The following is a 144,179-nucleotide window of genomic DNA, read 5'->3' as shown; positions in this document are numbered from 1 at the left end:
CAGTTCGTCTGCACTAAAAGGAATATAACTATAATTTGTTAAAAGATATCATACAGTCTTGAAAGTTGGCCTTCCTCATGCAGCCTGGACGCAGCATCCGCTATAATGTTGCAACGTTCACTTAGAAATTTTCTTTTTTTGTCAAAGTTATACATCGCGGACAGCCAAAACAAGTCCCTTAATAAACTCACTAACACATTGTTTTTGGTCGATCCCTGGTTTAGAATACATTTTGTAGTCATATTATCAGTTAGCACAATTACAGTTTTATTTTGCCACAAGTGGCCCCAACGAAGCACAGATAAAACAACAGCCAATGTTTCTTTTATGTTTATATGTTCCTTTCGGAAAGCCGGAAAGTCAATAGCCCAATTCACATAAAAGTAATCTCCGTTATAATAGCCACCGGCTCCTAACGAAGAAGCGTCAGTTTGTAAGGAAGTGATAGGCTTAAAATCCATGAATTTAACAGTTCCATTAGATACACTCATATAGCTTATCCACCAAGAAATGTCAGCTTTAAATTCAGAATTCAATAAAACTTTGTCATTCCGGTTTTGTGTGCTGGAAATAGAGTTACTCAAACGTCTGAGAAAAGTTCTTCCTCCCTTTACCATTTGACAGGCCCAATTTATTTTACCACAAAGAGATTGAATCTGTTTAATACCTGCACGTTTGCGTTTGCGCTTTTGAAAAGACAATAATAAATTATAAAAGTCAGACTGTTTCGCCGGTGGCATAGTAAGAGTCAATTCACGAGTGTCTATAATTATACCTAAAAAGTAATACGTTGTGCTGGTCCTTCAACCTTAGACCAGTTTATGTTATATCCTAATTCTCGCAAAGTACGAATCAATAAATGTAACCCTGTATAACAATTGAACATTGTATCTTCAATAACTAGAAAATCGTCTAAATATGCAATACATGTAATATTATATCTACATTTCATATTATACACACTGCTTCGCTTCATTTTTTGGAATATTTTTGGATTCCGGGAGTGTCCAAAAGGAAGCTATGTAGGACTATCATCACCTAAGAACGTCCACTTTAAACCTGTTAAATTGTGATCTGAAACATGGCAACACACGGATCTATAAGCACTTTTTAAATCGACTTTTGCAAGAAAACTATTAGGTTTGATGAGCTTTAAAGCGTGACGCATATCCATATAAGCACAGTATACTAATTCAAGGAAATTCCAATCGGTTGACTCGCGTCGTGTATCAAAAGAATATCTCAATTTGACTTCGGCACGGCCCCAAAGAGCTCACAATTGTCGGAATAGATTTTGTTACGATATAATTTCCTAATTCTATCTCTTTCTTAATTTGGTTGACCTGTATCTGAAAGCGGACGAATAGTTTTCTCTATTAACCGGGTAATGCGGACCAAGTTTTATACACAAATGAAATCCATTTTTTACTCCGTCTAAAATATATTCACGGTCTTCTATGTCTATAGGCAAAAGAAGACCCCAAGCCTCGAAATGCAAACAATTAGTCGTAGAGGTCGCCTTTCTATTCACGACTATTCCCGATTTTGAGGAAGTTCCAAGTTTTTTGGCTTATTTGTAGGTTGAGAATGACCGTTAAGCGCCGAATGCGCATTAGAGAAGCAAATTGCACAGCTATGGATAATGCATCATTCTGCAATCCGATCGAAAACAAGAATTGGAATTAAAATTTCAACAAATTTCTCTCCCATCTGGTAAAAACGGACCTTTGCGGCGCTCTTCTCTCCCTGGTCTAGAATTCCTTCCCCTACCTTGTCACGTTTAGACACCAACTCGAAATCGTGTAAATCCTGGCGATAAATTCACCATTCGAATAATTCATAGGCCTGTTTTTGGCGATACTCTTTATTATATAATAACACGGAATACCAAACATTCCTGGCCGCTAAACGATAAATGTCAGCCGTATAGTTAAGATAACTCTGAATGTTACTAAGACGCTTTTGCTTAAGCAATTCCTGCATAATTCTGATGTTGGCGTACCCCCATTCTTCGATCGTTACCTTATCTAGGGTTTTCTTTTTACCGACACAGAACTCGACCTCGCCTCCGAGAATAAAAGTTTGGAATTGTTCAACAGGTTCTGGCCATATGGAAGATAAGATTTGAAGTGCACTTTGTTCCTTGTTAGGTTGCGAAAAGTTTTTAGGCTCACCTGTTGCAGAAAGCTGTTGTAAGGATGATGGTTGCAGTCCCTCGGGGAGTGTCAAAGCAGACATCTGTATTGTTCGCAAACTTTCTTTCTTCTTCTCGATTTGCTGGCGTAAATGAGCCTTCTTACTCTCAACTTGGACTTCTTTCAATTGTTTTTCGAGTTCACTTATTTCCATTTCAGAATTAACATGTGCAGTGTCCAATTTCGGATTCGCCGTTCCACCGTTCTCCTGGTCAAGTTCCTCGAATGATTCTTGGAAGTCATCATCAGATTCGTTCGAATCCAATATTTTATGTTTACCGCATCTCAAACTCTCGATAATGTCTCTTAACTTTTCAGCATGGTGTCCCTCGGCCTTCGTGTTTGGAGACAGCTAGCAAAAAGAAAGCGTGCAGCCATGAGCAAGTTACTATATGTTAGAAATTATTATAAATTAAGGAATGTATCTCCCTCATGCAAAGCTCTGATTCCTTTCACGGATTTGGTTATACTTTTTGGAACTTTTGAATTATAGCTCTTCATGTTTTATATAAGCTTTGGATTTCACATATTTTGGCCACGAGCATCACTGAAGAGACATATATTGTCGAAATGCGCATCTGGTGCAGAACAAATGGTACCGTTATTGTTATTACTGAGAAAGCATTGTCCAAACTGAAACGAGGCTGGGTATTTGGGGTCTGCAAGACCAAGCGGGAGCGCGCCGAATTTAAACCTCCATGCTAAAATCAAATTCACAAATAAATTGAACTAAATAAGGCTATATTAGATCAAGCTTATCACAACACATTACGTCTTTTTCCACTTTTCATACACCCTGCGATAAATGTAACAGGATTCTGTATCACAACTAGATAAAGCAACCTAGCTTCCTTTTAGTAATAAAGAGAAACTGTTATCTTTAATTTCTAACAGTTTTATTTCAAATTTTCATAAAGAAACTTATTTGGTATGAAATATATATTTTGTGTTTCGATTCATTTGATGTTATTAGCTTATGTCCAGTGACAATTAGTTCATGGTTTTTCATGACTAGAGTGAATTAACAATGCCTTCAACTCGTAGACATTTGTATACGAATTAAATGAGTCATTTAGGATAAATGGCTTAGTATACTAGAATTATAACGAGAGATCTATACACCCACGCCAAAATATGCATCGAAGTGACTTTCCATTTCCGACATTTCCTCGCAACATCTAATTCAATACATTCCACGTTAAATCAACCGAACGTATGATTAACATTAGTTAAAGGGCTGAGTAGTTGTGGTACTATTTCTATACATCAAGCAATCCTGTGAGTTTGCATCTCAAAGATACAAATTACACCGTGAATACATGTTACTATGTAAATCTAGTCATACCTTCAATTATTGTTTTAATCTTTAATAAGACACCTCAGAACTTTTTCAGGTTTACATGAACTTCCTATAACCTTCATATCCATTTGTACTTAAGCATCTTGATAAATTAAAATTCATTCCATATCTGTAACAGAAATATTTGTTTTTATGATATTTAGTCTGCAATAGTGTAATTTATATATGTACAATGTACGAAAATGTACAATTTTTGAATTGACAGCTTGCATTTGCACTTTTGGGTATGGAATTTGCTCATCGTTGAAGGCCATACAGTACCTTATAGTTGCTTACTTCTATGTCATTTAGTCTCTGATGGAGAGTTATCTAATTGGCAATCATACTCCATTGTATTCTTATATGTACATACATCCCATTTTTGTAATCAATATCGACAGAATGACTGTAACCTGAAACCCATATTATTTTGTTTGGCATGACTCCTACCAATTAATCTAAGTTTGTATTTTCAATGGTTTTTTTCTGTTTTCTGCTCAACGATATCCTGGTCATATCAGGACCCTTAAGATTTTATGTAATGCTCTGGTTAACATGTGGACTTAAAATCAAAAGTTAGACCCGGGCCTGATAATATGTACTGCAGCACAATTTGGCAAATACAAATATCTCATTATGGTATATTAACATGACTCAGTATATGTACATATATATATAAATGTATCATTTGCAAAACAGAGTGAAGACAACTGTTTTGTTTGGAAATATTGAAGTCACAGAATGATAGACATAGGTAGCACTATATACCACTACCACTTATGGGTGGGGCATAAAAAATACATACCATGATTTCAGGTGTTTCTTCTTTTCCTTTTTTTCTTTTGCCCGTTTCTGTGTTCTTCATTTTTTTTCTTTTGAATGCCCTCCAATGTACCCACTGCTGGAAAACAGTAAAATAAAACATTTGTAATCTTATTATTAATGTGATTAATTGTTAATTGTGCTCTCTGCACATTAAAGAACCCTTGGGACAACTCTTTGAGGAATCCATACATGTATGTGGCCTGTTACAATGATATTTTGTTTCCCTTTTTAATTCATTTACCCTCATTTTTAAGTGCATTCCAAACTTCCTGTCATCTGGGTCAACACTTATTACAGGACCTACATGAACCTTATTGTGATTAGTTATCAAAGGTACCAGGATTATAATTTAGTACGCCAGACGCGCGTTTCGTCTACACAAGACTCATCAGTGACTCTCATATCAAAATATTTATCAAGCCAAACAAGTACGAAGTTGAAGAGCATTGAGGATCCAAAATTCCAAAAAGTTGTGCTAAATACGGCTAAGGTAATCTATTCTTATGATAAGAAAATCCCTAGTTTTTTGAAAAAATTAAAACTTGTAAACAGGAAATTTATAAAAATGACCACATAATTGATATTCATGTCAACACCGAGGTGCTGACTACTGGGCTGGTGATACCCTCGTGGACGAAACGTCCACCAGCAGTGGCATCGACCCAGTGGTGAGGGCCCTCATGGGGTTTTTGATTATGTGATTACTTGGCCGTTTTTTTAATGATTATTTGATTATTAAGCCAAATATTTCATGATTATTTGATTACCTAGGACTGTATTTTTAGTTTATGATTATTTGATTACTAAAGATAAGCAAATATTTAATGATTATGTGATTATATTGGCAAAAAAATGGGGATTATGTGATTACTAGGACCCCCCCCCCCCCCCCCCCCCCCCCATGAGGGGCCTCAGTGGTGTAAATAGTTATCAAAGGTACCAGGATTATAATTTAGTACGACAGACGCGTGTGAACTTGTTATTCTCCTTTAAACATGCATGAAATATTTGCCACTGTACATAAAGCCACGGGGGATAACTTCCTATTATTGGGTATACGGGGATGTGCCAAAAATATGGGTCATAATTTTGCGAGATTTTATATAAACAATGACATCAAATATTAAAATGCATTTACGTTGGATAACTGTATATTGATTTGGGGCATGATCTACATATCATATATAAATATGCTATTGAGAATCTTACATTATTTATGGTCAATTATTTTATTAAATTAAATCAATTCATTTGAAAATTCACCTTTCAAACAAAGTGCTTTCAAATAAGTTCCCAAATGAACCCCGGTGAGTTCTTATATAAGCACGGGTCATATTTTAAATATTGTATATAAGTATAGGTCATTCTTTCTTAAATATTTATATAACCATTTACTGAATTTCAGTGAATGTTATATTAGCAGCCCGATGTTCCGACACCCCGTTAGTCCGACATCGCATTGGTCCGACACCCCATTGATCCGACACCCAACTAGTCCGACACCCCGTTGGTCCAACACCCCATTAGTCCGACACACCAATAGTCCGACAATGCAATTAATCCCGACCAATAGTAGTAAGCTGATACACAGAAACTTACTAATTTGTGAACCTAGTGTTAGACCAGTTTTTAGAAAGCAATTAGGGACACATCGATAGTACTAGTATGTAAATTTTTATCTTTATGAGAAACAGCATTAAGATAACTTGCATACCGAATCTGTGAACACACACTTTCCACATCAATTAACTTGTCAATTAACCCGCTGTCCGAACGGAATTGCTTACTCCTCACCCTCCATAGCGGGAAATCATGCAAACAACAATCTTCAACTTCAACTCATTTATTGGTAAATTTTCCAACAGTTTCCAACAGTTGTAATAGACCAGGACGACTAGTTTCAGTGATATCTATTTATCACTCAGATTACTCGTAGTTTATAACATACATAGACAATCTATACTCTCATCTCATGACTATACATAATTCAACTAGAGGCTCTCAAGAGCCTGTGTCGCTGTGTTTACTGATGATTTGATTATCATGTAAAATAAGGAGAAAATCAAAATTAATAATTGATATTGTAATGATAAAAAAAAAATGCAAAATTTACGTAAAATAACAAACAATCTAACAACGGGTTGTCGGAACTTCTGAAAATTTCAGGGTAGATAAATCTAAATCCATTAAACATTTTTGCCACCTGTCAGATTTGCTATAAATGCTTTAGTTACAGAGATATAAACCCAAAACTGCATTTTAACCCTTTTTTTTCTATTTTTTAGCTGGTCCCTAAATACATTTTTATACTAGTTCAGTGATAATGAACGCCATACTAACTCCAAATTTTACACAAGAAACTAAAACTAAAAATAATACAAGACTAACAAAGGCCAGAGGCTCCTGACTTGGGACAGGCGCAACAATGCGGCTGATTGCCAATGAGACAACAATGAGCAAAGCTATAAAAGGCCCCGAAATGACCATGTAAAACAATCAAAACGAGAAAACTGACGGATTTATAAAAACAAGAGTGCACACGCTGAAATATCTCGCCTTCTTTACTAATCACTGATATTATGTTATTATGATAAACCTGGGCGGCTCTCATATAGATCATAAAATATTTCCATACACCAAATATAGTTGACCTATTGCATATATATAGTAAATAAAAAAAAAATCAAAACTCAAAAAAGCTTAACTTTGCACACTGAACCATGAAAATGAGGTCAAGGTCAGATGACACCTGGCAGTTGGACATGTACGTCTTACAGTCCTTCCATACACTGAATATACTAGACCTATTGCTATTAGTATCTGAGATATGGACTTGACCACCAAAACTTGAGCTTGTTCACCGATCCATGAAATGAGGTCGAGGTCAAGTGAAAACTGTCTGACGGGCATGAGGACTTTGCAAGGTACGCACATACCAAATACAGTTATCCTGTTACTTATAATAAGAGAGAATTTCAAAAAAATCTCACCTTTTTTCAAGTAGTCACTGAACCATAAAAATGAGGTTAAGGACATTGGACATGTGACAGATGGAAACTTCGTAACATGAGGCATCCATATACAAAGTATGAAGCATCCAGGTCTTCCACCTTATAAAATATAAAGGTTCTAAGAAGTTAGCTAACACCGCCGTCAATGCCGCCGCCGGATCACTATCCCTATGTAGAGCTTTCTGCGACAAAAGTCGCAGGCTCGACAAAAAATGAACGAAAACAAATATGTAACACGTAAACAAACGACAACCACTGAATTCCAGGCTCCTGACAGGAACATACATACTAAGTGTGGCGGAATTAAACATTTTAGCGTGATCCAAACCCTCCCCCAAACCTGGGACAGTGATACAAATGTATAACAGTACAACATAAGAGCGAACTATACAAATCAGGTGAAAACGGACAAAAATACAAGTGGACCTGGCAGGGGTACTTGTACTTCCCAACAACAAATAACCACTAGGTACAGATTTGTAAGCAGGTTTTCAAGTGTTTGAATTTAATATATATCTTTAAATGTACGAATGCAGTTTGCAATTATGTTTTCGTCCGTTCAGTATTTCAAGCATTTGCATAGTTATATATATTGTCATAATCTATGTTGAAAGGGTCGCATTAACGGGTGTCGGACTAGTGGGGTGTCGGACTATTGGGGTGTCGGACCAATGGGGTGTCGGAATATCGGGCGACCCAAATGGGTACGTTTTTGAGGCAAAAATGGCACACCCCTACCAAAAAAATATCGAAGTTACCACGGGAGTGTTTTTCTGTGTGTTTAGTGATCAAATGTCAAAATCGCTTATCCGTTTTTGCCATAACTGTGCGATGACACTGTCAATATAAATCCCTGTCGGGATGTCAAGCATCTGTTTAATTTTATCTTTTTTTCCAGTACTACAGGTTCTTTTATTTTTCAACCAAATGTCAATTATAAAGCAATGGGCAATAATATGTGCAAAAAAAAAAAGGAATGATTTTTATTTTCCGGAATTGTAGAGTTAAAAACTTTAATCTTGTGTCTTTTTTTCACTAAGGTATCCGGCTTTGCATTTGAAGCTGATTCGACTACTTAAAGTCTTTATTTTTTCAAACCGCAAATTAAACAATCTACAATTCCTTTGTCTATATACAGTAAAACCTTAAAGTAAAACACGTGTGTTTTACGAAAAACAGGGGAAATTTGTCAAAAGCAGATATGTTTAATCTAAAACATTTACGTTTAAAATAAAACATATGCGATTTTCCCACAAGTGTTTCGTATGTTTTAAAAATTACACTTGTTTTTACAGTGTATCATCGGTACAGCGGATAACCATGCGGGGCGTAATCGATTTTTACCAGACACGCTTGGTAAGTACCTATATCCTCAGGACCGTTGATACCACTTCGAAAACACTGAAGAATGTACATTTAATCTGTGTCCCAATCAAAAAAATCTTTATAGAAACCAGGAGCCTCGGAGGCCGAGTGGTCTAAGTAGTTACTGTAATCACTAGCCAGTCAACACTGAGGTTGTGAGTTCGAACCCCGCTCGTGCGGGGGCATTTAACTACAATCTTAATGGAATAGCATTGTCAGTTTTCCTATCGAAGGTCGGTGGTTTTCTCCGGGCTTCCTCCACCAATAAAAATTTTCCGCCACAAAATAGCACAAATGCTGTTCTTTAAAGTGACGTTAAAACACTACAAATCAAATCAAATCATAATAGAAACCAATCTGCTAATCCTCACTGTTGGTTACATTGTAGTAATGAAATAGTAATTCTGTTTCATCTTTCACACAGAGTGAGTTTACTGCTTTATCCTTATAGTTGACATTTTATTTTCCAAATTATAACTGAAATATAACTTTGTATTACAGATAGTGTGTTTAAAAGTAATAAAATTACAGCACTCGTCTTCCTTTTAAATTTTTGTCTTTAAACTTTTAGCAAAGTAAAAAAAAGTGCATGATTCATTACTCTAAACTCTGCTAAACATCCTTGATGAAAGTTAATAATTATGGAAAACAACCCTTTTCTTTCTTTTTTCTTTTTGTTGAGCTGCTTTCTGTGATTATTTGTCTTCAAAGTGGGTCTCATTGGGGTCTAAGCGTGACGCGGGATTGCCGATTTTTTGTAAGTGTGACACGTGAAAATCAAATTATTGTGTCGTGAAAACGGGAAATGGGGTCTAGAGGGACCCGGGAAATGACAAAAAATGAGAATTGCTTACGTGCATAGTGTAAGCGGGATACGGGAATCCGACAAAACAGTAAGCAGGATCCGGGACCGGAATCCCCCAATGAGACTCCCTTCAAAGTTTGACGATATGATAATTCATTTTCACGCTTTCCAAACATGTATATTCTGCTCTTTAAAATGCATTTAACAAAATTTTGTTTAAATTGGCCTTGGCCTTTTGAAAAGTCACAATGGAAACCATTCAATTGGAATTACTGTCAATTGCTGGGCCAAAAAAAAACGACGAAATGACTGATATTTAATGCGAAGAAGCTTTTAACAAGCAAACAGGAAGTAAAAGTTCGAAAGGTCTGATTTTTTTTTTAATAATAAAGCATTATGAAATAAAGCTATGTGTTCTGGATTTTCTAAATGTGTTGAAGACCCATTGATGGCTGTTTTCCGACATTTGGTCAGGTTGTTGTCTCTTTGACACTTCCACATTTCCATTTCCATTGATTACACTCGTATAAATGGACGGAAAAATTTAAATCCGTATACCTTTTTCCTTTCGAAATATTTTCATTAGGTCCCAGCGAATAAACAATCGTTTATTCAAACGTTAAATTTGAGACGAAATCAACCCATTTATGTCATTCTAACGTGTTGCATTGACAGTCATATTACCACTCCTTTTCAAATGAAACATGTAAAAAAACACTAACATTTTAATCCCGCCACATTATTTATGTATGTGCCTGTCCCAAGTCAGGAGCCTGTAATTCAGTGGTTGCCGTTTGTTTATGTGTTACATATTTGTTTTTCGTTCATTTTTTACATAAATAAGGCCGTTAGTTTTCTCGTTTGAATTGTTTTACATTGTTTTATCGGGGCCTTTTATAGCTGACTATGCGGTATGGGCTTTGCTCATTGTTGAAGGCCGTACGGTGACATATAGCTGTTAATGTCTGTGTCATTTTGGTCTTTTGTGGATAGTTGTCTCATTGGCAATCATACCACATCTTCTTTTTTTTATAAAATAAGATTTTTCAAAATAACAACATAACAAGCACTGCAACCATGACAAATTGCTATTTAACGAAAAAGTACCCTAAACTGTTTCCCGTCACTTGTCGTCTGCTACACTTAATGTTACAGGAGGAAGAAAGATTGTAAAAGAAAAACATTATCTTTAAAGATTCGTAAGACTTTCTTCCTTATAACTTTTCTCCATACAAGATTTTTGTCTAAACTTAGGTTTGTCGTCTGCATCAAAGTGAATAGGAAATCAAAGCCAACTGCTGGTCTTTGGTCGCCATGCATTATACAAGATGAAAGAATCACTTCAAACGAATAATACGTTGTCGAGTAATTAAAGCTTCATTTACTCTCTTCTTTTAATGTTTTATTCTTTTTTATCTAATACCACAAAAGTATTTGTGACAAAGAAAAGTGGTTTTCATATCAACATGGCATTAGTTTCCAATAATGATTTTTTTATAAGTCTGGAAGAATATTGCAAAAATTTGTTTTGCAATTAAAATGATATGTGTACTCTTTTCCTATGTGACGTTGTGTCTACCATGATCGTTCGCATGCTATATTAATAATTGAATTCTGGAATCAAATCGTGCTTCTTTATAAACAAAATACAAACGAAAAAAAAATAGTTTTATTGAATAAGTGATATGAAATAATGAGCAATGTATATGTTGACTTTTTAGAGTAGAATTCAAACGACGAGTCTCTAATATTGTTTAGTAGATATGTCCAACAAACAAACATTAGATCGTTCGTTTTCCCGTTTTAATGGTTTTACACTAGTAATTTTGGGGCCCTTTATAGCTTGTTGTTCGGTGTGAGCCATGCTCCGTGTTGAAGGCCTTACATTGACCTATAATGGTTTACTTTTTTAAAATTGTTATTTGGATGGAGAGTTGTCTCATTGGCACTCACATCACATCTTCCTATATCTCTATAAGTTGGTCAAGACTGACATAAAACAGCGATTATAATTAAGTTTGAAGTCAAAAGAGATGAAACCAAAAATACGAATGTGAGATCTGAGACAAGTGTTAAACACTCTTGTTGAATAATTTGTATTGCTTTAGAGCATTTGTCAAATTACCCCTTTGTTTTGCATATTTGATATACAAAATTGCTCAAATATTGCATATTTTTCCCGACCCATCGACCTCCCTCCCCAATTTTGAAACATTGAATAATTAGTTGCCCTCTGTATTTTCCCAACAATTTTCAATGCCCTTCCTTAATTTACCACTACCCCAGTTTTCAAATGACCGGTCCCTTTAATATCACTTTTTTATTGTCTCTCATAACTCTTTTTAGAGTGGCTCTTGTTTTATATTGGAAATTGTAATATTAGGTAAATGTTTTATAAGAGGTGAGACTCAAATAAAATATTGTCTTGTCTTGTCTTGTGTATAAACATATCTTGCTCAAGAAAATAATACGACAATAATTTGAAAGATGTCATTTTTATGATTAGCTTTCTTCGAAGGATTCTGTATAATAAATACTTAATGTGACCAGACTTAACGCGTTAATAAAACCATGGTTAACAGATCTCCTATCCGGTTTGTTCTATCAATACTTTTGTCGCAATAAAGGCGCTACAAATTAATTATTTTGATTAGCATGAAAATAAAAAAAAATAAAAGTTGGCTTTTACCGCAAACCGATGAAAACCTTTGTACATAAGTCACATCAACACGCCAGTATGTCACAAAGCAGAGAGCTCAAAAGCAAAGCTTTGTATAACTTTTGATCGGCTGTAAAACGCACGCAAAGTGAACATCAACGATTCAGGACTTTCCTTTTTGTCTTCCTTTGAAGATCGCGTATTAACGAATTCGATACATTTTTTTCAGGAAAAGTCGTTTTTGACCAACGATCGAAATATAATTTCAAAGAAGCGTATTAGTAGAATACAAGCTTACTTCTTTTGAAGTAGTTGTTTAATCTCTTTGTTACAAGTTGTCTCTTTGATTCATGTTCCTTTGAAAACGATTATGAAATGAATAGGAAAGAAGTTCAAAAACAATACGCGTTTAATCATCAAATTATAATTATAAAACCGTCTATTTATGGATAAACAAGCCCATTAGCTCTATTATCTTTTCTAAGATTTCATGTTTTCAAAAATACTCAAACAAAATAGTTTTGGAGCCTTTGGAGAGACTGTTTGATCTTCTGAAACTTCTAATGGATGTATATCTGAAGCATCACTTTTTAGTGAAAATGTTAGCTTTCTGATCTTTTTTGCAAAAAGATAAAATGTCATTTGAAATCAAAAACCGACATCTAAAGAGATGAGCAAACGAACAAATTACCCATTAAACTATATCTGACATGTCACATAAGTTCGTGTAGTAGGTATAATGTCTATATAAAATGGAAAATCTTTTAAACGAATTTTATTGACACTGCAAGGGACAAGGTATAATTTGTGTGTGGACGTACTTTAAAAAAAAAGTATTCGCAATGTTTCGCCTCATTCAAAATTATTATATAATTTGATATAGATGTGCCAATAGCTTTCTGGAGGACATCTATGTAAAATTTTATACTGATTTAGCAAATTACTGTACTGTACAGCAGAAGTTAAAAAGAGGAGTATACTATTTAGATATTATTTCATTTTAGAAAAAACACCAACTTTTAAAAAGCTCCATAAAAGATAAGTACATATTACTAAACTATATAATAAAAAAAGAACTTTCTCAAAAAAAGGACATTGACGCACTTAAATTGGAGTATATGTTTAAAACAATCTATACATTTAATTGCGCTAATGGAGCTTAAATTCGAAAAGAAAAAAATAGAAAAAAAGATAAAGATAAAAAATAAAAGATAAAATATAATAGTAAAATAGGAATAATGTCTATAAAATAAAAATTACCCCTTGGGTACCGATACAAGTGAAAGATTGCCGTACATATTTAAAAAAAAAACAGAAAAGAGAATACAGGACTTCAGAAAACCAATAGCTGTACAATGTAACCTATCGGAATGCAACAAGAGTATAAATCTCAATAACCGAAAATTATACCATAGATACCATAGCTATCTATGGTATAATTTTCACAATTATACCATGGTTTTGTTGTGTATGATTTTCGAAAAGAAAACCAAAGATGGCAAGACCTGAACGAGGCCGCCTGATTTTTTTTTAATTGACATACATGTATGAACAACAGAGTCAATGTGGGGCCACTAAGCTAAACTGCCCGCTTTGCACCAACCGATATAAATGAATGCCTAGGGTGGGAATCGAACCCACGTACACCAACTCCGTTGTCCCTATAGTTTTAAATGAACAAAAAATTGTCAAGAACAAATTTAAAAAAAAAAGTATAAATGTGTTAAAATTTAATTATCAAATTATGCATGAAAATATAAGTTGATTTTCGGTGATTCAGATGTCTACTTAGATTGTAGTCCCATAGCCTCCACTGTACAGCTACATGAATATATTGGGTAAAAGGTTTTAAAATTGCCGAGGCAGATGTTTTGTGGTAGAAGGGAGCGGAAGGCACGCCCTTTTCAAGGAGCTTCATGTATGGTTGATTTTTTTTTTAAATATAGTTGACTTGCTAGACCCCTCCCCCTTTAAAAATCCTGGATTCTCATCCGATTTGATATAAATCTAAACTGTTAACGCGGTTGCTTAAGTAATAACAATTATGTTGAGAATTAAAAATAGATAGGTTCCTTTAAATGAAGCTGAACATTTTGTTTAAATTATCTAGAATACACATCACATGCGATTTTAATCGTGGACATTTTGAAATCCATGTTAATTAATGCGTGAGTTGGACTTCTGGTACAAATTAAAACGTGGAATTCTTCATCCAAACTCGAGCTCACTATAAAATTCTTGAGATTCAAATTTCCACAGAATTATAAAATTAATTAACAATAAAAATTTAAACATTTCGAACATTCAACATTTTGATAAAATAAAAAAATACAATGACCCTTTGCAGTTCAACTTTTAATCTGGGGTTCCGGAAAACTTTTAAAATATCTCTTGCAGCCATATGCAGAACATCCAATTTCTTTTGTCTGTAGCGTTACTCATCACCAATGTAGATGTGCATCCATCGCTGTCAACAAATCTTGTCTTACTGATGTTCTCGCTGTTTCAGAAGCCCGTGCTTATTTCAGAAAGAAGGCAGAGCTTAATGTGTAAGGTCCAAAAAGGGTAATTTAACTGATTCTTATAAAAATATTTTTAAAGTAAACTAACAAAAATATATGAAATACACATTTTTAAACAGCAATATATGCGTCATATCTTTTGGATAGTTTTTGTGGCGTTTCGTAAATTATACCATAGCTTTTGTTGAAACCCCCGGCAATAACCTTACGAGACGAAGTCGAGTGAGGTTTCCGAGGGGTTTCAACAAAAGCTATGGTATAATTTACGAAACACCACAAAACTGTCCCTACATGTAGGTTCTGGAAGGAGGCCCTCCGGAATTACGTCATGGAAGTTTGGACTGCCACTGGATAGAATGAGGTATAATATTGAATAAGGACACAAATGTTGCATTTCAACAGGCCAGTTTTCAATAGAAACATTCCTATCAGATGTACGCCGGTTAAATATTGCAATTTTGGCTTTGGATGATATATTTTAAGTTAAACTACACTGACTAAGTTAACAGATAAACATTTACAATAAAATACAGAAAAAGGGTCGCCGACACCATATCGAGTACCTTGACAAGAAAGTGATTTGTGACGGTTTTTGTCAACGAACTGTACAGTGATTATTTAAAAACGATACAGTTTTGATCCCGTTTTTAAAGTTTGATGAAAAATTCCATATAGGCTATTTTTTGCCTGATTTAATCAAATATGTAATAAAAAATATACCTTCATGTGCTACTTTTTTAAGCTAAATGAGGTCGCAATTTTGTATATTTTCTAAAAATTCAGATTTGTTTTTTGTTAAATAATTTGTAATTTCTGTATTTTATAAGTATAGTAAAAATTTATGCATTTTTTATTCAGAAATAAGTTAACTCATATTTATCAAATGGAATTGAGAAAAAAAAAACGTCATTTTTTACTGTATATTTATTAAAATTTAAAGAATTGCACCATTTACAGTTTTAAAAAATTTGGTCCACATCACATAATCTCCCTACAAAATGAAACAAAATGTCGTTTTAAAAAATAGGGGTCCATGCACTCGTTTTCGAATTAAATCAGTTTGAATGATAAAAATCAGTCGAAAAATGTATCTTTTCCCGATATGTCACAGTTTGACGTCGCGAAAATAACATTTTACGTTAGCAACGTCATTACCTCCCCTGTAACTGTATCCTTAACGTCCAGCGGCAAATTAATAAACATACGGTACAGCTCTGAATTCGTGATGATTTTTTTACGAAAATTTGTTACAAACTATTTTTCACCTAGTTAATTCAAATGTGTAATAAAAATTTATTACCATGTGCTAGATTCAGAGATAATTGTAGTCGAAATTATAGTAATTTGCTTAAATTGTCGGTTTCTTTAACCTTTCTATCTGTGAAAACACACACTTCAAAAGAAAAAAAAACACGTGGATTTTTGTAAAAAGATTTTGGAATATCTTTCTCACAATCGTATACTCTACACTTGTGTATCAATTCTATTGAAATTGTTCATGATTTAAAAAAAAGGGGGGGTATTTTTTTCTATAAATTAATCTAATTTAAAAAAAAATATCATTGGTGATTTTTTTATGAAAATTAGAACAAATAATCTTCATAGAGTTTCAAGTCAAAATTCATATAAAAAGGGGTCTATGTACTCGTTTTCAAGCTTATTATTTAACTCCATCGAAAATTATCTTTTCTGGAGATGATGAAACTTCTGTCCATATGTAGAATTTTATCCAAATATACATTACAAAACAAATTCAGATAAAATATAACTTTGTATACTTACACTTTTGTTATGAAATGAAACCTGCGTGAGGCCCGTGAGACGGAGAGGATTATTCGTATGTAAACTTTAAATTTGACATTGGGAGGTTGAGCATGCACTTGCGCGTGATAAGATTTGGGTTCTGAGTAGAATTAAAGCGTCGTGGAATGTTCATTGGTTTACTTACTAACCCAACTTTTCGAGTTATAGTGTTTTTTTTAATTTCTTTGTCAAAAATAGCTTGTTGTCGTCAATATGATGATATTTAGAATATTTAATATAAAGGAAAAAAGAAAAAAGAGAAATATACAAAGGTAATAAGCATTAAGTTTTAATTAAGACAAAGCTTTTTTTGCTTTTGAAGTGATCGGCCACAACAGAAAAGATTACTTCACAATCTTTGAAGTTTTTCGTGTCAAATAGCATAAAAGGACATTTCCAAGTTTTTCATTATATTTTATGCCATAAATTCTTTTGTTGTATGTTTATATCTGTTTCAAAGAAAAACAGATGATGACGGTCAAAGGTATTGGAAGACAATAGGGATCTTTATTTGAAATTATTGATGAAGATCAAAAACGATACAGTCATTTGATGTCTTTTTATAATGATTGAATATAAGGAGATTTAAGGGAAAAGATGTCTGTTCTTATGGTATTATATATAATAAAACATTCTTAAGTCATTTTGCTAATTTTATTATTTATTTTGACATCAACCATCTATAGATCGCAGGGCAATTTTTTTTATAATTCCTCTCTGCATTGTCTTTTGTATCTTTATTTTGATGATGTAAAAAAGATTACGTCGACACGTCGACAAGGTGGTTCACAGTTTCTATGGAGAGAAGCACGACCGTATTCATTTATATCAATGTACAAAGCCTAAGACAACAGTGGTCAGATAAATTATGTTCACATGTGTACACTCCTGCTCGTTGTATATTTTGAGTTATATTATTTGTAGATTTCAACATTTTGAAATTCAGATTTATTCTGCAAGAAAATTCAATTTCAAATTATAGTATTTAAACAAAAGAAAAGGAGGTACAATTTTGCTTCTTAGCGACGTCTGTATTGCTCTATTCTAATTGTGTCTTTATTACAGAAGTTAAAGCATTTATATATTGTGGCTTGAAAAATCTTGTTGGATTGCTACCGGCATACTTTAATATTCAAAACAATAAATTCGATTTCAGTATTCAATTTTGTATAATATGCCACCATAAAATCAAGTACAATATCCACTATTTAATTTTCTTGGAACTGGTTATGCTTTCGCGCATGTGTGAGAAACTCTAGACATCAGGCATAACTTTATTTTTTTTTTTTTTAGTATTAATAGAAATTAAGACGGCTAAATGATCCTACTAGTTTATTCCAAAATAGTGAACACAGGCAGTAGTTGCAAAGCCAAATTTGCGAACAATATTAACAAATACATTAACTTTACGTTCGGAAAATATATTAAAAAAGTTATATTGATGGTATTCTAATTTTATTTTATTTTACTCCAAATTTAAAAACCCAGATTGAGTAGGCCGCATAATGATTACTCTTATTGTACGAGTAATGATTATATCATTATGGTTATTATGAGAGTAAGGATTATCCTCATTGTTGAGTAATTGTTATGAACTAGAACTAGCCAAGGAATTTGTTTTTGTCCCGGCAGATAAAGCTGCTAATAATATTATTATCGTTTGACGTAAATTTTACATTGAGGTTCTGAAAAAGGAAATCACCAATTCACCAACATTCCAACTGACTCCATTTTCAGAAAACGAAATCTGTAACAAACATAAACTTTTAGCCACCGCTTTACAAGCAGAGCCAAATACAATGAAAGTCCCAACTATGTATTGGCTTCCGAAGCTACACAAAACCCCTTACAAATATAGATTTATTTCGTCTTCAAGCCATTGTTCAACTACTAAATTGTCTATTCTTCTTACCAGCACACTTGGTACAATTAAAAACCTGATAATAAATTGTTCAAATAAGGCCTTCGAAAATAGTGGAATAAATTACTTTTGGAGTGTCAAGAACTCGTTGGAAGTACTTGATAAATTGCAAGCTTATATTGGTGATTTTGAATCTGTTCAAAGTTTTGATTTTTCTACCCTGTATACCACATTGCCTCACATTCTCATTAAGAAAAAATTCACACACCTAATTAAATGGGCATTCAAAAAATCAGAATGTGAATATATATGTTCAAACTCTTTTAGGTCATTTTTTAGTAGCAATAAACAAAAAAACTATGTTAATTGGACATGCTTTGATACTATATATGCCCTTGAATTTTTACTAGATAACATTTTTGTTCGCTTTGGGGATTCCGTATATCGTCAGATTATCGGAATTCCAATGGGGACTAACTGTGCACCACTTATTGCGGACCTGTTTTTGTATTGTTATGAGTTACAATTTATGACAAAAATAAGCAAAGACCCATCGAAACAACATCTGATAAACAAATTTAATAATACTTTTAGATATTTGGATGATATTTTGGCTCTCAATAATGACGACTTCAGTATGTATATTAATGAAATTTATCCTGTTGAACTTACTTTAAATAAAGCTAATACTAACAATGACCACTGCCCTTTTCTCGATCTTGATATCTATATCACTAATGGAAAGCTGAATACTAAAATTTATGATAAAAGGGATGATTTTTCATTTCCTATCGTTAATTATCCGTTTTTAGATGGTGACGTGCCCTTGTCACCATCCTACGGTGTTTATATATCTCAACTTGTACGATTCGCTCGTGTATGTAACAATGTTTTAGATTTTAACGAGAGAAATTTATGTATTACTGAAAAATTATTACACCAGGGTTTTCGATATCACAAACTAGTCAAAACATTTACTAAATTTTATCATCGGTATAAAGACATCATTCGTAAATATAGCTCAACATGCAGACTTCTAATACGTTCAGGTATTTCACATCCAATTTTTTATGGTAATATTCTTTATAAAGCACAAAGGTGTCAGTATTCACCTCAGAAACTTACAAAACCTTTGAATAGACTTATTAAGAAGGGATATAATTACGATACTGTTGTCAAGTCATTAAAGATTGCATATTTTGGCGTTAATATTGAGTCACTGATAAGGTCTTTGCATCGGAACTAAACACATTTTTTTTTTTTTTTTTTTTTTTTTAAAAACAGTTGTTGGCATGACACGGGTTATGTTCTTCTCATATATGTTATGATGGTATGATACTAAACCCCTAACGGGAAGGATTGTGCCTGATGTTCATATGATGAAATCATAATCTTTCAGTCAGTTTAATTGAAGTCTGGAGCTGGCATGTCAGTTAACTGCTAGTAGTCTGTTGTTATTTATGTATTTTTGTCATTTTGTTTATTTTCTTTGGTTACATCTTCTGACATCAGACTCGGATTTCTCTTGAACTGAATTTTAATGTGCGTATTGTTATGCGTTTACTTTACTACATTGGTTAGAGGTATAGGGGGAGGGTTGAGATCTCACAAACATGTTTAACCCCGCCGCATTTTTGCGCCTGTCCCAAGTCAGGAGCCTCTGGCCTTTGTCAGTCTTGTATTATTTTAATTTTAGTTTCTTGTGTACAATTTGGAAATTAGTATGGCGTTCATTATCACTGGACTAGTATATATTTGTTTAGGGGCCAGCTGAAGGACGCCTCCGGGTGCGGGAATTTCTCGCTACATTGAAGACCTGTTGGTGACCCTCTGCTGTTGTTTTTTATTTGGTCGGGTTGTTGTCTCTTTGACACATTCCCCATTTCCATTCTCAATTTTATTATGGTTATTGTTTGGGTAAGAGTTGTGCTTAATGATTGAGTAAGGAGTATGATTATTGTTTGGGTTAGGGTAAGGCTTATTGTTATTGTTCAGGTAAAGGTTATGCTTATTATTTTGGTTAGGGTTATATTTATTGTGAAATTAGGGTTATGCTTATTGTTAAGTAAGAGAAACGCTTATTATTGGAGTCATGGCTATGCTTATAGTGTTTGAATAAGCATTATGGTTATTCTTTGGGTAGGGCTAATTGTTATTGTTCAGGTAAGGGTTATGCTTATTGTTTTTGGTTAAGGATATGATTACTGTGTATGGGGTTATGCTTATTGTTTTTGGTTAAGGATATGATTACTGTGTATGGGGTTATGCTTATTGTTTTTGGTTAAGGATATGATTACTGTGTATGGGGCTATGCTTATTGTTTTTGGTTAAGGATATGATTGCTGTGTATGGGGTTATGCTTATTGTTTTTGGTTAAGGATATGATTGCTGTGTATGGGGTTATGCTTATTGTTTTTGGTTAAGGATATGATTGCTGTGTATGGGGTTATGCTTATTGTTTTTGGTTAAGGATATGATTGCTGTGTATGGGGTTATGCTTATTGTTTTTGGTTAAGGATATGATTACTGTGTATGGGGTTATGCTTATTGTTTTTGGTTAAGGATATGATTACTGTGTATGGGGTTATGCTTATTGTTTTTGGTTAAGGATATGATTACTGTGTATGGGGTTATGCTTATTGTTTTTGGTTAAGGATATGATTACTGTGTATGGGACTATGCTTATTGGTTCGGTAAAAGTTATGCTTATGTTTTAGGTAAGGATTGTGCTTATTGTTTGGGTCAGAGTTATGTTTATTGTTGGAGTAAAAATTATGGTTATTGCTCAGGTAAGGGTTGTGCTTATTGTTTGGGTATGGGTTATGCCTATTAGTCATCATTAAGGTTAGGGTTATTGAAATAATTAGGTTTAGGGATATAGACAGCATTAGGGTTATACATAGTAAGGGTTAGGATTATAGACAGTATTAGGGTAAGGGTTACAGACAGCACTAGGGTAAGTTCAGCATTTATTTTAAAGTTATAGACAGCATTAGGGTTGAAGAGGGGCGAAAGATACCAGAGGGACCATAAACTCATAGATCGAAAATACACTGACAACGCTATGACTAAAAAAAAAAAAAAGACAAGCAGACAATTAATAGTACACAAGACACGGCATAAAAACTCAAGACTAAGCAACACGAAATTCCTGTTGCTCATGTTATTACAAACCCGATTAATAGTCTAACTCGGTAGGTCACATTCGTGAAAAGGGAACGGATTGCAGTTACGACATAGGAAACATATCCGATATCATTTTGAAAACGGATATTCCATAATGGCCAACCAACTAATTTTAACGTCCGTAAACTTTACGTAGGGATTATTTCAACTTCACCATTTGGAACTCTTGGTTTAAAAGCTTCCTTGTGAGTAGCAACCCTCTATCAAGAAAGTCATGGAATTAGAAGTCCGGGAATATGGTATCAATTGGGAGATATATACTCCGTATGCAGGCGCTGCTGCAATGTTGCTACATAGAGATAGAACATTCACAATAAGTAAGGGTTGTAAAAGGATTAGGGTTAGTAATAAGATCATAGTAAGGGTTAGTATTATAAACAGCATTAGGGCTCAGGTAATATACAGTCATAGGGTTAAGGGTTTGTATTAAAGGCAGTATTAGGGTTAAGGTTATATACATCAGTAGGTTATACAAAGTGATACGTTTTGGGTTAAAAACAGCATTATGTTTAGGAATATCGACAGCATAAAGGTTAGGATTTAAGACAGCATTAGAGTTAGGGTTATAGATAGCATAAGGGTGAGGGTTATAAACATCATTAGAGTTAGGGTAATAGACATCATTGGGGTAAGGGTTATAGACATCATTAGAGTTAGGGTTATAGACATCATTAGGGTTAGGGTTATAGACACCATAAGGGTTCGGGTTATAGACAGCATTAGGATAGGGTTATAGACAACATTAGGGTTAGGGTTATAGACATCATTAGGGTTAGGGTTATAGACAGCATTAGGGTTAGGGATATAGACATCATTAAGGTTAGGGTTATAGACATTATTAGGGTTAGGGTTATAGACATCATTGGGTTAGGGTTATAGACATCATTAGGGTTAGGGTTATAGACACCATAAGGGTTCGGGTTATAGACAGCATTAGGATAGGGTTATAGACAACATTAGGGTTAGGGTTATAGACATCATTAGGGTTAGGGTTATAGACAGCATTAGGGTTAGGGATATAGACATCATTAAGGTTAGTGTTATAGACATTATTAGGGTTAGGGTTATAGACATCATTGGGTTAGGGTTATAGACATCATTAGGGTTAGGGTTATAGACAGCATTAGGGTAAGGGTTATAGACATCATTCAGGTTAGGGTGATAGACAGCATTAGGGTTAGGGTTATAGACAGCATTAATGTTAGGGTTATAGACAGCATTAGGGTTAGGGTTATAGACAGCATTAGGGTTAGGGTTATAGACATCATTAGGGCTAGGTTTATAGACAGCATAATGGTTAGAGTTATACTGACACTATTAGGGTTAGAGTTATTGACACCATTAGGGTTAGGGTTATAGACAGCATTAGGTTAGAGTTATAGACATCATTAGGGTTAGGGTTATAGACATCATTAGGGTTAGGGTTATAGACAGCATTAGGATCAGGGTTATAGACAACATTAGGGTTAGGGTTATAGATAGCATTAGGGTTAGGGTTATAGACATCACTAGGGTTAAGGTTATAGACATCATTAGGGTTAGGGTTATAGACAGCATTAGGGTTAGGGTTATACACAGCATTAGGGTTAGGGTTATAGACATCATTAGGGTTAGGGTTTTAGACAGCATTAGGGTTAGGGTTATAGACATCATTAAGGTTAGGGTTATAGACATCATTAGGGTTAGGGTTATAGACAGCATTAGGGTTAGGGTTTTAGACATCATTAGTGTTAGGGTTATAGACAGCATTAGGGTTAGGGTTATAGACAGCATTAGGGTTAGGGTTATAGACAGCATTAGGGTTAGAGTTATAGACAGCAGTAGGGTTAGGGTTATAGACAGCATTAGGGTTAGATTTATTAGACAGCATTAGGATTAGGGTTATAGACAGCATTAGGGTTAGGGTTATAGACATCATTATGGTTAGGGTTATAGACATCATTAGGGTTAGGGTTATAGACAGCATTAGGGTAAGGGTTATAGACAGCATTAGGGTTAGGGTTATAGACATCATTAAGGTTAGGGTTATAGACATCATTAGGGTTAGGGTTATAGACATCATTAGGGTTAGAGTTATTGACACTATTAGGGTTAGGGTTTTAGACGTCATTATGGTTAGGGTTATAAACAACATTAGGGTTAGGGTTATAGACGTCATTATGGTTAGGGTTATAAACAACATTAGGGTTAGGGTTTTAGACGTCATTATGGTTAGGGTTATAAACAACATTAGGGTTAGGGTTATAGACGTCATTATGGTTAGGGTTATCAACAACATTAGAATCAGGGTGAAAGACAGCATTAGGTCTAGGGTTATTGTCATCATTAGGGTTGGGCATTTGACACCATTATTGTTAGGGTTATAGACAGCATTAGGGTTAGGGTTATAGACAGCATTAGGGTTAGGGTTATAGACATCATTAGGGCTAGGTTTATAGACAGCATAATGGTTAGAGTTATACTGACACTATTAGGGTTAGAGTTATTGACACCATTAGGGTTAGGGTTATAGACAGCATTAGGTTAGAGTTATAGACATCATTAGGGTTAGGGTTATAGACATCATTAGGGTAAGGGTTATAGACAGCATTAGGATCAGGGTTATAGACAACATTAGGGTTAGGGTTATAGATAGCATTAGGGTTAGGGTTATAGACATCACTAGGGTTAAGGTTATAGACATCATTAGGGTTAGGGTTATAGACAGCATTAGGGTTAGGGTTATACACAGCATTAGGGTTAGGGTTATAGACATCATTAGGGTTAGGGTTTTAGACAGCATTAGGGTTAGGGTTATAGACATCATTAAGGTTAGGGTTATAGACATCATTAGGGTTAGGGTTATAGACAGCATTAGGGTTAGGGTTTTAGACATCATTAGTGTTAGGGTTATAGACAGCATTAGGGTTAGGGTTATAGACAGCATTAGGGCTAGGTTTATAGACAGCATAATGGTTAGAGTTATACTGACACTATTAGGGTTAGAGTTATTGACACCATTAGGGTTAGGGTTATAGACAGCATTAGGTTAGAGTTATAGACATCATTAGGGTTAGGGTTATAGACATCATTAGGGTAAGGGTTATAGACAGCATTAGGATCAGGGTTATAGACAACATTAGGGTTAGGGTTATAGATAGCATTAGGGTTAGGGTTATAGACATCACTAGGGTTAAGGTTATAGACATCATTAGGGTTAGGGTTATAGACAGCATTAGGGTTAGGGTTATACACAGCATTAGGGTTAGGGTTATAGACATCATTAGGGTTAGGGTTTTAGACAGCATTAGGGTTAGGGTTATAGACATCATTAAGGTTAGGGTTATAGACATCATTAGGGTTAGGGTTATAGACAGCATTAGGGTTAGGGTTTTAGACATCATTAGTGTTAGGGTTATAGACAGCATTAGGGTTAGGGTTATAGACAGCATTAGGGTTAGGGTTATAGACAGCATTAGGGTTAGAGTTATAGACAGCAGTAGGGTTAGGGTTATAGACAGCATTAGGGTTAGATTTATTAGACAGCATTAGGATTAGGGTTATAGACAGCATTAAGGTTAGGGTTATAGACATCATTATGGTTAGGGTTATAGACATCATTAGGGTTAGGGTTATAGACAGCATTAGGGTAAGGGTTATAGACAGCATTAGGGTTAGGGTTATAGACATCATTAAGGTTAGGGTTATAGACATCATTAGGGTTAGGGTTATAGACATCATTAGGGTTAGAGTTATTGACACTATTAGGGTTAGGGTTTTAGACGTCATTATGGTTAGGGTTATAAACAACATTAGGGTTAGGGTTATAGACGTCATTATGGTTAGGGTTATAAACAACATTAGGGTTAGGGTTTTAGACGTCATTATGGTTAGGGTTATAAACAACATTAGGGTTAGGGTTATAGACGTCATTATGGTTAGGGTTATCAACAACATTAGAATCAGGGTGAAAGACAGCATTAGGTCTAGGGTTATTGTCATCATTAGGGTTGGGCATTTGACACCATTATTGTTAGGGTTATAGACAGCATTAGGGTTAGGGTTATAGACAGCATTAGGGTTAGGGTTATAGACATCATTAGGGCTAGGTTTATAGACAGCATAATGGTTAGAGTTATACTGACACTATTAGGGTTAGAGTTATTGACACCATTAGGGTTAGGGTTATAGACAGCATTAGGTTAGAGTTATAGACATCATTAGGGTTAGGGTTATAGACATCATTAGGGTAAGGGTTATAGACAGCATTAGGATCAGGGTTATAGACAACATTAGGGTTAGGGTTATAGATAGCATTAGGGTTAGGGTTATAGACATCACTAGGGTTAAGGTTATAGACATCATTAGGGTTAGGGTTATAGACAGCATTAGGGTTAGGGTTATACACAGCATTAGGGTTAGGGTTATAGACATCATTAGGGTTAGGGTTTTAGACAGCATTAGGGTTAGGGTTATAGACATCATTAAGGTTAGGGTTATAGACATCATTAGGGTTAGGGTTATAGACAGCATTAGGGTTAGGGTTTTAGACATCATTAGTGTTAGGGTTATAGACAGCATTAGGGTTAGGGTTATAGACAGCATTAGGGCTAGGTTTATAGACAGCATAATGGTTAGAGTTATACTGACACTATTAGGGTTAGAGTTATTGACACCATTAGGGTTAGGGTTATAGACAGCATTAGGTTAGAGTTATAGACATCATTAGGGTTAGGGTTATAGACATCATTAGGGTAAGGGTTATAGACAGCATTAGGATCAGGGTTATAGACAACATTAGGGTTACGGTTATAGATAGCATTAGGGTTAGGGTTATAGACATCACTAGGGTTAAGGTTATAGACATCATTAGGGTTAGGGTTATAGACAGCATTAGGGTTAGGGTTATACACAGCATTAGGGTTAGGGTTATAGACATCATTAGGGTTAGGGTTTTAGACAGCATTAGGGTTAGGGTTATAGACATCATTAAGGTTAGGGTTATAGACATCATTAGGGTTAGGGTTATAGACAGCATTAGGGTTAGGGTTTTAGACATCATTAGTGTTAGGGTTATAGACAGCATTAGGGTTAGGGTTATAGACAGCATTAGGGTTAGGGTTATAGACAGCATTAGGGTGAGAGTTATAGACAGCAGTAGGGTTAGGGTTATAGACAGCATTAGGGTTAGATTTATTAGACAGCATTAGGATTAGGGTTATAGACAGCATTAGGGTTAGGGTTATAGACATCATTATGGTTAGGGTTATAGACATCATTAGGGTTAGGGTTATAGACAGCATTAGGGTAAGGGTTATAGACAGCATTAGGGTTAGGGTTATAGACATCATTAAGGTTAGGGTTATAGACATCATTAGGGTTAGGGTTATAGACATCATTAGGGTTAGAGTTATTGACACTATTAGGGTTAGGGTTTTAGACGTCATTATGGTTAGGGTTATAAACAACATTAGGGTTAGGGTTATAGACGTCATTATGGTTAGGGTTATAAACAACATTAGGGTTAGGGTTTTAGACGTCATTATGGTTAGGGTTATAAACAACATTAGGGTTAGGGTTATAGACGTCATTAGGGTTAGGGTTATAGACAGCATTAGGGTTAGGGTTTTAGACATCATTAGTGTTAGGGTTATAGACAGCATTAGGGTTAGGGTTATAGACAGCATTAGGGTTAGGGTTATAGACAGCATTAGGGTTAGAGTTATAGACAGCAGTAGGGTTAGGGTTATAGACAGCATTAGGGTTAGATTTATTAGACAGCATTAGGATTAGGGTTATAGACAGCATTAGGGTTAGGGTTATAGACATCATTATGGTTAGGGTTATAGACATCATTAGGGTTAGGGTTATAGACAGCATTAGGGTAAGGGTTATAGACAGCATTAGGGTTAGGGTTATAGACATCATTAAGGTTAGGGTTATAGACATCATTAGGGTTAGGGTTATAGACATCATTAGGGTTAGAGTTATTGACACTATTAGGGTTAGGGTTTTAGACGTCATTATGGTTAGGGTTATAAACAACATTAGGGTTAGGGTTATAGACGTCATTATGGTTAGGGTTATAAACAACATTAGGGTTAGGGTTTTAGACGTCATTATGGTTAGGGTTATAAACAACATTAGGGTTAGGGTTATAGACGTCATTATGGTTAGGGTTATCAACAACATTAGAATCAGGGTGAAAGACAGCATTAGGTCTAGGGTTATTGTCATCATTAGGGTTGGGCATTTGACACCATTATTGTTAGGGTTATAGACAGCATTAGGGTTAGGGTTATAGACAGCATTAGGGTTAGGGTTATAGACATCATTAGGGCTAGGTTTATAGACAGCATAATGGTTAGAGTTATACTGACACTATTAGGGTTAGAGTTATTGACACCATTAGGGTTAGGGTTATAGACAGCATTAGGTTAGAGTTATAGACATCATTAGGGTTAGGGTTATAGACATCATTAGGGTAAGGGTTATAGACAGCATTAGGATCAGGGTTATAGACAACATTAGGGTTAGGGTTATAGATAGCATTAGGGTTAGGGTTATAGACATCACTAGGGTTAAGGTTATAGACATCATTAGGGTTAGGGTTATAGACAGCATTAGGGTTAGGGTTATACACAGCATTAGGGTTAGGGTTATAGACATCATTAGGGTTAGGGTTTTAGACAGCATTAGGGTTAGGGTTATAGACATCATTAAGGTTAGGGTTATAGACATCATTAGGGTTAGGGTTATAGACAGCATTAGGGTTAGGGTTTTAGACATCATTAGTGTTAGGGTTATAGACAGCATTAGGGTTAGGGTTATAGACAGCATTAGGGCTAGGTTTATAGACAGCATAATGGTTAGAGTTATACTGACACTATTAGGGTTAGAGTTATTGACACCATTAGGGTTAGGGTTATAGACAGCATTAGGTTAGAGTTATAGACATCATTAGGGTTAGGGTTATAGACATCATTAGGGTAAGGGTTATAGACAGCATTAGGATCAGGGTTATAGACAACATTAGGGTTAGGGTTATAGATAGCATTAGGGTTAGGGTTATAGACATCACTAGGGTTAAGGTTATAGACATCATTAGGGTTAGGGTTATAGACAGCATTAGGGTTAGGGTTATACACAGCATTAGGGTTAGGGTTATAGACATCATTAGGGTTAGGGTTTTAGACAGCATTAGGGTTAGGGTTATAGACATCATTAAGGTTAGGGTTATAGACATCATTAGGGTTAGGGTTATAGACAGCATTAGGGTTAGGGTTTTAGACATCATTAGTGTTAGGGTTATAGACAGCATTAGGGTTAGGGTTATAGACAGCATTAGGGTTAGGGTTATAGACAGCATTAGGGTTAGAGTTATAGACAGCAGTAGGGTTAGGGTTATAGACAGCATTAGGGTTAGATTTATTAGACAGCATTAGGATTAGGGTTATAGACAGCATTAGGGTTAGGGTTATAGACATCATTATGGTTAGGGTTATAGACATCATTAGGGTTAGGGTTATAGACAGCATTAGGGTAAGGGTTATAGACAGCATTAGGGTTAGGGTTATAGACATCATTAAGGTTAGGGTTATAGACATCATTAGGGTTAGGGTTATAGACATCATTAGGGTTAGAGTTATTGACACTATTAGGGTTAGGGTTTTAGACGTCATTATGGTTAGGGTTATAAACAACATTAGGGTTAGGGTTATAGACGTCATTATGGTTAGGGTTATAAACAACATTAGGGTTAGGGTTTTAGACGTCATTATGGTTAGGGTTATAAACAACATTAGGGTTAGGGTTATAGACGTCATTATGGTTAGGGTTATCAACAACATTAGAGTCAGGGTGAAAGACAGCATTAGGTCTAGGGTTATTGTCATCATTAGGGTTGGGCATTTGACACCATTATTGTTAGGGTTATAGACAGCATTAGGGTTAGGGTTATAGACAGCATTAGGGTTAGGGTTATAGACATCATTAGGGCTAGGTTTATAGACAGCATAATGGTTAGAGTTATACTGACACTATTAGGGTTAGAGTTATTGACACCATTAGGGTTAGGGTTATAGACAGCATTAGGTTAGAGTTATAGACATCATTAGGGTTAGGGTTATAGACATCATTAGGGTAAGGGTTATAGACAGCATTAGGATCAGGGTTATAGACAACATTAGGGTTAGGGTTATAGATAGCATTAGGGTTAGGGTTATAGACATCACTAGGGTTAAGGTTATAGACATCATTAGGGTTAGGGTTATAGACAGCATTAGGGTTAGGGTTATACACAGCATTAGGGTTAGGGTTATAGACATCATTAGGGTTAGGGTTTTAGACAGCATTAGGGTTAGGGTTATAGACATCATTAAGGTTAGGGTTATAGACATCATTAGGGTTAGGGTTATAGACAGCATTAGGGTTAGGGTTTTAGACATCATTAGTGTTAGGGTTATAGACAGCATTAGGGTTAGGGTTATAGACAGCATTAGGGTTAGGGTTATAGACAGCATTAGGGTTAGAGTTATAGACAGCAGTAGGGTTAGGGTTATAGACAGCATTAGGGTTAGATTTATTAGACAGCATTAGGATTAGGGTTATAGACAGCATTAGGGTTAGGGTTATAGACATCATTATGGTTAGGGTTATAGACATCATTAGGGTTAGGGTTATAGACAGCATCAGGGTAAGGGTTATAGACAGCATTAGGGTTAGGGTTATAGACATCATTAAGGTTAGGGTTATAGACATCATTAGGGTTAGGGTTATAGACATCATTAGGGTTAGAGTTATTGACACTATTAGGGTTAGGGTTTTAGACGTCATTATGGTTAGGGTTATAAACAACATTAGGGTTAGGGTTATAGACGTCATTATGGTTAGGGTTATAAACAACATTAGGGTTAGGGTTTTAGACGTCATTATGGTTAGGGTTATAAACAACATTAGGGTTAGGGTTATAGACGTCATTATGGTTAGGGTTATCAACAACATTAGAGTCAGGGTGAAAGACAGCATTAGGTCTAGGGTTATTGTCATCATTAGGGTTGGGCATTTGACACCATTATTGTTAGGGTTATAGACAACATTTGGGTTTAGGTTATAGACACCAATAGGGATAGGGTTATAGATAGCATAAGGGTTAGATGACACTATTAGGATTAGGGTTATTGACACCATTATGGTTAGTGCTATAGACACCATTAGGGTTAGTGTTATAAACACCATTAGGGTTAGTGTTATAGACACCATTAGGGTTTAGGTTATAGACATTATTATGGTTAGGTTTATTAACACCATTAAGGTTAGGGTTTAATACAACATTAGGGTTAGGGTTATAGACAGCATTAGGGCTTGGGTCAAACACAGCGTAAGGGTTAGGGTTACTGACACCGTTAGGGCTAGAGTTATTGACACCGTTAGGGCTAAGGGTTTTTGACACCGTTAGGGTTAGTCTTATTGATACCATTAGGGTTAGGGTTTTTGACACCATTAGGGTTAGAGTCATAGACAACATTAAGGTCAGTGTTATAGACAGCATTAGGGCTAGGTTTATTGACACCATTAGTGTTCGGGTGATAGACACCATTAGGGCTAAGATTATAGACAGGATTAGTGTTAGGGTTATAGATAGCATTAGGGTTAGGGTTATAGACATCATTAGGGTTAGAGTTATAGACAGCATTAGGGTTAGGGTTATATACAGCATTAGGGTAAGGGTTATAGACAGCATTAGGGTTAGGGTTATAGACAGCATTAAGGTTAGGGTTATAGACAGCATTAGGGTTAGGGTTATATTCAGCAGTAGGGTTAGGGTTATAGACAGCATTAAGGTTAGGGTTATAGACATCATTAGGGTTAGGGTAATAGACAACATTAGGGTTAGAGTTATAGACAGCATTAGGGTTAGGGATATAGACAGTATTAGGGTCAGGGTTATAGACAACAATAGAATAAGGGTTATTGACACCGTTAGGGTTAGGGTCATTAACACTATTAGGGTTAGGGTGAAGTACAACATTGGGTTTAGATTACAGACACCAATAGGGTTAGGGTTATAGACACCATAAGGGCTAGGTTTATAGACAGCATAATGGTTAGAGTTACACTGACACTATTAGGGTTAGAGTTATTGACACCATTAAGGTTAGGGTTATAGACAGCATTAGGGTTAGAGTTATAGACATCATTAGGGTAAGGGTTATCGACATCATTAAGGTTATTGTTATAGACAGCATTAGAGTTAGGGTTATAGACATCATTAGGGTTAGGGTTATAGACATCATTAGGGTTAGGGTTATCAACAACATTAGTGTTAGAGTTATAGACACCATTAGGGTTAGAGTTATAGACAGCATTAGGTTTAGGGTTATAGACAGCATTAGGGTTAGGGTTATAGACATCATTAGGGTTAGGGTTATAGACAGCATTAGGGTTAGGGTTATAGACATCATTAGGGTTAGGGTTAGGGCTATAGACAGCATTAGGGTAAGGGTTTTAGACATCATTAGGGTTAGGGTTATCAACATCATTAGGGTTAGGGTTATAGACAGCATTAGGGTTAGGGTTATAGACAGCATTAGGGTTAGGGTTAGAGACAGCATTAGGGTTATAGTTATAGACAGCAGTAGGGTTAGGGTTAAAGACACCATTAGGGTCAGGGTTATAGACAGCATTAGGGTTAGGGTTATAGACAGCATTAGGGTTAGGGTTATAGACAACATTAGGGTTAGGGTTATAGACGGCATTAGGGTTAGGGTTATATTCAGCAGTAGGGTTAGGGTTATAGACAGCATTAAGGTTAGGGTTATAGACATCATTAGGGTTAGGGTTATAGACAACATAAGGGTTAGAGTCATAGACAGCATTAGGGTTAGGGTTATGGACAGCATTAGGGTAAGGGTTATAGACAACAATAGAATTAGGGTTATTGACACCGTTAGGGTTAGGTCATTAACACTATTAGGGTTAGGGTGAAATACAACATTGGGGTTTAGATTATAGACATCAATAGGGTTAGGGTTATAGACAATATAAGGGCTAGGTTGATAGACAACATAATGGTTAGAGTTATACTGACACTATTAGGGTTAGAGTTATTGACACCATTAGGGTTAGGGTTATAGACAGCATTAGGAATAGAGTTTTAGACATCATTAGGGTTAGGGTTATCGACATCATTAAGGTTAGGGTTATAGACAGCATTAGGGTTAGGGTTATAGACATTATTAGGGTTAGGGTTAAAGACAGCATTAGGGTTAGGGTTATAGACAGCAGTAGGGTTAGGGTTATAGACATCATTAGGGTTAGGGTAATAGACAACATTAGGGTTAGAGTTATAGACAGCATTAGGGTTAGGGTTATAGACAGTATTAGGGTCAGGGTTATAGACAACAATAGAATAAGGGTTATTGACACCGTTAGGGTTAGGGTCATTAACACTATTAGGGTTAGGGGTTTAGATTACAGACACCAATAGGGTTAGGGTTATAGACACCATAAGGGCTATGTTTATAGACAGCATAATGGTTAGAGTTACACTGACACTATTAGGGTTAGAATTATTGACACCATTAGGGTTAGGGTTATAGACAGCATTAGGGTTAGAGTTATAGACATCATTAGGGTTAGGGTTATCAACATCATTAAGGTTTTTGTTATAGACAGCATTAGGGTTAGGGTTATAGACATTATTAGGGTTAGGGTTAAAGACAGCATTAGGGTTAGGGTTATAGACAGCAGTAGGGTTAGGGTTATAGACATCATTAGGGTTATAGACAGCATTAGGGTTAGGGTTATAGACAGCATTAGGGTTAGAGTTATAGACAGCATTAGTGTTAGAGTAATAGACACCATTAGGGTTAGAGTTATAGACAGCATTAGGGTTAGGGTTATAGACAGCATTAGGGTAAGGGTTATAGACAACAATAGAATTAGGGTTATTGACACCGTTAGGGTTAGGTTCATTAACACCATTAGGGTTTTGGTGAAATACAACATTGGGGTTTAGATTACAGACACCAATAGGGTTAGGGTTATAGACACCATAAGGGCTAGGTTTATAGACAGCATAATGGTTAGGGTTATAGACAGCATTAGGGTTAGGGTTATAAACAACATTAGTGTTAGAGTTATAGACACCATTAGGGTTAGAGTTATAGACAGCATTAGGGTTAGGGTTATAGACAGCATTAGGGCTTGGGTCAAAGACAGCGTAAGGGTTAGGGTTACTGACACCGTTAGGGCTAGGGTTATTGACACCGTAAGGGCTAAGGGTTACTGACACCGTTAGGGTTAGTGTTATTGATACCATTAGGGTTAGGGTTATTGACATGATTAGGGTTAGGGTCATAGACAACATTATGGTCAGTGTTATAGACAGCATTAGGGCTAGGATTATTGACACCATTAGGGTTCGGGTGATAGACAGCATTAGGGCTAAGAATATAGACAGGATTAGGGTTAAGGTCATAGAGAACATTAGGGTCAGAGTTATAGACAGGATTAGGGTTAGGGTTATAGACGGCATTAGGGTTAAGGTTATAAACAGCATTAGGGTAACGGTTATAGACAGCATTAGGGTTAGGGTTATAGACAGCATTAGGGTTAGAGTTATATACATCATTAGGTTTAGGGTTATCGACATCATTAAGGTTAGGGTTATAGACAGCATTAGGGTTAGAGTTATAGACATCATTAGGGTTAGGGTTATAGACATAATTAGGGTTAGGGTTGTAGACATCATTAGGGTTAGTGTTATAGACAGCATTAGGGTTAGGGTTATAGACAGCATTAGGGTGAGGGTTATAGACATCATTAGGGTTAGGGTTATAGACACCATTAGGGTTAGAGTTATAGACAGCATTAGGATTAGAGTTATAGACACCATTAGGGTTAGGGTTATAGACATCATTAGTGTTAGGGTTATAGACATCATTAGGGTTAGGGTTATAGACATCATTAGGGTTAGGGTTATAGACAGCATTAGGGTTAGGGTTATAAACAGCATTAGGGTTAGGGTTATAGACACCATTAGGGTTAGAGTTATAGACCTCATTAGGGTTAGAGTTATAGACATCATTAGGGTTAGAGTTATAGACAGCATAAGGGTTAGGGTTATAGACAGCATTAGTGTTAGAGTTATAGACCTCATTAGGGTTAGAGTTTTAGACCTCATTAGGGTTAGAGTTAGAGACACCATTAGGGTTAGAGTTATAGACATCATTAGTGTTAGAGTTATAGACCTCATTAGGGTTAGAGTTATGGACACCATTAGGGTTAGAGTTATAGACCTCATTAGGGTTAGAGTTATAGACCTCATTAGGGTTAGAGTTATAGACACCATTAGGGTTAGAGTTATACACATAATTAGTGTTAGATTTATAGACATCATTAGGGTTAGAGTTATAGACATCATTAGTGTTAGAGTTATAGACACCATTAGGGTTAAAGTTATAGACCTCATTAGGGTTAGAGTTATAGACAGCATTAGGGTTAGAGTTATAGACCTCATTAGGGTTAGAGTTATACTGACACTATTAGGGTTAGAGTTATAGACACCATTAGGGTTAGAGTTATAGACCTCATTAGGGTTAGAGTTATAGACACCATTAGGGTTAGAGTTATAGACCTCATTAGGGTTAGAGTTATAGACCTCATTAGGGTTAGAGTTATAGACATCATTAGGGTTAGAGTTATAGACACCATTAGGGTTAGAGTTATAGACCTCATTAGGGTTAGAGTTATAGACACCATTAGGGTTAGAGTTATAGACCTCATTAGGGTTAGAGTAATGAACCTCATTAGGGTTAGAGTTATAGACATCATTAGTGTTAGAGTTATAGACATTATTAGGGTTAGGGTTATAGACACCATTAGGGTTAGATTTATAGACCTCATTAGGGTTAGAGTTATAGACACCATTAGGGTTAGAGTTATAGACCTCATTATGGTTAGAGTTATAGACACCATTAGGGTTAGAGTTATACACCTCATTAGGGTTAGAGTTATAGACACCATTAGGGTTAGAGTTATAGACATCATTAGGGTTAGGGTTATAGACTGCATTAGGGTTAGGGTTATAGACATCATTAGTATTAGAGTTATAGACACCATTAGGGTTAGAGTTATAGACACCATTAGGGTTAGGGTTATAGACAGCATTAGGGTTAGGGTTATAGACACCATTAGGGTTAGAATTATAGACAGCATTAGGGTTAAAGTTATAGACACCATTAGGGTTATAGACAGCATTAGGGTTAGAGTTATAGACAGCATTAGGGTTAGGGTTATAAACAACATTAGTGTTAGAGTTATAGACAGCATTAGGGTAAGGGTTATAGACAGCATTAGGGTTAGGGTTATAGACATCATTAAGGTTAGGGTTATAGACAGCATTAGGGTTAGAGTTATAGACATCATTAGGGTTAGAGTTATAGACACCATTAGGGTTAGAATTATAGACAGCATTAGGGTTAGGGTTATAGACATCATTAAGGTTAGGGTTATAGACACCATTAGGGTTAGGGTTATAAACAGATCATTAGGGTTAGGGTTATAGACAGCATTAGGGTTAGGGTTATATACAGCAGTAGGGTTAGGGTTATAGACAGCATTAGGGTTAGGGTTATAGACAGCATTAGGGTTAGAGTTATAGACAGCATTAGGGTTAGAGTTATTGACACTATTAGGGTTAGGGTTATAGACAGCATTAGGGTTAGGGTTATAGACAGCATTATAGATATTGGAGACCACATCTAGGACACTCAAGAACGTAAATCACGTTTGAGCTTTTGCAGTTGACATTGCAGATTGCAGATTTACGTTCTTGAGTGTCCTAGATGTGGTCTCCAATATGTTGGTGAATCTATGCAGCCATTTCACAAACGCCTCAATGGCCACAGGAGTGACCTCACAAAAAAACCGTACATTCCTGTCAGCCAACATTTCAGGTTACCAGATCACAACCTGAAAGATTTTGATCACATGAAGATCCTTCTGATCGAACAGGATTGTACATGGCAAAATAGGCAAAGAGAAAATCGGGAGAGGTTTTGGATAAAAACACTGGGTGTCCTCCATCCAGATGGAATCAATAGAAAGAAATAATCAAATTTACAGTCTAGTGTTAATATTATTATATTCAGGATTTTGGATTAAAATCAATCGACCAAAACTTACCTGTATTATTAGTGATCTATGTTTACACCTTATACATTATATCTCATTATTGTTAAAACTTTTGTCACCGAAGAAGGCCATTTGTTGAGCCGAAATATTTGCAATTATTGTATAATTTATATCATCTGTTCAGTTTTTCCATCTTTGTGCAATGATATTCAACACTTTTTAGTGTTTTGTTTTCCATCTATTTATCGGTATTGTTACACAATCTTTCAGACTCATATATATATATATATACATAAGTACGTCTGAGCCAGTGACAACTCTACAATAGATTTATCCATCGGATCACCAGCAGTGATGGTGATACATGGCTGTGTACATTATGTATATACAACTCGTCAAAACATTAACCCAACAATGTTAGATCTGTAAATTTGCTTTCGCATTGTTTTTGTTTTTCGAGGGAAGAACAAAAAAGCTGGAACCTGTACTTTTTATTGCTTATGTAATGTTTATTGGTTGTTAAGGTAACAAACAAGAAGAATCTTGTTTTATATATGCATATTTCATGTAGAAGGAAGCGTTGTGTAGATTTAGACGTTTGGCGGGAGAGTCAATGGTTGGGTCCATTTGTATGGGGTGTTTGAGAGGTACTCTTGTGTTCGGTATCGGGAACATTTAGAGAACACCCCTATTCATTAAATAGTGAATTCGCCCTAGAGTATATAAGTGGGTGAGGAATACAATTCGGGTTCGGTCGATGTTCTTACAGAAGAAGACTGGCTTACAATAGTGAGTACGCTACATAGCTGCAAGTTTGACAAGAGGACAACTTGTACTGGGTACAAGTTGGTCTAACATTGGAAGTCGGTAGAGCAGACTGTCTCACTCGGAGAACAGACTGCAATAGTCCACTTTAGTTGTTAGTGACAGAGTGTCCCACTCGGAGGACAAGTTGTTCCAGCCCACACTGTCTGGTAGTGACAGGCTGTCCTACTAGGAGAACAAGTTGTACCAGTCCGCACTGTCTGGTAGTAACATACTGCACTCGCCCGCACTGTCGTATAGGACAGGTTGTTCTATTAGGAGGACAGGCTGTGTTATAATTGTATTTGTGTATATGTAATTGTTTTATTGTTCATTGTTACTTTGTATCGGCAAGGAGCTACTGTATATATTTTGGTTCATTTTGAATAATATAGATAGTTATAGTTTTTGGTATTGACGTATTGTTTGTGGACAACTTGGATCCAAGTATTTACTGGAACGTTCGTTTAAGATATAAACGCCTGGTTACACGTTACATATTTGGTGGCTAGCGGTTGGGATTCAAGTGGTCTATCAAATACTATTTGATTGATTGATCGTCATTTAATTTATTGTCAGTTAACATCAATGTTTACTTTAATAAAAGATTAAAGTTAATCAACCGTGAGACATAGTTGTAAGTTACGGCTGACTTGAAATACGAGTGTATTATTTAATATAAATTGTGTCATTCTGATTACACTGTACTGTAATAAATATGTCAAATATTGACGATCAGATTGCTGAAATAAGTAGACAAATACAGTCTCTTAGCGAGAGCACAATACAACATGGACAAGGTTTTATATCTTCTACACCTAGAGGTCAGGGTGTACGTCCAAAAGTTGTTGAAAACAAAAAACATGATTCAGGCGTAGTGACGACAGGGCCGTCTCTATCAACACCTGTAGGATTAGCCGTGGGTGATACACTACCTTTGCTAGATAGGGATATCATAACAAATCCTCAGGTAAATAACAGAAAATCCATAGGGCAAGATAAAATTCAAAATTTTAGTCCTAAGCAGGAATCAACAAAAAATCAAAGCACTGCTCATACTGTAAGCTCTGGATCAAATGATGTTAAAATCAAACCTTCAAAATATGATGGCCTTACTCCTTGGATTGATTATTTATCACACTTTGAGATGTGCGCCCTTGTTAATAGGTGGTCTGAATATCAAAAAGGTTTGTACTTGGCCGTGTCACTGATTAGACAGGCCCAAGCAGTCCTTGGTGATTTACCAAAGGAAAAGAGACAAATATTTTCAGACCTAGTATTTGCACTGGAGGAACGCTTTGCTCCATCCAGTCAAACAGAACTTTATCGCGTTCAATTCAAAGAACGACGCCAGAAAGCAAGTGAAACTCTACCAGAGTTAGGTCAGTCAGTTAGACGACTGTCTAATCTGGCATACCCTACTGCCCCATTAGAATTAAGAGACACGCTTGCCAAGGAACAATTTTTGGACGCATTAGTAGACTCTGAAATGAGACTTAGAATTAAACAGTCTCGTCCTAAAGGTCTCAATGATACTATACGGTTGGCAGTTGAGCTCGAAGCCTACAACAAAGCTGAGAGTAGAACAATGAAAAGCATGGGTCACTTACGACAGACTACGAGTGACGAACGGACAGAAGCGTCTAATAGTCCGGATACTATTGTATCAATGGAGAATATGGCGACATGGATGCAGACAATGGAGAATAATTTACAATCTTTAACGAACGACATGATGACGCTTAAGGATTTAAATTCTCAAAAGAAATTCCAACCACGGGGGGGAGACCTATAATACTCAAAGCAACAGAAAAAGGGGTGGTCCTTGTTTTAGTTGTGGTGAAATAGGACACTTTGCAAGAAATTGTCCCAATAGTATTAAGAAACAAAATGCTCGGGGAGGATATACGAAAGGACCTGATACGGACGGATCGGTCAGGACACTTAAGTCTGGAGAAAAGGCGGCAAATAAAGATAAAGGCGTTGTCATTTCAGCATCAGAGGATGCAGGCATGTATGTCGAGTTACTTATTCATGATATACTAGTCATGTTTGTAGTGGATACTGGAGCCACATTAACTCTAGTTTCTACAAAAGTGTACGATCTTATTCCTGACTTGTATAGGCCACATCTGAGTGCTACTAAGTCACAAATTAAGTCCGCATGTGGAAACTATTTGAACCTTAGAGGTAAAGGCAGTTTTAAAATAGATTTTGGTACAAAAAGGTTTACTTCAGAGGCCGTAGTAACTGAGCTACAAGTAGATGGCATTCTGGGTTTGGATTTCATGAAGAAAAACAAGTGTCTGGTTGATGTGTCTGAAAACATATTTCACATCGATAACCTTAGTGTTCCCTTAATTTTTCAAGGTACATTAGGATGTTTCAGGGTGGTTTCTACAGAATCTGTTACGATACCAGCTCGATCAGAGATAGTAGTTTCTGGGAAAGTTTGTTTGACAGAAGGTCAGACATTGCCAAAAAATGATGTTTTAGTAGAAACTAGTGAAAATAAAGGGAAAGATTACATTTTGACGGCACGTTCCTTGGTCAAATCAAATGACAGTATACCAGTCAGACTCATGAACGTAGAAAACGAGGCTAAGACTATATTTCCGGGCACAACTATTGCACAGATGTGTGAAATCAGCCACGTAGCAAAATCTTTGCCCTCTCAGAATGACGGACAAAATAAAAAGGGGTTGAGGTCAGATTTGCATGATCTTTTGAACAGAACATCTGACAAATTATCAAGGTCAGAAAAACAGAAGGTCAAAAGTTTAGTGCAAAAATATGAAAGTCTGTTTGCTGAAACAGATTCAGACCTAGGTAAAACTAGTTTAGTCAAACATGAAATAGAAACTGGTAATGCTAGGCCTTTCAAAGAACCTCCTCGCCGCACACCTTTTCATTTATCAAAAGTTGTTAATGACAATATAGATAAAATGTTAGAAAATAAGGTTATTGAGCCTTCACACAGCCCATGGGCTGCAGGTATAGTTTTGGGTTAAGAAAAAGGATGACACGTACCGTTTTTGTGTGGATTACAGGAAACTCAATAGCGTGACTATCAATAAAGACGCATATCCACTGCCTAGAATAGATGAAACACTTGACCATCTTGCAGGCAACAGCTGGTTTAGTACTCTTGACTGTTGTTCTGGATATTCGCAAGTTGAACTGGCTGAGAAAGATAAATATAAGACGGCATTTGCGACTAGAAAAGGATTGTTTCAGTTCAAGGTAATGCCGTTTGGGTTGTGCTGTGCTGCACAAACGTTTGAGCGTTTAATGGAAACTGTTATGGCAGGGCTCCAATGGGAGGTATGTCTAGTATATCTAGATGACATTATTGTTTTTGGCAAGACATTAGACGATATGCTGGATAATTTAAGGACAGTTTTTGACAGATTAAAATCAGCAGGCTTAAAGCTAAAGGCTAAAAAGTGTAACTTGTGTGTTACCATGGTTCGTTATTTAGGGCATATAATTTCAGAAGAGGGGATAGCCACTGATCCTGAGAAAATAAAAGTTGTACAAAATTGGCCTGTCCCAACAAACCCTACTGAAGTTCGTTCATTTTTAGGTCTGTGCAGCTATTATAGAAAGTTCATCAAAAACTTTGCCTCAATTGCTAAATGTCTGCATGTTTTGACTGAAAAAGGCAAAAGGTTTGGATGGATATCTGATTGTCAGCATGCATTTGATCTTCTTAAAATAAAGTTGACAAACGCCCCAATATTAACGCATCCTGATTTTAATAAAGAGTTCATCTTAGATACAGATGCTAGTAATGTAGCATTAGGGTGTGTCTTATCACAACGCCATGAAGATGGTAAGGAAAAGGTTCTAGCATATGCCAGTCGCTCAATGTCTAAATCCGAGCGTAGATATTGCGTGACTCGCAAAGAGTTGCTAGCTGTGGTGTACTTTGTGAAGTATTTTAAACCATATTTATATGGGAGAAAATTTACGTTCAGAACGGATCATAGCTCACTTCGATGGTTGTTGAATTTCAAAAATCCAGAAGGCCAAGAAGCTAGAGGGATTGAGACATTGAGTGCTTATGATATGCACATTCAACACCGACCAGGTACCCAACACAGGGAATGTAGGACAGAAAGTCACAGGACAAAAAGTCACGGACAAAAAGTCACGGACAAAAAGTCACAGGACAAAAAGTCACAATTCATTTTTTCTGATTATTTTCTTTGAATAAAAAATGCTTATTTTTACAAAAAACATTTTTGTATTTTTCTGGAAATATTATATATTAACCAGCTTTGTAAGCAAAATTTATCAAAAATATCAAAGATGATCTAATAATTGTTAAGAAAGCAAAATGTCGAAGTAGATTGGACCTTAAATGGCTTCATGGTGCCAACAAATATGACCTTTGCATGATTAAAATTGAATAAATCTTTTTTTTTCAAGTAAAATGATCAATTTCATTGACTTTAGTATGAAATTATGTATTAAAAAGTAGTATTTCAAGATATTTCTCTTATATATTCAAACAATTGTCAAAAAAATATTTGTGACTTTTTGTCCTGTGACTTTTTGTCCTATCAAATTTGTGACTTTATGTCCTGTGACTTTTTGTCCCGTGACTTTCTGTCCGTTTACCAACACAGGAATGCTGACGCACTGAGTCGTATTCCCTGTAAACAATGTGGGTATACGTTAGACTGGCAGTCAAAAACGAGCAGTGATTGTCACAAGACTGAAGAAAGTCAGGTTAAAATAGTAACTAGTCAGATGCCTGACCATGATACAGATTGGACGTTGACAGATAAACAATCAAACGACCCAGACCTTAAGTTAGTTAAGCAGTGGCTGACAGATGGTCAAAGGCCAGAATACAATGAGGTTTCTGGTAAAGGTTTCTTTATAAGGTCATTATGGAGTCAGTTTAATAGTTTAAAACTTCAAGATGATTTGGTATTCAGACATTTTTATGACAATGAACGGAAAGTTGTGAAATTGCAAGCTGTAATTCCACTGTCTGAACGAAAACAAGTTTTACACTTCTGTCATGATGCAAAGTATGCAGGTCACTTAGGTATGCGTAAGACTTTAGAGAAAATACGTCAGTCTTATTATTGCCAGGTTTGCAAGCTGACGTCAGAGCATATGTCGCTGGTTGCGATAAGTGTGCTATGAGGAAAACCCCAACGAAAAAGAAACGTGCTCCAATGGCCATAGTAGAGACAAGTAGTCCTATGGAAAGGTTAGCTACTGATATTCTTGGGGAACTTCCGGAAACCGAAAATGGCAATCGGTATATCTTAGTTGTTTCGGACTACTATACTTAATGGACAGAATCATTCCCTATGCCCAATATGGAAGCAAGTACTGTTGTCAAAATTATTTTAGAGGAGGTAATAGCTCGATTCGGTGTCCCGTCCTGGATTCACTCTGACCAGGGACGACAATATGAAAGTAGGTTGTTTCAAGAGTTCTGTAAAGTACTTGATATCAAGAAAACCAGGACTACACCATATCATCCTCAATCGGATGGTATGGTAGAAAGATTCAACAAGACATTAGCGACAATGCTTAGTGCATATGTACAAGAACATCAAAGGGATTGGGATAAGTATATCCCCTTTGTTACATGTATGATGGCATATAGGGCTTCTGAACATGACACAACTGGACAGACTCCAAACCGTCTTATGTTTGGTAGGGAAAGTACAACCCCGTTAGATATCTTGTATGAAATGCCGCCATTAAAGGTATACCACAACATAAATGGGCTTGGGAACTAAAAGAAAGGTTAGAGGATGCCCATTCTTTTGTTAGGCAAAGAATGCCAGGAGAAATGAGGAGACTAAAGAGGTATCATGATCTCAAATTATCATATGAAAGTTTTAGATCTGGAGATCAAGTATATGTCTACTTTCCTGTAAGGAAAACGGGAAAATCCCCAAAACTGACTTGTTTTTGGAGAGGGCCTTTCACAATTTTAGAGAAAAGTGGTGACCTTACCTATAAGGTTGACTGTGGTATCCGAGGGACCCCACAGATCATTCATGTGGATAGGATAAAACTCAAGCACAAGCAAGTGTTGAGAGGGGAAATGTCTGAAGACATTGATATTCCCCAAGTACAGAACCACGTGAAGCTGATATATTTGATGATGTCATAGATCAGGATGACAGAATAGGTATAGAAAAGAAAGTGGCCGCCGTGAAAGGAAAAGACCAGTCTGGATGGCTGATTATATACTTGATTAAGTTTTAGTTTATTGTTGTATATAGATTTAATGTTTGTTGTTTTATATTTGTAGAATCAAGATGGCAAAAACAAAAATTACTATTAGAAAAAAAGAACAGTGGAAATGTGGATTTTGTCCAACGTCATTTGAATGTAAAGAAGAAAGGGATAAACATCTGACTTCCTGTGCAAATGAAAGATTGTTTTGTACTGAAAGTGGCTGTTTTTATCATACAGACAAGTCGAAGAACTTGCTAAGACACATGAAATCCAAACATCAGAAAGACGATGATAGTGAGAGTGATAAAGAAGAAAGTACTAGCAAGAGTAAATAACTGCTCAGTGATTCATCAGAGTCCGAGTCAGAGGATGATTGGAAAAGTCAAGATCCAGGAGATATACTTGGACAAGACAGTGATGAAAATGAATGCAGTGAACAAGAAGAAAAGAAGGATACAGGATTAAAAGAGCCTGAAAATAAGAAAGATGACAACATGATGCCAAGTAAACTAGCTGAACGTAGTGTTGTTTACAACAACGAATTAGGACGGATAATAAGACAAAAGACTACGCCCCGACTTCCAGGGGTGAGAAATACTTTTACAGAAAGGCTGGGACCAGAGATTATTGCAGTTGGCAGTAAGAATACTGACACAAAAGGATCACCAGTTGACAGTCTAGAAAAACAAACTGACAAAGGGGGAAATAAAGTTAATGATAAGGAAAGTATTGTCCTCTGTACAACATGTAAGAAAAGGAAAACAGACTCGATGTTGTATACCAAAACTGTAACAACTGAAACAACTTATCGGGATGGTCCAAAGACGATCCGTATAGTGGAAGTTAAAGAAGCCTACTAAAGCTTTTCAGACATTTAATGGACAGCCATTTCAAACCAAAGATATTGGTTAAATAAAGTATTATTTATTGTATTTTAGTCTTATTTAATCATGCGGGACGCATGTAGATTGAGGCGTGGGTTATGTAATGTTTATTGGTTGTTAAGGTAACAAACAAGAAGAATCTTGTTTTATATATGCATATTTCATGTAGAAGGAAGCGTTGTGTAGATTTAGACGTTTGGCGGGAGAGTCAATGGTTGGGTCCATTTGTATGGGGGTGTTTGAGAGGTACTCTTGTGTTCGGTATCGGGAACATTTAGAGAACACCCCTATTCATTAAATAGTGAATTCGCCCTAGAGTATATAAGTGGGTGAGGACTACAATTCGGGTTCGGTCGATGTTCTTACAGAAGAAGACTGGCTTACAATAGTGAGTACGCTACATAGCTGTAAGTTTGACAAGAGGACAACTTGTACTGGGGACAACTTGTACTGGGTACAAGTTGGTCTAACATTGGAAGTCGGTAGAGCAGACTGTCTCACTCGGAGAACAGACTGCAATAGTCCACTTTAGTTGTTAGTGACAGAGTGTCCCACTCGGAGGACAAGTTGTTCCAGCCCACACTGTCTGGTAGTGACAGGCTGTCCTACTAGGAGGACAAGTTGTACCAGTCCGCACTGTCTGGTAGTAACATACTGCACTCGCCCGCACTGTCGTATAGGACAGGTTGTTCTATTAGGACAGGCTGTGTTATAATTATATTTGTGTATATATAATTGTTTTATTGTTCATTGTTACTTTGTATCGGCAGGGAGCTACTGTATATATTTTGGTTCATTGTGAATAATATAGATAGTTATAGTTTTTGGTATTGACGTATTGTTTGTGGACAACTTGGATCCAAGTATTTACTGGAACGTTCGTTTAAGATATAAACGCCTGGTTACACGTTACACTAACTTCTACGACAACACTTTCTAGCATTGCGCAACTCTAGCTTATAAAAATAAGCTTTCGTTTCTGGATGTGTTACCTTCTTGTAGGAATTAAACAAGGATCTCTGAAACAATACACGAAGTATTCTATATATGTATGTATTGTGTAGATCATGACGTTCTTGAAAACGTTATGTATACTGTCTTATTTGTGTCGTATATTATTAGTTATATAATATGCCAGTGACCTAATACTATATATATGGGGTAAGTAAATTCCATATGGGGTGAGAGCGAAGCTTGAATCCCCATATGGAATTTACCGACCGAAGCTCGAATCCCCATATGGAATTTACTGACCCCATATATACCGTATTAGGTCATTAGCACACTATGTAACGAATTTATCTTACCGACTATCTTAACGTGTGAAAATTAGATCTATCAAAATGAGCAAGTCTTCAATACTGTTAGCATTAAGAAACTACTTCCATTGAATTTACAAAAAACAGATACCAACAATAACAACTTGTTAGGTTTAAATGTGTTTATGTCAATCTGAATCATCAATTTCTTTGTCTGTTGAAACCTTTACTGTTTTTTTTTTCTTAGTACCGTTTGGTTTTTATAAAGGGACGTAACACCAGCAGGTGGAAGATAGGTCCACTGATGTATGCCCTGAGTTAATCATTGCCCTACTAACCGTGTATGAAATAAGCCTCGCCTCCCTACTACCTTACACTACTCTTTTACTGAGATATGACCAATATAAAAAGCGAAAACCAAAATTAAATCTTCACGTTTTTTGTATCCGATTTCCGTAAACTAGACACAACTAAATGATTTTTATATAATTTTATTCCATAATGAGGGAATCTTAAGCAAAAAATGTCGTTATAAAGAAGCTTAAAACTCATTAATCAGCAGTAAAATACTCGTAAACTGTCGGCGAACAAATATTACTGCCTCATTAGAACGTCTCTGGCACCTGAGGCTGTGTTAATCACTATACATTGCTTAATTACTAGAACTTTTTTGCAATTCTTCAATGTATCTTAATGTAAAATAAATGATAAATTTGTAAAGCTGAAAATCAATATGTATTTCTCCTAAAACAAACTAAATACTTGTTTTGGTATTATTACTTTTCTGACCTTGGAGAATGAATTATACACAAATTTGCTTCAAAAAATAAATACAAAAAATTGGTTTCACCAACTAGTTTCTTCTTTTTTCTAGGCATGCAGCAAACAAATAATGTATCGTAAAATAAAATCATTCTTTTTACAAGTCAGAGTAAAAAGGTCATAAAATTAAAAATTCATGCAGAAACATTTTTTCACAATTATGTTTTCAATTTTCAGTAAACAAAAATTTCCAGTAAACGAAAAAGAACCGACCATCGAGTTAAGACAATGCCATTGTTTAGTTGTATTCCAAAGATGACATTTTTCCGGATTTCATTTAATGCAGTGCTGCTGAGTAGGTTTTGTAATCACAGAAGATGCTAGCAATCGAAAATATTCAATTTCAAATACTTACGCTACTTTTAATGGAAACTGTAACTTTACTTATATCATCAAGTGGATAAGTATAACATAAGTGCAACACAAACTTTGAAAGGACTCACAGACTTTGAAAGGATTAACATCAGCTACGTCCGAACCATACTTAAGTCATACTTGACATATAAAGCTTTACCTAAAGTTGATTTGTGCAATGCAATAACAAACATAAGCTCTGAATGGCATTTTTTGTAAAATTCAGACATAATTTAACCATAGATGTTATTGGTTGTACGCATATACAATTTTTATGTTAGAACACCTTTTACTTTAAAGAAATTGGCTTCCCAAACTTTCAGTTTTTTTATCAACCTATTCTTATGGCATACGATAACACATCAGACCATCGGATGATCTAAACACAACAGAATATTTTATATTAATTCTTATGATATTTGCAATGTATTTGTTTATAGAGTTGTCTTCATGCCATTTTGTTTTTTATGTTAACATATTTATTTATTTTATAATGATTAAGATAATAACACAATGTTGACTGCTGTACCCCAATTTTGACATTATAACCTATTATGTCTGTATTTGGCTCACAAATTAATGTTGGCAATATAATAGAATCATACGCGACTATCATACAAGTGAGGGTTTATATATATCTATAAAACCAGGTATAATCCACCATTGTCCACATATTGAAATGCCTGTATCACGTAGGAATATGGCAGTTGTTTTCTATTCGTTTGATGTGTTTGGGTTTTTGATTTTATCATTTGTTAACAGACTTCCGTTTTAAATTATACTTGGAGTTACGGATTTTTATTATTTTACTTCTTGTAACTTTCATTTTTGTCATATATGTTTTGATTCATTTGCAGAGGTTTTCTTTCCTATCTGGTCTTTCATTAAGAAATAATTGAAGCAAGCTATACTTTGTTGTAGTTTTAACATGGGTAGGCATTATATTCATGAATATTTTTGCACGAGCGATAGTGATATTTCGATTCTAATGAGGTCATTTCTATGTCCGATGTGTATAAAGGTAACGCAATCGTGTAGGATCTTCAATGAACCTCCCTGTTTTGTTTGTAAAGAAGCAAACAGCTGGCACAGAGCAGGGAGGAGTTTTGGAACAACCAGCATGAACGGTTGTCATTCTTGGCCCATTAAAACCCCTTTCAAAATAATGGAAATGGTGAACATCCAAACCGCAAGTTCGGACCCTTTCGAATATGCCATCTGTTTAGCGGCTGTGTAATTTCTCTGTTATTCGTCAACGTTTCCCAGCAGTGCAAATCATATCTATTAGGGTTTTTGATACTTTGTTTAACGTATTTTGCTAATTAGTCTCAACTATGTGATTATGAAAATTGTACGGCTTCACAGGAACGATGAGGTTTGATTAAAATTATAAAAAACAACGAAAAAATAGATTTAACTGGTAAATTAACGGAACTTTCCATGGCTTCTGTTTGAAAAGAAATAAACCTGTCTATTTAACGGATGCAAAGACTATAAACATGGAAAATTGTACATATCCGTGTTTGAAAATTATACTGTCGTGTGATTTTATCTGTTAAACGCATGTCGATCATTTGAAGCCATGTGATATCTTCATCGATCGATGTAATAAATGCTCAGTAGGTTTCCAAAAATGGAGTCGTTCCTCGATGCTCCTCAATGTTCTTATGTAAAAAATATGCTTACAAATCTGAAATCTAAACAACTACTATCTTAAAGAAACACGGCGTCGACCATCCAGTTTAGATTTTTTTTATTATGCAATTAAGTCTTTAATTTCTAAACTAGCAAACTAATTGGGCATGCAAACCGTGAATTAAGCCATCAGTGTTCATTTAATTGGAAGGAACATGACGTCAAGTAATTACTCATTCGTTTGCACAAAATTGGAATTTGTAAATGTTTTTTTGTTTGTTTGTTTGTTGTTTTTTTTTGCAAGAGAAGCTGTATTCATCAATAACCACTTCATGTAATTTCAGGCATCGTTATTTGTAAGAAATTATCATAAGGCAGTAAATCGATGTGAAAGTCATTATCGTATATAAACCATCGATACAGAGGTCATCAATTTAGCGCTGCAAGGGTGCAAGATTCTGGGAAGGAATTATTGCGCAAGAACTAAAATTGAAGAGCATGGTTAAATTCCCCCTCGACATCTCGTGTTCAGATGACTGATTACCTGACCGATGAATGAAAGGATTAAATATATTTAGTCTAAAATGCTCTTCAGTTCAGTTCAGTCTCTTCTGCTGCTGCGTTTCAGTACACTATGTTTGTGTACGTGGTTTCGTTATCGCTGTTGCTCCTCTAATGATATACAGAAGACCTTTACAATAATAATATGTTTAGAATAAGCGATGATTAATAAACATAATTATTTCTGTATATACGTAAATAATTATGTATACAAAAATAATTACGTATATAGGAAATTTAATTTACGTATATACAGAATTCGATTTACGTATATACAGAATTCGATTTACGTATATACAGAATTCGATTAACGTATATATATATACGTAATTATTTCTGTATACACAGCATTCGATTAACGTATATACGTAATTATTTCTGTATATACAGAATTCGATTTATGTATATACATAAATCGAATTTCGTCTTTACAGAAATACTATCTTTCTGTGTATTAATACATAAATATTTCTGTATATACGTAATTATTTCTGAATATAAGAACTTCGTATATGTGTATACGGAATTGATTTTGTATATACGTAATTCTATTTCTGTGGGGAAATCTCACGTCACTTTCTTGATTATAAATGGCGCGAGTTTTGTCAAAATTATTGTATATTTCTGGATCTGCGTAACACGAATTCTGCAGGCTATCCATAAAATATTGATGACTCCGAAAATTTTGCAGAACCTGAAAATGAAATTTTGTTATTTATGCAGTGTATAAGTTCCTTCTTGTAAACGTTTTATTTGATCCTGTGTAACTACAGTTCAACTACTGGTAACTGTCTGTCAAAGATTTCTCAAGACCCCTGTTTGCGTCTAAATATGCTTTTAATGTTTTTACTCATCAAGATCAGTTTTCTGTCGTTTCGATCTGACAAAGAAAAAGTCGTTAACTAACACGAAAATGGTATTTTCACCTAATATGGCAATTGTTACGTTACCAGAAACGTCTAATGTTTTCTAAGGTTGGCAAACATTACATTCTTGTAATTTTTCTATCAAAGCCTTTTTTGAAGTATACTGTATATTCAAGCATAGATGTAATACCCATTACATCTATGATTCAAGTATTTTTTTAATCGGGGTGCCCTTGATGGGTTGCGCTATCATTTTAAGAGCTCTTAAGTGCTCCTCTATTGATAACATTTGGATTTGAACATCGTCAGTCATAATACAAGTATCTTTTTCCACTATTTTATAATCTGCGGAACTGATGATGTAGAAAATGAAAATAAGAGTTGATAAGCTATAAGTCTTATATTTTCGATTTGGATTGACTTTAAATTGTTTCCTTTATATATTGCTTAGTCCATGTCGCTCTTTTAGTTTTACGAATTCAGGTGACAGCATGCGTTACCTGTATAGTTTTACGAATTCAGGTAACAGCATGCGTTACCTGTATAGTTTTACGAATTCAGGTGACAGCATGCGTTACCTGTATAGTTTCAATCGTTCAATACCAATATCATCATCTCTGTTGCTTTTGTTGAAATGACGAACTATTATGGCAGTATGATGTTTATCTATTTCATGGGACAGCAAAATTAAAATATAAAGTTTGAACAATGGCTAACTGCGTTGTTTATCGTTATGACGCTTCTTTCTGCCATGGCGCTGTTTTTTTTTTTTTTTGGTGTATCTGCGAATATATTTATTTTGTACGGCTTTATTAAAACTTTGCTTTGAGTTATTATTATATCTTTATCAGAAAGTTCAATGACACTGCCTTCTCCTCTGTATGTAATTGACGGCCATGTAATAGCACTGATGAAACCTCTTATATTTGCATTCGATACAGTATATACTTTTCCTTATTACAACGTCTACATCCCATTGGCATATTAATTAAATCCTGTACCTTTCAAAATGTTCTGGACAGTAAGGTGAGATCAAGTAAATCATAAGTTACCCAGTATAAGGTTACTGTTGATTATCCCAAGAACGGTTTTACTATATTTGGCTGCTAATAGATCAAAGTCAGACAGACAGACAGTATGGTGTTGTGGAAATCGATATCATACAAATGTTGAAGGGTCATTTTCAAATTAAATGCATTTTCAGGAAGAAAACATGCTTATGCGATATGAATATGAACCATGCATTTAATGTCGTCTATACACTAAATCCATTGGATGTTGGATGTGTACTGATTGATATTTTAGTCTTACATATATATATATATATATGACTTTTTTTTAGAAATTTTTAAGGCATTTAAACAACCTTTCAGTTACAGCGAGTACTCTCAGATCTGAACTTTATGTCTTTCGAATATTTTTTAGTTGTGTTTGTGCTTTGTATCGATCTGATGAATTAAGCCCTTTTAACTGAATTTTGTAATTTGTTCTTGCTTTTACACCACTGTCTATGTCGTAGGGTATCATGAGGATTGTTCTTAAACATATCTCACCCTGCAACATTATGTTTGTTTCTTAATTCTGAAAGCAAGGAGCCTATAATTCAGTGGTTGTCGTCTGTTTCTCTATATCATATTTGTGTTTTGTGTTTTATACATATATAAATATATAAACAATGACGGACTAACTTGTATGTGTAGGCCTTTTTTTTTTTTTTTTTTTTACGTGTTTTTTTTTTTATCATTTTGGGACCTTTTATAGATATTGCTCCTAGTATGCAGTGTGGGATTTGCTCATTGTTGAAGGCCGTGTATAATAACCTATAGGTGTTAAATTCTACGTTATTTTGTTTCCAGTAGAGAATGACTATAACTGCATGCAATCATACCTTATCGTCTTATTTTTATAATTTTGTGCTAGACAGACACAACACACTGAGCTGGATTTTAACGAGCATGTGCAAAAGGTAATAGTCCACTGGAAGACTAGTCACCATACCAAAACATCCATTATGACTTTGATAAGACCGTCTTTTCTCTAACTCGTTTGTGTCCTTTGCCTCGGGGTATAGACAGGAAGCACCAATTTTTAAAAAGTTTGATCCGGCCGAGAATCAAACCCACGATATCTTGCAGTCGAGTCCAGCACGAAACCACAAGACAACAGAGGCGAGCATGCTACCACGAGACGAGCACGCAACCACAAGACAACAGAGGCGAGCATGCTACCACGAGGTGAGCCCGCAACCACAAGACAACAGAGGTAGGCATGCTACCACGAGGTGAGCATGCAACCATGAGACAACAGAGGCGAGCATGCTACCACGAGGTGAGCACGCAACCACAAGACAACAGAGGTGAACATGCTACCACGAGGTGAGGACGCAACCACAAGACAACAGAGGCGAGCATGCTACCACGAGATAAGCACACAACCACAAGACAAGAGGCGAGCATGCTACCACGAGGTGAGCCCACAACCACACAACAGAGGTAGGCATGCTACCACGAGGTGAGCATACAACAACGAGACAACAGAGGCGAGCATGCTACCACAAGGTGAGGACGCAACCACAAGACAACAGATGCGAGCATGCTACCACGAGGTGAGCACGCAACCACAAGACAACAGAGGTGAGCATGCTACCACGAGGTGAGCACGCAACCACAAGACAACAGAGGCGAGCATGCTACCACGAGATAAGCACATGACCACAAGACAACAGAGGCGAGCATGCTACCTCGAGGTGAGCACACAAACACGAGACCATGGAGGCGGTCAGACTTTCCTTGGTAAAAACATAAGAATAAAATTCACAATAGAAATGGGAAATACTAGAAAGTATACTATCATTATAGATACAAAGTACTTAATTATGACTGAATAAGCCAAGGTTACATTTTTTTTTTAATTATCATCCATTTTACTGCCGCATCTTAAAGATTTTAAGGTATACGGGTGCATGGACGGATCCAGGCTCCGTTGAAGTCGAATGGTCCGATCACAGGCAGGGCTATACATTATGTCTTTGTGCTTTAATTTTTGGGCTAAATTTTTATAATTTCTAAACTTTGTGCTCAACAATTACAATGACAATAGTTTTATATAATGTCCCTCTATATCCTTATTGGAAGAAAGAGAATAGACATCATATATGATAACTGTGAAGTAAATACCAGGAAATCTAGAGGAATAATGTTGTCTAGAAGTTTTAAAAGAAAACGAACAAGAATGTGTCCTCAGTACACGGATGCCCCACTCGAACTATCATTTTCTAGGTTCGGTGGACAGTAAAATTGGGGTAAAACTCTTAATTTGGTGCATTAAAATAAGAAAGATCATATCATAAGGAACATGTGTACTAAGTTTCAAGTTGATTGAACTTTAACTTCATCAAAAACTACCTTGACCAAAAACTTTAACCAAAAACTTTAACCTGAAGCGGGACGAACAGACGGACGGACGAGCGAACGAACGAACGAACGGGAGCACAGACCAAAAAGCATAATGCCCCTCTACTATCGTAGATGGGGCATAAAAAATAAACAAACTTAGATAATATTTTTGACTCTCAATATCAATTATTTTTGTTTACATTTGATTATTATTTAAACTACTGCTATTGTAAACTAATATGGATAAGATCAAGAACACATTATTAAGTTCAAATAAGTTCAAATATTAAGGAATACTTATAAAAACATATAATCCGAAAAGGGGTTATATTCCCGAAGGACATGTGGGTTCTAAATGGTAAAAATATCCGCGTAATTCGATCGACCTCTCTTGAATCCACCTCTTGAATCTTGATGTTTTTTGTATTGGTTAAATTTGAGGGGAAATGGGGAAAATATAAATGAAGAGTTTAAAGATTGACCAAGTAACCGATAAAAAATTGAAGTCGGCGCTTCGATTTACTAAGTAGTTATAATTTTGTGTCCTTCCATTTTGTCTCATCAGAAAAGTGACCCATTTCTGAAAACAATCAACAATAAAACCAATGGACATAGCTCCTAATTTTTTGTCATCTACGTTATTTTATATATATTTATTCATGTTTTGTTCACCTATCAGTAACTTTATACTGACTTTTTTACAAGTGATCCCAGCCCACTGTTCAGTACGATCGATACATTTAGTATCAGATTTCAACCATTTGAATTACAATCAAATGTTTGAAAGCATGTCAACATGCTAAGCACCAAGGCCTAACGCCGTCTGTCGGTAGAGATCAAAGGAAAAGTCTTTCAATAAACACTTCAATACACACCAATGTAAATTGCCCGATAAACATCAAAGGAAAATTATTAAATAAATCATCATACAGATTGTACACGTTTAGACCAAGATAAAACGAAATGTTTTTTGTATAGTTCTAATTAAAATGTATTTAATTTAATTGTCATTTTCCCTAATGCATGTACAAATTAAATATTAAATGTGTGCAGAACAAAGTAGTTTTTGATATTTTCCCCTCGTGGAAGGCTAGCTGTCGATCAGATACACAAAATTATTAAGCTCCACCCACCTTTTACAGTTCATGATCGATAGTTGAGACACACACTGTGGAACAAATTATTTTAGTGGATTTTTTTCTGTGAAAGTGGTTAATTTTCAAATTTAGAATTGTGTTGGGATTAAGTTTGTAACTTTATCGATTATTAGAGGAATATTTTGATGGAACTACAGTTGGGACATGGGGAAGCAAGCTAGCAAACATGGTAAGTTTGTGTGACCAATATTTCAGTGTCCAGTTTCGGCCATGTCATCTGTGTATTCGTGGGGTCCTTCTGGGATACAAAACGAAACTGTTTAATAAAATGATTATTTGGAGTCATTTCATTTATCATTTCAAGTTATTTGCAGAAGAAACATTAAACGTAGTTAATGTTTGCTTGTTAATGTTATTGCACAGAGAAATGTAAACAAATACTACAATACTTATAAGCATACATAATGGTACGTCCTGTGTTAGTTATGGTGTGTAGAGCTGGCTGTTTAAAACTGAAAACATTAGGTTAAATAGTTCTGTTGTGATGAGCCCTTTATTATCAATATCATTAAATTATTGTGAAACATACACTTTTTTTCACATGTACACAATGTAACTTTTTATGATTAGTTGTGTTGTAGAACCATATAGGAATTTAGTTACTTTTACAGTGACTTGACTGTAAGTGTTGCTATCCACCAATTGCAATTCATTCAAAATTTTGACCAAATTGCAATTTGTTTTATTAAACCAAATTGTTCAACTGGTCAGAAATTTGAACCAACTGCTGTAGAAAACCACAGTCAAGACTGAAAGTGCAAGGTGATGAAATAAAACATACTTACAATCCTATAAGAGGGTCTGGATGAGGGGGTCTGTTATTCTGTAAACATTTAAATTTCACCCCTTTTTTCTCTAATCTTCAAATAATAAGTCTATTCTTTAAAAGTGATTTTTGACGCATTATTCTCTAATTTTTTCCCCAGTTTTCTTTAATCTTTATAAAAAAAAATGAGTAAAAAACATTCCTTTAAATGAATGAGAACGGTGATTTCCAAACAACAGCAAGGTTTTCATTTGTTTCTCAACAATGACGTGTTGATGTGTATTGTTCTGCATGCTTTAAATGCTAGTTCCTTGAAATAACAAGTCCAAGTTCTTATCAGTTCTTTCCAGTGATTTTGACTACATAGAAAAAAAAAGATATGGTGTAATTGCCAATGAGACAACTCTTTAAAAGATACAAAATGACATAGAAATTAACAACTATAGGTCACTGTACGGCATTCAACAATGAGCGAAGCCAATACCGCATAGTCAGCTATAAAAGGCTCCCAAATGACAAATATAAAACAATTCAAACGAGAAAACTAACAATACAGTTTCATTGTGCCTTTTTTGAGTTAACATATATGAACAATTATACAACAATAAAATGTCCTTAACGTCTCTTACAAGTCTAATCTCACAGTGGCCCTTACAACACGACCTGACCTACTGATATGACCAATGTTTTCATTTTCAGTTTGTTCCTGTGTATCATTGCTATCATCACTACTGCTGGATGAGTCATATTCATCTGAATTATCGGAGTCATCTAAAATTTCGTCAACTAAAATTTCGTTTGGTTTATTCATTGTCTCTTCTGTAACACGCACTTCATTGCTTATTCTGAATTCAATATGTCCCCTGTTTTGAATGTCCTGATTCCGGTATAAAGAAATTGGTAAAGTGCCAGCTTTGTCTTTGGTTGTTTCATCTCTGACGCTTTTTTGTCTAATGTGTCGGTAATTTTCTATCAATGATTTCATTGCAACTACATCAGTTTTAGATACCTTCTTTATTTCCAAGTCAAATTGAATGTCGAAAACGTCTGATAAAGGCATGTTGCTGTTATGAACGGGATAGTAGGAGTTTGGGTGTGTGAAATACTTTAGAGACCAAACAGATACTCTTTTAAGAGATTCTCCAATGATAGTGCTGAAATTCCTGGCATATTCCAGCATTGAAAATGTTTGGTGTCGGAGGTGCGATACGGCATGGAGGTTTTCGACAATAGAAGTAAGCAAAGTAGAGGCTTCTGTGCGATACTGACCGGAAGACAACACGTGAACATTTCTAGTTAACTCGCTTATTCCAGAGTCGAGTATCTGTATGGATCTACAGGTTTTGTTAGACACGGCTCCTTGGGGGCCATTTGTCACATTAACATGAAGCTGTTGGACGTTTTTCGCATTTTGGACATGCTAGCTCTTGTACAAATAATTTTGATAATTTTCTTTAAATTTTAAGAAGGGAAAATTCTGTAAACACTTAATTTTTAGAGTTTTCTTTTATTAATTATTCAATATTCATTATATTTTTAGACCACCCATTTCTCTAATCTTTATTTTTTTGGCCCGTTATTCTCTAATCTTCATTTTTTAAGGGCATTATTCTCTAATCATTTAACCCCATCCAAACCCTCCTATAAGACTTTAACTCCACTTTATTGATGGTATTTTTAAATCAGTCTATCAATCTGTATAGTTATATTATAGCCATTACCATACAATAGGTGAACTGTTTTATTTTTAATTGCTATAAAAATGTCCAAACTAAGCTTTTATATAGTTTTTCTTTCGAAAAGTATTCTATATTCATAAGAATCACACATTATGTGAATAAAAACATTTCATATTCAGTAAAATATTTGTGAAATTGCAATATGTTTGTAGGAAGGGGAGATAATCTTTTTTGGTTTCAAAAAATCTTTATTCAAAAGAATAGTATTTTAGGTTATCTCCACAAGGAAACTTATCAATAGCATATTGTTATTTCACACATATTTTACTGAATATATGATGTATTATTTTAAATGATATATGATTCTTATAAATATAAAAATATAAAATACAATTTGTTCAATATTCTGACCAGTTGAACAATTTGATTTTATAAAACAAATTGCAATTTGGTCAAAATTTTGAATGAGTTGCAATTGGTGGATAGCAACACTAACAGTCAAGTCACTGTAGTATAAATGTAAAACGTATAGATGCTCTGTCCTGGGTACTCTTATAAACCCCTACATTAGCGGATTAACAAGACAAATTTGTACATTACATTGTGCATATCTAAATTTATTTTGACTATTTTGCGTGTTATGGATTTTGGGAAAAATTGAACCTCTGCTGAACATGTTTTTCCTCAATTGATACTTGTCATAGTTAAGTGCATGTTAATATCATTAATTGTGATATTAGATTAATTTATATATTATAAGTTAATGTGATATATCATTTTTCTCCTTTTCATTATATCAAATGAACCCTAAGTTTTTATCCATTCCTCATATTGTAATTTTTGAGTTGCACTTAGGTCAAGTGTTCATTTGAGCTCGTTCATTTAACAAAACTTTTACCATTAACGTCTTGTGGGGTATACTTTTTTTTTTTTTAAAGAAAACACATGTTCAATGTGTACTTGTATCACTTTTTGATTATTAAGTCACCTCCTTAAAATAAATTGACTTTTAAACTCAATTTCAAAATGAGTTGCATCCCTTCCAAGGAGTAACTATATTGAGTTACTCCTGAGAACAAACAATCTGTTTTCATTACTGATAATATTTGGTTTAATAAAATTGGTATATATATTATAAAACTCTTGTATATTATAATCATGATAATCCAAGAATTTCTAAATAAAATATAGCCAGCGTGCCAGACTTTTATTTTTCAATTCAATTTCAAACTGGAAATTATTTCAAAATTAAATCATACTTTCTTATTATCTCACACAAAGGTTGTAGCATTTCAGCAAAATTGTAATGTACATTGTATCTTAAGGAATTTTAGGGGGAGTTTGAGGTTAGAAATTAGTATCTGGCTAGCCCTAACAGTAACTTTGATTTTCTTTTTTGATGCATGTTCTTGCTCAATCAATTAAAAAGAGTGTACGACTTTCCATGTCATCCTGCCATTCCAATAAAATAATTGGCAAAATAATTGAATAAAATTGCACAAAGATTAAGTATTGCTTCAGATATCAAAGAAGTTTATAAAGGGATGACCATGGAAGCTTCAACTATTCAATTTTCTCAATAATTATTTTACAATTCATTGCTCACTATTTTGGAATTTGTGAGAAAATTGTCTTCTTTCTCACATTAGACTTCAAAGCCTTGTGAATTTAACTTAGGTAATAAAGTTATAAATAAAATAAATCACTTATGTTAAATTTCATTCATGACTTTGAAGGGTAATTTTGTCAAAAATTGAACAGGTAAATTGTTCATGAAACTGTACTGTTTCTTTTTTTATACTAATGACACTAAAATAAGTAAAATTAACTCATCATAGATACCAGGACTAAATTTTGTATATACGCCAGACGCGAGTTTCGTCTACAAAAGACTCATCAGTGACGCTGGAATCCAAAAAGTTAAAAAGGCCAAATAAAGTATAAAGTTGAAGAGCATTGAGGACCAAAATTCCTAAAAGTTTTGCCTTTGGTGGGGAAAATTTGGTTGATTATATAGGGAATCACTGAAGCATCCAAGGAGCAAGGCCCCCTTCATGTCAGTCTACGGACCTACCTTATGATAAGTTCTGGATCCTCCACTGATGGGATGTATGCTATAGCAAATCAGGAAGACAACAACCCAACAACATACAACACATTAAGACATATAAAGTGGAGGGAAAAAAATTATAAAAAATCATCTGATATGTAAATAAAACATGAAATGATTAAAATAAAGGCTATATAGCATTTTTATAAGAACACAAAATAACACAGAAAAAACAAAAGACTCAAAGGAACTATTTAAACCCAATTAAAACAAAGGATGGTACCAGGGGCTCAAAAGTATAAAGTAGATCCTGCTCCAGTAGTGGCATTGGTCAGCAACATTATAGTTTAAAAAAAAAGACCTGTCTGTACAACATGTCTGCTCTCAACCTTAAGAGACTGAAAAGCTAGCTAAACTCCCTTAAGGAGTTATTGTCCTTTATAGTCAATATTGAACAACTTTTCATCATTTTTGTAACTTGTACAAAAATCTTCTTTTCTAAAACTATGGGCCAAATTTAACCAAACTTGGCCACAATCATTACTAGGGTATCTATTTTAAAAAAGTGTCCAATGACCCCGCCTACCAACCAAGATGGCTGACATCAGTAAATACAGTAACACAGGTGAGCGACACAGGCTCTTGAGAGCCTCAAGTTTGAATTATACATAGACAAGTATTTTAGGGAAATCAATGAATACTGCACAAATGATTTTCATGTGTAAACCTACTTAAGTGTTGGCCAGCCAGACTAAGAAGACATCAATGATTATCGGAAATAATTGGAGATGTCAACTTCTTCATCATGTTCATGATAAATCATTTATTTTTTAAATATTTAATTTTAATGCAATTATGTCAAATACTTTTTAACATAACTTGATTTTATGAAATAAGACATGTAAGAGTTGAGGTTTCTATTAGTCTCATTTTTTGCAAGAGATTGTCCATTACAGGTTGTAAAAACAACAGATATAATCGTGTCTATATATAACATGTTTAACAAAAATAAAAACGCGAGTTTAAAATACCTAACTAAAGACGAACAGTGTATCAATTTTACCGTTTTTGGCATCATTAGATAGCACATTGCAAGCATGTCTATATAAGTCTGTGTTAACAAAGTACTTTACAGAACAGCAACAACTATATGCTGATGATGCAGTTTTTAAGGTGGACAATACATTTGAACCAGAAGGAAGAAAATGCCAACTACATCAACCAATGAATAAAGTTGATTTATAGAATTACAAAAAGTTAGGTTGATAACATATATCACTTTAATTCATGTAATTAGAGTCAAGCAACCTGCCTATCAGATGGTATTTAGGCCAAATGATTTAATGATATGCATGGCCTGTAAGCAGTCGTGTGATAGCATTATCACTGTGAGGGGGGAGGGGGGGGGGGGGAGGCAGTGAATGAGTTTATGGTTCCAATCCCCAGCTTCATGCTTACACCAAAGATTTAGCATGGTTTTTGCTGCTACTCTGCTGAGCATGAGATGATTAAGGAGCAAGAGTAAAAATGGTACACATGGAGTCAGAATAAGGTTTCCAGGTATCTGAGGGTAGGGTGACTTGTCTTCCAGCAAACTGTTAATATGTGGATTTGCGCATTAAAAAACCAGCCATGTATGGTTTCTAAAAGCAGGTTACATATTGATATTGCATTAAAATGTTCTATATGTATGCCTGAATATGCATTTAATTTGCAGCTGGACTTTTAAAAGCCATCCATCATCATAATGATATGCACTTTTTTTTATAATTACAAGAATGATTATAGCATGACATGTTAGTGTACTGACCATCAAAAAACGTTAAAATATGTGAACAATTTTATAAGAAATAAACTGGGCTGTAAAAGTAACATATTGTTGTTTGATGTCTTGTGTCATTACTTCTCCTTCAAAGAAAGTATGGGTGATACGATACCGGATAAATCAGGAAAGTTTTTATCGTAATTACAGGACCAATCATATAATAAAAGCTAGAAAGAGAAAAAAAAAAGGATAATATTCAATCCAGTTAGAGTCTCGTTACAACAAAGCTATTGTTCAAAACCTATTTAAGGGTACTTAGTCATTGCGCTCAAGTGCAAGTGAAAAAGATTTGTGAAATAACACCTGAATCATTTTCAGCTTCAGTGTGAAATGACCATGGAGGAATTCAAGCATTTGTAATGCTTTGTAATGTTTTGAGAATAAATCACATGTATTGTTACTTCAGAAGTAATGTTAAACATGAATCATAAAATTTGTAAGGGTTCCACGGAACCCAGTGTCTCGCCTACTTTTGCTGTTAATCGCAGACTCAACAAAAATGAGGAAAAACATCAATAAAAATTTCCCTCTCGATACTGTCTTTTGATTGAAAGAAGCTTCCAAGTTTGGTAAAAAATCCAGGATAGTTTATGAATCTAATAAATGTTTTATAAACTTTAACTGCAGACTGTATGTAATGTTAACTGGAAGAAAAACTAAGTCCATTTATAAGTAAAATACTGAAAAAGTGAATTTTTTTTTACAAAATTTCCTTCTTGATACTATCTTATGATCATAAACAAGCTTCTGTCCAAGTTTGGTACAAATCAAGGACAGTTTATGAAAGTTATTAAAATTTTAAAAACTTTAACCACAGAGTGAATGTAATGTTTCCTCGCAGAAAAACTAAGTCCATTTATAAGTAAAATACGGAAAAGTGGAAATTCATTTTTACAAAATTTTCTTCTTGATACTATCTTATGATCATAAACAAGCTTCTGTCCAAGTTTGGTACAAATCAAGGATAGTTTATGAAAGTTATTAAAATTTTAAAAACTTTAACCACAGAGTGAATGTAATGTTTCCTCGCAGAAAAACTAAGTCCATTTATAAGTAAAATACGGAAAAAATGGAATTTTATTTTTACAAAATTTACTTCTGGATACTTTCTTATGATCATAAACAAGCTTCTGTCCAAGTTTGGTAGAAATTCAGTATAGTTTAAGAAAGTTATTAAAATTTCAAAAACTTTAACCACAGAGTGAATATTTGTGGACGCCGCCGCCGACGACAACGCCGACGACGACGGAATGTAGGATCGCTTAGTCTCGCTTTTTCGACTAAAGTCGAAGGCTCCACAAAAATGGATAAAAATCCTTTAGGCTAAACAAAAAATTGACGGATAATAAGTGATACCATAAAAACCCTATGTTGAGGGCTGATCTGAAAACTTTTTTCTTGCATATAATGCCTTAAAATTAAAAAGAAGAAGCGTTGTGTGGCTATTTTGATTAGTCTGAAAGTCATGTTTTTGCTGACTTGTGCATTTCCTTAATTATTCAAATTTGTGACAAAATTGACTAATTCAAAAATTCTCTAGAGCTGTATGTAGACACAATCATGCTAATGCAGGTATGAATTAAATATCTCTTATTTATATCTTTGCCAAATTTTTAGAAAACTTAGTATTGTCAGTGACAATTAAGTCTACCTACTTATAAAGGGGGCAATGAAAAATCCATAAGTACATGATGTAGTTAGAAAGACACACAATAGCACCAAATACACTGCATAGAAAATGGAAGATTGAGGAAAATGAACCCCACTTCAAAACAGGAAGAACTCATGCATTCTGGAAGGGTCAGCTGTGTTTCTGCTTCAAATGAGAAACCTGATTTGGTTTTCTATTTAAATAAATTTTGTCAATGAGTCATTGATGTGTCTTTGTAACACCCTTTAAGAACCAACTGCTTTACACCATCAAGAAAAATTAATGCATTGAACTTATATTATGCATTCTTCAAAGAATGAGAATGATTGATACTAAAATGATTCATAATAACATTGAATTTAAGATTATAAGTTATATATGATTTCTTTTAATTTTTATTTACAGCAGAATGCTTTCTCGTGAATGGACAGTTTAATAAAGCTTTAATGGAAGAACAAATTTTAAAGCAGACAAAAACAGGATTTAATCTGGCCAATTACAACTTGAACAATTCCGTCACAGTAAGTACTAATCATTTATACCATAAACCATGCAGGGATTAACCTGAGTTTTCTTACAGCTCAGATCTCTTCAGGTATGGCTTGTTAACAAGTTAATCCAACATAGTATTGTTCAGAACAGATAAATTATAAGAGTGACAACAACCGGAAATAATTGCACTCAAGCAGGTTTATAATATAAGAAGATGTGGTAGAATTAACAATGAGACAACTCTCCATCAGAGACCAAATTACATAGAAATTAATAACTTTTTAAGGTCATTGTACGGCCTTCAACAATGAACAAATTCCATACTGGTCAACAGAGTGACAACATTTTCATTGTTTTCTAAAAGATTAGAAAGGATTAAAAGGCAAAATAAACATGATATTAAGGATGGATAACATATTAGGATTGAAAGACTAGTTGAAAAGTCTCACATATATGTATGGCATCAAAACTTTTATAACAAACAGAAAACTAAAAATTGAACAAAAATAAATATAATTTTGGCGACTGTGAAGCTGTGAACCAGAAACTTAATTGAGAAACATCAATGAACATGAACCACCTTCAATCATTATCTAGCTCTTTATCAATGGTTGTGAAAGAAACAGAAATGATCTCTTGCCAGAACATTTGTGTGAACACATATATATATATGGGTACCAGGGTTTTGATTTTATATTTGAAAATAGGGTGAAAGAATTGTACTTGGTGCAACTGAAACACTTCAGAATAGGAATGATTAATGTTGAGAGAAAACTGAAATGTGGAAATTAAATTTACATTCTGATTCACAACAGTTTTCATATCTTCCTCTTCAAGTTACTCACCACATGAGATAATCATAAAAAAACAGATTTATTAACAGAAAAACAAACTTTTCTGTCAGAAGTTTGAGTGAATGAAAAACCACCCTAACTTTAGAAAATAAACCTGAAGCTTAGAAAGATGTGGTCTGCACAATGAATCTTTTCTAATAAAATTTTAGCCATTGAATTCGTAGAACTGTAAAAGATTGGAGAATTGCACAGGCTACAACTATTTTTTATAGAATTTTCATTTTGAAGTTGAAAAATTTCATTGCATTCTCACAGAGTTAATATCCTGAACATATGTTTTTGTGGTATATGTAAAAGAAGATCTTGTGATGTTTTTTTTATAGTTAGGGAAATGATAGCATTTTGTTGGCTTTATGATCAGAAGTAAGTATCTTTATGAAGTTGAGACCTGAGATTTAGATGGTAATTACTGACACATGCGTCTGATGTTGATACTGTTTAGAGAGCCAGGATTTAAAAAGAATGCTATTTTTTGCCAGAGCAATATTTTTTTCATTCCTTGGCAGTGGGTAGATCAAATGATACAGGCATTCAAGATAAACAAATACTTTGTTGGATTACAGAAAGAATTTATTGTCAGTTTTTATGAGAGCTGTTAGAAAAGGCTCCAGTAGGGCTGGAATGGTCAAAGTGAAAGTTAAGGTTATTTTATATTTCATAAACATATCTTGTTCCTTGTCCTCTGCTTCTGGAACAACAATCCTGTAAAATGCCTTCAATAATTAGATATTTTTTTTTTAGCTGCACAATTAATTCTTAATTTGATAAATGAAACCATTTTGAAAGAAAACATTTTCAAATCCAGTCTTTTTAATCTACATCTATGTTTAGGATTTTGTTTTTTAAAAAGATTATATCAGGCCCTTAATTGGATAATTTTTTGAGATTTTTTAACATTTTTTAACATTTTTTTATCAAATATTTAGCTTACACTGACCTAAATAAGAGCTACATGACTCTGCTCTTAAAGGGGCATTAGCTACGAGATAAATAAAAAATCTAAATTATGATTGTTTTTGTTAATTCATTAATGAAAGTGAAATAGTGAACTTATAATTGGCTTTAAACTACTAAAATGGTTCAATTTTGTCAAATTAAGCTAAGAAACTTTGATTATGAATTATTCACTTGTCATTGCTTGTAATTAAAGTGAATAATTCGACCTCAATAAATCCTTATTCATGTGAAGTCCAATTTACCCCCTAAGAAAGAAATAGAATAATGCATGCATGCATAGTATGTGTACAGTTATTTAAAGGAAAAGAATGTCAACATTAAAAGTGAAACAAAGGTGAAATCATTTGATTGACTGATTCGATCCACAAAAAATCATTCTTACAATGTATAAGGTAAAAACCATGATAAACATATATTTTTAATCTATAATACAAAGTTAAACAGACCTATAAAAATCCAATTTCATGAGTTGCTTAATCTTTTATTTTGAAATCGCTCATATGGTCATAAAAGGTCAACTTGATAGTGGCGTCTACACTAAATTATACACACAAAGGAATCTACATGTTATTGAGAACATGTCCTGCAAATTGTTTATTTTAGACTTTTGATAGTTTGGAAAAATGTTTTACATTGTTATAAATAAAATATGAGAATTTGAGTCAGATCGGTTAACATGAATTTAACAGCTAGTACACCTTTAAGCTGATATGAGTCTTTAGTATCCTGCTAAAAGACAAAATTAGCTCAACCAATTTGAAACAACGGACCAATTTGTTTTAAACTCTTGAGATATTTTTAGTTTTGACATATTTGTGATCCCCTTTTAACTTATGGTTGATGACCCTATTTAAAACCCACCTTGTAACAATTTGCCTCTGTGCTTTCACTTAAGAAAATGGAAAAACTGGACGTCACATTCAACATTTGTTCAACAAAAAAAAACATCAGTCAAATCATGTGAAAAATTGCCACCGACTAAACTTTTAGTTAACTTTTCTGGAAAAGTACCAATTGCTTCCAACCATTGGTTAAATACTACTTTTGTCAACATTTTAATTCAGTCAACTTTAAAAAAAAAATTAAGTACAATGTACATGGACAGACTGAGGGCTGTGACACACTGTAATTCTAAGTTTTTATCAATGCAGAAGATATACAATGTTGAATTTGTGAAAAATCCAGATATATCATGTAAAATGCTGAGTATTCTGAACTTAAGATTAATTAGGTTTCCTATAGAAGTAGCCCTTTTCAGTGATCAGCATAGTTTATATCTAGACCACAATAAATATTCTGGTATAAGTGCCTCTTGATTTTTTAGTTGCTTTCCATCACACTTTCTCAAATGTGTAATCAGGGGCGGATGCAGGAATTTTCGAAAGGGGGGGTGCTAGCCCAGGGCACCCAGGGCAAAGGGGGGGGGGGTGCAAAACATATGTCCCGATACATTAATGCATTGATCGGCAAAAATAAAGGGGGGTGCGCACCCCCGGAACCCCCCCCTGGATCCGCCACTGGTAATGAACAAATAACAGGATTGAAAAATATATATGTTTGTTTGTCCATATCATTAAACACAAGTACAGTATTGTATTAATTTTCTAATTGGCACTTTCAGGTAGATGTCTTTGATCTATATGGTCATATGACCTCCAACATCCCACCTCCAACCTTATGGTTATAAAATCTACCCACATTCATGCTTCTTATTTACAATTGTGGATTTTCAGATAAAATAATTTGAATGAAAAATTCAACAACAAAATCTTGATCGAATTTTAAGTTTTATACCTGTGCTAAAGACTTACTGTAACCCAGACTATTTGTATGGAATGCAAAATTGTGTTCATTCATGATTTAATAAGAGTATGATTATAGAAATATAACAATGCAGTTAAGATCCACTTAATTCAACAAAAGAATCTCCGTACAAAAGATACGGGAAGACTGAGATAAAGACGATGATATGTTGGGTAGCGGTAGAGCGATCACAGGATCAGTTAGTAAACTACCGAACTGATATACCAACTAGATATAGACTTAATTAGTGGAATACTCTTGTCAAGAATAGGATCAAACAATGTTAGTAATCGATTTCCTATCAAAACATCCAGACAAAATAAACAAAACGAAAAATATACTGTTATTGTCTTTGTGCCCCTACAGTAATTAACATACCAATTATGATCCATGAAAACAGGCAAGGACATTTTACATTAGAAGCATGCATTCTGTTCTGATGAAGATAAAACTTGTTTTGTTGTTTAATCTGATATTTCTCACAAAAAAGTTTGGGAACATGTAATTACACTTAACTGATTGTACCAAAGGCATTGGCAGACATTGCATACATGTAAATAATTTGATCTTTTTGCCCCCCAAATATGTTACTGCAAAGCACTGCTGAAACAATTCTTTTGGTGTTGTCAAAATTGAATAAAGATATTTTGAATTACGCTTATATTTAATCAAAATATGTAGCAAAAGAGCATGTGAACAAAATTTTCCAGCTGTAAGATTCTGAAAGGAATTGAGGGTTTGGGGCAGAATGCTTTTTTGATAATTTGTTAAGAAAGATCATGGTTTTATCTGTACAACTTATGCTTTCGGGTTTTAACATTTTGAAGGTTTCTGTTTGTCTTTGTTTGAGGTGGTTGATTTTGTTATTAGGTCTGAGACTACAATTAATTCGTAGTGCATTTCTTTTAGAACATAACTGAAAATTAAAAAAATCCCACCTGCGCTTTCTCAATGAAATTTTTACAGTGTGTTGTACTCAGTAACTTTTGGGACAAATTATATCAAAATTATAGAAAACTTCATCGGCTCTAAATATAACTCAATATGTGGACAATTTTATGTTTAGGGTGTCTTGAATTCTTTTGACAGCTTCCGAAGTGCTAATTTTTAACCTTTTGCAGCTGGACCAAATCACTACTTTCCTTTAAAATTCTGAAACCAAATTTTTTTACAGTGTAATTTCACCCCCCTACTTCCAATTTGAGGCATTAAACATGGAGAAATAAATTTGGAAGGGGTATGAAAAATATTAGCAAGTAAACCACTGTCAACAGTAGGGACTTATAATATTCGTGAACAACGAAAATCAGCAACGAAAATCAAGGGACGACAATTGTGGTCTTGGATCATTAACTGTACTGTGCAGTATTTTTGACAAGTGATTTTATCTCTTTATGCACTACAAATCAGTCTAATTTTTTCTCAAAGTAACTGCTTTGTAAGCTTTTAAAATCTGAATTTTTGACAAAAGCCGTGCTTCAATTCCCTAACTACATATTTTGCCATATATATATTTATATATATCCATGGAATTTTTTAACTTCCTTATATTAAAGTTTGTTAAAAGAAAGTTTTAAGATCCTATCCTGTACTGGGACCACCGTGTTACATCATTGATGGTGTAACATACTTCTTAAAACCCGTGACAGACACCGAGTTGTAAAATTGGATATAAACAAGCTTATCAGCCTTTTTAAATGAAATTTTATTCATGTTAAACAAGTGTAAAACATCAAATGAAAAATCACAACATCGCCTGAAAACACTAAGGCATTAATTTGTGAGAAAAAATGTATGAAACCAAATGATATCCTTGCATTATAAGTGGCTAAATTTTTGTAACTCGCTCAGGTAGAAAGAACGACAGTTTATTTTTGTATTCCGTAGTACATTTTACATGCTAATTTTGAACAAAAAAGGTGACGACCTGCAGAGAGGTTGTTAGTAAAAGGACATATAAACACTGTAACAAGCAGTTAAAGGAAAATTCTCAGTGGGATGCCGTGTATGATCACCTTTGTTGACTGAATTTTTAAATAATATTTTCATTTCATTTGCATGAAATCTTCAGATGAAATTATAACACATGAAGTTGTTCATCCTTTTCTCAATGAATTTATCCAGGGATAAAAGATAGATTTGTGATACACTTTGAATATTTATATCGCGATCATGTTTGTTAGTCCATGTTTGCTGTTTAAAAATATCTCTTGCTATGCTTATGAAACGAAAAGTTCATTTTTACAGATTTAATGATTTGCATGCCAGTTTGAGTAAAACTGAAATTTGGAAAAAAATGATTAATCTCTTGTTACAACTTATAATTAAAATAATGTAAGCTTGAGAGTTAAAAAACGTGGGAAATTTCATGATTTTCTTACAATAACATAACAAAAACAAAGAAATGTGTAAACTGTGAAAATATTCTCCTAAGAGTCCTTTAAACTTAAATTGGATCTTACTTAAAAACGATTGTACAAAGATTTTTGAGATAAATGTCACACTTAAGTGAAACATTATCAATTGAATAAGAAAAAAGGAATCTCTTTGAGTTGTAATATATATGTTTGTGCACAATATGAACTGACAGTCAAACCATATTGAGTTACTTATTGAAAATATTTTCATTTATTGTTAAAGGAGGTTAAAAATGTGTCTTGATATAAAATCATAAGAAATTGTGAAGTCTTACATAAAAGAAATCAGTATTAACAGCACAACATTGCTAAGTTCAGCAGAGAAGCAGAAGAGTTGACTGAATCATGTCTGACTTCTAGGTTAGATAATTTAGGAATAAAAGTCTATAAATATTTGATAATAATCATGATAAAAGATTAAACCTATTTTACACCTTTGATTGCTTTGTAAACTCTTGAAATGATAGAATCTTAAACTTATATTGATAGTATGATGCCCTTCAACTATCAGTATGAAGTATATTGCACCCGCTTAAGATGTTCATATCGATAGAACTATTTTTGTCAACAATTTTCGGCATTTCTCTTTGAACTATCCTCGATAAAGCTGATGTGTTTCATTCATTTGTGTACTCTAGCCTTTATCCCTTTGTTTACTCTTTCTTTTATTCATTTATTTACTCAATAGTACAAATAATTGAGAATATTTTATTGGTCTGAATATCGTTATATCTGTTCGTTAAATATCAGGTAGATTTTCACCTTGATTTAGTCTTTTGAAATTCTTGTGGTTTCGATTTAATTTTGGTATTGACTTTTAAGTTATGATTAAATGTTTCGAGTAGAGGCCAAATGTATTTTGTCTGGATTTTTATAGATTGGTAGTGACATAAGTTTGCCTTGGAGTAAGTTGAGTAGAGGAAACGATTACATAAGAGTACAAAATCTCTTTAGATCATATTAAAGCAATGTATACATAAGGGTATCAAGTTGGTGTATCAGTAAAGGCTTTTATATATAGGTCACTGCAACTGTATTTGGATCATTCATTAATTGAAATTTAACAAAAAAATGAATATGATGAAAGTTTTTAAAAGAATTTTCACTTGCAAAGCATGTTGTAATTTGATGGTACTTTTAACCATACTTTTTTAGCTGTCATAATAAAATTTAAAGAAATTATGAAAGCATTTTATCTTTATATCTAAATGATCCTGAGTCACATGAAAGCTTCCTTTGATTTATCCGAGAGTTATATCCTTCAAAACTTGGCTAACACTGCCATCTTAATTGGCACATAACATTAGCCTGCTTCTTTAAATATTTGTGAAAAGGGTAATTGTAATAATATAAAAGCTTAATTAACGTCATACAGGTCATCAGTTGCTGATCTTAGTAAGCTTGTAAAGAATCGTTTATGTCAATGCTGAAAATGCATCAAGAAAAGAGAGCAGTATGATTTTACTAATAAAGAAAATTAAGTTAAAAAGTTTTTTAAACCGATTTGGTATTATATCTTATTATTTCAATGATACACATGACTTTTTCCAGTATAGTTCTATATTGTCCAATACACCAAGATACTGTGTCATTAGCTCAGAGCTTGGCCAACACTAAAAGCCAAATTTTAACTTATCATAGCTTCCCTAAAGGATTTCATCATGCTAACTGGAAATATGCTTTGTTGTATTATTATCATCACCTTCTGCACTGCAAATTAAGTAAGCTACTGGTTTTAGTATTTTATTTTTAAGGTAAAACTTAGCTGAATTTGTCTGAGACAATATCAACTATATCTGTTATATTATATGAAACAAGTTTTTAAATTAGTTATATCCATTTTTAAACCCATTCCAATCACATTTATATGGTAATAAATTTGTACTTCAACTTTTACTAATTATTGTTTATTGACAGATGGTCCTCATCTGTAAAATCTCATGCTTGTTTAGGTTAGACCATAAATTAATTCCACTTTGTTGTGTACCTGTAAACTTTACAGGTAATCAATCACTTTGATGTCAGAAATACCTGTAATTATCAATTATATCATTGTTGATCTATGTACATTTCACCAGGATAATTTAAATTTTGATTGATTTCATTTTTGCCACCCTGTGGTTTGCATACAGGTACATGTACATGTAGTTAAGTAGTCATATCAAACAGGTTCTAAGTTAATTATGCAATATATGACATGTATTTCTCAAGGAGGGTGAGATTTTTTATGACATGCTTTGTATCCAGCTGTGAGGAATTGTATTAGTAAGTCATTAAGTAATATTGTTTATTTGCAAGATTTATTATGCAATTAAGAAAAATGATAGTGAGAAAATACTTGTACTTTGACAGATCTGTGTTTGCTGGAGGAGGGTTTTAGAAATGAACATACAAGTGAGTTAGTTGAGCTTTAGAGACAAAAATGTGTTATGAAGGGATAGCAAATTTTGTCTCAAAGATAAGTGTCAGGAAAATCGGTCAATTGATGCATAATTTTATGCTTGAATTGACAAGTTGTATATATATTTAATGTTTGCATTGAAGACCTGATATTTGCTTAAACGGATTCAAATCAATCCATTCAAAGTCAATAGTAATGAACTATAAATATTGTATGATTTAAAATCTTGGATCTGGAATAAATTTCTGTTTATAATTATCATTTTCACATTAAAAAAATTAAAAAAAAACGGTGCAATTTTATTGCATGATCAGCATCAGATGCAGGAAAAATAATTCGTAAAGTTTGAATTGAATTGTGCAATTAGGTTTGGACTTAAATCTATGATTGTAACAAGTTTTAGATTCAAATTGAGATTCATCTTACAAAGTGTGGTGGAATTGTGACTGATTCATATTTAATAAGTTAATAAGTATGGAAAAAGATTAGATGTAAAATTGAGATTAAGTATGTAACTTGGTCTGGTTTGTGACACTGTATAGCTGCAGGAGGAAATTCAAACTCAAAGTGTTCAAATTATTCCTTGTTTGTCCCCCCTGTTTGATTATATTATCTCCATATTCTCTTTGATGTTTGAAATTCATATTTTAGCTTTATGAAATATCTGATCATCAGTTGATTGTGAAGTTGAGGGAGTATCGAATTACTATTAGTATCAGTATTATTAATATTTTAATGCAGTTTCAAATTTTGAAAAACAGAAGAAAAAAATATAAGATACAATGCTATTGTTTCAGAAGAATAGTCACCATATCAGAAGCAGTTCTGCTTTTTTGTTTTTTTCTTGTTCTAATGGCTCCAAAAAATATCCTATCAAGCTTTGTCATTACATTAATGTATCAGTAGTAATAACAGCATATTTAATCAGTTTGTGACAGGCTTTTTTCTCTGTAAAGCTTTGTAAAAAAGCATCACTTTGTTTGAGAATGTTGGATATTGCAATTAAGCCCAAAAAATTGTCAAATATAATAAATACACAATAATTTTGTTGAGCATTGTATATATTTGAGTACGTCATGCTTAGTCAGTTATTTTTTTATCAACAAGTTTCATAGTTGGTCCTGAGGAACAAATGATCCAAATGTGTGTGAGTGTGTACGTGTGTTGATTTTTTCAGACACTAACTTTTCCCCCCAGAGTTTACTAAAAAAGCACAACTTTTAAAAAAACCAATCTGTGTCTTTGTATCTAGTGATGTGTGGGAACTGGATCTATATTACAATCAGATCGGAAAGTTAAACTCTACGAGCAGATTTATATTGAAAATTGGTCAGCTATTCCTGAAAAATAGAATTAGATTAATTGTTGGGCAAGAACTGTATATGACAAATGGCTATGAATCTCTCTAAAGAGTACAAGCTTCAGTTTGATTAATTATTCTATAACTTTAATACCAATTTTGATGTATTTTATTCAGTCTTGTATACAGCCAGACAGAAACGATTGATTGTATGATTGCATCCAATCCTCAAATCACCGATCAAGTATCCTGTTTTCAATGAGTTTCCATGTAATTTATCCTCAATTTTCCTGATTTTTTTGGTCATGTATTCTGAATTGGAAAGGAAGTAATTATCGACTTATGATGTAAAATGATCAGTCCTTTATAATGGTAGGGATATTATGTAATTAATTGTAAAATTATGACATTGGCGGAAGTTGCTAAGTTTTTGTGATCTTTTGTATCAAAGACAAAGAGAATATCATATAATATTAATATTCAAATAACTCTTATTTGAACTGAATTTTATCTGAACCTGAAATAGCTGTTGCTGACGTTGAAGTACTATTTGGATTTTGCACTCCCAATGCAAATTTATATTCATACATATAAAAATGTTCCTAATCAGGAAGTATTGATTTGAAATAGGAGATATTTTAATTCAATAGACTTTTTTTTTAAACAAAAAAGAAGAAGAAAAACCTTGCATGAAGTTCAAAGAAATGAAAAGATGTGAATTGTAATTGACAATGTTGTTTTTCTCACAATGAAAATCAAATATGCATACAATATTTTAAAAAATCCCTTTTAGTCCTTGCTTTGAACTTACAACTTTCATCTTTCAGAATGTTTTTGTAGAGATTTTTTGTAGGCTTATAAATGTGAAGAATATAACAAGATTTTGACTTGTATATAAACTGAAGATTAAGTTTGAGCTCTCTTTCAAGCTGCCACGAATCATAGTCAAAGATCAAAGTAAAAAGTTCTTCTTGTGTCAATTTCACCGATTAATAATGTGTATTGATGTTGATGTTTGGGAGAGTATACAATAATGATAACATCTTTTGAAAAAATGTTTGACATAAAAAACAGCTGAGAGATAAAATGTTTTTACATAAAGGGATGAAATAATATAAATATTTTTTTTTTAAGGAGGGATACATAACATCTTTAATGATCATTTGATAGATATGTCAAATTTTGATATTGACATTGTAATTTAGATAAGATGAAAAGAATTTAATTTTGACTGGAAATTAAAAGAATTTGTAGAATTGTTGGAATTCAAATGTTAGCTCTTTGGTATCATTTAAGACTTCCTTATGTATTTGACTATCACAAAGAGTGAGACCTATATGTACTTACATTAACAATTCATTTATTGAAAAATAAAATCTGAAGATATTTTTTAATAGTTAACCGACTATGCTGCTTATTGTTTTTTGTTGCCTGTTTAATTGAAAAAAAAATGTCAGCAGCCCACATATATCATATACCTTGATCTCGGAGTATTTAATTTCATAAAATTCATTGCAAATTAAGTTAGTAAAGATGAGCAATGAGTAACAGCTGATTAGTTAAATAAGCTGGCTATGCTGTATGAGCTTTGCTCATTGTTGAAGGCTGTACAGTAACCTATAGCTGTTAAGTTCTATGTCATTTGGTCTCTTGTGGAGAGTTATCTCATTGGCATTCATACCATATCTTTTTTATATTCAAAATCTTGAACAGCACATTAAAAGTAGTAATAAAAAGTATATGGATTTGAAAAATCAAAGAATACTGTAAATTCAGAAATAAATGCGAAGTTTTTATTATTGCGAAAAATGCGACAGGGTTATAATTGCAATAATTTAAACTCGCATTTTGAAATTTTTCATATGAATTAAACAGGATTTTTCTCAATATCACAAAAGTTAAAATCACATTTTAGTCTTAAAAGACAAAAAATGCAATAATTAATGCATGCAATACTTTCTGAATTTAAAGTAATGGATAAAAAACGCAGAATTAATTCATAGTACATAATTGTGTTATTACACTGCCACCAGTGAGTTAAAAATTTTAAATCTTGATCTTAAACTTTGTGGTGTAATTCTAAACCCTTTCACATACCATCTTTTCTGTAGTCAGAGTTTTGTAAGAGATGTAAAGTTAGACTGTCTTTTAAATCAATTTTTCCTCAGGCTTTTTATTCTCCATTTGACAGATAACATAAGAATATTAATAGAGAATATGTGTAGCTATAACAAGCTAATGAATTTTAAGTGTGAACCTGATCCTCTAGTAATTAAAGCTAGAAGATCACCTATTGTCATTTTACTGTAGAGGTGACCTGCTCAGTATGTATATTGTTTGTTTGGGATGTGACTTATTCACAAACAGACACTTGGTACATTAAGAAGACACTAAGTACATTTTTGATCTAATTTTAAAAGAGGCATTATTATATGCAAGTTTGTAAATGGTAATTGTACAGTATTAGGAAGTCATATATTGGATGTTTACAGACCTGAGACAGCTCCCAACCAACGGTCAACCATCCTTCATAACCCGGTCAACCATGCTTCATACCCCAGTCAACCATGCTTCATACCACAGCCAACCATGTTTCATACCCCAGTCAATCATGCTTCATACCATGGTCAACCATGCTTCATACCCCAGTCGACCATGCTTCATACTACGGTCTTCATACCACTGCCAACCATGCTTCATACCACGGCCAACCAGGCTTCATACCATGGCCAACCATGCTTCATACCACTGCCAACCATGCTTCATACCACGGCCAACCATGCTTCATACCACTGCCAACCATGCTTCATACCACGGCCAACCATGCTTCATACCATGGCCAACCATGCTTCATACCACGGTCTTCATACCACTGCCAACCATGCTTCATACCACGGCCAACCATGCTTCATACTACGGTCTTCATACCACTGCCAACCATGCTTCATACCACTGCCAACCATGCTTCATACCATGGCCAACCATGCTTCATACCACAGCCAACCATGCTTCATACCACGGCCAACCATGCTTCATACCACTGCCAACCATGCTTCATACCCATGTCAACCATGCTTCATACCATGGTCAACCATGTTTCTACCCTGGTAACCCATGCTTCATACCATGGTCAATCATGCTTCATACCCCAGTCAACCATGCTTCATACCCCGGTCAACCATGCTCCCAACCCACAGTCATTCATGCTTCATACCATGGTCAATCATGCTTCATACCCCGGTCAACCATGCTCCCAACCCACGGTCAACCATTCTTCATACCATGGTCAATCATGCTTCATACCACAGTCATTCATGCTTCATACCACGGTCAACCATGCTTCATACCACAGCCAACCATGCTTCATACCATGGTCAACCATGCTTCATACCACGGCCAACCATGTTTCATACCCCAGTCAATCATGCTTCATACCATGGTCAACCATGCTTCATACCCTGGTCAACCATGCTTCATACCCTGGTCAACCATGCTTCATACCACGGTCAACCATGCTTCATACCACGGTCAACCATGCTTCATACCCTGGCCAACCATGCTTCATACCACGGTCAACCATGCTTCATACCATGGTCAATCATGCTTCATGCCCCAGTTAACCATGCTTCATACCCCGGTCAACCATGTTCCAAACCCACAGTCAACCATGCTTCATACCATGGTCAATCATGCTTAATACTACAGTCAACCATGCTTCATACCACGGCCAACCATGCTTCATACCACAGCCAACCATGCTTCATACCATGGTCAACCATGCTTCATACCACGGCCAACCATGTTTCATACCCCAGTCAATCATGCTTCATACCATGGTCAACCATGCTTCATACCCTGGTCAACCATGCTTCATACCCTGGTCAACCATGCTTCATACCACGGTCAACCATGCTTCATACCACGGTCAACCATGCTTCATACCCTGGCCAACCATTCTTCATACCACGGTCAACCATTCTTCATACCACGGTCAACCATGCTTCATACCATGGTCAATCATGCTTCATGCCCCTGTTAACCATGCTTTATACCCCGGTCAACCATGTTTCAAACCCACAGTCAACCATGCTTCGTACCATGGTCATTCATGCATCGTACCACGTTCATTCATGCTTCATACCATTGTCAACCATGCTTCATACCACGGTCAATCATGCTTCATACCACAGCCAACCATGCTTCATACCATGGCCAACCATGCTTCATACCACGGTCAACCATGCTTCATACCCCAGTCGACCATGCTTCATACTACGGTCTTCATACCACTGCCAACCATGCTTCATACCACGGCCAACCAGGCTTCATACCATGGCCAACCATGCTTCATACCACAGCCAACCATGCTTCATACCACGGCCAACCATGCTTCATACCACGGCCAACCATGCTTCATACCCATGTCAACCATGCTTCTATCCTGGTCACCCATGCTTCATACCATGGTCAATCATGCTTCATACCCCAGTCAACCATGCTTCATACCCCGGTCAACCATGTTTTATACCCTGGTCAACCATGCTCCCAACCCACAGTCATTCATGCTTCATACCATGGTCAATCATGCTTCATACCCCGGTCAACCATGCTCCCAACCCATGGTCAACCATTCTTCATACCATGGTCAATCATGCTTCATACCACAGTCATTCATGCTTCATACCACGGTCAACCATGCTTCATACCACAGCCAACCATGCTTCATACCATGGTCAACCATGCTTCATACCACGGCCAACCATGTTTCATACCCCAGTCAATCATGCTTCATATAATGGTCAACCATGCTTCATACCCTGGTCAACCATGCTTCATACCACGGTCAACCATGCTTCATACCACGGTCAACCATGCTTCATACCACGGTCAACCATGCTTCATACCCTGGCCAACCATGCTTCATACCATGGTCAATCATGCTTCATGCCCCAGTTAACCATGCTTCATACCCCGGTCAACCATGCTCCAAACCCACAGTCAACCATGCTTCATACTATGGTCAATCATGCTTAATACCACGGTCAACCATGCTTCATACCACGGCCAACCATGCTTCGTACCATGGTCATTCATGCATTGTACCACAGTCATTCATGCTTCATACCATGGTCAACCATGCTTCATACCATGGTCATTCATGCTTCCTACCATGGTCCTTCATGCTTCATACCATTGTCATTCATGCTTCATACCATGGTTAACCATGCTTCATAGCATTGTCAACCATGCTTCATACCCTGGTCAACCATGCTTCATACCACGGCCAACCATGCTTCATACCACGGCCAACCATGCCTCATACCACGGTCAACCATGCTTCATACCATTGTCAACTACTATATATTTGAGCTTGGTCTACCATTATGGTCAACCATTGTTAGATGATTGACCATGGTCATAAAGGTAGAAAACCACGGTTATTAAATATTGACCATAGATATCTGCTTGATATTTGAGCTTGGCCTAACATGGTCAACCATTGTTAGATGTATGACCATGTTCATAAAGGTAGAAAACCCTATTTGTCAAATTGACCATGGATATCCACTTGAGATTTGAGCTTGGTCAACCATGGTCAGATCATGGTGTAAAGCACATCCAACCATGGTTTGACCAATGGTCAATCATTGGAACACCAATTTTTTTCATAATATGTAAAAGTTTTGACTGTTATTCACATTTCTTTTTCTTCAGGTTAAACTAATGCTCCCCCAAAATTGTCCCACATTATACAACATGTACATGAATTTAAAATGTTACAATGCAGAAACTATAACCAGCAGAATTGGAGAATTCTTGTGATTTTAGAAATTTATAGGTTTCTGTGAAGACATCATCTTAAGTTGAAAAAGCCAGACATCTAAAATGTCATCTTTGTCTTGGAGATATTCACTTCTGATAATGTTTTTTTTTTCTCTGAATTGTCAGTTTAGGCGTCTCTAATCCAATTTACTGAGACAAAATCGGTAACAAATGTTGCTGGTTTACATCCGTAGCATAGATCAATAACGGATATTCTCCTGGTTCTTGACACCATCTTTCCTTCTACTAAAGGTGGAACGAATCAAATCTTTGAACTACACTTCAAAAGTTACACTTGTGAAAAGCCTGAAATTCTTCAAGTTTTCTCTCATGCTGTTTTTCTCTTTCAAAATAAAAAGAAAAGTAATCCTTGCATGTTTAATGGCAGAAAGCTAATCAGGCTAAACCTTTGAAGCAAGGCATGGAATGTTAACTAGTTGTTTGTCCACCTGTAATTAACAACTTCAAATGATGTCAAATTGTTTTTTACCTGTAATTAAGCACATCAAAGTGATGAGATAAAAGGAAGGTGTTTACCTGAAAATGACATCTGTATTAAAAGTTGCTCAAGTTGTCAGGTATATTAATAGTTAGAGGATGTGCAGAGTACTACTAATACATACCAAGTATTAATTAAACTTGGGGAAACACTTGTTTAAGGGCTTATTTCAGTAGGTAATAGTAATAAGGATATTGTTGGGTTTTAACTAAAAAGTCGTGGGATTTCATAAAAATAATTAATTGAAAAATATTTAAGTTTTATAATAAATCATGGAGATAGTAATTGTTGCGGTTACTAGCCCTATGAACTATTGCAGACTTGTTTCAACCATTCTCTTACAAGGTTAAGTTCTGGTTATAAGAATGGACTTAAAATGTCTACAAATCTCGTAATCTGAATAATATATATATATATTTGGAGTTAGAATATTATGTCAGTCAGAAAAGAGAAAAGACAGTTTGGTAAATGTAGCTACTACTCTGATGTTCAGTTTTAAATTGAGAAAGAAAATGGGTATTTGAACATCCTTGGCTATCCAATGTTTGAGTTTTAAGCATTCCTGATGAAGGTAAATTTTTTAAAAAGACTTCTGACGCACAACATTTTTAGTGTTATTTTCTTTGTACTCAGTTACTGTTATACTCCTCTAAAGGACCCAATTGAACCCAAAGTTGTCTGTAATTTATCTACAAAGTCAAATAACTTAACAGTTCATTGAAATTTGTATTCAGTTCATTAATTAGACATTATGATGAATGCAAGGTTTTTACTGTTTTGTGCATGTATGACATAAAATCCATGGATAATTGAAAGGTCCATTCACCTGGATGTTCTTGAAACCATCAGAACATTTATTGATGTACTCCATGAACACAGGGCATTGTTCTGTACTATCTGATTGTATCTACAGTAATGTGTTTTCTGATATAAATGTTTTACTTTTAGTTATACAAACACATTTATTTTGTCTGTGTTATCTTGTTTACCTCCTCATTACATTATCTTACTAAAGATAAAACCAAGTTTCTAACATACCTTGAATGAAATCATAAGCCACCTTGAAGTAAACAGTATTTTGGCACAGATCTATAGTTATAGTGATAAGGTCATTACAAATGTATACTTATTTTATAAATGCACTTTGGACTAAGGTGCATAGACTAAACTTGGCCTCCCTGTGTATATCAGAATTCTTGGAACATCCCTCAATGTCTTTCTTCTCTGGACCTAATGTCCGAATTGGCAGATTATATACTTCTTAAAAGTAGCCAAACAGCATAGGGAATGTTACTACAAGTTAAATTGATTTGAGACAACAAATCCAAATTTGTTATTATTTACTGCTTATCATTTAATTTTCAATTATCTGGATTTGCAGGTCAAAATGTATGTGTTATCTCCCATTGTCTAAGAATTTAAATCGCTGTATTAGAATTACCTCCCTTTGCCTTGAACTAGGACAATCTAACAGATTTAAGAAAAGTGACCACAAGTTGAACTTTGAAGTATGTAGGCTGGACAGCAAATTATTTGCTCTATTGATATTTTTGAAAAAAAAAGATTTGTGTAAGGTTAGGTAAAGTGTCAATATGATACTTTTTGGTGTGTTTTCATTTTGGCACACCTGTTCAAGGTTTGAGATATTTACATATATGTAGTAAAGATCAAAGAGATTGTATACCTGTAATTAGGATAGGTAAAGATATATCACTTCAGCCTTCAACATCATTGACTTGTCATTACTGTCAAAATACTTACTTAATATTGTTTGTGATATTGCCTAGTTGCCACCCAGAATACATAATTTTGAAATTGTAATTTTAACTTTTAATTTATTGAAAATGTCTTTTACTGAAGTTTTCTGCTCTGGTGTTTTGTCCCTAACTCACCTAAGGTTACAATGTTTGATCAAACAAAATGTATGCATGTTAATTCACATGTTTTTGATAAAAATTCTCATTTGTTTAAAACTTAATTTATTCCTGCTTCAATGCCTCATGTGAAAGGCAGTATCATGGCAGGTATGGTGCACATTTGACATATAGCTAATCAACAGTGTACTAGTATAATGTCAGAGAGTACCACTGACGATGACTCTTAAGGAGCTCTCATTTTGTAATTTTCTTTTACATAAGCTTTCTTATGTTTGATGTAAGTGATGTCAGGCTCAAAGTTAAGAAATAATTTGATGTTGGCTACCTGTTTTGAAGATAAAGGAAACAGTCAGAAGTTCTCTCTATACATATGGAAATGGTACAAAACCACAGTTTGTCATTCAAGCTCATTTATCATTCAAGATGAGTCACTTGTAAACAGAATTCTGGGCAGTAGCAATAGCTATATTACTTCTTTTCTAGCTTGATTATTTTTCTCATGTTTTGAAAGATTGAAAGGGGTAATTCATTTCACAAATGACAGAGACTGTGGATAATGATATCTAAGGAAAAAGAAAGGTGTGTATAAGCATGCTGGTACCATTAATTTAAACTTTGCTTCTGGTACCTATGAAAAAACTCTGAAAAATTACACTCAGCCTGGTGTTAACTGAAGTCATTCGAAAAACCTGTGTTGGACCTCTAACTGTAATTTTTCAAATAACTCCAGAATTTCTATGGAGCTGTCCAGAATGATTAATTTCATTTGGGGGATGAGTTAAGTTGGTCAGCTATTGAACTAACAACTGAGGTGATTTGTGTGGAATATTAATGTAGTCTCAGGGGTTACCAGTTGAATGACAGTAATTTTGCCATATGTCTAACTAAGGATTTTCCACAGCTAAAGGAATATATATATATAAACTATATTTATTTACACTCAGGATGTCTTGAGCCTTTTAAGATAATCTGTAATGACATGGGAGGAGACTGCTATTACCAGTTTTATGTAGAGGTGTGCTTCTTCACCATAATTAGTAATCTTATCTATATAGGGACAATTCTTGACTCTTCTCTATAAACTATATTTGCATAACATAGGTGGATCCAGGGGTAGGGGGGCAGGGCTGGCATCTCTTTTGTCAGAAAAATTTGGTTGATTATATAGGGAATCACTGAAGCATGACTGGAGCCCCCCCCCCCCCCCCCCCCCCCTATATTAGTCACCTTTAGTTTACCTTTATAGTCGCATTCTACAAGTCTATATGGGCATTCTAAGACATCTTTGAAATTATACATTACTGTGTCTAACCTGGTCACCTACTTGGGTATATATCCAAAATTATCTGTATTATTATACAAATCATACAAATTATGCCGATATTTTCTGAAATTTCATTAACTTTTAAAACATCTCCATTTTTGTAAAGTTATTATTATCAGATAGAAATATTGACAATAAGATAACACTTTTCCTGACATCACCTGACATATCACCTGTTATAGCAGTTCTGTATTAAGTAATATTTCCATCATAATTGTATTGGAATATTTACCTGAGTGCTGTAAACTTGATAAAATACAAAATCATTAAAGGGATACTATAGTAATGAGAGTAGAATATTTACAGGCAATTTGTAAAATCTTAATGGATATGGAAATAAAAACTAATTTACATAAAACTTTGAAAAAAAATATTTTGTAAAAATTACTTTACCTTTATGTTAAGTGGTTGTTGAGTGGGTATTTATAAAAATTCTAACACACCATTGTTAAAATGCTATTCTGTTTAAACTAAAATGCAGCTGTGCAATGAGGAAATGGGTATTTCGATTAAAGAGAAAATGTAAAATTAAAATTTCGAATTGTAGAAAGAAATCGACTTAAAGGTAGTACATCACTTTAATAAGTTCAATTGGTGTTTTTCCCTAAACACGTACATGATCTGTTTTACTTTTTTTGCCAGATTCCATGAAATAAAGTTTTCGCTTTCAAAAAACCAGGCTCCTATAATGTGTTTTTTAAGTACATTTTTATCTGCCATCCCCTATATTTTCCAGTTGTTCCACCCTTTTTGACGGGAATCTGGATCTGCCACTCTCCAGGAGTATTTACATAATTACTGTTTCCACTTACTAGTACTCCTGTAAGATTATTTGGGCATCCAGTATCAAGTGATGACAGACTATTTATCAAGAGATCTATGTAAATTTGATTCAGAAACATTACATGGTTGTTAGTTCAGATTTAATGGGGCAGGTGACATCAAAGAGAGGCTGATCCTTGTACACCTTTATTAACCTTAAGTCACAGGTGTCAAATATGTTTGTTGCGGGAATCTTGGGAGATCAAATATAGGAATAGTGGACATATTATGAATAGGAGGGATTCAAAATAGCATGTAAATTTTGGTACATTATTCAAGACCATTCATCAAGGTTAATATTTATATAGTATAACCGATCAAATCTTAAGAATGGAAATCTTATTTGCTGGGTGTGCATGCTATTTATTAAAATTTTATTGACAGAAGAAATAGGTTGTTGGTAATAGTGAAGAAAAGGTTATAGGTGTCGATGGACCTGCACCATCTTAGGCAGACTGCATCTGATATATTTGATGGAATTGATTGAATTTTGGTGTTTTAAATGCCAGTTTCAGAACTCTTATGACTATCATGGAGCCATGAGCTCATATTGATTGAGAAAGCTGGAGGACTTGGGAGAGAACCACCTGCCTTTGAAAAGTAATAGAAAAATCCATTTGGAAAAAGAATATGCTGACTTTGCAAAATTTAATTCGGTGAAATTTTCCAAGTACACTTTAAACAATTTACCACACAACAATAGTTTAGAATAAGGGTTTAAAAGTTTTACTCCTTCGCTCACTCATTAAAATAGATATGCAGATTAAATAGCTGAATATTGCCACACTGGGCCACCCTGGGCCACCCTGGGCCACCCTGTACTCACTATTATTAACTTTTGTACTCCTCTCATCTCTGATTTTTTCAACTAAATACACTTGTATTCATAATTGGTAAAAAAGCAGGTCAAAATTCTAGTTTTATATACATGTACTACTAGATCAATTTGTAAATATTGATTATGCAAAATAAGTTTTTAGTATTAGGAAGCTTTTCAACAAATGTCTGTTGACAGCTTTTGATGGTATAAAAATTAATCGAGAAATTTTTTAATTAAACTTGTTTATCTTTTATAATCTTGAACATTAAATTATTTAAATGTGGGTGAATAGATCTTTTATTTAACACAGCGTTTGTTTGTGGATGAATATAATACTGAACCACTAGGCTGATCAATTTTTGTGGAAGGTTTAAATATGAATGAAGTAATAATTTGGTCATTCACTTTTATCAACAATTTTATCTCAGATTGTTCAACAAATCTGACCTGAATATTTTAAATAATTGTATACCTTGCAATTGTGTAAATAAGAAAGTTGTTTACAATTTTGCTATTGGAGGTAACTATACTAGTATACTGATGTCAATTTCTAAGGTTCGGATTTGTTCCTGACCAATATTGATATCTATAGGATTAAAGAAGAATTCTATTTTTTGTAATATTTTTTTATTCTATTATATATAATATAGGACCTTTGATTTTCAATGGATAATTTTGTCCAATAAGGAACCACATGCACCTTTTCTGAAATAATTACAAATTTCTTGGACTTTGACCACAATTGTAATCTTCTTCGGGACTGAGAGTCCAAAGTTGGAAAGTGTCTTCAGAATTTCAGCAATAAAGATCTTGGCTGGATAACTGTAAACTAATGTAATGTATGTATACTTACATAAGTTTAATTAGTCACTAGTCTTTTTTCAGGCCTTTTATTCTAAGCTTGATGTGCGGTGTGAACCAAGGCTCCGTGTTGAAGACTGTAATTTGACCTATAATGGTTTTCTTTTACAAATTGTGACTTGGATGGAGATCTAGTTATCTCATTGGCACCCATACCACATCTCTGAATATCTATTTATTTCCCATTAGCTGTCAGGGGCCTAATTTAGGCGGGGGCGTGGTGGGCGTGTGCCCCCCCCTAAAATTTGCAAAGCATGGGTTGACTTCAACATATTTAAGTATCAGAAGAGACCATTCAATCTTTTTCAACATTCAAAATATATAAAACAGTCAGTTTAACAGAATCAACGTGATTACTAATCAACTGACCTACGCTTTATTAAAGTTCTATAAATAATTTCAAAGGAAAGTGTCATATGTGGAGCTGCGTTTGATGACAAATTATAATAGGTTTTTAGCAATTAAAGTAAAAACAAAAGTTTCATTGTATTAATTTGCGGTTTTTATAATGAATTTGTTTGATAATCGAAGTTCCAAAACATCCCTTACTCAGTTTCACAATTTCATCATGACACTGTCAAGAGAACAGTCGGCAGGTGAGATTCTTTTATAATATCCGTAATGAAAGATAGAAATACTGTTTCAAGCCATAGGTTAGTTTATTAATTTTTTATCTCTGTGTTTATATTTATTTCTCACTTGCAACCTAAATATTTAGCCAAATTCTGTACCATATTACTGTATGCTTGGGATCCCAAGAAAATAAATATATGTGCGTAAATGCATCTCATCCTGATTTTAGTTGTTTGTGGCGAACAGTCTGTAAAGTCTGGCATGACCTTCGAAAATCAAAAAAGGAAAAAACAGATAGTATGAAAGGACAATTAAAAATCGCTGGTAAAAGAAGAACTTTTCGTTTGAAAATTATATGGGTCAGGTTAGCAATTGTGATCTGTCTCGTCTCACTTTGCGTCCATCTGTCCGCTCGTCTATCTGTAGATTGTTGTCAGGTGTGGATAAAAGCGGTTTCAGCTTGAAACTATAATTCCTTGCTAATTTTAAAACACAATAGTTTGAGATATCTACATTTCTCCCCTTTAGAAGAATATTTCAATAATTGTACCTAAAAAAACCTCCAAAAATTTTTGCCTCGCTCAGCGCGGCAAACAATACAAATTTGCGCCCCCCCCCCTAACTGCAAATCCTGGAAACGCTCCTGGCTGTTCTACCCAACTTTGCAGAGACCTAATACCTTCCATAGGTCTCTGTCCTGCAATGAAGAGAACATTCAAGTTTGACATATTTATGTATTCACTCAAATTAATTTCTACTAGCAGAAAGTCATCAAAATAAATTGATGTGATAAAAAATTGATTGCAGTATCACAGAAATGATTAAAAACAACAGTTATTCAACAATAACTTAAGTCAAGAGTGTGGATAGGATTTAGATAAAAACATAATTGCAATTTGCAAATTGAGGACTCTTTGCCACCTAAAAATAGATCAAATAGAAAAAAAATCTACAGAATGGAATAAGAGTAATGGTAAATATTTGATGGTGAACTTTGGAGTCAATAACAGGGCAGACAGAATTATGTATTGCACATTAATGGAGAGTGATATGACAGTTATTATAAGTCATAATGATCAAAGCTATAGACACAGGAATGCACTTAGTAATGCAATAATACTTGAACCAAATGTTCTCTGGGTAAATGATAGCTGTGTCAGGCCAGATGCAAATAATAATCTGTTTCCTATACTTGAACCAAATGTTCTCTGGGTAAATGATAGCTGTGTCAGGCCAGATGCATATAATAATCTGTTTCCTATACTTGAACCAAATGTTCTCTGGGTAAATGATAGCTGTGTCAGGCCAAATGCAAAAAATAATCTGTTTCCTCTGTCCTTTATTGCACAAGAATGTGTTAATTGCATGTGTCATGCCTGGCCTGTTTAAGGATCAAATCTTCAATAAATTAAAACACCAAAGTTATGTAGAGATGGGACATGTTTCAAGAAACAGGTGTGAAATATAAAAAAAGGGGGTAGAGGAGTTTGTCAGGTCCCTTGAATTTAAAGAACTTTGTTTTATCATGTCATGATCATTAACCCTGAACTATATTATTTTAAGGTCTCCCCAAGTAAGGGGACTTTTAAGCAACATTTATAGAGTTGATATTCTTTTCGTCCTGTACTGCATGTACCTGGTATAGACAGTGGTGAATTTTATTCTTTCAGTGAAAAGTGCTACTTGAAAAAGTGTTATTGGTTAAGTGAAAACAGCTGACAATTCATTTAAAAGAAATATTACACATTATTAAAAATAAACGTTAGAGGTGTACAGTTTAAATATTTAAAAAAATATATGCTAAATATCTTTTTTCATAATTTGAGATGTTTTTTTACGTATTATATATAATCCCTGTGTGATGATGTGGGTGTAAGAAATTCAATAATGAGATACCTTATACCCTATTATCTTCCTCATTATCTCACTTCAATATAGCTTTTTTGCCAAAATTGTTTACAAGCTTTGTTGTGATGTAGGTTTGGAGGAATGTAAATAAACAATCAATTTTCGGTAAAATAAGGAAAAACAGATGTCAAAATACTATATTTGACCTTCACCTGAGTAAAGGGGAAGTTTTGTGAATACCTGTATTATATCGCTGTACATAATCCAAGACATATTTTGGGGGTATTTTGGATTACTCTTAGTCTATTCAGGTGTAATAAGGACTAACAAGGATCTACTACAAAGATTATCTGATTTTCTGTAGATTTATGTACCTTATAAAGCCTAAGGATTAAAGTGACACAGCAGATAAATTGTAAATATCAAGAAATTAGGTGAGTTTTAAAAAAAACATTTGTTTTTAGGGAATGTTTCTAAGGTAGTTAACACTTTAGGAATTTCCTCCTGACATGAAAGAAATATTTCAACTGTAATAATAAGGGATTTGCAAGAAACTATTTGAAGACAGATTTTTGAAAACAGCAATTAATCATCTTTATATAATGATCAGTTAGTAAGAGGGCTAAATAGTAAAATGCAATAATAAAAGAAATTGTTTGATATATATAATGCTTAAATAAGTGTATAAATGATACAGGTATGTTGGGAAAGATTTTGCAATATAAATAAAATGTTCCTTGTGTGAGCATCAATCTAGTCTTAGCACTCTTAAGGGAGCATCTAGGTCTAAATCTCAATGTATTTCTCAGATTGGTACATTTCACCTTTTTCACATCTTAATTTCATTTTATTAAAAAGTAATTTTAAGTTTTGACATTTTTATTTATCTTCTATACTGGTGGATTGTTTCATTAAAAACCTAAATCTTTTCTTCCTTGCCTTAGTAATTGATTGTATATAAATGAATCCACTGAACAATTCATATGTCCCAAAGGAAGACAACTCTACTAACAATTAAAAAGGGAGATAAGTAATGGAATGACAATGAATATTAGAAGCTACAAAGATGGCCATATCGAAACCTTAGTTGAAAAATACCATTCATTAACAAAATTGTATGTATAAGTTCAGAATTCAGACAGCTAGGTAAGAAACATTTGACGCTAGCTGAGATCAAGACTGAACTTATTTTTGGCCAGGTTGTATGAAACAGAAGAGTTGACTAAGTTCATGCATCTATAAATGTAAACCAATACATGTATCAGATTTCAGGAGACTGAGTTCTGTACTGTAGTGTCATAATAACTTAATAACATGGAAAATGGTGTAATAATTTATAGTTAATAGGACTTTATTAAGCTATTACTGTTCACCTAAAGGTCACTTGATATCATTTTTCTGACAGAACATATACATTTTGTAATTGGTATGTAAACTAGTTAGTTAGAAACATTAAGTGCCACTTAGACTTTCGTGTTGCATATTCTCTTGGTATTTTATAGTGATAAGGAATGATGGTCTGTAATATTTTAACATGTTTTATTTCATATTTCTGAAGTAACTTGGGATTGAAGTACTTATTGCAGTGTAATCCTGAAAATAAAGAATAAAAAACAAATCAAGAACTCGGTCAGAAGAAGATGCTGAGTACATACATTGCTATAGCAGCATATAATTTAAAAATATAACAAATCAAGAAGAAAAAAATTATGAAAGGGCCTTAAATTATACCAAATGACTTTGCAAACTATATATACTATCAGTCATGCACATACATGCATACCCACATTACCTGAAAGACTCCATGTAATTTGTGAATTTTTAGTTTGAAAATTTGAGATATAAATCTTGAATAAAGTGTATTTATAGCGAGGCCAGTGGGTCTCCAATCACCCCTATAGTTTGAGCTAAGCTTAAGGGCAATTGGTATCTCATCAGCATATATTCTACATCTTGCTTTATTCATATTTTCTAGATTGTAAATGCATTTTGAATATATCTATTACATGATTTGTAGATTAGAAAGATTATTTACACTAATCAGAACAAGTACCTTATTCTGTGCAATGTAAATTAATTGCTATCACATAGTGCAATGATAAAAACAGATAGGGAAACACATTTTCATGTTTTCCTATAAAAACAAGATAATTCTGACATGAAAGATATTTTATTATGGAAAAAATGGTATAAATCTTCTTGGAGATCTGGAAAAGCAAGGAAACATTTGGAAGATTTATGAATCATTTTGAAATTTACAATGATTGATATGAATAATTGTATGAAATCAGCATCATCATATTGACATCTGATAAATCAGACTTTTAGAAAATGGAAATGTAAGGCCCTGAAGGGATAATATGTGTAATATGGAACAATTTATACTTTTTATCAAGTTGGTCTTCAGGTCAACTAGAATTGTGCATGTGTCATGATCATTTTATAGGTTTTTTCTTAGAAAACCCCAATTCAAATGGATCTAGATTTGTTTGTAATGTCCTGGCGGTTTCTTTCAAGAATTTGTGAGCAGAAAATCAAAATGGCTGTTGTTATTACTGTCTATTAGTATATTATAGCTGACACCATGCACTATATGTGAATACACATTCAAAATATCTGTCCGGTTAAATGATATTTGAAGATTTGCTCAGAAGCTTTAGAAAGTTTGTTTTTACTGTAGACAGGGACAAATAACCAAATTACATTCCATGTGCAAAAGCAGTTATTTCCACTTGTTTCTATTAAGCCAAAATTTGTGTTTTAGGTAGATTTTTCCTATGAATTTCAGTTAGATATATATTACTTTTATTGGTGATCTTTCAGTGCATAATGTCATCTTCCAACTCTTCAAGTATTATTGAGTCCTCCAAAAGCAAAAAAATCATTTTTGACAATTTAAGGGAAAACAACATTGTTTTCATCTTCCAGTTGTTTTTGTTTTTTTACAAAAAACTGTCCTAGAAAGCTAAAGGATGGGGTTTGTTGCAATGTCTGTATGATACTAAGTGCATTATCTGGTAGACATATCTGTGATTAATATACAAAAACCTCCAGAAAGTTCAGCAATAAATGTACAACAAACTCATAGGTGAACATATGATGGTCTGACAGATATTACTTTCTAGGGTAATAAACATTGGGTTTATACAGTGCCTATGTAAGTAATGTGTATGGAGAGTAAATGAGGCTTGTGCACGTACACAAACACGTACATGTAGTGGGTAGAGGCTGGATATGTGTGGTATGATCTTCCACCAAAAATAAGAAAAGGGTTATTAATGTATTTTGATGTTTTGATAAATTTTGGGATAAGGGCAAGAATCTTAAAAAATGATGACATTTGACTCAGGATTGAATTAAAAGTACTTGGTTTAATTAACTGATGTGGAAGAGCATAAAATGTAACGAAAAAGATTGTTCAATGTTTAGGTGCTTTCACTTTTCCTGTAACTAAATTCATGCTCAATGCAATTTTATTTGTAAAAAACAACCTTTGTCAAAGATGCATTAATTGTTCAATCACTATTCAGACTCAGACAAATTGCTTTATGTACTATGAATTTAGGTAGACGCTTTACACAGAAAACGTTACTCTATCAACATTCATGTGATGAGCTCTTAACAGTTTCTCTTTTGAGTGTATATTTTGTCTGGAATAGTTTTATTTATTTTCATCTCAATTTTACAATTAAGACCTGGCTTCCAGTGCCAGAAACATCCTTTTGTTTACTAAATACTTATGATGCAGATGAGAAGCTGTTAAATCCAGCATTAAACTCTTTGAAGTTAAAGGTATCTCTGTTTTCTTACTTATCTCTGTTATGTGATATATGTAGGCACACTTTGTAGAATATACTAAAATGTGGGCATGAATTCTAGAATGGAATGATGAAAGTGGTAATTGTGGAAGTGGTAGCCATTTTGTCATTTCATGCTTGAAAAGAAACAAGTTCATTTGTAACCCTTATTGAAAATATTTGATAATTTGAACTATGCTTGTATATCTTTAATCAGTTTAATTTAGACTATACAATATAGATATATAGCAAAATATTATAAATTTGAAAGATAGTCCTGTATTTTGAAAACTTGCCATGAAATCAGATAAAGAATATTCTCATCGTGAATGTAACCTGTCCTCACAGTTATTGAATTACAACTGTTCAAACTATTTGAAAGCTTATCCCCTCTTTTACAGACCTGATGTTAAGAAGAGGGTGTTGACAGGGAGGTCTCTGATTCCCATGCATTCACACCCCCTCATTACCATGTTCCCTTACCCCTGTCCAGCCCCTTTAAGAATGTACTCCTTCAATGCATAATATATCTTCTGATGACGTATATCCTCCATTTTAGTGTATGCTTTTTTTGGGTGGTCATGTGACTATCTGTATAACAATAGACAGGCAATTAACACAATCATTTGTTAATGTAATGTGGAATGCTTTATGAAATATGTAATATGTTTTGATAATTATACCTTCAAATAAACATCCAGTTATCATGTGTTCATGCAGTACAACGCCTTGATCAGGTTTTCTAGGTTTGTTTGGTGTTTGTGGAGTATTTTTTTCGTAGATGTTTTTCGTAGGTGAAAGCTTTGTTTAGAGATTTTTGGCAACTTTGAGTATTGGATGGAGTAAGTGTGTGAGTCTGACAGAAGGAAGGGTATGGCAGGACATATAAGGTAATTACAAAGGCAAATTAGGGGCAAGTGTAAAAAGAGGAATGCCTGTTTTACCAGTGATGATCGAGCACTCCACACAATTGCTTATATCGATCATGCTTTTGGGGCTCAAATGATGATAACAGCTTTATTATTTGAGACATTAGATTTTAAAAGTTTAATCAAAGTTTAACTAGCTTATATATATATATATATATATATATATAAGCTAGTTAAACTTTGATTAAACTTTTAAAATCTCATATATATATATATATATATATATATATATATATAAGCACTGCATGAATGTTGGTTGATAATATTTTGACAACCTGACTACATAGTTACATGGGATCAAATAATCCAGCATGTTAATTTGCTAATGCCAAGTGTTATCATGTTTAATGGATTAATTTCATGTTCATGCTTTAACCTTTTTATATATTCATTATTTTCTACTGAAAATTAACAGCAGTTCATTTAAATTAAATTATATATATTACCTATTTAATTTTGAAATATGGGTATCAGATGAATATAAGTAGGTGGCATTACATATCTGTTTTATTTATTCCATAGAGTCTGTATATATTTGTCTAGATATTGCCAATTAGTTAATACAAGGCAGAAAATATGAATTATAGATATATGATAAAGTCTTGAGGGAATTCTTTGCTTACTTAATGGGGTATGCCTAATTTTTTTATTGCCAGTTGTATCATTTTTAAAGGTTTTTGAGTTATAGTTATGAATACTTATTAGTATAGAACAATATTTTTCATGTAGTTGGTAAAGAACTTGGAAGTACTTCAAATGTCCATAAAAATATGTCCTTGATCCATATATAGTCTAATGAATGTTTTAATTTTGTAGTTATACCCTCTGTTGTGAGTTAGAAAAGAGAGGGGTACACTGCTACCCCTGTGAAAATGTTCTAGAACAGACATTTAGTTTAAATATTTTATTTAGATAGAACTTTTCTAGGTCCTGGAAAAGTCTTGCACATAATAAGAACAGTTCTTGAATTCCTCACAGGGGTAATTAAGTCACCCTCTGACCATCAGAAGAAAACAGTAATTTCTTTCCTCAAATTTCACAGATTGTAAGCTTGATTTTACTTGTTTTAGTTGCTCTTTCTTAGTATGAGTACCAAAGAGTTAGTGTTGAAAAATTATATACTCAGGACTAATACAGGATGTTCACTTCGGTTTTTAATTTCTTAAAATCATTTAATAAAAGTGTTGTGAACTGGCTGTTTCTCAATCAGCTATATTGGCCCTCGACTCCGAAGAGTCTCGGGTCCAATACAGCTAACCTGAATCTATAACAGGGCCAATACATAAATAGCCAGTTAACAACACTATATATATAGTATAAACAATAGCATTGACAATTTACTAAATAATTGTTAAATGGTCTAAATGATTAAGTCTGTAAATTCTGTGAATACAAGGTTTGAATTTTTATTCTTTAGATATGATGTCTTTTATGATCTTTGTTTCTGAAAGACAATGATTTTTTCATTGTAATTGTGAATTTTGTTTAAAAAAAAACCAGGATTTTGATTTTATCAATAATTTAATTCAATTTGATGTTTGTTCACAAAACCATGTAAAATCAACAGGAAACAGACCCCTTCAATAAAAAGATATTAAAAAATAAATACGATTGAAATGTGATACAAAATTAAATATTGATAGGAGATTGGTTACATATTGAATAGTTCCCTTATGAATAATCATTGTCTCATTTCTGACAAACGCAGACTAAAAAACGTTTCACGATTTCATACATAATTTACTGATGGAATATAAATCTGCGATAAACCTTCCAATTTTCCAATCCCTGATCAAATTTCAAAGGGAATTTACAAAGATTGTTAAAAAAAATCGTTGTCATTTGATTTTGATATGCAGCCTGATGTGACAGGTTTTATCTAATGTATAGGGTATAATGATAATGGAAGAAGCTGTTTAGTTATTCAAAATTCATGGTAATAACATATTAAAAAAAAGTTTAGTGTTTCAAATAAAATGAATGGGCTATGTGTTAATTAAAGAGATAAAAACTCTGTTTCGCTTGGAAATTTATAATGCAGAAGATTGATTTAAACCTTTTAAGGCTAATTATAGACAGTGTTTTGCTTTTGAAAGGTTTTCAAAGGTGGTACATTGTCCATTATTAATGGTGAAATGGTTTAATCATGTCTTCAACAGTGGCGGATCCAGCCATTTTAAAAAGGGGGGGTTCCAACTATATGCTCTATTCAAATGCATTGATCGGCCAAAAAAAGGGGGGTTCGAACCCCCCGGACCCCCCCCTCCCCACTGGATCCGCCACTGTTCAAATTGAACTTGATCTACTAATCAATTAATAATTTTAATTCTTTATTGTCATATACTAAACAAGATGCTTGTGACAAATACAAATTATAACAACAATAACTGGCATGCTCCTGTGCCCTCTTCCATCCAGTGTACTCAAGAGATGTGATTGAAAGTTCGGGGAAATTTATAATCCACTGGATGAGTTCTTCATACACTCTTCATGAGTTATTAGACTCAAGACGTCACTATACTATTTTTTCTCCTGTATGAGTTAATCAGTTGTTTTCATCAATGTATAAAACTTCACACATGGCAAATTTTAGATTGCAAAACCAACTAAATAAACCCTAATAACACTTCAATTTTTACTGTGTTTTTACTTTCATTATTGTTATTTTATTAAGAAGAAAGCTCCCTTGTTGATCATATTAAGAGTTATCTCTCTTTGATAATCAAAAGTGACAGAATTTACTTACAGTGTCAACCCTTTGACCAATGATGCAGACGTTGATATAATTATAGATTTACAATTTATTCCATTTGAAGTCTACTTAAGGGAATGTATATATCAGGGAACTACAAACATGGATGGGTGTGCCACTGGACTAGTCGCTTTGATTTTTTTTAACATCAGAACATATCAACATTTCAGATAAGTAATAATAAGTTAGTTTTCCTGTACTTTTGATCTAAAATTCTCTTTCATCACAGAAAGCGCATAGACTTCAAACAGATGTGGACCATATAACAGAATTACTACGTGTTTGAAATGAACTCCCAACTCAATTACGTTCTTGTAGTATTGGACTGCTCAAAGTTCCGCTAAGTATGTGAAAACATAAAAAAAAAAAGAAAATTGATATTGCGATAATGATAAAAGGTGACTCCATAGGGAAATCAGAATTCTATCATAGTTTTATTCACCTAATAAGGGAAGATTTTTTAAATGGTTTATTGCTTGCAGGATGACTGATAAACTCCTTATATTCATAATTTTGCATATTATTAAATTAACTCTTTTAATATTTCTGTATGTTAATTTGATTTCACAATTTTTGCAGCATGTTATAGTGATGTCAATTTTAAATTAAAAAAAATACATGCACATAACAAAATGTCAATTTCATTATACATATGTAAGAATTATTTAAATGGTTTAATGTTTGTTTTCTGATTGCAGTTCTTAATGGGGTCACTTAACTTTGAAAAGAAATTAAATTATTATTATTCACATTTTGATAAAATTGTCAATCTTGATAATTTAGAGTTAAAGAAAAATTTAACAAAACCAAATTTTATTCATAGTTTTAAATTTCAAATTTTCGATTGATTTGTAAATTTTAATAGATATATATAATTTTAATATTTTTCACATTACATGTAATTGTCAACCTGAATTCAATTTTTCTCTCTATTTATTAGTGAGTGATGTACATGTAATAGGTTTAAAGAAAAAGATACCTGAAATACCTTGTTATATATAATGTTTTAAAAAATGTTTTTACAGTTGTATAATGTGTACATCTCCCCTGTGGGTCATGGCTGACCATAACTTATACAATATGACATATATATGGTCAGTCATTAACAGTCAATATTCATTCATTTCATCACTTGGAACTTGTGTTTATACCTTCTTACATGACATAAGTGCCATGTTTTATGCTGTAACTTCAGAGTTGTCTCCCTTAAGGCATTAGTAGTCGCCTGCCAAAAACTGGTTTGGAGGTTTTATGGGAATATACAAAAGTGCCATATTAAGTCAGTTCTAGGACATGTAATAATATCTGAACCATTTTTTAACAAGGGTTATGTTTCCTATTTTGTTCTGCTTATAGACTTAGGAATTAAAAGTTTTACGAGTTTGAATAATTTTGTTCATTTTAAACTGGGACTATAGTTTCAGTTTTAAATGATTTAAATATCTTTAACACCAATAACAATGTGATGGCAATTGCTATTGTGAAATAACATAATTTCAAAACTGGATTCTGCAAATAAAAGTAATGAGGATCAATTGTCCTTAGATTGATCCCAAAGTGTAACTCTGTCTTGCAGGTTCAAGGTTCACCTATTCTGTCCTAACACAGTAGCCTTCATATGTGAACTGGCTCTTTAGCTTTGTTTTGTTTTTCTGCAGATGAGGTAATTCAGTATTGATGCATCAGAAATAACAAAAACCATTATAAACAAATGCAATAATTCTACACTGTATTGATCTAGATTTGTTATCTGAGCTAGAAGTGTGAACAGCCAGCAATTATTTCACCAAATTACTGCACAATTAGCATCAATTCATGGATAATTTGCGTTTTTCTGTGTTAGCAGAAAGCAATGACCTTTTTGTAGTACTGCAAACATACTTCTCAGAATAATAGTAAAAGAACTTAAAAAAACAAACAAGTTGTTTACTTTAAATTGTTGTAACATTGTTAAAAATAACCTTAAGGGATTATAAAGACTTAAGAGGTTAAAGGAGGACAATAGATTTATAGGGTGTATAATTAGCTTCAATAAAACATTATGTAAGAAAAAATGAATATTAAATGCCAGATTGTCTAAATAGTTGTATTTAATAAACATTGTACACTTTGAGATGCCCCCTTTAACTTTGATCAATGAAAATACTATGAAGATAGTGAGAAAGTGTTGAGAATGTTGTGACAAATTTATTGATCTGGAAATGACATCCCCAGAGTGATTGGCAGAATACTAGATGTACATTTTATTGTTAGATTCACTCTGGTGTATAGTGTTAATCTGGTTGGAGTAGTCATTTGTGTTTGGAAATAATTTGGAAGTCTGTGTAATATAAAAATGTTGGATTTAGATCTTTTCAAAAAGGTTTGTTAATATTTATATTACTACAATACAATAGTTGGGTTTTTTTTGTCAGAAAAATAATTGTGAACTTTATATTTTTTTTCTGAATTTGCTAGTGATATTTCTGTAAGATATAAAGTTAGGAAAGGTGTGCAGATGTTCAATTTGTAGGACAACCTACACCTGCTTCTGTCTAATAATAAAGGGGAATTTAATGGGACTCATTTTGCATATAAAATCATCAAATTGTTAAATGAATATTCAGTGGATTCTCAGTGACTATTATAAGATTTTAAACAAAATAAAATAGATTTTTCCTGTTTGGAGTTTATAACAAATGATTTATAATATATAAATATCAGATTGAATCTGTTTAGAGGTTTTTCACTTTAACTCCAGTGAAATATTTATTTTCATCTGCGGATAAAGACATTTCATTCTATTTCTCAGTTTATAATAATTAGTTAAAGATCAGCATTTTATCATGTTTATAGCTGCATCAATACTTCAAAGCTTATATAAATATGTACGTTTAGGGAGCTTTATGAATTTGCAGAAAACCATATTGTGCTAATACCATATGTAAGATAAACATTTTGAAAATAAATGAAATGTAGTTTTATAATAATAAGGTTAATAAACATGAAGCAATTAAATGAGGTTATTTTTTTTTATTATGGCTGAGATTTGAAGGGGAAAATCATTTGTCAATTATGGATAAATAAATACATTAGGTTTCTATAAGGACTTTAAAAGTTCTATCCTTTGCACAGGTTGTTGGATGATACCACAGTAAAACCTGCAATTTGCAAGATTTTGAAGAAAACAGTTTTATCTTGTTTACCTTTGCGTTCTTGTTGCACTTATCATAAGAATGGTGTTTAGAAATTTGAATAAATATACTTATGTTTTGTTGTTTTTAAGTTTCTTTGAATTGAAAAGACCACCAATATAATGTTGATTTATGTTGGTAATTAGGATGAAACTTGAATTTTAATGATCACTTACACATCAGAAGTGATGAACAGTAGTGTTTGTCTGTCAGATGGAACTCGAAAGTTCATCTAATAAAAAAATTGAAGAAAAAACAAAAATTTGGCAGCACCTGCTATGTAGCAGATTCCTGAGGTACAATTAAAGAACAAATCATTAAATCAATGGGAGGAAATATGAACTTGTTAATTACTTGAGTAATTGAATATAATTGATATTAAAAAAAGGGTGGATCAGGTAAATTGAAAATCAATAAATATCAATAGCTGTAGGTAATTTGTTACTCATCTCTCTAGATGGTGATTCAGGGAAACAGCTGAGTCAAAAACATTTTGACTAATTGATATTTTTAAGATCTATAAAAAGCGATCTGAAGATTGATAGGCCTGACAATGATGAGAAGATTTTTGATGGGAGCTTGTTAGATGTAACATAACTTTTTGATTTTCAGTTGAATTTTTCTAATTCCAGGAATTGTCTGTCAGTCTGGAGGATAAAGGAGGGGAAAGTGTGCCTCTGAGGGGTAAGATATATGTACTTTTAATTATCAGGTTTGGAAAGGTGACAAATTTTTAAAGTTTTATGTGTTTGAAAAAACTTATAAAATTATATACATGATGTACGTAGTTTTCAAACTGAAAATATGTGTTAAATTTTTTTTAAAATTTAAATTAAGACTTCATGTAAATGTTTTAGTTTGGCAATTTGAATTACTACGTTTTATTTAAAAGACTTCTAAAAAATGTATTTGTCACTTTACCTTTGCTATTTTAAATAATAAATGTTTAGTTAAATGTCATATTTTAACAGTGGAGCTACCTCCTCCAAAGATGGAGTCACACAACAACAAGTTACTAACATTGGACAACAACCTGGAAAAACCTGATCAGTCAGAGGAAAAAGACAAGACAGGAACAGAAACAGACAATCGATTAAGTATTGAGGTATGAACAGATTCATCACAGAAGAAGTTAATTTTAGGCCATGTTGGGTACTGTGATCAAAATTACCCCCGTGTTTGTTATATCCAGTTTTGACAGATATGTTGTCATTTCAATCATGGAAGTAAGATGAATATATAATACTTCAAAGGTTAAATGTACTTGTACAGGACACCTCATATATAGAATCATATTCAAAACAGTGTAGCTGTGGCCATTGATTGACGACCTTAAATTATCCCATTGTCTGTGAAGGTTTGTCTGTAATGACCACTGCTTACTACTTACTTATTATAGAATTTAAACTGTGGGGTCACCAAAGGTTCTTAACGCCTTTAATATTAAAATAATTCGAAAAATGAATCAGAAATAACTTTATGTTTTGATTTATATTATTGATACAAATCAAAATGTCGTGTTATTCCTGATTAGATTTTCTAATTACTTTATTTAGGTGTTGAGAACCTTTTGTGACCCCACATTTTAAGTGTCTTTAACAAGTACATAGTGAGCAGTAGTCGTTACAGACAAACTTCACCTAATCTGCCCCAGTCAATGGGATAATTTAAGGTCGTGAATCATGGGCCACAGCTACACTGTTTTGAATATGATTCTATATTGATAATTTAGATAAGAAATAGTTTTACTGTTTTGTCTGGTGGTTAGTATCCTGAGTATTGCATCAAATCTTTGTCAACTATTCACATGAGTAGAGCTTAAATGGTATGACATTTCAAATTTGAAGGTCAAAAGTCAGTATTCAATTGACACCCCTCAGTATAGTAAAGCATTTGCAATTTTAAAGCTCCAATTTGGAAGAAGTCTTCATCAAATACTGATAACTATATGTAATGATTTGCTTGGGGAGAAATTTATAACATTTTTTAAGGTCAGAAGTCAAAAGTTACAGTAGCAAAATTACTTTGGACTTTAATTTTATCTTGTGTGCATTGTACAGCTCCCCTTTCCCATCCTGCAGTCTCCATCAAATTTCAGTCAGTAACCTAAAATAGTATATATACTATTAGCAATAGGACATGTAGGAAGAGCTTAATTGCAAGGTCAGATATCTTTTCCCGTTGAACATTAATTCAGTCCTATCAGAGCATTCATGGGATACAAAATGACATAAAATCTGGATTGAGCACTGCAGATGTTCAGCGTTACCCTTTGAGCTAAAAATAATTGTAAATGTTGATACACCATTGTCCTTTTGTTGTTGAAGATATAAAATGACATACTCAGAAATGCATCAAAAAGTTTCCGACCTAGAACGAATTCCTGTGGTTAAAATACACAAATTAATGGTTATCACATTTTTTGTCTATGCATGATTTACAAATTAGGTCATTGTGATCATGACCTTTTGTGATTTACTTTGTAAAAACAGAAACCGCTCAGAAGTAAATAAAAGTATAAATAAACCTTTATTAAAAAGAACTTCTCTGAATCAAAGGGAGATTTAATGTTTAATGGGTAATAGGGGAAAAATATATCGGAATCAATTTAAATATATTCCATTACGATCGGTAGGTAAACAAACTTGTTAAATACAATTTTGTACTTTGAAGTGAAATTTGTATCATGTTCCATTAAGCTTTATATGCCATCTTTAGGGTGTAATGAAAAACCCATTTCTTTTATCTACAATGTTTTAAAAGATACTCAGTTTATTTGATGAAAGAGAGATGTGAAAGCAAATGATCAAGAAGTTTCAAAAGCTTTCAGATGCATTCAGTATATATTTGTACTCTCAGAAAAGCGCAGATTTATAACGATGGCTAAAACAGGTGTAAATAAAAAGAGAGAGAGAGAAAAAAGAATGTTTTACAGTAATGGTATTTATAGGATAATTTAATGCTTCATTGTGGAGTCCGTTTGATCAATATTTCCTTTTGAGTTCCGTTCATAGGTGAGGTGGTGCGTGAATATCTACTTGACTTCTGAGACATCTGTTGAGAACATACCGATGGATGTGGGTTGGTACAAGTAAGAAGGGTAGATGGTACATAGTGGTTCTAGTAGATAACACAGAATAATTAATGAATAGGCAATAACTTTCCATTGAGGCAGATGTCATTAAACAAAAAGTATAACTTTCAAAAGAATGAACATAGATCCTACTTAGATCGTCTATAAATTCAGTTTATTATTAAATTTTCTATAGGTGTTTTTGAGTTCATTTACTTACTAAAATTTAATAGTTGTAAAAATTGTATTTGTCCGTGAAATTTTTAAGTATATTATAAATTCTAGTGATATTTATGAAAAATAATTGAAAGTATGTGCAAAGTTTAAACAGTTAGTTCTTTTAAATATGCACTAAAATTTAACGGTTGAAGGATTGTTGAAACATAATTTTCAACAAAAAAGAGAAAAAAAAAGTATAATTTTGACACATTTTATGACTGGGAAATTATGTGGGGGCATGCAAGTATGAAGTAGATATTTTATGTGAGAGATGTGGTTCTGGTTCTTGCAAACACTCTGTATATATAGATTGTCCAATAATTTGAAAGTTTACCAAAATCACATGATGTATATTTAATTATTTGTTGTGACATAATTCCTGTTTACGTTTTGTATTTTCACACCTTAAAATATGCATAAATTTTTATTGAAAGTTCTCATTCCTTTAAACTGTTATACTAAGCATTAATTGACTGAGGTCTTTATAATCTTTGACAAAGTTGGTGAGTCCTAGCTTGTGTATTGTTATTGTTGGTTTTTTTTTCTATCTTAACTTGGATACTAATAAAAATGACCCTTTTTACTGGTCATTTGCTTAAAAATTGAAGCTTGATAAGTTATGCCCCTCCCATAATAATAAAACAAAACTATAAAACTTTCATCACACTGTTACACCTCTATGACATTTGACCATATAGGTAAACATCACAGGAAGGCTTTTATTTCTCATGTAGATATTTGTAAACAATAAACAATACATAAATTGTCCATCAATTTAGTAGTTACACTTAATGCCCTTAGTAGTATATAGTCAGGCTGTCTGTTGACCCTCGACCTTTGATGTCCAGCTATTAACACTGTTCTGTTAGAAATGAAACATTTTAAACCTTAATTCAATTGTCCAAGAGGATCAGTTGGAAGCAAAACCAGGTTCAAATTACCACTGATGTTTTAATCTATTGACTTCATAAAACAAAAGGGACTAAACTGCTTAAAGATAATATAAAGGCAAATTTTGGGAGAAAAAAATTTGCAAGTGGATAGTGGGAGCTGACCTACATGTTTTTGCTCTGTATGTAAATATTTGACTGGCAATTATTGTTATTTGTTTTGAAAATTTGATTTGTTGATGCATTACCCCTTTTTTGTCCTCCAAATATTTCTCTTATAGTCCATTCTTGACAAGGACAACTTAAGCTGACCGAGTTTGACCAGTATATTTTTACTTGAATAATGTGGTCACTTTGACACATTAATGGTCAGTCATTGATGATCTTTTGATGATCAGAAATAACAATTTCCGTTTGATGATCAAAACATCAAAAATATAAACAGGACCATAATGTTAGTTTTATATGTACAATATTTATCATTGGTAGGCTATTGTTTTTATCATATTCCAGGATCAAAGAAATGGAGTGGGCATCAAAAGCATACCGCCAGTCTTTTTATCCTTAATAGAAACAGAAGTTTAATTGTTATAGATCTTTGATGGCAATAACAACAGAGCGGCAATGCTAAGATATAATAAATTGTTGATAATTTATTTATGATATGGTGAAAATAATGAATCAATTATTTGTGATTTGTCCTCTTTTGGGTATTGTTTTTCAAATGTACTTTCCCAAATCATGTCTGCCATGAGCAGGAAGTTTTTTTGCTGAGTTTTTGGCTTGAAATATTTAATGTATCACTCTACATGGTTATTTGCATAAAAATTAGTCAGTCGGTATATATATCTGTTTTCATCATGTTTGTTACATCAGCAAATCTTGAAAATTAAGCAGGTTTTTTAGGGGGAGCCATTTAGTTCCAAATACCGGTATATATCAAAATGACTCATATTCATTAGAAGTGCCATTTATCAATTGGAAAGTTGATTAATATAATAAAATTGAGAATGGAAATGGGGAATGTGCCAAAGAGACAACAACCCGACCATGAAAAAAACAACAGCAGAACATTTGATTAACTACAATAATTATTGTTATCATGACTTGAAGTTTTTTAGCTCACCTGGCCCGAAGGGCCAAGTGAGCTTTTCCCATCACTTTGCGTCCGGCGTCCGTCGTCCGTCGTCCGTCGTCCGTCGTCGTCGTCCGTCGTCGTTAACTTTTACAAAAATCTTCTCCTCTGAAACTACTGGGCCAAATTAAACCAAACTTGGCCACAATCATCATTGGGGTATCTAGTTTAAAAAATGTGTGGCGTGACCCGGCCAACCAACCAAGATGGCCGCCATGGCTAAAAATAGAACATAGGGGTAAAATGCAGTTTTTGGCTTATAACTCAAAAACCAAAGCATTTAGAGCAAATCTGACATGGGGTAAAATTGTTTATCAGGTCAAGATCTATCTGCGCTGAAATTTTCAGATGAATCGGACAACCCCTTGTTGGGTTGCTGCCCCTGAATTGATAATTTTAAGGAAATTTTGCTGTTTTTGGTTATTATCTTGAATTTTATTATAGATAGAGATAAACTGTAAACAGCAATAATGTTCAGCAAAGTAAGATTTACAAATAAGTCAACGTGACCGAAATGGTCAGTTGACCCCTTTAGGAGTTATTGCCCTTTTTAGTCCATTTTTAACCATTTTTCGTAAATCTTAGTTATCTTTTACAAAAATCTTCTCCTCTGAAACTACTGGGACAAATTAATCCAAACTTGGCCACAATCATCATTGGGGTATCTAGTTTAAAAAATGTGTGGCGTGATCCGGCCAACCAACCAAGATGGCCGCCATGGCTAAAAATAGAACATAGGGGTAAAATGCAGTTTTTGGCTTATAACTCAAAAACCAAAGCATTTAGAGCAAATCTGACGCGGTAAAATTGTTAATCAGGTCAAGATCTATCTGCCCTGAAATTTTCAGATGAATCGAACAACCCGTTGTTTGGTTGCTGCCCCTGAATTGATAATTTTAAGGAAATTTTGCTGTTTTTGGTTATTATCTTGAATATTATTATAGATAGAGATAAACTGTAAACAGCAATAATGTTCAGCAAAGTAAGATCTACAAATAAGTCAACATGACCAAAATGGTCAGTTGACCACTTTAGGAGTTATTGCCCTTTATAGTCAAGTTTTAACCATTTTTCGTAAATCTTAGTAATCTTTTAGAAAAATCTTCTTCTCTGAAACTACTGGGCCAAATTTAACCAAACTTGGCCATAATCATCATTGGGGTATCTAGTTTAAAAAATGTGTCCGGTGACCCTGCAAACCAACCAAGATGGCCGCCATGACTAAAAATAGAACATAGGGGTAAAATGCAGTTTTTGGCTTATAACTCAAAAACCAAAGCATTTAGAGCAAATCTGACAGGAAGTAAAATTGTTGATCAGGTCACGATCTATCTGCCCTGGAATTTTCAGATGAATCGGATAATTGGTTGTTAGGTTGCTGCCCCTGAATTGGTAATTTTGAGGAAATTTTGCTGTTTTTTTTTGTTATCTTGTATATTATTATAGATAGAGATAAACTGTAAACAGCAATAATGTACAGCAAAGTAAGAACTAAAAAATAAGTCACTATGACCAAAATAGTCAATTGACCCCCTAAGGAGTTATTGCCCTTCATAGTCAATTTTTAACAATTTTCTTAAAATTTGAAGATTTTCAATAACATTTTCCACAGAAAGTACTGTTATAGATAGAGATAATTGTAAGCAGCAAGAATGTTTAGTAAAGTAAGATCTACAAACACATCACCATCACCAAAACACAATTTTGTCATGAATCCATCTGTGTCCATTGTTTAATATTCACATAGACCAAGGTGAGCGACACAGGCTCTTTAGAGCCTCTAGTTTGAATTGTTCAAGAAGATGAATTGATTAAGTTTCTGATTTGGACCATTTTGACCATCACATTTGTGAAGTTGAATGCAGATAAATTGTATCTGTCAAGTGAACATTAAACACATATCTTAAACCGAAAGCCTAAGGAGTTTTAATAAAAACTATAAAAATTAAACTTTAAAGGTGTATTGTAACGATGTTGTCAATAATTACAATTCGTCCTCTTGAAATAAGTGAGGTGCACTCCATTGCTAGTATATAGACTAATGTTTCTGGTAGCAAGTAATATTCTTAATTAATCCATTTACACCTTATGGGCACATTTTACACTGATTGGAGTTTTCACCACTACAAAGAAAATATTTATATAGCAATGATCATTAATGACAGGTGGGACCCTTTGATCTGTCTCACCTGAGTGATTGATAAGGGATTGATTTGTGTAGATGCTATGTTTGAATTCTTCAGATCTGTGTTGATTTCATTGAAGATTTATTAGTAGAACCTCAAGCCAATCACTTGATCTTCTTCTGATAGGAGGGTGTGAAATTGAAAGTTATTTAGAAATTACCATGGTTTTATGATGAAATGAATAAAATAGTAGGTCTGGGACAAGAACAAAGTGGTCAATTATTCTCTAGGGGATGACATCAAAGCTTTACTTCAGTAAAACTCATTTAATCCCATATTCCATTCACTTTGTGATTTATCAGTATAGTTAAAATAGTACTTCTCTCACACTTTTTATTCAGAGGAAATTACCATGTGCTAGTTAATCAATGTCTGAGAGCTATGTGTACTTTTCCCTAAAGATCGCAATATCTCTTAGATGTGTTTTGCAACTATTAAACTATAGCAAGAACGATTAAGCTAACTTAATATATATTACTACTCCACGATAGTTACTACTAGAACATGTAGTAGGATACTAAAATGATATTTATTTTTGGGTGAAGATTACATGAAATGCAATCAAAACCCTCTGTTACTGACTTGATATCTAAATCTTCCAAGGCTAATCACTACCTTTTTGATACACAAAATATAGTGCATTGATTATAGAATGTTATACAATCCTATCCATGAACATTTACATCTGTCAAGAAAATAACATAACATTTGCAAGGTGCAGGAATCTTATATCTGTTCTAAAAATATAAGTGATGTCGTTGTTAAAGTTATCTTTACAAATTAGAGTTATCTCCCATTGTCCATAATTGTAGTTGAATCAACTACAACCAGTTGATTCAACCAATGCTAATTATTGACAAAGCAATATTTAACTTTGCTTCCCACTGATAAAGTAACACAATTGTTACCTTTCAGTGCTTACAAGCACTATGATTTATATTGTAAATGACAATGAAAATTTGTTAACTTACTGCTATACTTAAATGTAAGACATAATAGAAAAACAAAGGACATGGGGTACCCATAATATTCAAAATATATGTATAACATACTTAAATAAGCAATTATTTCCAGTTACTTTTCAGAAACACATCAACATTTATTCATCTTTTAGGAGTTTGAATGTGGTGTACAGTTTGAAAGTACAGAGAAGAACAAACAGGAATGGTCTTTTACTCTGTATGATTTCGATGGGCAAGGCAAAGTAACAAAAGAGGTATTTACAGTTGTTATGGCTACATTTTAAAAGAAGTGAAGGGTTACACTGTCATAATTAATTTTAAAAAAGTTTATGAAGATATTTTCAATTCAAAGTGATAGTTTTAGGAGGATATTAAAATCTTCCTGTTCTATAATATTTCAAGTACTGTCTAGTTCTAATCAGTAAACAGAAACATAGAAAGTCTGATCCACTGCGTACAAATATATTCAACTTCCAATTCTATGCAGATCCATACATGTAAAAACAGATTCCCTGCTTGCAAACTGGTTCCGTTTCTTAGTTTATATTCCAACTACTAGTTCTTTAGCACCAGTAATATATTATATCCAATTCAATTAGTCACAGTTATGGTTGGTGATTTAATTCAGTAAACCATTTCTAATTTAATTTATAACAACATTTCTTATTCTAATTCTTTGTCATCTGACAGTTTATTAATCAAGATCCCTGTAGTGTTTTAATTGCCTAAGAAATTTATTACTTCATTGCTAAAGTGAGTTTTATTGATGTGAAATTGCAATGGTGCATATTAAAGATTGGACAAGAAAAATCATATGAAAAATTATAGCATTTAAATTTTTCAATTTAAACAGAAATTGGAAGGTATTCTTTTATTAAAAGCCTCTAAAAGCAAATTTATTTCTTTTTAAGAAATCATTAAAATTATCAATTTGATTCCCACTTTGAAGTTTTTAACTCGGTAAGATGAAACGTTCAAATTAAGACATGAAAATAGTTCAGTGTATATATCTTCCTTTGAAATACTGATATGAATTCAACATGAAAAATCATACATGGGCACAGCCTGGATTGTATATTAAACATGAAACGTTACACAATTTAAAAGGTAGTAAACTGTTATCAAAATGTATATCCAGGTCTTCAGGACAAAAAGAAATTATAATAACCTCAAACTTTTATAAAGTATCTACCCTAAAAAGTTGTTAAAATCAACCCCCAAAAGTTGTTAAAAGCATTTAAAGTGCAAAGACAGTGGCACCCTCCTTACAGCCTGCATTGAATTCAGTGTTTCAATACCAACCAGATACACAACCTTCAAAAGGCTGTTGAAGGCTGTATGATATCCTGTATTACTCATCATAATTAAAAGTACCCACTAAGGGCCAAAGTTAAAAAAACAACAACTGTACAGTACTCAGTAGCATTTTTTAGGCAGTTAAGCTGCCTTATGCGAGCGCCCTGGATTTGTGTGCTACCCAATAAATGCTGAAATACGTGCCATTGTTATCATCTAGCTGGCTACTATATTATTTATAACTTATTGGACAGTTTTTTCATACTTTTCATTCTGGATTACAAAAAATATGACCAGAAAAACCTTAAATGATCGTCGATTTTCCCAAAAGTTTTGAAGTTGCACATAGGAAGTAGAGCACATTAGGAATCCTTATGTAGTTTATTATCCCCTGAGCTTTTGGCTAAGATGTCAAAGAACAAATGTATGAAATATTTAATCGCCGAAAATCTCTAAAGACAAGTAGTTAAGATTTCCCAAATTACAAAAGTCGTAGGAATATTGTTTGTCGTCAATACGTAGTCAACTACGTATATATACGTCAGTAGTCTATTAATATAAGTTCAACTGATCACCCTGTTGGCGGCAATTTTGAAATAGAAGACGAAATTTTCGTATCTTTTCAATTTCAATTTGGACGCAAGGTTTCAAATAAGCGGTGGTCCAAGGTCTGCGACCTTCCACTTTTGCAGTCGGACTTTCTACTTGGTTACTAGCTACGCCCGACGGACCTTGAAAGAAAATAAAAAAAATAACTTTGCAAACATTTTTACCGAAGTTTCCTAATAAACGATCTCAAACTTATTTTCATCATTACCGTTCATGACAGCGATGTTCAATTTGTTCAACCGCTAGCTTTATACAGAAAATCGCCGATAAATAATGTGTAAATCCGAGTAAAATCGTATCTCACTATCTGTCAAAAACAACATTGAAAACAAAATGGCTGCCGCGAGATTACAATATCGGATCCGATTCCGGAAGCGGATAAGGGTAATCCCTGGTTTTGGCTATCAACTACAAAAATCCAGACAGGTGACAAAATACATATATGCCTGGTAAATAAATATAAACACTAGAATTTAAAACCAAAAGATATATGATAACTTATAAGTGATTACTTTAAATTAAAAAAAAGTCCCTGACTTATATATGTAAAAGAAAGAAAAAGCAGAAAATATTTTGTACACCAATTTTAATGTCAAAATCCAATACAATGTGACAGCTGGGAACATTTTATCTAACAATATATATGTTCCTGGTAACAGTATAATTTTTTTTTATCAGTTATAAATGTTGGTAATGAATGTTAAATGCTTTTCAAGTTAAACATATTACTGCAATTTCAAGGGGTTCTTCTCAATTTTGATAGGTCAGTTAAAATAGCTGGAAGTTTCTTATATAAAAAAAAAGATGTGGTATGATTGCCAATGAGACAACTATCCACAAGAGACCAACATGACAAAAACTTGGTAATGATCAAGATCCCCACCCCTAAACCATATATATTCATGTATGGGACAATATAACAAATCATATGAAATATAGGTGGAGTTCGTTGGGCTACTCTGACTACCCCTTTCTGTTTGAGAATTTATAACGGTCGAGATCCACAATCTTAAACAATATATATTTATGTATGGGACAATATAAAAAATCAAATGAATTATAAGGGGGTCCCTATGGTCACTGTACACCCTCCTGTTTGAGAACTTGGAAAAATTTGAGATCATCACCCCTTACCATATAAATGATATATACTCATGTATAAGACTATATAACAAATCAAATGAAATATAGGGGAAGTCCATGTGGTCACCCTACCCCTCATGTTTAAGAACTTTGAAACAGTTGGGATCCCCAACTCTAAATTAAATGAAATATAGGGGGAGTCCCTGCAGTCACCTGATTGAGAAATTGGAAACAGTCGAGATCCCCACCTTTAAATTAAACCATATATATTCATGTATGAGAACTAATCAAATGAAATATAGGGAGAGTCCTTAGGGTCACCCTACCCACTCCTGTTTGATAACTTAGAAACAGATGAGATCCCCACCCTTCAACCATACATATTCATGTATTGGACAATATAACAAATCAAATGAAATATAGGGGAAGTCACTGGGGTCCCCCACCCCTCCTGTTTGAAAACTTGACAACGGTCGAGATCCCCACCCATAAACCATATATATTCATGTATGGGACAATATAAAAAATCAAATGAAAAATAGGGGTAGTCCCTAGGGTCACCCCACACCCTCTTGTGTGTGTTTTGAGAACTTGTAAAAGATTGAGATACCTAAACCATATTCATTCCTGTTTGTCATTTCAAAAAAGATTGAATGACATACAAGGTCAATCTCATAGGCGACACATATGCATATCACTTTCCTAGACCCTAACACTTGTCATTTTATTCCAAACTGAGACATCATGGACTTGGGGTGAAGGTGGGAGTCATTTACATTTACTATGGACAGGTCAGTCAGACCTCACCATTGATCCCTGTAGTAGTAAACATTTGTCTGATTTGTGTCTCATAACTTTTGTACTGTACAACACAAACTCAGTTTTCTTTCCAGGGAAGCAAGTCCATTCATACTTTTACAAGCTCGTACTAAAGTCAACTTGAACGACTAACAATCAACTAATACGAACAATTACGATCAACTAGAAGAACTGCAATCATTGCAAATTTGTACCACTGCTGACTCATGAAAGACTCATAACCATTCGTGGTCATGTGCGTTGCTATTGAAAACCTTGATAAAATATGAATTATTTGCCTTAATGATTATTTCATTAAATGAACATAAATGTACAATTATATATGAATGTTTAATGTTTGATCTTTTAAATCTTTAAAAAAAAAATTGAATCAACATTGCCACAGTTTTCATAATTAACCGGATTTTTGTGACAAAAATGTCGGTTATTGATTTGGGGATGTACGGCGGGCGTTCGGGCGGCACCAAATGTTGTCCGTGCATTTTCTCATGAACCGTGCATCCAAAGCTTTTAAAATTTTAATATGTTGTTACTGATGACAAAATGGAGGTCAAGTTCAAGAATGACGATTTTGACTTTTACCGTTAAAGGGAAATTCCGCGATTTTTTACTTATCATCTAATTATGTTCATCTTAACATAAAAAACACATTTGCAAAGTTTTAAATTTATATTCCTTCTAATAACGGAGAAAATCAAGTATTTGTAACTTTTTTGGTTGAATTCTCGAGTGGGTCGTGACGTATTAGCCCGATTTATTGAATTCTGGGAAAAAATAAAATCTGTTTAACTCTTATAGCTTATCGACAATATACGTAATTAAAAGCGCACAGCTGACGAATGGTCGAAGTTATAAACCACAATATAAGAATGAACGAAAGTGAATATGCATATATATACCGTTTTGTATTGATTGAATTAAACTCCTATAAATTTATCTCTAGTAAATGTTTTTGAATAAATTTAATTAATTATTGTTGAGATTTTTTTCATAAAATATTTATTGAACATTTTTACTGATATTGAACTGAAAATATTTCAGTTCTATTTACCGTTATTGTTTTGATAATCATTTCAATGCAACTAATGTGTGAGCAGAGTGTGTATATTATTTTGTAAAGGTCACTGTATATTTCTCGGCTTGAGGTCAATTCGTTTACCTTGTAGCTATTTAGCCGCAGGTGTGAGTTCAAGCGTACACAGGTATAAATGTTGTTATCTGGAAAGGATAAATAGAAAGGATTAGAGTATATGCTGTCATGATGTTAATACACTAAGATTAAATACACGATGAGAATAAAGATACAATAATTAAATTGTGTAAATTAATTGAAAATAAAATTCAGATTCGTAATTCCGAAAGTGTATAAAAATAAAAGGAAACAATTTCTGATTACTTTCTTTGCGGCAATTGGCGTAAAGATTCAAACATGAAGCAAAAAATAGTAGTTTTAATCTTTAATAAAAACTAAATGCAATATTACCCAATTTGATATACCATTGTACATCTGTTTGATATCATTGACTTTACCGGAATTTCTTAACTTGTATTCAAATCTGGCTGTGTTTAAATGCTAATAAAACTATTGCAATTTTAAAGTTTTTAATTGACAAAAAAATACAACATACAACATGCATATTTTTTTTTTAGTTTCTTTTTAACATTTTATTCTTACATAATTAAATTCATTTGACAATCATTTACACGAACTTTTTGTGAAAAGAATACTAATTATCTAAGCTAAGGCATCATATCTTTTGAGGATTTTTGAGGATTTTTTTTAAAATTCTATGATAATAGTTGTGCAATGTTGAACATGATAGCCGTCATTAATCCAAATAAGTAATACAGTAGTTGTAATAAAAGTTATACTTTAGTCATGCATTACAGATATTGACGAATTTATAATAGTTCGTTCATACATCGTTGTTCATGAAACAATCATTATTAGTATACATGTAAGTTTCCTGACGTATAAGAGCCATTGAGGATGAGCTCCAGAGAAATCAGACTAGTTGCGTTTCGTTCGTTTGTTTGTTGGGAAAGGAGAGGAAATGCAACCGCTTGTACAGATAAACGACAGAATTACCATACAAGCATTTATAGTCAACACAATCAGAAAGAGTTCCCATCGTTAGACGGGGAATATGAAGGCTTCCAAGAATGAACAAGTGACATGTCTAACTCTGAACAGTTAGAGAACAGACTATCGACATCGAACGCTTGTTCTTGAAATTTGAAACTGTATGCATATATATACGTATACGTTTATGATATAGTGATGAGTTCTGACAAAAACTAAATTCCTTCATGGTTATATCTTGCCATACGTTTATATTGGTTTGTAAGGTGATTACTCAAAATCGTTATTTGAAAATCCTGTTTGTGAGATGTAGATTCATTTCAATACAGAAATTTCGTCTATATATTTCACAAGTGTATAACACGGAGAAGCTCTGAAGGTTCATTACTCCCATTTTGTTTGGGTGTGAACCATCGATGTTTACAGCAATATCAAGGAATAAGGTGATGATGGTAGAAAGAACTATGGGCGTCATGTGGCAAATATTACATGCATATCGGACAATGAGTTGTCAATCTGTATGAAAAGTTTTCCAATACAACCATATTATTGAGAAGGAATGTTTACATGCTATACTCTCGTACTAGTATTACAGGGTTCTTGTGGCGTTCACCTTAGACACACATCGTTTTAACGATGTTTAAAAAAAGACAGAACCAATTTAATGTCATATTTCCCTATTTTTTAAATATAACTAAAATTCTTTTATCTGACAAGAATATCCCTATTTAGCGAACAAGTAATTTATTCTTTTTTCGGTTATTGAATACCAAGAAAGAAAATAAATCCCGAAATTAATTTGAAACTTTGATACTCAAAAGTTTCCCAGCAAAATATTCACATCCCCTGGGGATAATTAGTGTTCGTCCAGTGGCATATATAACAATTGTGATGACGAATTCCTTCCTTTGTTTGAGAACAATCTTATTGAAATATAAATCTGTGATTTTCCTAGGTCCACAGCTTCAATGAACCAAAGCAAAAGTTATACATCGACCTGTATTTAAATCAAATTGGTTCTCTTCTTCTTTTGGTATACAACTGTAGTCTATCGACATTCGATGATTACATACTGTTGGCATACGTTGGCTAGTCTATTTACAACACTTTTACCCCTATTTATTCAAAATATATGTTTTTTTCTTATGTTCAATGTATACACGTATATATTTTAAATTGCGCTATAGTTCCGTAACTTTATATCCAGTCGTATAAACGAATCGTCGGCAAGTGCGTACGTTTTTTTAAATCAATATTTCTGGTCTGTTCCAATCTGTCCTTCACTATTGACAATGACTATATATTACATTTTCCCAAATTCACCCTTGGAAAAAATATTTAAATAGATTTTAATTTCATCAAATCTTATTTTTTGGGTATTATTTATATATTATGAATTATATTCTTTACACCAGAAATGTTATTTATAAACAAGCGTATGAGTTTAGTAATGACAAGTAAGACAGAGTTGTATATTATACATCTGATAGTTCAAAATGGAAAGTTATAAGTTATAAGTTATCAGCCGTGTACACTGATCAATACCTGCAGAAGTGAAACGATGCATGAACTTGCAAGCCCGACAGGAAATCGCTTGAATACCTGGACGTGTCACCTCACACCCCTCACAATACCTTTGGGAGTAATACCTTTAGCCATGCTGGTGATCAGATAAGGGAAGATCAAAATATATTTGAAAAAAGTTTATTACTTTAAAGAATTATGAACAAATTAGATTTTTCGAAAACAATTTTCACGGAACACTTATTTATGATTTCAACTTTGACTTTTCACCTAATTCCAATATCAACAGTTTAAAAACAACAGACCATGGTAATTTAAAAAAAGTAAGAATATTTTCCGTATCAAGTTAGTTAGTCGTATTAAACAACCGTACGATTGACAAGATATCGACACGCAATTACGACTACATCGGTTACTGTAGTTTTGTTTCTTTGTGGTTTATAGACATATCGTTTTTATTCATCGGGAAAGAAGACAAGATGGCGGATCTCGGAGAATTGATACTCTAAATTTAAAATCGATGGTGATCGCTTATCTAGCGGAATAAAACTTTAATATCTATGAATTTGAACATTTTTATACAGAATGAACATAATATCAATTTTTGATTTTTTTGCGAAGTTTCCCTTTAAGGAGTTATGGTTCTTGAAAGATTGAAAAATGGCGTTTCCAGTCGGGTCCGTGCATTTACGCATGAACTGTTTAACCAAACCTTCCCAAATTTTAATATGTTGTTACTGATAAAAAAATGGAGGTCAAGTTCAAGAATGACGATTTTGACTTTTACCGTTCAGGAGTTATGGTTCTTGAAAGATTAAAAAATGGCGTTTCCAGTCGTGTCCGTGCATTTACGCATGAACTGTTCAATCAAAGCTTCTCAAATTTTAATATGTTGTTACTGATGACAAAATGGAGGTCAAGTTCAAGAATGACGATTTTGACTTTCACCGTTCAGGAGTTATGGTTCTTGAAAGATTGAAAAATGGCGTTTCCAGTCGTGTCCCTGCATTTACTCATGATCCCCAAACAGAAAAATAAATGAACAAATTGCTTTCAAATCGTAATCAAATCTCTTTCAAATCGTGATTCTGCGATTTGTTAGTACCATTTGCTTGCGATTCATTAAACAAATCATAGACAAATCAGAATTTTCCAAATTCCCATAAATCTGATTTCTATGTGATTTCTTTCTTTGGTATGATTTGTAAGCCATTTGTTTCTGTTTTTGTGTGATTTCTTTATGATTTGTTTACTTAGAATATCGTATGAAATGATTTGAAAGAGATTTGTTAACTTTGTTAGCTAGAACGATGTGATTTCGTTATGATTTGTTAACTTTGAATATCATATGAAATGATTTGAAAATGATTTGTTTACTTTCTTAGCTATCTTGGTGTGATTCATTGATGATTTGCTACAATGAATAAAATGTTAATGCATTCCAGGTTTCTTTGTTTATCTATCTCTCTGACTTCCGGTTAAAGTCAAATTCAAATTTCAAATACTGTTCTATATTAACTGAACAAAGAAGGTTGCAAGATGGGGAGTTTTATTCAGTCTATGAAAGATGACGGTGGTAAGGAATCTTAATATTTATAATTTCACATATTTAACTAATACTATTCAAATGTTAACCTTTAAAATTCAGAAACTGTGCATTTCAGTATCTCGTTATAATAATGATAGTTGAAGTGATGGTAGGATTAATTTTAAAAATAAAAATGTGTAAAAGATGTGTAAACAGATCAAAACATTTCAAGACTAGCTTCCCGCGCCAGCAGATAAAATTCACTGGCAAGTTTAATGTTTTAATTGTTGTTTACTGACCAGGTCCCGGGCAAAATGGACAAATCTATATATATATTATATATCACAATGTAGCAGATTTGGACCAAGACTAAGACCCATCACCTATTCTACATTATTCTACTAAGTACACGTGGTTGCCTATGTTTTTTTTCTTCAAATTTCGGGTAAAAAGTAAGAGAAACTTCACAAAGAACAATTTGTTCCTCATCGCAACCAAAGGTAGTTCTTCTTTTAACAATTAGTGGAGTAGCTATTAAAGGTAAAATGAAGACACTTGCGCTTCAAAGTTTTGGGGTTTCAGGGGCAGAACTTATTTTTGATCTGGATGTTAATGATATAATCTGTGAATTGATGATTGATGCCAATTTATTTACGATTTGCTTGTGATTTGCTTGAGGTAGGAATATGATTTACTTCTGATTTGTTAAAGATTTGATAACAATTTCTTAACGATTTGAAAACAATTTGCTTCTGATTTGTAAATGATTTCAAAACAATTTCTTGGCAATTTGTTTATGATTTGCTTATGATTTGTAAGCAATTTGTTCGTGATTTGTTATTGTGATTTGTTAGCTCATTTGCATGTGAAATTTTATCACTTTCAAATCACAAAGAAATCATATGATTTGTTTATCATTTGTTACCCTGATTTGCTTATGATTTGTAAGCAATTTGTTCGTGATTTGTTATTGTGATTTGTTAGCTCATTTGCATGTGAAATTTTATCACTTTCAAATCACAAAGAAATCATACGATTTGGTTATCATTTGTTACCATGATTTGTTCCTCAATCTTTTTTGTTTGGGGAACTGTTCAACCAAAGCTTTTCAAATTTTAATATGTTGTTACTGATGACAAAATGGAGGTCAAGTTCAATAATGTTGATTTTGACTTTTACCGTTCAGGAGTTATGGTTCTTGAAAGATAAAAAAATGGCATTTCCATTCATGTTGTTGCATTTACTCATGAATCATTCAACCTAAGCTCTTTCAAATTTTAATATGTTGATACTGATGATAAAATGCAGGTCAAATTTGATATTGATGATTTTCACTTTCACCGTTCATCAGTTATGGTTCTTGTGATATTGCCAGGAGACAAATAAATGTTAATAAATCCGGTTTGCTGTCGTTGTGACAGCCTCTTGTTATGTTTGCCTTGGTTTTTGGTTAACTGCCTACAGTGCTTACAGCGCTTTGATTTTTATAAACAGTAAAACCTTCTACACAGGAGATTTGGGTAAAAAATCATATTATAAGTTATATGGTTCGCTACTGACCCCTTACAGATCCATAGAGGGTTAGTAAAATCCATAGGGGGTGAGGCCCGAGGCCGAGTCCCCTATGAATTTTATTCACCCTCTATGGATCCGTAGGGGGTCAGTAGTTAACCGTATAACGAATTTATCGGACGCTGGACTTTTTCTGCGGCGTTTTGTTGAAAAATATACAATGAAACTCAACAACATCAATAGATGATGTTGCCATTAATGCGTCATGAACCCCATATGAAACTTACTAACCCCATACGGTCTCATAGGGGGTCACCACGTGACGGCATTTAACCAATTACAACGTGATAATTCATCTGTGGTCCGATAAGTGTGTTTAATTGTTTTTCATTGTTGGGTTTTGTCTCTCTTCTTTTGAATATTAACCATGCCAGAAATCATTGTTGCCAAAAAAAATCTACACTAGCACACAAACAATTTTTTCCCTTACCAAATTTTCAAGAGCACAAGGAATTTGAGTGCAAGATTAAATCATGTTGGCTCTCTGCCTTTTTGACGCCTTTTAACAAAGATTGTTTGTTAACGTTTGTATATCAATATCGCCTTAATCTCTCTTTGGCAGACATACATTTTGATGATGAAAAAAATTCTGAAGTATGAAGAGTTTTTTAATTGTCTTTGATATTTACTGACTAGGATTAAAGGCTTTAGTTAATGACAATAACTACCCTTTGATCAGCAATTAATTAAGGATCAAAATAACTTGAAAAAAGTCGCTTGTGGGCAAATGGCTTGAAAATATGTCTGACGCATGCTGTGGCTCGGAAAAAGCATTTTTTATTACTTTTGAGTAATTATCTATGATATTTCTTTGATTTTTAAAGTAAAGATAATTTTCAAAGGATGACTTAAACATTTTATTGATGTCCGCGTTGCTTTTGATCTATCCCTATGAAAATTGAAGACAAAAGCTTGTTTTTGGAATTTAATTATTAAACTGATGGGACTTTTAGTATTGGAGTTGGGAGGCATGCAATATGTTTCCAACAGCTTGAGTTATATCCTATTAATTTATGTACTTTAATCGTACAATTCTTAGTCAAAGCAATTATATTACATGATGTATTAGTAATTGAAAGAATATACGATATAATAGATTTCATGCATTGGTTTCAGGAAAATTATTTCTACATTTATGTTTTCTGTTTAATGGCAATCACAACAACTTTTAAGAGGTTTATTAGTTTAAAAGGGTTTAGTTCCATTTAAATATTACTATGCACAAATTTTGAATTGTGTTAATGTGCTAGTGCAGTGAAACATATATATACTGGCAGATAGAGAATTTTTAAAGGCAATTTCAGTAAAAAATGTATGAGAGGGTTCAGTTGATACTTCATGGTTATTTTTCTATGGTTAACTAGTATGGGGGTAAGGGGGACAAATACAAGCTGTTGCAAATGAAAATGAATATAAAAGTATATGGATGACTGTATGAAAAACATGTGTTAGGGTACCTGATATGATTTTTTTTTAGTTTTTGTTTATCTTTTTCAGGATTTATCCAGTTTGCTGAAAGCTTTATATGATGCAGTTGGATCCTCTATCAAAATACCCTCTAATGGAACAAAAACATTAAAACTCAGACTAACAGTCGGACCAGATGGGTCATTGTCACCCTGTCACAAAGGATCACCCAAGTCCAAAGAAAATAAGGACAAGTGCAAGGACACTCCAAAAGTCAAGGACACTACAAAGTTACAAAAAGTAAACAATCTTACACAGGCAAATTTACAAATGCCCTTGAAACAGTGCAATAGTGAGAAACAAGGTCATTGCTATGGTAACAATTTAAGTCAATGTCAAAGTCCAAAGAGATTACCGTTTACCTCACAAGAACATCAACAGTTGGCAGAGTTAGTGCAAGAAAATATGGAACGCAATCACATTAAACAACTCAGGTTAGTAACTTGGTAGAAACTCTATTTGCAAGGCCTAGTTATGCTTAAGGGGTCTGCTGATACACACAGGATTATTGGGTTAAATATGCAAAGGGTTTTTGTTACCCTTATATTGATTATACTTGTGGGATACAGGAATGTTAGAGGGCATCAGATTCATTATCACTTTTACATAAAAGCAAAGAGAACTTCAAGTATTTTAATATACCAACACAAACATTTGGAGATACGTTTTATTTATTTTTGGCCTTCAGACACTTTTAAGGAAATGTGACTTATACCAGGCACATTAATTTAACTAATGCTTACTGACAATTTCATATTTTTTAAAGATCATGATTATGTTTTATTTAAAACTTAATCTTTACTGTAAACTCAACTTTTTTCACCAATTTTGTGACTTAAAGAAATAAAAGAATATAACTTATCACAAACATTTTAAACTTGGATATATTCTTTAAAGAATACATAAACAATGTTTTTAAATAGTGAAAATAGAGTGACTTCAAAGTCAAGCTTAAAATGAAATAAAGAAGGTTTATAGTAATGATGGTAATAATTGATCTACATTCAGACCCCTCATGGCCGAAGTACTCATAAATTACCAACTTCAAATCCATTACTTATGAATTATCACTGTAATTTTTTATTGCATTCATAGATAGACTCTTGATATTACATGTTTACAATGAGAGCTGGAATTCTGTTTAAGATCCTAATAAAACTTGAGAATGATTTCTGTAAAAAAAAAAATCATGTAAAAGGTAGTAATGTTTCTATGCTGTTTGATCAAAACTCACTTGTCGTTTGAAAATAGTCTTACAAAGAACTCATCAGTCGTCACAGAAAAAATGTATAAAAACCAAAAGGGAAAAAAATCAACTTTGATCACACCAGAAGAAATTCGCTTTGAAGTCTGTTTTACATGGGAGAATTCATTATATAGATGAATATTTGGATACAAATTGATTTAAAAGACCAAATCAATTTGTTGTTAAAGTGTTTTTGCGACATCTATTTCAATCAAAGAAAGCAATCCATCCATCTTCAAGAGGCTCCTTTCGTGTTCACTTTGTTCATAGACATGAAACACTTTTAAATGTAAGAAATACTTGTCATAATATTTTCAAGGGTCATTTAAAAATTCATAATTATAAAGATTTTGGAAAAGGATACTTATAAGTTTTTGTAGATTAACCAGAATTGTTTGAAGTCTTATAAATGTATTTGACCTTGACATCTGTTTATATCTCATTTGATTTAAAAGTATGTGTCAATCTTTAAAAGAGATATGCCCTTCTCAGTGACAAGTTCTTAACCAAAAGTACAGGTTGAAGAATTATTAAATATTTTATAAGTTTTTTAAAAGTCTTTTAAGTGAGGTTGACTACTAGGTTAATAAGATAAAGAGAATAATATAATTAACGTGATAAGACATTAGATACGCAGTGAATATGCAATATTTATGTATACGACCAAAAAAAATCTTAACTATAAATTTGCTATTGAGTGACTTAAGAATATATTTATTAAAAGAACCAACAAAATTAATTTATAAAAATGAACATGATGATCCTTTGAACCCCTTTAATTTAACCTACAACTGCTAGCATATCTATACAGTTCAAACATCAAAGAAATGATGTGTATCAAAATGTCTTTGATCTTATACCTGTCTTTGTTCAATCAGGTGTGACTTCTTTAACTAATCAACCATTGCTAATGTTCAGGATCACATTAATGTTTTATAATAATCACAGGCAACAAGTATTCAAATGATTTTAGTCTTGACAGGTTTATAACAGTATTTTATGTGAAGAAATTTTGAATTATCATAAATTGAAGGTAACTTGCTTAATTGAAAAAAAAAATGTCATAATTTGATGACTTTTCTGTACAGTTCAGTGGTGGCAATAAAAAAAAAAACTAAAGATAAGCATCCTAAAAAGCTGGAGGAAATTTGTTAGTCATTAGGTTAAAATTTGACAATCACTACTTAAAACCCATGGGATATATAGTTCTAAGGGACAATCACTACTTAAAACCCATGGGATATATAGTTCTAAGGGACAATCACTACTTAAAACCCATGGGATATATAGTTCTAAGGGGTAATCACTACTTAAAACCCATGGGATATATAGTTCTAAGGGACAATCACTACTTAAAACCCATGGGATATATAGTTCTAAGGGACAATCACTACTTAAAACCCATGGGATATATAGTTCTAAGGGACAATCACTACTTAAAACCCATGGGATATATAGTTCTAAGGGACAATCACTACTTAAAACCCATGGGATATATAGTTCTAAGGGACAATCACTACTTAAAACCCATGGGATATATAGTTCTAAGGGGTAATCACTACTTAAAACCCATGGGATATATAGTTCTAAGGGACAATCACTACTTAAAACCCATGGGATATATAGTTCTAAGGGACAATCACTACTTAAAACCCATGGGATATATAGTTCTAAGGGACAATCACTACTTAAAACCCATGGGATATATAGTTCTAAGGGACAATCACTACTTAAAACCCATGGGATATATAGTTCTAAGGGACAATCACTACTTAAAACCCATGGGATATATAGTTCTAAGGGGTAATCACTACTTAAAACCCATGGGATATATAGTTCTAAGGGACAATCACTACTTAAAACCCATGGGATATATAGTTCTAAGGGACAATCACTACTTAAAACCCATGGGATATATAGTTCTAAGGGGCAATCATAGTTTTTAAACTGACACAATGATAATTGTATGGTAATACTTTAAGAAGGAAATGATTTCATCTAAATAAGCTAGATTTATAATGTATTCCAACTATTTTGATACATGATCCAATTTTAGTAATATGTTTCTTCTGTGGTAAAAACTCGAAGGGCCTAATTTTATGTAAGAAGTCAACTTAAAATTTATCTCCGTCAAACATTTACTACAGAATAGCAAGGGTATTGGACCTAAACCTTCTTGTGAAAGATTCCAACTACATTTTACTGAACTTTTCATCAAGCATTGTCAAGGGGAATCAGATAAGGTTTTCAATAAAAAAGAAAAAGTTATACAATAAAACTATAAAGGAAATATTTTTCTTTAAGATTAAAGAGCTGTATGATCACTATTGGAAAAGATACAAATTATTTTCATAAAAAGGTTGCATAATTTTTGAACAACAGATCATGTTCTTATTTTAGATTTAAAAGACTGAAATTAAATATTGTAAAAGATAATATTATTACAAATAATTATTGACTACAGATATCAATTTACGATTTCTTTTGTGAGGATTTCTTTGATCATTGGATTGAAACAACTTGTTGATTATTTTACTTCAGATTTATATTTTATGTTGATTATCAGTAGACATAAGATGTTAGAATTACTAATAAAATCAAAGTACTGAAGTACTGAACATCGGATGACCGCAGGTTCTTGTGGATGGTCAAAAGCACATGTCACAGAAACAGATCACATCTCTATACCTGAAACTTGGGTTTATTTACAAAGATATGTTTTTCTGATACAAGTTCGTGCTTGGATGATGAATAAATGACAGGAAATTTAACCTCACCGTAATAACTATTATATTGTAGTGCAAGAAATCAGTATACCTTGGACTATTATACTTGTATAATAATAGTCGTAGAGAATACACTGGTTTGTTGTTATATATATTATTAATATTACGATTGCATGTATGTACCGATTATCAGGTTGTCTGCATGTTGATATCGTAAAATATCAGCTGCGAGACATAATATTAAGCTTTTTGTCGAGTAAGCGCAGCGAACGAGATCAAAAAGCCTTCATATTATGTCGAGCAGCTGATATTTTACAATATTAATACGCCGATAACCTGATAATCGATTTATCGGGCTGCATTTGCGTCTTTTGGACAAGTATTGTCTTAGTTTCACCAGCAACCGGAAGTTGACTTGATAAGTTTGGGTCAAGGTCAAACTTATCAACGTCGGTTCAAACATTATGACGTCGCTGATATGTCCGGGTCAAAGTTATTAAGGCCAGGTCAACGTATTTGACGTCACAAAGCCGTGCTATGGAGTTTTATTAAGAGCTGAGCAGATTGATATAGACAGTTGGACGACCGATAAATATCATTTTCATCTATTTGTATATATGATAATTCTATTCTACTATTATTATAGTGCAGTGCAAGTGCATGGTGGACACTCTTCTGTAAAAAAAAATCAAAGCCTTAAAGGCTGTAAAAGCAATTGCTGCCATGTTAATGTTTTGGGACACTTTTATTTTTCATCTACATATATAAGAATTAAACCTGACAGGACATGGTTGTCTAGTGAAAAGCAAGAAGGTTTTGACTTTATATCAATAAAAGACTTAAGCAGGAAATCATTTTTAATATGTTTTATATTTCACAAGGAGACAACAAGTTTACCAGGCTAAAGTTGGGGTAATTATGGATTATCCCCTGGTAGTGTTTGTAACTGGGCAATAATTACTTTTATTTATTTAATTTTAACAATTTTCATAATTAATTTAAATTAAATATTCATTTAAAACATTTCACCTTTCGAGACGCAAATGTTGAAAAATGGGACAGAAATAAAATAACTTACAAGACATAAACATGTAAAAAATAAATATATATTTCAGCTTACTAAAAATATTTTCATAGTGTTACTTTGACATCATTTCTACTAAGTCCCACACATAATTGTTCATTTGATATGTGTCATTCTCATGCGGTACGAGAAGTTTTCATGTCGCTAAATAGTCTTCTTGTCGCTTAATTTATTCTTCTTGACCGTTCTTGACGCTACTTGTCGCTAAAAGTTCTTCTTGTCGTTATTAGTGAGAACGCTATTTTTAGATTACAGGTGGTCATTTACACTACACGTATAACCTGTGTAGTGATTTTTATTTTACGATAAATTTATGAATGAACGATAATTTTATGAATGAACAAGAGCACCTGACCTCTTTCTGAAACACCAATTAAACATATAAAATCGTATTTATTAAGATATAATTCAGTCAAATTTTCACCACTAAATCAACAACTGAAATGATTCCATATTTTGTTGAAACATCGTACAACCGGAGAACAGAAATCGCAGGTATGAAAATGCACTTTTTTCACTGGTGTTGAAAACCCAACACTAATTTGACTAGAATTTATGAATGACGGAAATTTAAGCGATAACAATACATCGGAGTGACCTCAAGGTCATCCTCTGTAAAAATCTAGGTTTATGGTTCAGGAGCTATGTCAAATGTTTGATCTGGTATCAGGATGGGGCCATATTTAAAACTTGTATTTTGAAATTCATTTACTTGACTAACTTGAGTAGAATCGACAATTTGATAACTTCTTTTGTATGGTCAGTTGGAATTCAGGAGTAACTCAAACAACGACTTTTAAATGTTTGTCGTTATATACCTGTTACTAGAGGGAGTATTGAGAACTTGCTGTAAGGACAATCTAGAAAGTTTTATTCACTCTTTAAAGCCATCCTTAACGAAAAACTATCCTAATACTGATGTAAAAATAAAACATCCATACAAACAAACACTGCATCACACGTTAGGCTTTAATTTTCAAAAATTGAAAGATATTAAATACAGCATGATTTACAGAACTGACGTCCGTTTATTGGTCCGTTTATTGCGTATGCCTTAATAGAACAAATTGACATTTTATTTAACAAGAAACCTTCAAATACCTTGAATGTAAACTAATAAACTAATAAACTAGAAACTTTCAAGATTCTCTTTGATTTTTACTGAACTTGTGAAGTAAACAATATGGTACGATTATCACAGGAGATATGTTCTATGAAGTTGATAAATGTGTTTATTGAACATTTCCCAAAAGGCCTACATAACTTGCTTAGTATAATTCATTTTTTCAGATAAAACATGTTTGCATAGAAATAAATAATCTACATCAAAGACAATAGTATAATTATGCCTTTTATGTGATCAGAGTGATTAAGAGAAAGTCTTTCTTGTTTCTGCTTTCATCAGATCTAATTTCTGTTTACGATTACACATTATTTATAGTCCAGTACATATGCTTAGGGTCCATCATAATTAGCTAACATTACCAAGAAAAAGTAAGGAATTTTTAATTTTAAATTTTGTCCATTTTTTTTGCCTGTTTTAATCTAAGCTGCTGAAAAAATCCACTTTCGTAATCTAACAGCCAATCAATCAAATTAACTGAATGTATCTTTCGCTCATGGCTTCCCAAATCTCATATATTCGGGACAATTTAAAAATGTCTGGACATTGTACATCTGTGAAAAGCATATCACTGTCTAAAAAAGAGAATATCTTGTGTCTTTAAGAGCCTTGAAGGTCTAGCAACTGTATAATTAGAAGTTCCCTCTCAGTGAACACCATAGTCTCTTTTCTAATTTTCAAATTGAATTTAATTATGACAAAGAATAATGAATGAATAATTAAAATTTAACTGTTCTAATTGATTAAAAGTGTTCAATGTATGCATTTCGTCATTAGTGCAGTTTGAATGGTATTGAAATTCAATTGCGAAAAACCTTTGACTTAATAGTCAAGAAGATTAATGGCGGGATGCACTTTAAACATACATATTTACAATCTAGATCACATAATGTTACGGTTTCTGAACATTGCTACAATTTAAAATTTATAGACAGCATCATGCAATGAATTGTGTGAATTTTATGCTTTGAACATGTTTTTTATTGCTGTTTAAATGGTAAACACAGAACATGGTGAATAAGTAATCTTGTAGTCTTTCAACATAACAATTATGCAGTTTCAGTAAATTAAATAAATTAAAAATGTCTGAGAGAATTATTATAGAGTAAAAACATATATCATGCATACAAACCATTTAAATAAATAATTAATTTTTTGGATGGCTGAAGGGAGGTTACTCCAATTTGCAAAGTAATTAAATATTATTTTTTTCTTTTCAGACGGCATCATTCTGATTGTAGAGGAAATACTCATGAACATTCTCATCACAAACGACGTCACCGTGGGCACTGTAGTAAAAACAATGGTGCTACTAACATTAATGAAAGGGCAAAGGAATGTCAAGATCGTAGGAACTATTACCTGGATTTGGCCGGAATAGAGCACACTGCAGTCAAGGGACAAAACAATACATTGTGTGACGATACTCAACATCAAAGGTCAAGGTCAAATGACCTTCCCCATAAATGTGACAATGTGAAAAAAGAGGTTGAATTTTTACCCAAACATTTAGACTTGACATCTAGGGTAGATCATATTAGATCAAAGTCATTCGACCCACAGGAAATTGCAAGTAGGTCACCAAAAGGACACCACAAGACAATTTCCTCATCGCTCTCACCATCAAAATCACACAAATTCAGGCCGTTAAGTTTGCCAATGAACATTGAGCCAGCAATCGCTTCACATTATCATAGGCGACACCGACAGCGAGAAAAAGACCATGACCTTGCAATGCAACAAGTTGCGGAATGGATTGAAAAAGAGCATACAATTGACAAGGATGGTGAAAAAGTGATTGTACAGAGACATGAACATCATCATATACATGAACACCATCATCATCATCACTACCATCATTATCATGAGGCATGATGGGTAATTGTTCTGGTTTAAAATGGTTGCTCAAGACTTATGCTTGGAAATATTAAGATTTTTTAAAGGTAAAGGATAGATTTCATTTTCACAGTTTTGTAAAATTTCTACTTATTTCGCAATTTTTAAATCCTTGTTTGAAATGAAATAAATACCTTGACACATGCACTTGGAATTAATTAATTTTTTATGCTTTTAAGAAAGCGAAACAGTTTATATAGATATTATATACACAATCTGTATTTTGTAAAATTAAAAATTTTGCATTAGGATTTCTATATGTATTAATATTATAGTCATTTATTTATGCTAAATAGGGCATATTGAAATCCATTGTTTATTGTATAGTCATTTTGTTACTTGAATCTCATTGGAGGATATTTTGTCATGTGATATTTTGCTGCCCTGATTTGCTTAAGTAATTTGCATAATTTGTCAGATGTAAATTTCTATTTTAAAATTTTAAGTGTAGTCATACAATAAATTATGTTGTTTTCATGTTTGAATAAATAGGATAGAAGATAAAGATATTGTCATTAGTTGCATATAAAGTTTACCACATTATGAAATTAACATGTGCTAACAATGGAAACTTATTATATGAATGTGTTATCAGCATATTGCAATTTGTTTTCATTTTTGATTGTCAACTTGTATATGAAAAAAGGTTGTAAGAGATATCATATAGAAGGTTTAATCTAATGTACAAAATGCTTTATCAAAAAGAACTGTAAACAACAATCTACAGATATCCACACATTGGTAAATAGAAATCGTATATGTGATTTTTTTTATATAATCCATAATCATGATAATGGATATTTTATATGTATTTTGTAAAAAAAAACCAATATTTGACAAAAAGCTTTAAGTAGAATTTTTGAGAGATGTATTTTTACTTGATTACAAACTGTTTAAGTTCTTGGGCTTATTACATATTCAACTCAGGGTATTGTGATAAATTTTGTTATTTATTTTTAATTGTGGACTTGAAGATGTGTCTGTAAGAATGAATGATTTTGTTTTTGTTGATGGCTGTTGTTAAATTGTTATTACCTAACTGATTTCACCTGGCTAATATCTTTAATTCAAATGCTACATAATTCAGAGATGCTGAAATTTTGAGCCACAAGACCGCCATTTAAGGCTTGTAAAAATGTTTTTGGGCTTGTAAAATTCTTCTCTACAAGGCAAAAGAATCCGACTAAAAATTTTTAAAAACTGAGCCTCTGGTTTGTGGATTTTAAAGTAAATAATAAAAACTGCAATTGTGGTCACCATATATATTTATTTCAAAAATAGTTGTGATTATACTTTTCTTGAAAAAGCTATCCTTCAATTGTGCAGCATTTTAAGGACATTTGATCAGGTGATTCTTCAGGTAATACCTGGGTTGTACCTTATTTACTTGGTAGTTTGTCTGATTTCTATTGACTGATCTATTATAAGGATTTTTTCTTCATCTATAATTTCTTAAAACTATTTTATAGACCATTTTACTTAGCTGTTTTTGAATATTTTTGCATGTCAGATTAAATTTCTAAACTTAAATTATTTTTATGGTTTCTTTAAAGAAATAGGCACAGGTTGCTTCTATATTAACTATACACAAACCTTTTAAAATACAAAATCTGATTCTTTAAAATAATGAAGATGACATTCTGTATGGTTGTATATTGTTAAATTCATTATGTGTGACTGTTCTGTATTTTTGTAAGAAAATAGAGTGAATTTTTTGTAATGATTGTAGAAAAAGTTTACCTTTACTTTTAAAGTAGAATTCTTGATAATCTATAAGTTCTGTGTTTTAAAGTTCAGATAATCCTGAAACAGAGAAGGTCATATGTAAAACTAAGGTACTTATTACATATTGTGTTGCTTCTTTTGAATGTCCGTTAATGTTATAAACATATATAGGATCTTCTAACAAACTCTTTCTCTGTAAACATCCTTAAGCAAAATCATGGATGTTTCTACATGTACTTTTGACAGTGAAATTTTTTTTAAGAAATCTGGCTGTATCTGGTATCTCTCCCACAACTGACCGTCTTGTATATTTCTATAAACTGCCACTTATATCCGTTGAAGAAATACAGCTTTCATTATCATTGGTTCGACTATAATGTATCAGTCATCATATTTCATGCTCAAATCAACTACCTCAACAAATATAGAAGTATGGATTGATCATTTTTCGGTTACTTTCCTTTTTATACAATTTGATTTAATAACATTGTAACACATGGTAAAGCAGATGAATGAACATTGATGAAATATCTCATGCTGTTCTTAGTTAATTTCAATTACACAGAGATTTTTTATGAATAATTTTATTTTAAAATTCTGATAGTTTATAAACAAAAAATATTATTCTATTAGGAACATGTGTAACAGAAAATATTTCCTCATCAAATTAAATTACAACCAGTATAACTAAAGCACTGAAAATTCATAATATTATAAAAGATTTCTGAGTATAAAAATTATATATATAAATATGAAATTTATCCAACAAGCTTGCACATCTTAAATTAATAATTTACAGATTGTGTGTGTAGATACAGTTAAAAATATTTGAGGCAAAAACAGTTTGAACATCTGATTATTTAGGACAAAAATAGGGTAATTCCATCTTATTGTGGAAACAAATTGCAAACAAAAAGCTTGTTTAGTGTAATAAACTAGATCCCTATTTGATACTGTGTATATCATTTATGAACATCTGTGTCCATTGCTTCATTACTAGAAAAATTGTTGTTATTTGTTGGGTACCAATCATTGTTTTAGAAATCTCTGGATTTTACCCTGTACTGAATACTGAGCATTTATTATTCATTTCAAACTTTGAAAACTTAGCACTACAAATGCATGTACTATAGAGTCTGACAAAGCTAAATATGGAGTATTTATTGTTCATCTGAAACTTTAAAAAAGCATACATTACAAATACTAGAAACTGACAATGTCTTTTTATAATTTCATAATTATCTTTTTTTCATGTTTTGTATTGGGAAATAGTGTTATTACTTTGAAATATGTTATCAAAGCATGACTACAACATATTCTGTATTATTTGACTGTAATATGTCTATAAAAATACAATCATTTGACCAAGGTTATTGTTTCTGTCCTTGCACATATGACCATCAGATGTAATAAAATAGCCTTAAATTGATGATTTTGTCTTTTAAATGTATTTGAAAGAAAGACTATTTGCTAGTTATCTGTATAAAAGAGAGGCAAAAGATCTCCAAGGGACATTCAAACTCATAGCTAAATAAGAAAAAGACAATCAGGCAAAAAATACTTCACAACACACAAACAGATAACTAGACTGAGTAACACGAACTCATCAAAATCCAGGGGTGATCTCAGGTGCTCCAGAAGGAGAAACAGATACATGTGGCACCGGTCGTGTTTCTCATGTTTTTGCACACTCAGTAAAAAGTCTTAATCCATTAGGTCACAATTGGGATAAGGGAATGGAGTTGAAGTTACAAAGAACATATTCAGTAATGGTCAACCAACTCATAATGACTTCATTTAATATACAAAGGGACAGTTTCTACTTCACGACTTGAAACTCCTGGTTCAATAGCTTCCTTTTTAGCAGTAACCCGCTACAAAAGAAATCATGATAGGCAATACAAGCCCTCTTATATCGCATCAACTGGGAGATATTCTTTGTATGCAGCGAGGCTGGAATGATGCTACATAGAAGTGGAAAGTTAACAATAAGGGAAACTGGAATCATTCATCTCTTTTAACAATTGCTAGATGTAAGTCAAGATATGAGGCAGTTTTAACTGTATATGCTGTATCCTTTATCTCAAGTTTGGTGGAATAATGCTTTCAATATAGTCACAACATTTTGAATTATTCTTTGAGAGGACATCTGTTCATCTGTAAAGTGGAAAGTAAAGTTAAAGAATACTTCTGACGACTTTTCTCTCTGCCTAATTTGTTCCTGTATGAAGTTAACCTCATATTAATAAAGGAAGAAGTCGTCGTAAAGAGAGGCAGTTTGTTCCCATGGGAAAGCCGATTGTTTATTGAAAAACACGTCCTCCAAATGTAACAAATACTGGTATGTAGTGGATCAAGGAATCAAGCATCTTGATAATGTCAATTTCAGAGAAACGTTTGTTTGAATCAGAGTGATTTTTGAGAAAGAAGGATTTATCTCTCCCTAAGACAAGTTCCTGGTGACTACGTTGGCCATTCTTTTTATGAAAAAAATCTTGACCAAGTCTTTCAATCTATCTTTTTGTTAGGAAAAAGGATGACTTGTCTAAAGTGTAGAAAAGTCAAGTGTTTTAATATTCCTCCTGAAGATGTATAAACTATTTGCCACTGGGCGGAATAAAAAATAATCGATCAGTTTTACCCACAAATGAATTGATAATGCCCCGTGAGGGTCAATTTATGAGTGAATGTTAACCCCTCAGATTGGAAATTATTTTGTCAGATAATGGTAATATTTGTAGAATCACCTGAATTTCTTTATCACTCCTTCATACACGTATGTTTCCTTGGCAAACGTGTATGCAGCAGTTACTAATGCACATCAGTGTGATAGTCCTATAACCTAGAAGACTTTGGAGTTTCATTTCATATGAAACTCCAAAGTCTTATATTTTAGGACTAATCAGTGTGACTGCCTTTAAGGTCTGGTGGTAGTTGGATTGCTCCAAATGAAGGTCATAGGGTTGGTCCCCTGTTCGGTCAAAAACTCGGAATATTGGTGTCATAATGCTGTTTCTCTGCTTAGGATACAAAAAAGAAGACTGATTTGCTCTAAAGCAGAATGCTAGTAATGTGTTCAGGTGAGGTAACATATTTTCTTGCAGACTAATACATTGTTAACTAGTAGGTTAAACATCGTTGTGGCTGTGCTTATCTGTCAGATAAAAAGAAGGGTTTAAATAATAAAAAAAAAATCACGTTTTTCCGTCTGAAATCCATGTAATATCTGCCACTGGATGTTAAATACCGATTCGTCCAAATATATACCGTCAATCAGACTCAAAAGGACAATTCAACTTTTATCAATGAAAGGTGACAAGTACTGTTTAATTCATCGACGTGAGATGTAAGGAATTGAAGTTAAGTTAGACCCAGCAACTGGTAAAATAAAGAGAAACAAAAAGAGAATCAATAGCTTTTTGTTAGGATAACCAGATACTTATATAAATGTTTCCACCGTTCATTCATTTCATTAACTGAGTTGTTATTTAAATATTGAAATGTTGCATGATTGCCAATAAGACGAATATCCACCAGAGATCAAATTACATGGATGTATTCATCTTTTGATCACTGTTCAGGCTTCAACAATGAGGAAAATATATATTTATTTTTTGGAAATACATGCATCTTTTTTTTTTAATGTGAATGATGACTTAGCAAACCCATGTAGATTCTAGCTTTTTTTAAATACCATTTATCTTTCTCTAAATTGAACTGTGAACAACAAAGTGTCAGTACAATTTAAGATTTGACTGTAAATCTAGAGTTTCTATTATATACCGGGTACTTGTAAATAGACGTTTTAAACATGATAGTCTTGATGGATTCAGTCGTTTCATTGGCAATCAGACCACATTTCCTCAATTTCAGACTATCAAACTCTTACTGTTTCAATTGGATTTGAGTGATTTTGGACTGAAGCTCTGAAAATTATCAATACTTTATTAAATTGGTGTTTCAATCAACTGATAGTTGATATTTTATGCAATACACAAGTTCAGTAGTAGTCCTATTGAGATAGTTGATGTCTATAATCATTTGATTGTTGACTGGATTGGACCGTGGATCTATAAAGATTGCGAGACAGGAACTTGCCGCACAAGTTAAGGTCGGCAATTCCTATATTTTCTATATGGACAGTGTCCTGACGTTCTGTTGCCACAGCTAGTCTGAAGAAGGCTGAGATGCCAGAGTAATGTCAGACTACACTAGTAGAACTTTCCCTTTCTCTTGATATTTTATTTTAAAAGATTAGTTACACACATGACTCGGAATTCTCTGCATCATTTATCACAAGTGGATACACGTATGTATATAAGGAATCGAGGGTACAGTATGTACTAAAACTAGTACTACATGTAGTAGAAGTTTTTTTATTGCCTAGCGGAGGGGGCATTAAGTTTTACACTTATCACTCTGTATGTCCGTACATATGTACGTCCCAAAGCTGTGTTTAAAACAAATTTAAACCAGGTTCGGTCATATTGAAACCTACTTTTCCGTTTTGGCAAATTGCAGTTAGACAATCGTAGCAGGTACTCATTTTTTGGACCATATGGCCAAATTCCATTCCCCTTTGTAGCTCTTTTTTCAACTGACATAATTCCCGATTTTTATTCTTCATCCAGATGGTACACATAAACTTGCATATTAAACAGATCTCTGGTTAGTTTGTTTTCTTTCTTTCTGACTATATGCATATAATATTGTTATATGTATACCCGACTTTAAATTTTAGTATATCTTATATACTTTATGCTATAAACAACAACGGCACAGTTCTTACCAATCATAACAGTTGAACATACTAAGAAAGATAACTCAAAACTAAATAAATACTTTTTTCTACGACATGGTTTGATTTGATTTGTCGGCATTTTAACGACATTTCCAGCATAATTGACTTCTTCGTGGTGGCCTGTTAATAGAGGAAGCAGGAGTGACACAAGAGAACCTCGATATTCATCAGCATTGCTGGTTATCCTAGTAAATTTGTAATTGGAGTCACGTGGAGGATTCGAACTCACAACTTTTAGTGTTGAGAGGACTGCGGTACAGTAGTTGCACTACTTTTATCTTTAGACCACTCGACCAGCGAGGCCCAATCTTAGTATGTCACAATAATCAGTAGGAAATAAAATTACATTAATAACGAATCGTATCGCATGTAATGGATGCTTCAATTCATTATCTTAGGTCAAAGAGCAAACACTATCATTTTACAAATACAAACAATGAATACTAAGGCCAGATAAATATATTCTTAGGTTTGATATTTGTATAATACCTATATAAACGTTTATATAATATATTTTTATAAACATTTTTTGATAAATTTTATCTTTAAAAAACTTAAATATGAAAGTGTCAACGTTCAACGACATGCATTAGTTAATAAAAAAAAATGTCCAACCATTTAAACCACATTTTGTTTTATATGCCCTTGGAAAAATCTTTGTTATTACATGTTTAACTGAAGATAAAATGCAATGATAAAAATAATAAATTTGTATACGAATTTTCTTAAATTCTTAATCTTTGTTAAACCCACGGTTAAAACTGATCTATAAGGATAGCAATGAGAAATTTTCTACTGTTCTTGACTATTTTTGTGGTTTTTGCATCATATAGAGTATATGTAGTTCTTAACAGACCGTTACCAGACAATATTAAACAACCAAATGTTGTTAGGATATTAGACGAATTAGGGAGGATAGCAAATTATTATGTGAGTATCATAAAAACAAAGTGTTAAAATTGTTAAAAATAAAACAAATTATCAGTTTTTATATTTTGTTTCTTTCTTTCCATAATTCGATATGCAAAATATTATATATAATGTAAGTACGTTCTAAATAAGTAAGAAAGGGAAAGAGTAGATCGTCGTCCAAGACAAATATCGCCAACCAACGGAGGGTTTTACATGTAATTCGATATGTCACCCTCTCAGCTTTTCATCATTTAATCTTATATAATTAATTTTCCTTTCTTTCAAATAATTGAGTTTTTGATTTGACAGTTTACTTTGTTAATGTAGAAAGAGTAAAATAAAACAAACGATGAGCCACGTGTTTGAGAAGATTATTACCCTCGTATTAAATTCAAATAAGGTTTAATTATATCAATATTTTCGACAATTTTGACAGATGTTCGCTATTACATATGTCTTCTCATTCCCTTAACAAACTTAACGAAGCTAGCTAAGTCTGAAGTGACTAATTTGATGCAGGTATGCCTACTACCCTTTCGGGAAGCCTGATATCATTTGTGCGTTGAATATCCATTGGTGGCCTACGGCTGTTATCTGCTCTTTGGTTTGGTTGCCGTTTCTTTGACATATTCCTCATTTTCATTTTCAATTTTATTCAGTTACGAGTATTGCGTTGATCACATGTAAAGAGATTTCCGTTTTGTGCTGTACTGACTATAATGAATGTTGATGCATTGGCAATTAACCCGGCACAAACTTCCATGACTTTTATGTACTCATCAGTATCGTTAGTCATGTTTCACCACACTATATATATATATATATATATATATATATATATATATATATATATATATATATATATATATATATATATATATTATTAATTGTTATTTTTAACATCCCGTGGCAAATGTTTCTGGCATATTCAGGACAAGATCAAATAAAAGAAAAATCCAAAGATAGGTTTTACAGAGTGTATCAAACAGGATCAAGCAATGGAGATTTGTCTGCCAAAATACAAAGAAAAATATAATTGAAGGGGAAGAAATCGAAAGAGATCATATAGACGGACTACGCAAACTTATTGAAATTGTGCGTTAAAATACAAAGAGTGTGGTACTTGCAAGCAGTACGCACGAACTGGATTTGGGAGTCAAAGCACAGGGACTTGTTTCTATCCATGTGAATGTCGACCTTCACATGGATAGAAACAAGTGCATGTGAGCCAAGGTGACAAATGTTATACCTAATTCATCTTTTCGGATCTGCATGACAATTTAAAGTTTGAATGATATACTAGTATACTTATGCTTGAGTTATATGTTGCTATTTCAGTAACACTCAAAGAAGATGTATGTAAAGCAGTATATGACGTATGTCAAGAAGTTTACAATTGCAAAACATATGTTGTGTTTGTTTGTTAAACAGATATAAATGAATATTTCACATTGCTTCCTGATTTTTTGGACTATTACATGCATCAAATTGAAATATAGGCCAAACACCTCTGCCAATCAGAACTATAGGCGTCTTCCGGTACAAAACAAGCAAATGTATATACACTGATCTCGTTGTTTCATTACATTGCAGTTGAAGCTATGCCTAATGCTGAATATAAACCCAGCCTCCCAACCAATCAAATCCATCGTCAACAATGGCTTTGGGTTTGTTATGAATGGTGTTTACAGTCAAAATCCGGACGTTCAGGTAATTGCGACCTCCAAAAGACCACATAGAAGGACATTTCTATAAGTTTATGAAAACATACATGTTTGTTACACAATTATAGAAGTTTGTTGCCCTACAATTTGTTTCGACAGGCCGGTAAAATATAAATGAATATATATATCAGTCAAATATTTAAAAAAAAATAATAACATGAGGTTTTATTGCTCGCCATGATTTCGTTTGCGTCTTCTCTAAGGTTATAGATATACTACAAATGAAATTTTATATTTTGAATACAATATCTTTAGGTAGTATTACAGTTTTAGTGTTGAATACTTTGAAACTAAAATGATTGCAGTTTGTTGACTAAGACAGTTATATTTTTTGGAATCATCTAATTTCGGATTTTAGGATATAATAGAAACCTATTAGGGATACTGCTGATCGAAATCTTTAATGAAACTTTTAAAGGCTGAAATTTTTATATCTGAAATCCGAAGTTAACTTAAAACTTTTTTGAACTAATCACTGTATTGTTTGTATTGAATTTAGCCTTTTTAATTTCAAGTTAAAGTCAAGTCAGAATGTTGAAGATAAATTAAAGCTTGAAAAAGTTAAGATTTCGAGTTTAATTCTCAAAATAACATTTTTTCCTGCCGGAATTTAGATTTTTTAAACCAGTTGTTAGGTGGAAATACATTGTTGTCATGTTCCTGATGTGCTTCCATAGTAAGTCGAGTTGTTCCCTAACTTACAATATCGATCCGTTGAAAGTAAATTTAAGATGACATTATTAATCTAACGCATTTTTTCCGTTTCACAATGTACATTTCTATCAAATAGTTTCATAAATAGTTCAATGCAAAACACAAAGCCGGTTTCAATCTATAACAATTCTTATTTAAAAAAACCCAATTCCAACAATCTGTACAACACACTTACTACATTCATGCTAAACATATCCAAACTGTAGTTCGTTTCCTCCATAGGTTACCAATACCAGAATAGCCAATGTCCCAGTTAAAATAATCCAGCCCACCAAAGTGACAAGATCATTACCGGCTATTATTTATGTTCACGGAGGAGGGTGGACATGGTTTTCTACAGGTATGTATCAATTACCAGAACGCCTCCTCTCACCATCTATTCTGACCACCTTGCATATATAGTGATGGAACTTTCTCAAAGTTCACTGTCATAGAAGAGTTTGATTTAGACAACACGCAGCCAGCCATCGACACTTCATTGTCTAACAACACTAAAAATAAGCGCCACTGCGAATGATTTGTATGCAGACGTGATTTAAATCATGTGTTTGTGTAATCAATGCGAGTGAAATAAGTTATCTCATATCAGTTTTCGATTTTTTTTACAACATCTTAACTATCAAATGATGTTTATATCTTACTTTACGATATGAGCATTTCTTATTGTTGAATGCCTTACGGTGGCATATAGTTTATTACATTCATCCACTTTCTGTTGACTGGTGGATAATTATCCTATTGGCATCATACCACTTATCCTTACTTTTTACTGTTAATTTTTTTTATTTTTTTTGTCTATTATTTAAAATCACTTATTTCATATGTAAACTGATAATAGTCATAAAACACCATATAGTTTTAGCTAGATGCTAAATGCTGTTCTCCAAGTATACACTGCTATTAAAAATATGTTGGCCACACTATTGTTTTAAAATAAGTCTATTGAGGGGATCTTTAACCAACACAAAGGTGGTTTCTTCTTCGGAAAGCAATACCAAGCTTTTTATTTCAAACACAAATTTGATTTGTATTGTACTGTTTGATAATTTTTAAAGTCAGTTTGTTAAATCTATTGAAAAACTGCATTTCTCATTCATCTTTAATTTTGAAACACGTTTGAAATTACATAAAAAATTGTTAGAACGTCTAAGTACAAGCATGAATTGACGGTTCCGTTAAATGAAGAAAAGGTAGAAAGGCTTTTAAGTTTAATGGCCTGACTGTGAAAAAAAATTCTGGGAAACAACCCTAAAGATACCATTTTTTTCTGTAACAGATGCGCATTTCGACCAAACATGTCTCTTCAATGATGTTCGATGCCAAACTGTTTGAAAATCCAATGCTTATCAGTATTATGAAGATCTCCTAAACTAAAAATGACAAAAAGTCGGGTAAGGAATCAGAGCTATGTATGAGAGAGAGATATTTCTCAATTCAAGCTAATTTTCAAAATTTTGTGATTTAAAATCTGTATTTTCATGACAAGTTAACCTATCTCTTCAAAGAATTATAATGCACTTTTTATCCTTCGTCTTTTGATACACAGCTTTCTTAATTGATTAATACTGAATTGATAAATATTCATTTGAATTGAATTTTCCTTTGGATAACATATGCCAGGAGAGGGATACAAGTCTATTTTAAAACAGTCAGTTTGGAAAAATCAGGAACGAATGATAACTTTTGCACGGATATTAATCATTATACAATATGAAACTATATGGTTTCACTATCTTTTATAGCAATAAATAGTTTTCTATAATTATAGACAAAACTTATTCCAAGGTGTAGGTATTCGCATCTCTACATCAAAGCAAACATTTGACCACTAACTCTGTATGTCGGTTAAAAAATAAGAGTATAGGGGAATTTTTACTATAGCGACACAAGCTACCACACCGCAGTCCCGTTGTATTGGGGGAATTTACCAGAGTTTTCTAAATTATCACGAGTTAGTGGTTCAAGGAAATCAATATTTTGTAATTCAAAGGAAATCAAAAACAAATTGAGGAAATAAACACTTTTTATTGCTGTAAACATTTTTTGCTTCTTGTACATGTTTTAGTCCTTGTTCTTGTTATTTGTATGTATTATAGTATGAAACGACGTTGATATCACGCATACATTCAATTTCAGATACATACAGCTCTTACTTAGAAAACTTGTCTAATAGAACAAAGATGATTGTAATAGCAATTGAGTAAGTAAAGATTAGACACTTTCCGGTATAATCAAAGTTAAACTGATACAGATTTAACCTATGAGTGTTAACTAGTATCTATACTGATTATTACTTATTCTATCTTTGGTGGAATATTAATGGTTGGGAAGAATACACTAACACTATTTACTCTGTATTTACTCTTATATGAAGTTTTAAAGTAGATTCGTATGTATTCCAATCAATCCTTATAAATTATTCGTAATCTATTTTCCAATTCCCACCTTTTACTTGTAAATTGGTACATTGGTTTCTTTCTTTCTCCATTCCGTTGGCTTGTTTTGTGGTCTGAGTATATTAACTTCATATTTTCGAAATTGGAAAGTTCTACTTCTACACCATGCGTATTGACCATATTGACTTTTTTAATATCATTAACACACAAATAGATTGACAATATAAATTTGTCTGTAAGTATAAAACGCTTTGTACTGTGTTGCATTTAATTTGTCATTATGATTTAATTTGTAAAACCACGATCATATTTCAATTTATTTTGTACTACGGACATCATAAGAGATCTCATACTACATGTAGCAATAACCATTCAACGTGTATCCTGTTTGAACACACACAAATGGACATGATATTGGTCCCTACATTGTCATCTGTTTGTTAAATTGTTGTCCTTATATTGATTAATACTTGCACATTTGGTTGGTCTTTTTGGATCTTGATATGTAGCTGATCATACTTTGTATTACCGTATATCGTTTATTTTGGTGTCGATTGTAATCGCGGTTTGGTTGAAAAGGCTTCATTTGGTTTGTATTTCACGGATTTGAATAGCTGGATAAAAAAATGCAATGCACGAACATAGCAAAATTGAGACACCTTCTATATAGAGTATTCCTCCATCTTGATACGACAAACGACGGTCCGCAAAATAAATGAAACGCTACACCAAAACACTCGCGAATGAACGGACTAAGACTTGGGGGTTTTGCCCTTATTGCTCAATTGTTAACCTTAATTTCAAATTCATCTATTTTTCTACTTGTGTATGTACAGTTATAAACAGCTGTCAGACTTTATTTCTGTGGATTGATGTATCATATAAATAACGAAGATCTAAGTTAGCATGCATGTTAGACACTTTAAATATTACCCGGTAATATGTGCGATACTATTTTCGGATTGGAAATAAAAGCTTAATATATATGATAAGACATTGTCTTCACGAGAAGTTAATCTCATATTGGAACCGTTCTGTTGACTTTGTTATGTAATGAAGCTTGATTCTGTTATATTTAATACACTTTTGATACAGACCATTGTCATTTGAAAAGTCTCCATTATTTGCCTCTTCCAATTTAGGAGTCTACACTATTCTGGTTGCTGTCTGTTTTATTTGTTTTTCAAAATATGTAATTCTTTTGTAAACAAAAGCCCCACGGTACTGCATGAATTACATAACATAATATTGGAGTTTATTTAATGGTTTGTCATTAAATTTCTAACCAAACTTATCACTAAAAATTGCACTATTGCCGATGTAAAAATAGGTGTTTTGTTACAACATTTTCCTGAGACAAATATTTAGGCAAATCTAAATACCAGCCAATAAAAACTGATCTTTGGAGATTTTTGTGTTTTATATTTAATTAATCATTTGTATTTGTATATCTTCCAACTCATTATCGTTTACCATGCAATATATGTGTTGTTTGTTTAAGGTACAGGAAGGCACCAGAATACCCGTTTCCAGCAGGATATTCTGATTGTATAGATGTCACGTGGCAAGTTTTGGCGGGAAAGAGTGGTGTTAATGTAGATACAAATAAAGTTGTAATTGCTGGCGATGGATCAGGTGGAGGTATTGCAGCTGCAGTAGCGAGACATTTCCCTAATAAAATCATGATTCAGATATTGATAAACCCAGTTTTACAAATGCTAGATTTTCAAACACCGTCATACCAAGACAACGTTGACATTATTTCGGGTATTACGTCCCCGGAAAGAGAGGCATTACATTGGTTACTCTACATTGGACAGCCAATAGCTTTTTCATCCAAAATTACTGAAAATAAACATTTATTTCCATCAACTGTACAATCGCATTTTAATCTAATTGACAGTGCAAAACATCTGCCTACATATTTGAAAATTACTAATAGGACTACAATAATTCCAAGGCAACATGATTTTGTTGTCGCTATGAGACTTCAAACCTACATCACAAACGAGACTTTATCACCCATGATGCACAAGAATCTGCAAGATATCCCGAAAGCCTATGTAATCACGTCCCAATACGATGTTTTACGAGACGAGGCAGTAATGTATACTAATAGGATACATGGAGCTGGAAATAAAGTAAAGCTTAAACACTACAAAAACGCTTTTCATGGATTTTTCCTATATTCACACGAATCAGGAATATTTCATTTAGATGAAGCTAAGGCAGCTTTACAAGAATTGGTGGATTTTTTGCGATATCAAGTATATGGACTTTCAAAACCTTTAAGAGAAGCTTACAGAGTTTGAAATGTTCATAAATAAAGAATAAGCTGTTTACGTGGATATGAGTCAAACTCCACAGCAGAAGCAAGAAAGGGATAATGTATGGAACTTGCATTTGAAAGGAATTCATGTGCTTTTGTTACAATCATGTATAGGGAAAAATACACCAGAAATAAGAATTTTTAAATGTGTTACCTGACCTTTTCCAACAAGTTACAGAAAATCGTATATACATGATATACATATATAATGTAAACAATCAACCGTAAAGACTTTTGAACTCTTTTTTTATTGAAACAAACTTCAATCAGTAAAATCTCATTGGAAGGCAAAATTATCAAAAAACATAATCCCAAGAGGCCTTTAGGAGTCTGAATCGTGGTCTTGACAAAATAAACAATCATGATATTTTTTTTCACTTAATATATATCATTGCAACGATTTTGTTTGTCCAATAATCTGTTAATTGATAAGTTTAGTAATGTAAGTAATTTGTAATATCTTGCCTTGGTGTTATTGTTGGTTGTTTAGAGTTTCTATTGTTTATTATATGCTAGTTATAAAACCAGGTTGAGTCCACCATTAGGTACATCAGAAAATGGCTGTACCAAGTCAGGAATATGACAGTTGTTATCCATTCGTTTGATGTGTCTGAACGTTTGATTTTGCCATTTGATTAGGGTCATTCAGTTTTGCGTTTTCCTCGGAGTTCGGTATTTTTAATTTTTTTAATTTTCTATTACAATTTTCATGATATAAGCTAAGATTGCGAAAGTAAGGAGTCAATTGATGTTAAGCATCAAATGACACACTTATTTTTTAGGATACTGAAGTTTAGATAATTTTGCTGGTTTCAAGGTTTATATATTATAACGTAAGAATTGGTAAAAGAAATCGTCATTTTAGTTCATAAGTACGACGGTTTCAGTCATATTGGTACATTTACTTGTCAGAGCTGATTTTTGTTGATAACCTCTGCTGTTCAGGGTGATAGTACATTTTGACATGTTAACCACAAAATAACAACGAGCACGTAAAATAATTTAGGACAGTACAAAAGAACAGCATAAAAGAACTCCGAACTGCCGTCACACGATTGTATCAACGCCACAAAATTGAAGTTACAGGAAAGTTTAAAGATTAAGTTTATAATTATGTTATTTGATGTATTTTATAACAATAACATACAAATATTAATATAGAATTGTGTGAGAGTTAGATGAATTATTGTATTATCTAACTATATCGGTATTTCTTCTAAATCAAACTGTAAAACAAATAAATCGTGTACCTATAGTTAATTTAAACTAAAATCATATATCTTTACTTTTACATACGAATGAAAAAAAAAAAGAATTACAACAACAAACGATAAGACATTTAACAATATCCGATCAGAATTACAAATACAACATCCCAACTAAATACATGAATGTTGGATGAACAAATACCGTGACACGTCTTATAGCAATCCGAATTCACACTCAACAAAACAGTCATATTCTGGAATAGGTCATGTTCGGTTCTTAAAAGAACAGACGACGTAAATGGTTAACCATAATCTAAGACGTGGTAAAAATGTCCTTAGTTAGTTTAGACATAGACACATTGTAGGATCAACCAATTCGCGATGAGGTCCATAAAATGTACGGAGTGTCATTTTTAATCTTTCTTCCTCGTACTTTTGTTGGAGCAGTTTCTGCGTAAGGAGCACACTCCTGTAAAGGAAGTCCGTATTGTGTGAATATGCATGAGCATAACGTATCAATGCAACTGAGATATGTAAACACCAAACGAAAACTCTAAAGTACTCGGTTGATCGTTTCAGTAGTAATATAATTTTGGTAGAATTTGTATCACATTTTTGCTAATTACATTATGTGTCTATATATAACATTGTCTAAATATTACGCAGAAAAATATAATTGTTTACATATCGATATTTAAAGGAAACAACTGCTATTGACAATGATTATATTAGTTGATGGGTTCATATTTTCATTTTCGTCTGATGAATCTGATGAAATATAAAAAGAATGTAGATCTTGACATTCATATGTTAATAACATTTATTGTATATGATATCAAACTACCAAACCGACATATAGCAAAATGGTGAATTCCTATGACATACAAACAGTTTCTGTGTCTCTAGATTCGATTATTTGACTTATGAATAAAAACAACACTATTTTAGAATTGGCGAATTTTGTCATGGCTTTAATTTTTCAACAAAATCATAACAACAATTAGATTTTCAAAAGGCCAAAGAATAAATCATTCAATGACAATATAATTAATGTTTTTCATTGATTCAGTAAAGGGCAACCAGTACTGAAGAGGTGACAACTGGGCTTCCAGCACCACAATACGATAAATTCCGCCATACACATTGCTTGTAATGTTCAGCTTTGTTAGATCACATCATCATCCATCAAATGTCAACATGTTTAAAAGCCATGACGATTGGTAAAGACAGCATACAAAATCTGTAATTATAAATCATAACGGCAGCAAACAAATATTTAATTGGGGTAGGGTGTGGTGGGTTTTTGTCCTTGCACCCGTCTACAGTTTGTTAAAGAATGAAATAACATTACCGAAACAACTGGTTTTATATTGAAATTCCCGCCTATAAATGCACGAGATAATTGCGTATCGCTTATGAACAGAAAAATTTGTATTATACAACCGGTTTTAGTGTCGCTTGCAACAATAAAAAACATAAAAAGGGAGACAAATCCAAGTCTTATCAATTCAATAAATAAATTTAATTCATATTGAATAAATTTCATTATTGTATATGATATCAAACTACCAAACCGACATATAGCAAAATGGTGAATTCCTATGACATACAAACAGTTTCTGTGTCTCTAGATTCGATTATTTGACTTATGAATAAAAACAACACTATTTTAGAATTGGCGAATTTTGTCATGGCTTTAATTTTTCAACTAAATCATAACAACAATTAGATTTTCAAAAGGCCAAAGAATAAATCATTCAATGACAATATAATTAATGTTTTTCATTGATTTAGTAAAGGGCAACCATTACTGAAGAGGTGACAACTGGGCTTCCAGCACCACAATACGATAAATTCCGCCAAAGTTAACAAAAATTTGTTAACATCGCCAGATAAATTTATACAAATTAAA

At 33.3% G+C, this 144,179-nt stretch overlaps 2 protein-coding genes across 7 annotated transcripts; both read left to right on the top strand.

The window, feature by feature from the left end:
• The first annotated feature begins 54,632 nt into the window (after positions 1-54,632).
• Positions 54,633-126,605, top strand: LOC143080175 (protein naked cuticle homolog 1-like). 6 transcript variants are annotated; one of them, XM_076255902.1, is made up of 7 exons: positions 54,633-54,813; positions 63,024-63,136; positions 98,570-98,621; positions 98,909-99,042; positions 106,555-106,656; positions 118,414-118,817; positions 125,783-126,605. In XM_076255902.1, the coding sequence occupies exons 1-7, from the start codon at positions 54,789-54,791 to the stop codon at positions 126,435-126,437; spliced, it is 1,485 nt and encodes a 494-aa protein (XP_076112017.1). In that variant the 5' UTR covers positions 54,633-54,788; the 3' UTR covers positions 126,438-126,605. The 6 variants fall into 6 exon arrangements, with proteins under 6 accessions (XP_076112017.1, XP_076112016.1, XP_076112019.1 ...); XM_076255901.1 differs by having other exon boundaries at positions 63,021-63,136; XM_076255904.1 differs by lacking the exons at positions 54,633-54,813; positions 63,024-63,136 and adding an exon at positions 71,424-71,532.
• Positions 126,606-133,708: 7,103 nt separating this feature from the next.
• On the top strand, positions 133,709-141,536 carry LOC143080174 (neutral cholesterol ester hydrolase 1-like). The gene is made up of 5 exons (XM_076255899.1): positions 133,709-133,914; positions 135,490-135,606; positions 136,557-136,674; positions 138,471-138,534; positions 140,232-141,536. The coding sequence occupies exons 1-5, from the start codon at positions 133,765-133,767 to the stop codon at positions 141,040-141,042; spliced, it is 1,260 nt and encodes a 419-aa protein (XP_076112014.1). The 5' UTR covers positions 133,709-133,764; the 3' UTR covers positions 141,043-141,536.
• Positions 141,537-144,179: the final 2,643 nt, after the last annotated feature.

This window comes from Mytilus galloprovincialis, chromosome 6, assembly GCF_965363235.1.
Source record: "Mytilus galloprovincialis chromosome 6, xbMytGall1.hap1.1, whole genome shotgun sequence".
Classification (NCBI taxonomy): domain Eukaryota; kingdom Metazoa; phylum Mollusca; class Bivalvia; order Mytilida; family Mytilidae; genus Mytilus; species Mytilus galloprovincialis.
This window is presented reverse-complemented; position numbering and strand designations above follow the sequence as displayed.

Coding starts and splice junctions, on each gene's coding strand:
- LOC143080174 (XM_076255899.1), top strand. CDS start 133,765: ATGAGAAATTTTCTACTGTTCTTGACTATTTTTGTGGTTTTTGCATCA. Junction 133,915..135,489: donor GGAGGATAGCAAATTATTAT/GTGAGTATCATA, acceptor ATTACATTGCAG/TTGAAGCTATGCCTAATGCT. Junction 135,607..136,556: donor GTCAAAATCCGGACGTTCAG/GTAATTGCGACC, acceptor TTTCCTCCATAG/GTTACCAATACCAGAATAGC.
- LOC143080175 (XM_076255901.1), top strand. CDS start 54,789: ATGGGGAAGCAAGCTAGCAAACATG. Junction 98,622..98,908: donor GGAAAGTGTGCCTCTGAGGG/GTAAGATATATG, acceptor ATATTTTAACAG/TGGAGCTACCTCCTCCAAAG. Junction 118,818..125,782: donor AATCACATTAAACAACTCAG/GTTAGTAACTTG, acceptor TTTTCTTTTCAG/ACGGCATCATTCTGATTGTA.